Raw genomic sequence first — 144,179 nt, 5'->3', positions numbered from 1 at the left:
GTATTCCCTCTTTATGTGGAGGACGTATTCCCTCTGTATGTGGAGGAGGAGAACGTATTCCATCTGTATGTGAAGGACGTATTCCTCTGTATGTGGAGGACGACTTATTCCCTCTGTTTGTGGCGGAGGAGGAAGTATTCCCTCTGCATGTGGAGGAGGGGGACGTATTCCCTCTGTATGCGGAGGACGTATTCCCTCTGTATGCGGAGGAGGTTGTATTCCCTCTGTATGTGGAGGAGGACATATTCCCTCTGTATGTGGAGGACGTATTCCCTCTGTATGTGGAGGAGGACGTATTGCCTCTGTAAGTGGAAGAGGAGGACGTATTCCCTCTTTATGTGGAGGAGGAGGACGTATTCCCTCTGTATACGGAGGACGTATTCCCTCTGTATGTGGAGGAGGAGGATGTATTCCCTCCGTACGTGGAAGAGGACGTATTCCCTCTGTATGTGGTGCAGGAGGACGTATTCCCTCTGTATGTGGAGGAGGAGGATGTATTCCCTCTGTAAGTGGAGGACGTATTCCCTCTGTATGTGGAGGAGGACGTATTCCCTCTGTATGTGGAGGAGGACGTATTCCCTCTGTATGTGGAGGAGGGGGAAGTATTCCTTCTGTATGAGGAGGAGGACGTATTCCCTCTGTATGTGGAAGAGGAGGACGTATTCCCACTGTATGTGGAGGAGGGGGACGTATTCCCTCTGTATGTGGAGGAGGACGTATTCCCTCTATATGTGGAGGAGGAGGACGTATTCCCTCTGTATGTGGAGGACATATTCCCTCTGTATGTGGTGGAGGAGGACGTATTCCCTCTGTATGTGGAGGAGGAGGAGGATGTATTCCCTCTGTAAGTGGAGGACATTTTCCCTCTGTATGTGGAGGAGGACGTAATCCCTCTGCATGTGGAGGAGGACGTATTCCCTCTGTATGTGGAGGAGGACGTATTCCCTCTTTATGTGGAGGAGGAGGACGTATTCCCTCTGTAAGTGAAGGACATATTCCCTCTGTACGTAGAGAAGGACGTAATCCCTCTGTATGTGGAGGAGGACGTATTCCCTCTGTATGTGGAGGAGGAGGACGTATTCCCTCTGTATGTGGAGGAGGGGGACTTATTCCCTCTGTATGAGGAGCAGGACGTATTCCCTCTGTATGTGGAGGAGGAGGACGTATTCCCTCTGTATGTGGAGGAGGACGTATTCTCTCTATATGCGGAGGACATAATCCCTCTGTATGTGATGGAGGAGGAGGACGTATTCCCTCTGTATGTGGAGGAGGACGTATTCCCCCTGTATGTGGAGGAGGAGGAGGACGTATTCTCTCTGTATGTGGTGAAGTATTCCCTCTTTATGTGGAGGACGTATTCCCTCTGCTGAAAGTCAGGAATCTGCAGCTACAAGCCATAAAAGCTGTTGCAGAATCACTCCAAGAAGGGGGGCTTAGCCCACAGCATGCTAGCAAGAGAAACTAAACTTATATGATATTTCATACCATATCGTGACACCTCTGTATGTGGTGGAGGACGTATTCCCTCTGTATATGGAGGACGTATACCCTTTGTATGTGGAGGAGGAGGACGTATTCCCTCTGTATGTGGAGGAGGACGATGTATTCCCTTTGTATGTGTAGGAGAAGGACGTATTCCCTCTATATGTGGAGGATGTATTCCCTCTGTATGTGTAGGACGTATTCCCTCTGTATGTGGAGGAGGAGGACGTATTCCCTCTGTATGTGGAGGAGGACGATGTATTCCCTTTGTATGTGTAGGAGAAGGACGTATTCCCTCTGTATGTGGAGGATGTATTCCCTCTGTATGTGTAGGAGGACGTATTCCCTCTGTATGTGAAGGACGTATTCCCTCTGCATGTGGAGGAGGACGTATTCCCTGTATGCGGAGGACGTATTCCCTCTGTATGTGGAGAAGGACATATTTCCTCTGTATTTGGAGGAGGATGTATTACCTCTGTATGTGGAAGAGGACGTATTCCCTCTGTAAGTGGAGGAGGACATATTCCCTCTTGTCACGATTCACACCGTGACAGTCACCCCTACGTCACTGATCGGGGTGACTTTAGGCCAACAGACGGCTATCACATGTGCAGGGGGCTTATCTTAGTTATCCCTCCACTGCTACAATGTGATAAAAGAAACACACACAAGGCTATAGACCTCTTAGGGTACCGTCTCACATAACGATTTACCAACGATCACGACCAGCGATACGACCTGGCCGTGATCGTTGGTAAGTGGTTGTGTGGTCGCTGGGGAGCTGTCACACAGACCGCTCTCCAGCGACCAACGATGCCGAGGTTCGCTGGTAACCAGGGTAAACATCGGGTTACTAAGCGCAGGGCCGCGCTTAGTAACCCGATGTTTACCGTGGTTACCAGCGTAAAAGTAAAAAAAAACAAACCGTACATACTCACCATCTGATGTCCGTCAGGTCCCTTGCCGTCCGCTTCCTGCTCTGACTGAGATCCGGCCGTACAGTGAGAGCAGAGCGCAGCGGTGACGTCACCGCTGTGATCTGCTCTCACTTTCCGGCCGGCAGACAGTCAGAGCGGGAAGCAGACGGCAAGGGACCTGACGGACATCAGATGGTGAGTATGTACGTTTTTTTTTTTTTTACTTTTACGCTGGTAACCACGGTAAACATCGGGTTACTAAGCGCGGCCCTGCGCTTAGTAACCCGATGTTTACCCTGGTTACAAGCGAACGCATCGCTGGATCGCTGTCATACACAACGATCCAGCGATGACAGCGGGAGATCCAGCAACGAAAGAAAGTTTCAAACGATCTGCTACGACGTACGATTCTCAGCAGGGTCCCTGATCGCTGCTGCGTGTCAGACACTGCGATATCGTAACTATATCGCTAGAACGTCACTAATCGTGCCGTCGTAGCGATAAAAATGCCAATGTGTGACGGTACCCTAAGTTTACAGCAGGGGCTTATTTTAGGTATCCCACTGCTCTTCAATATACCATGAACTGCAGGGACCTATGAATAACCCGCTTAGGGTATGTGCACACGTCCGGATTTCTTGCAGAAATTTCCTGAAGAAAACCGGAAATTTTCTTCAAGAAATCCACATTTTTTTTTTTGCGTTTTTTTCGCTTTTTTTTTTAGCATTTTGCAAGCGTAATTAGCTTGCAGAATGCTAAAGTTTTCCAAGCGATCTGTAGCATCGCTTGGAAAACTGACTGACAGGTTGGTCACACTTGTCAAACATACTGTTTGACAAGTGTGACCAACTTTTTACTATAGATGCTGCCTATGCAGCATCTATAGTAAAAGATAGAATGTTTAAAAATAATAAAAAAAATAAAAAAATGGTTATACTCACCCTCTGCAGCCTCCGTTCCTTTAGATGCCGGTGTGGTTCAGGACCTTCGGTGACGTCACGGCTTGTGATTGGTCGCGAGCGGTCATATGAGCGGTCACGCGACCAATCACAAGACAGTGACGTCATCGCAGGTCCTGAACCACACCATCTATAGGAACAGAAGCGGCAGCATGCAGCGGTGAGAGGCGGGAACACTCCGGGGACATCGAAGGTGAGTATATGACTATTTTTTATTTTAATTCTTTTTTTTTTTACCAATTATATGGTGCCCAGTCCGTGGAGGAGAGTCTCCTCTCCTCCACCCTGGGTACCAACCGCACATAATCTGCTTACTTCCCGCATGGTGTGCACAGCCCCGTGTGGGAAGTAAGCAGATCAATGCACTCCTAGGTGTGCTGAATCCCCGCAATTCCGCATTTTTAATGAACATGTTGCTTTTTTTTCCGCGAAAAAATCGCAACATTTGCACAAAAAATGCGGAATACACTGTAAATAATAGGAGGCATAGGTTAGCGTTTTTTTCGCGTTTTTATCACGTTTTTATAGCGAAAAAACGCGAAAAATCCTGAATGTGTGCACATGGCCTTACAGTTCGACTTAAACCTTGCAGCTCTCTGGCGCCCCCCTTACTGTCAGGTCAGATTAGGTACTGCACCTAGGGTAATTAGTCGCCAGAAAGGCTGCCTGCTATGTACTGGCTATTGGGCACGCTGCAGCGATGCGATAAACTACTCCCACTCAGGCAGGAACAATAATTATCAACGCCGCAGTCGCTGCAACAACACCCAAAGGCCTGCACACGGTATGCTGCCACCAGCTTCGATTAAACGGGTCCGAAGCTAACCCAACACAGTAGCGTAATTCCCTTCAAGAGACAGGGTACGTTTTAGAGCAGGAGAACGAATCTAGTATTAATTATTATACTCCATAAAGTTTAGGCAGTGCTTTATCAAAATATTTTACAAAGATGTTACAAAAAGAGACATTTGCAAATATGTACAAGGTAATTATAACATAAAAGGATTAAAGGAGAAAAGATAACACATGTTCTCAGAGCATTGCAGGCAACCAGGCTAGTAGAGTTCCCATACGTCCCAGTGCATTAGGACTTGCTCAGGGCTCTTCAGGTAAAAAAAAACTGAACTGACTGCTGGAAGCCTGCCAGAAACTTATAACCTGCAGCCTGTGACATTACAGAAAGGGCTGGCTTATCCAGACCCGCATCTCTCTTCAGTCTGAGTAATTCAACCTTAAATTTGTCTAATTTCTATAACTCCGCTACAAAACATGTCATAGTCATAACAAACCCAGCATTCATCTCGTATTAACGTTGGCATTCTAATGAGATCAAATATGTCCTATGTGTGATGCCTAATTACAGAGAAATCCCTACTTCTTTACCAGATGGAGTTAGAAGCCCGTGTTTAGAGGGGCGGATGGATCCACCGAGGGAGATTAAGAATATATATTTTCCGGTTCCTAACTTAAATGGTTTGCCTAATATCTTACAAAAACCAGAACAAAGGACTTTCATGGATTCTGGAAGCTTCTCTACCAGTTTAAGCTGATCACTTTCCACTGCAGGGATGCCGGTTGTAAATACCTTGGCAAGGGGGATGAGGGGCTTTGGAGCTGAAAGTCAGGAATTTGCAGCTACAAGCCATAAAAGCTGTTGCAGAATCACTCCAAGAAGGGGGGCTTAGCCCACAGCATGCTAGCAAGAGAAACTAAACTTATATGATATTTCATACCATATCGTGACACCTCCCCCTTTTGGCGTGTGCTACGGAGGCAGAACCTCTCGGTATGCCTCCATGCGCACCTCAGTAGGTTCACCCTGGCGGGACAGTCCATCTGCATTCCCATGCTTCCTGCCCGTTTTGTGTTCAATGGTGAAGTCAAACTGCTGAAGGGCAAGGCTCCAGCGTAGCAACCTGCCGTTGGTTCCACACATGGCGTTTAGCCAGCGCAGAGGGTGGTGGTCGGTCACCACGGTGAAGGTGCGACCGTACAAGTAGGGTTGCAAGCGCTGCAGGGCTCAGACTATGGCCAGGCACTCCTTCTCGATGGTGGAGTAGGCCACTTCCCTCAGCAAAAGTTTCCGGCTCAGGTACAACACGGGGTGCTCTTGGTCCTCCGAGTCAACCTGGCTGAGCACAGCACCAAGGCCAAACTCGCTGGCGTCGGTCTGTACCAAGAACGGTCGACTGCTTTCAACACAGGGGCGTTGCAGTGCTGTTTTCAATGCCTGAAAGGCCCCCTCACAGACATCTGTCCAGTTGATGATGTGGGGTAGCTTCTTCCTGGTGAGGTCCCTCAAAGGTTTTGCCAGGCTACTATAGTGCTGTACGAAGCGCCTATAGTACCCTGCAGTGCCCAGGAAGGACATCACCTGTTTCTTGGTCCTGGGAGTGGGCCAGTTTACGATCGCTCCCACTTTCTCAGGCTCTGGCTTTAGGGTGTTTCCGCCTACCCGGTGCCCCAGGTAGTGAACCTCCCTCATGCCCATCTGGCACTTTCCCGGCTTGATAGTCAGTCCTGCTCGGTGAATTCGCCTGAGCACCTCCTCGAGATGCTGCAGGTGTTCCTCCCAGGAGGGACTGAAGATGGCAATGTCATCCAAGTACACCACTGCGTACTTCTCCAGTCCCTGAAGCAGGAGGTTGACCATCCGCTGGAAAGTGGCAGGGGCATTCTTCATGCCGAAGGGCATGACCGTGGACTTTTTCAGTCCAAAGGGTGTGATAAAGGCGGACTTCTCCTGCGCCTCGGGGCTCAGGGGAATCTGCCAGTATCCTCGACTCAGATCCATTATGGTCAGGTATTTTGCGCCAGCTAACTTCTCAAGCAGCTCCTTGATGCGCGGCATTGGGTGTGCGTCAGAGGCTGTAATGGCGTTGAGCCCACTGTAGTCCACGCAGAACCGGGTGGTCCGGTCCTTCTTTGGCACGAGAACTACAGGTGAGGCCCACGCGCTCTTTGACCGTCGAATCACCCCCAGCTGTAACATCTCATCGATCTCCTGGCGCATAATCTGCTGCACCTGGTCAGAGATTCGATACGGTGTTCGCCGTAGTGGGGCGTGATTCCCGGTGTCCACCTCGTGGACGGCTCAGTCCTTCCAGGCCGGTTGGAGAACACGACCCGGAAGGGTTCCAGTGTGGTTTGCAACTGCAAGGGCTGTGGTTCATCTAGCGAGGCGCTTACCTCCACGTCCTCAATGGACCCACCGGCCTTGGCTTGGGCCAGCATATCCAGGAGGGTGTCTTCCTCCCCGTCTTCGGGTACGCTGCAGACCGGTAGGACGAAAGGTTCACGTTCGTGATGAGCCATCATCATGTTGACATGAAAGGCCTTTTGCCTACCCCGAGCGTGGTCAAGCATGACCACGTAGGTTACCGGGTTGAGCTGTTGGTGGACGACGTACGGGCCCTCCCAGGCTGCCTGAAGCTTATCCGTTGGTACAGGAACCAGCACCCACACCTTTTGACCCACGTGGTAGGTCCGCTCCCAGGCGTTCTGGTCGTACCAGTGCTTCTGATCAGCCTGAGCCTGTGTCATGTTGTCATGCACCAACTGCGTCAAGGTCTGCATCTTGTCACGGAAGCACATGACATACTCCACTATGGACACTTCAGAAGGGTTCGGCTCCTCTTCCCAGGATTCTCTTACCAACCCAAGGGGTCCCCGGACTCGCCTGCCGTACAGGAGCTCGAAGGGGGAGAACCCCGTCGAGGCCTGCGGAACCTCTCGGTAAGCGAACAGCAGGTGTGGGAGGTACCGCTCCCAGTCGCGCCCTTGAGTCTCAACCAGCATGCGTAGCATCTGTTTGAGGGTACCATTGAAGCGTTCACAAAAGCCATTGGTCTGTGGGTGATACGCACTCGATACCAGGTGCTTCACCTGCATTCTCTTACAGAGAGCCTCTATTTGGCGAGACATGAATTGGGTCCCTTGATCAGTAAGCATTTCCCTGGGAAATCCTACACGTGAAAAGATGGCCAACAGGGCATCCGCCACTTTATCTGCCCTAGTTGAAGACAGAGCTACTGCCTCTGGGTACCGGGTAGCGTAGTCTACCACAGTAAGAATATATCGCTTTCCAGAGCTGCTGGGGACGGCCAGCGGGCCCACAATGTCCACCGCGATCCTCTGGAAAGGCTCCTCTATCACTGGCAAAGGGATCAGGGGAGCCTTAATAGCAGGCTCCGCCTTCCCCACTCTTTGACAGGTGACACAGGAGCGGCAGTAGTTTGACACATCTGTCCCCATCTTAGGCCAATAGAAGTGTTGAGACAGCCGGGCCTTAGTTTTGCTGATCCACAAGTGTCCAGCTAGCGGGATCTCATCGGCAATCCGCAACAACTCACCCCGGAAATGCTGCGGGACGACCAGCTGTCTTTCCCTCAACCACTCCTTTTGTGATTCTCCGGGTACTGTCTCCCGGTACAACCTTCCTCGGTCCCAGAACACCCTATCCTTATCAGTCTCGGAGAAGAGCGTCTCGGCGAGTTGTCTCAAACTCGTTAGGCTCGCATCTGTGTGCAGAGCGGCCTGAAACTCCTGGCTAGGGGAAGCCAGAAGCGACGTCAGGGTCCCTTCCCCACGGGAACCCTCTGGGACCTGCTCTGGTTCAGTCATACTGATGACTGAGGAGGGTCCGGGAGGCAGACAGTTATCTGCGTTCCGGGCACTCTGACTGCGGGTGACAGCAGCTACGTAGGCTGTCTCCCCGGGGATTTCTACAGACCCATCAGCCGGCGCTGCTATGGGTTCTACCTCCCCATCCACCCCCATTACCTCAGGAGCATTGCTACTTATGGGCCAGTTACCTTCCTCGGTGGCACTGGTCAATTGCATGGCATCACCTTCCTCACGGTTCCCATGTATCTCCCAATTTCCTGTAGCACCGACACTTGCCCCTGCTAGGGGTTCCTCAGCCGTCTCACTCCGCAGAGCGACGTGGCTGAGCACTCCTGTACCTATGGACACATCAACTTTCACAGAAACATCATTATCAGATTCAGTTGGCACAGGTACAACATTTTCACCATCACTCCTAGGAAAAAAATGGTTATCAGATGCATCATTACTAGATAAAGCATGGTCAGGTAACACATATGCGATCTCCCATCATCATCATCAACATGAGGGTTAACGTTACCATTATTAGCAGATTGGGGAGGGGTGTCAGAGACGTAGTATGCAAACAACCTCCCCAAATCAGTCCCCAACAAAACATCAGTGGGCAAATTATCAGACAGCCCCAATTCCTTCAACCCGCTCCCGGCACCCCAATCAATATAAACCCGGGCCATCGGTAAGGGACAGCTGATGCCCCCAATCCCAGTGACAGTTAGGGTTTTCCCCGGAATGATTTCTTCAGGGGCCGCCAGTTCGGGTCGGATGAGGGTTCGTTCAGCCCCGGTGTCCTTGAGGCCTGTAGCAACATGACCTCCCACAGTGACGTGCTGTACGTTGTCACACACCCTCCCAGCCACACCACCCACCAAAAGAACTGCTGCATTAGGCCCTGGGGCCTTGGATGAGGGGTTCTTCTGCTTGTCTGGACAGATGGGACTGATATGACCAGGCCGCCTGCAGTGGTAACACTGGCGAGATTCGGTGGTAGGTCTGGTGCTGTGGGCCACGGGGACAGGACCTCTGGTGTGTTGGCTGGCAGGGGTATTGGCATTGGTTGCAGGCTTACCCCCTCTCCAGCTGGTGTTGACTGGCTTCAGCACTTCCGAAATACGGTTGGCCTGCAATCTGCGCTGCTTTCGTCACGTCTTTGGGTTCTCTGTCCATCACGAACTGTCGCACCTCAGCTGGGCAAAGATAGAAGAACTGGTCTTTGATCATCAGGTCTTCCAGCTGCTCAAAGGTGGTCACTGACAGTCTTTGGATCCACTGGTGAAAGTGGGTCCTGAGTCCATGCACCACATCACTGTAACTGTCGTGTGGGCCACATTGGAGGGTCCGGAACTTTCTACGGTACATCTCGGGTGTAAGCTGGTACTTGGCTATCAGAGCCAAACGCCTCCAGAGCTTTGCCTCTCAGCCCTGGTGTCAGGTATCGTGCCCATTCTTGTGTAGGCAGCTGGTACTGTCTGCAGGCTTTCTCAAAGGCCCGCAGAAAAGTGTCCAAGTCCCCATCCTTTTCCATAACAGGGAAGTGATCGGGCCGGGGCTTCGGTGTCTGAGCGCTGCTGGGCTCACGGCCGGACAGGGACGACCCCTGCATTTGCAGTCGGGCTAACTGCAGCTGGTACTCCCGCTCCGCTTGGGCCTCTCGCTCGGCTTGCTGGGCCTCTCGCTCGGCTCTCTCAGCCTCCCGCTGGGACTCTAGCTCGGCTCTCTCAGCCTCCCGCTGGGCCTCTAGCTCGGCTTGCTGGGCCTCTCGCTCGGCTCGGGACTCGGCCTCCTGCCGGTATTGCTGAATCAGCTGCCGACGTCCCTCATGGTCGTCAGTGGGGAATTCTTTCAAGGCCGCCTGCAGGTGGGGGTCCAATTCGCCCGGATTGCTAACAGGGCCAGCATTCAGTGGTTGGACCTCTGCTGCAGCACGTTTGCTGGTGCTGGCTTCTGCGGCCTCTGTGAGTGGTCTAGAGCGGCTTCCCATTGCACCAGAACTGCGACCAGTTGGCTTTTGTTTTCGCCTGCAAAGTCAATGTGCTGTGACTTGCATAAGGCAACAAGGGTGTCTCTGGTCTGCTGCTCATAAAAGGTTTCTCCCAGCACAACCATGGTTGCCAAATAAAAGATAGGATAGAAAAACGAAGAGAAAGGGAGGGGATAATTACCAGTACACACAATTGTCTCAAGACTAATAAACACTGAGTTCGTTCTCCAAACTTATTTGAGCAGAATCCTCGCAAGAACTTTGCAAGTTTTTACTGAGAGGAATGATTGCTCAAACCAAATCACTAATGCTCTAATATCCCACCGCCTTGCCAACAATTTATCACGATTCACACCGTGACCGTCACCCCTACGTCACAGATCGGGGTGACTTTAGGCCAACAGACGGCTATCACATGTGCAGGGGGCTTATCTTAGTTATCCCTCCACTGCTACAATGTGATAAAAGAAACACACAAGGCTATTGACCTCTTAGTTTACAGCAGGGGCTTATTTTAGGTATCCCACTGCTCTTCAATATACCATGAACTGCAGGGATCTATGAATAACCCGCTTACAGTTCGACTTAAACCTTGCAGCTCTCTGGCGCCCCCCTTACTGTCAGGTCAGATTAGGTACTGCACCTAAGGTAATTATTCGCCAGAAAGGCTGCCTGCTATGTACTGGCTATTGGGCACGCTGCAGCGACGTGATAAACTACTCCCACTCAGGCAGGAACAATAATTATCAACGCCGCAGTCGCTGCAACAACACCCAAAGGCCTGCACACGGTATGCTGCCACCAGCTTCGATTAAACGGGTCCGAAGCTAACCCAACACAGTAGCGTAATTCCCTCCAAGAGACAGGGTACGTTTTAGAGCAGGAGAACGAATCTAGTATTAATTATTATACTCCATAAAGTTTAGGCAGTGCTTTATCAAAATATTTTACAAAGATGTTACAAAAAGAGACAATTGCAAATATGTACAAGGTAATTATAACATAAAAGGATTAAAGGAGAAAAGATAACACTCACATGTTCTCAGAGCATTGCAGGCAACCAGGCTAGTAGAGTTCCCATACGTCCCAGTGCATTAGGACTTGCTCAGGGCTCTTCAGGTAAAAAAAAACTGAACTGACTGCTGGAAGCCTGCCAGAAACTTATAACCTGCAGCCTGTGACATTACAGAAAGGGCTGGCTTATCCAGACCCGCATCTCTCTTCAGTCTGAGTAATTCAACCTTAAATTTGTCTAATTTCTATAACTCCGCTACAAAACATGTCATAGTCATAACAAACCCAGCATTCATCTCGTATTAACGTTGGCATTCTAATGAGATCAAATATGTCCTATGTGTGATGCCTAATTACAGAGAAATCCCTACTTCTTTACCAGATGGAGTTAGAAGCCCGTGTTTAGAGGGGCGGATGGATCCACCGAGGGAGATTAAGAATATATATTTTCCGGTTCCTAACTTAAATGGTTTGCCTAATATCTTACAAAAACCAGAACAAAGGACTTTCATGGATTCTGGAAGCTTCTCTACCAGTTTAAGCTGATCACTTTCCACTGCAGGGATGCCGGTTGTAAATACCTTGGCAAGGGGGATGAGGGGCTTTGGAGCTGAAAGTCAGGAATCTGCAGCTACAAGCCATAAAAGCTGTTGCAGAATCACTCCAAGAAGGGGGGCTTAGCCCACAGCATGCTAGCAAGAGAAACTAAACTTATATGATATTTCATACCATATCGTGACACCTCTGTATGTGGAGGAGGACGTATTCCCTCTGCATGTGCAGGAGGACTTATTCCCTCTGTATGTGGAGAACTTATTCCCTCTGTATGTGGAGGAGGACTTATTCCCTCTGTATGTGGAGGAGGACTTATTCCCTCTGTATGTGGAGCACATATTCCCTCTGTATGTGGAGGAGGGGGACGTATTCCCTCTGTATGAGGAGGAGGACGTATTCCCTCTGTATGTGGAGGAGGAGGACGTATTCCCACTGTATGTGGAGGAGGGGGACGTATTGCCTCTGTATGTGGAGGAGGAAATATTCCCTCTATATGCGGAGGAAGAGGACATAATCCCTCTGTATGTGATGGAGGAGGACGTATTCCCTCTGCATGTGGAGGAGGAGGACGTATTCCCTCTGTATGTGGAGGAGGACATATTCCCTCTGTATGTGGAGGAGGAGCACGTAATCCCTCTGTATGTGGAGGACGTATTCCCCCTGTATGTGGAGGAGGACGTATTCCCTCTGTATGTGGTGGAGGAGGAAGTATTCCCTCTTTATGTGGAGGAGGACGTATTCCCTCTGTATGTGGAGGAGGACGTATTCCCTCTGTATGTGGAGGACGTATTCCCTCTGTATGTGGAGGAGGACGTATTCCCTCTGTATGTGGAGAAGGACGTATTCCCTCTGTATGTGGAGAAGGAGGACGTATTCCCTCTGTATGTGGAGGACGTATTCCCTCTGTATGCGGAGGAGGACATATTCACTGTTTGTGGAGGAGGACGTATTCCCTCTGTAGGTGGAGGACGTATTCCCTCTGTATGTGGAGAAGGACGTATTCCCTCTGTATGCGGAGGACGTATTTTCTCTGTATGTGGAGGAGGAGGATGTATTCCCTCTGTATGTGGAGGAGGAGGACGTATTCCCTCTGTATGTGGAGGAGGAGGACGTATTCCCTCTGTATGTGGAGGAGGGGGACGTATTCCCTCTGTATGTGGAGGAGGACGTATTCCCTCTGTATGTGGAGGAGGAGTACGTATTCCATCTGTATGTGAAGGACGTATTTCTCTGTATGTGGAGGAGGACGTAATCCCTCTGTATGTGGAGGAGGAGGACGTATTCCATCTGTATGTGGAGGAGGAGGACGACGTATTCCCTCTGTATGTGGCGGAGGAGGACGTATTCCCTCTGCATGTGGAGGAGGGGGACGTATTCCCTCTGTATGCGGAGGACGTATTCCCTCTGCATGTGGAGGAGGACATATTCCCTCTGTATGTGGAGAAGGAGGACATATTCCCTCTGTATGTGGAAGAGGACGTATGGCCTCTGTAAGTGGAGGAGGAGGACGTATTCCCTCTGTATGTGGAGGAGGAAATATTCCCTCTGTATGTGGAGGAGGAAGTATTCCCTCTGTATGTGGAGGAGGAGGACGTATTCCCTCTGTATGTGGAGGAGGGGGACTTATTCCCTCTGTATGAGGAGGAGGAGGACGTATTCCCTCTGTATATGGAGGAGGACGTATTCCCTCTATGTGGAGGAGGGGGACGTATTCCCTCTGTAAGTGGAGGAGGGGGACGTATTCCCTCTGTATGTGGAGGAGGACGTATTCCCTCTGTATGTGCAGGAGGACTTATTCCCTCTGTATGTGGAGAACTTATTCCCTCTGTATGTGGAGGAGGACTTATTCCCTCTGTATGTGGAGGAGGACTTATTCCCTCTGTATGTGGAGCACATATTCCCTCTGTATGTGGAGGAGGGGGACGTATTCCCTCTGTATGAGGAGGAGGACGTATTCCCTCTGTATGTGGAGGAGGAGGACGTATTCCCACTGTATGCGGAGGAGGGGGACGTATTTCCTCTGTATGAGGAGGAGGAGGAAATATTCCCTCTATATGCGGAGGAAGAGGACATAATCCCTCTGTATGTGATGGAGGAGGACGTATTCCCTCTGCATGTGGAAGAGGAGGACGTATTCCCTCTGTATGTGGAGGACGTATTCCCTCTGTATGTGGAGGACTTATTCCCTCTGTATGTGGAGGAGGAGCACGTAATCCCTCTGTATGTGGAGGACGTATTCCTCCTGTATGTGGAGGAGGACGTATTCCCTCTGTATGTGGTGGAGGAGGAAGTATTCCCTCTTTATGTGGAGGAGGACGTATTCCCTCTGTATATGGAGGAGGACGTATTCCCTCTGTATGTGGACGACGTATTCCCTCTGTATGTGGAGGAGGACGTATTCCCTCTGTATGTGGAGGAGGACGTATTCCCTCTGTATGTGGAGGACGTATTCCCTCTGTATGCGGAGGAGGAGGACATATTCGCTGTTTGTGGAGGACGTATTCCCTCTGTAGGTGGAGGACGTATTCCCTCTGTATGTGGAGAAGGACGTATTCCCTCTGTATGCGGAGGACGTATTTCCTCTGTATGTGGAGGAGGAGGACGTATTCCCTCTGTATGTGGAGGAGGACGTATTCCCTCTGTATGTGGAGGAGGGGGACGTATTCCCTCTGTATGTGGAGGAGGACGTATTCAATCTGTATGTGGAGGAGGAGTACGTATTCCATCTGTATGTGAAGGACGTATTCCTCTGTATGTGGAGGAGGACGTAATCCCTCTGTATGTGGAGGAGGAGGACGTATTCCATCTGTATGTGGAGGAGGACGACATATTCCCTCTGTATGTGGCGGAGGAGGACGTATTCCCTCTGCATGTGGAGGAGGGGGACGTATTCCCTCTGTATGCGGAGGATGTATTCCCTCTGCATGTGGAGGAGGACGTATTCCCTCTGTATGTGGAGAAGGAGGACATATTCCCTCTGTATGTGGAAGAGGACGTATGGCCTCTGTAAGTGGAGGAGGAGGACGTATTCCCTCTGTATGTGGAGGAGGAAATATTCCCTCTGTATGTGGAGGAGGAAGTATTCCCTCTGTATGTGGAGGAGGAGGACGTATTCCCTCTGTATGTGGAGGAGGGGGACTTATTCCCTCTGTATGAGGAGGAGGAGGACGTATTCCCTCTGTATGTGGAGGAGGACGTATTCCCTCTGTATGTGGAGGAGGACGTATTCCCTCTATGTGGAGGAGGGGGACGTATTCCCTCTGTATGTGGAGGAGGGGGACGTATTCCCTCTGTATGTGGAGGAGGGGGATGTATTCCCTCTGTATGTGGAGGAGGAGGACGTATTCCCTCTGTATACGGAGGAGGACGTATTCCCTCTGTATGTGGAGGAGGACGTATTCCCTCTGTATGTGGTGGAGGAGGACGTATTCCCTCTGTATGTGGAGGAGGAGGATGTATTCCCTCTGTAAGTGGAGGACATATTCCCTCTGTATGTGGAGGAGGAGAACGTAATCCCTCTGTATGTGGAGGAGGAGAACGTAATCCCTCTGTATGTGGAGGACGTATTCCCCCTGTATGTGGAGGAGGACGTATTCCCTCTGTATGTGGTGGAGGAGGAAGTATTCCCTCTTTATGTGGAGGAGGACGTATTCCCTCTGTATGTGGAGGAGGACGTATTCCCTCTGTATGTGGAGGACGTATTCCCTCTGTATGTGGAGGAGGACGTATTCCCTCTGTATGTGGAGAAGGACGTATTCCCTCTGTATGTGGAGAAGGAGGACGTATTCCCTCTGTATGTGGAGGACGTATTCCCTCTGTATGCGGAGGAGGACATATTCGCTGTTTGTGGAGGAGGACGTATTCCCTCTGTAGGTGGAGGACGTATTCCCTCTGTATGTGGAGAAGGACGTATTCCCTCTGTATGCGGAGGACGTATTTCCTCTGTATGTGGAGGAGGAGGATGTATTCCCTCTGTATGTGGAGGAGGAGGACGTATTCCCTCTGTATGTGGAGGAGGAGGACGTATTCCCTCTGTATGTGGAGGAGGGGGACGTATTCCCTCTGTATGTGGAGGAGGACGTATTCCCTCTGTATGTGGAGGAGGAGTACGTATTCCATCTGTATGTGAAGGACGTATTCCTCTGTATGTGGAGGAGGACGTAATCCCTCTGTATGTGGAGGAGGAGGACGTATTCCATCTGTATGTGGAGGAGGAGAACGACGTATTCCCTCTGTATGTGGCGGAGGAGGACGTATTCCCTCTGCATGTGGAGGAGGGGGACGTATTCCCTCTGTATGCGGAGGACGTATTCCCTCTGCATGTGGAGGAGGACGTATTCCCTCTGTATGTGGAGAAGGAGGACATATTCCCTCTGTATGTGGAAGAGGACGTATGGCCTCTGTAAGTGGAGGAGGAGGACGTATTCCCTCTGTATGTGGAGGAGGAAATATTCCCTCTGTATGTGGAGGAGGAAGTATTCCCTCTGTATGTGGAGGAGGAGGACGTATTCCCTCTGTATGTGGAGGAGGGGGACTTATTCCCTCTGTATGAGGAGGAGGAGGACGTATTCCCTCTGTATATGGAGGAGGACGTATTCCCTCTATGTGGAGGAGGGGGACGTATTCCCTCTGTAAGTGGAGGAGGGGGACGTATTCCCTCTGTATGTGGAGGAGGACGTATTCCCTCTGTATGTGCAGGAGGACTTATTCCCTCTGTATGTGGAGAACTTATTCCCTCTGTATGTGGAGGAGGACTTATTCCCTCTGTATGTGGAGGAGGACTTATTCCCTCTGTATGTGGAGCACATATTCCCTCTGTATGTGGAGGAGGGGGACGTATTCCCTCTGTATGAGGAGGAGGACGTATTCCCTCTGTATGTGGAGGAGGAGGACGTATTCCCACTGTATGCGGAGGAGGGGGACGTATTTCCTCTGTATGAGGAGGAGGAGGAAATATTCCCTCTATATGCGGAGGAAGAGGACATAATCCCTCTGTATGTGATGGAGGAGGACGTATTCCCTCTGCATGTGGAAGAGGAGGACGTATTCCCTCTGTATGTGGAGGACGTATTCCCTCTGTATGTGGAGGACTTATTCCCTCTGTATGTGGAGGAGGAGCACGTAATCCCTCTGTATGTGGAGGACGTATTCCTCCTGTATGTGGAGGAGGACGTATTCCCTCTGTATGTGGTGGAGGAGGAAGTATTCCCTCTTTATGTGGAGGAGGACGTATTCCCTCTGTATGTGGAGGAGGACGTATTCCCTCTGTATGTGGACGACGTATTCCCTCTGTATGTGGAGGAGGACGTATTCCCTCTGTATGTGGAGAAGTACGTATTCCCTCTGTATGTGGAGGAGGACGTATTCCATCTGTATGTGGAGGACGTATTCCCTCTGTATGCGGAGGAGGAGGACATATTCGCTGTTTGTGGAGGAGGACGTATTCCCTCTGTAGGTGGAGGACGTATTCCCTCTGTATGTGGAGAAGGACGTATTCCCTCTGTATGCGGAGGACGTATTTCCTCTGTATGTGGAGGAGGAGGACGTATTCCCTCTGTATGTGGAGGAGGAGGACGTATTCCCTCTGTATGTGGAGGAGGGGGACGTATTCCCTCTGTATGTGGAGGAGGACGTATTCAATCTGTATGTGGAGGAGGAGTACGTATTCCATCTGTATGTGAAGGACGTATTCCTCTGTATGTGGAGGAGGACGTAATCCCTCTGTATGTGGAGGAGGAGGACGTATTCCATCTGTATGTGGAGGAGGAGGACGACATATTCCCTCTGTATGTGGCGGAGGAGGACGTATTCCCTCTGCATGTGGAGGAGGGGGACGTATTCCCTCTGTATGCGGAGGATGTATTCCCTCTGCATGTGGAGGAGGACGTATTCCCTCTGTATGTGGAGAAGGAGGACATATTCCCTCTGTATGTGGAAGAGGACGTATGGCCTCTGTAAGTGGAGGAGGAGGACGTATTCCCTCTGTATGTGGAGGAGGAAATATTCCCTCTGTATGTGGAGGAGGAAGTATTCCCTCTGTATGTGGAGGAGGAGGACGTATTCCCTCTGTATGTGGAGGAGGGGGACTTATTCCCTCTGTATGAGGAGGAGGAGGACGTATTCCCTCTGTATGTGGAGGAGGACGTATTCCCTCTATGTGGAGGAGGGGGACGTATTCCCTCTGTATGTGGAGGAGGGGGACGTATTCCCTCTGTATGTGGAGGAGGGGGATGTATTCCCTCTGTATGTGGAGGAGGAGGACGTATTCCCTCTGTATACGGAGGAGGACGTATTCCCTCTGTATGTGGAGGAGGAGGATGTATTCCCTCTGTATGTGGAGGAGGACGTATTCCCTCTGTATGTGGTGGAGGAGGACGTATTCCCTCTGTATGTGGAGGAGGAGGATGTATTCCCTCTGTAAGTGGAGGACATATTCCCTCTGTATGTGGAGGAGGACGTATTCCCTCTGTATGTAGAGGACGTAATCCCTCTGTATGTGGAGGAGGAGAACGTAATCCCTCTGTATGTGGAGGAGGACGTATTCCTTCTGCATGTGGAGGAGGACGTATTCCCTCTGTATGTGGAGGAGGAGGATGTGTTCTCTCTGTATGTGGAGGAGGACGTATTCCCTCTGTATGTGGAGGAGGACTTATTCCCTCTGTATGTGGAGGAGGAAGACGTATTCCCTCTGTATGTGGAGGAGGACTTATTCCCTCTGTATGTGGAGGAGGACTTATTCCCTCTGTATGTGGAGGAGTATGTGTTCTCTCTGTATGTGGAGGAGGACGTATTCCCTCTGTATGTGGAGGAGGAGGAGGACGTATTCCCTCTGTATGTGGAGGAGGAGGACGTATTCCCTCTGTATGTGGAGGAGGAGGACGTATTCCCTCTGTATGTGGAGGAGGAGGACGTATTCCCTGTGTATGTGGAGGACGTATTTCCTCTGTATGTGGAGGAGGACGTCGTATTCCCTCTGTATGTGGAGGAGGACGTAGTCCCTCTGTATGTGGAGGAGGACGTATTCCCTCTGTATGTGGAGGAGGGGGACGTATTCCCTCTGTTTGTGGAGGAGAAGGACGTATTCCCTCTGTATGTGGAGGAGGACGTTTTCCATCCGTATGTGGAGGAGGACGACGTATTCCCTCTGTATGTGGCGGCGGAGGACGTATTCCCTCTGCATGTGGAGGAGGGGGACGTATTCCCTCTGTATGCGGAGGACGTATTCCCTCTGTATGTGGAGAAGGAGGACATATTCCCTCTGTATGTGGAGGAGGACGTATTCCCTCTGTATGTGGAGGAGGACGTATTCCCTCTGTATGTGGAGGAGGAGGAGGACGTATTCCCTCTGTATGTGGAGGAGGAGGACGTATTCCCTCTGTATGTGGAGGAGGAGGACGTATTCCCTCTGTATGTGGAGGAGGAGGACGTATTCCCTCTGTATGTGGAGGAGGTCGTATTCCCTCTGTATGTGGAGGAGGAGGACGTATTCCCTCTGTATGTGGAGGAGGAGGACGTATTCCCCCTGTATGTGGAGGAGGGGGACGTATTCCCTCTGTATGTGGAGGAGAAGGACGTATTCCCTCTGTATGTGGAGGAGGACGTATTCCATCCGTATGTGGAGGAGGACGACGTACTCCCTCTGTATGTGGCGGAGGAGGACGTATTCCCTCTGCATGTGGAGGAGGGGGACGTATTCCCTCTGTATGCGGAGGACGTATTCCCTCTGTATGTGGAGGAGGACATATTCCCTCTGTATGTGGAGGAGGACGTATTGCCTCTGTAAGTGGAGGAGGACGTATTCCCTCTGTATGTGGAGGACGTATTCCCTCTGTATGTGGAGGAGGACGTATTCCCTCTGTATGTGGAGGAGGACGTATTCCCTCTGTATGTGGAGGAGGGGGACTTATTCCCTCTGTATGTGGAGGAGGACGTATTGCCTCTGTAAGTGGAGGACGTATTCCCTCTGTATGTGGAGGACGTATTCCCTCTGTATGTGGAGGAGGACGTATTCCCTCTGTATGTGGAGGAGGACGTATTCCCTCTGTATGTGGAGGAGGACGTATTCCCTCTGTATGTGGAGGAGGACGTATTCCCTCTGTATGTGGAGGAGGAGGACTTATTTCCTCTGTGTGAGGAGGAGGAGGACGTATTCCCTCTGTATGTGGAGGAGGACGTATTCCCTCTGTATGTGGAGGAGGGGGACGTATTCCCTCTGTATGTGGAGGAGGAGGAGGATGTATTCCCTCTGTAAGTGGAGGACATATTCCCTCTGTATGTGGAGGACGTAATCCCTCTTTATGTGGAGGAGGAGGAGGACGTAATCCCTCTGCATGTGGAGGAGGACGAATTCCCTCTGTATGTGGTGGAGGAGGACGTATTCCCTCTGTATGTGGAGGAGGAGGACGTATTCCCTCTGTATGTGAAGGACGTATTCCCTCTGTATGTGGAGGAGAAGGACGTATTCCCTCTGTATGTGGAGGAGAAGGACGTATTCCCTCTGTATGTGGAGGAGGAGGACGTATTCCATCTGTATGTGAAGGACGTATTCCTCTGTATGTGGAGGAGGACGTAATCCCTCTGTATGTGGAGGAGGACGTATTCCATCCGTATGTGGAGGAGGACGACGTATTCCCTCTGTATGTGGCGGAGGAGGATGTATTCCCTTTGCATGTGGAGGAGGGGGATGTATTCCCTCTGTATGTGGAGATGGAGGACATATTCCCTCTGTATGTGGAGGAGGACGTATTGCCTCTGTAAGTGGAGGAGGACGTATTCCCTCTGCATGTGGAGGAGGGGGACGTATTCCCTCTGTATGTGGAGGACGTATTCCCTCTGTATGTGGAGGAGGACGTATTCCCTTTGTATGTGGAGGAGGGGGACTTATTCCCTCTGTATGTGGAGGAGGACGTATTGCCTCTGTAAGTGGAGGAGGAGGACGTATTCCTATGTGGAGGACGTATTCCCTCTGTATGTGGAGGAGGAGGACGTATTCCCTCTGTATGTGGAGGAGGACGTATTCCCTCTGTATGTGGAGGAGGACGTATTCCCTCTGTATGTGGAGGAGGAGGACGTAATCCCTCTGTATGTGGAGGAGGAGGACGTAATCACTCTGCATGTGGAGGAGGACGTATTCCCTCTGTATGTGGTGGAGGAGGACGTATTCCCTCTGTATGTGGAGGAGGACGTATTCCCTCTGTATGTGGAGGAGGAGGACGTATTCCCTCTGTATGTGGAGGAGGACGTATTCCCTCTGTATAAGGAGGAGGACGTATTCCCTCTGTATGTGGAGGAGGAGGACGTATTCCCTCTGTATGTGGAGGAGGACGTATTCCCTCTGTATGTGGAGGACGTATTACCTCTGTATGTGGAGGAGGAGGAGGACATATTCCCTCTGTATGTGGAGGACGTAATCCCTCTGTATGTGGAGGAGGACGTAATCACTCTGCATGTGGAGGAGGAGGAGGACATATTCCCTCTGTATGTGGAGGACGTAATCCCTCTGTATGTGGAGGAGGAGGACGTAATCACTCTGTATGTGGAGGAGGACGTATTCCCTCTGTATAAGGAGGACGTATTCCCTCTGCATGTGGAGGAGGGGGACGTATTCCCTCTGTATGCGGAGGACGTATTCCCTCTGCATGTGGAGGAGGACGTATTCCCTCTGTATGTGGAGAAGGAGGACATATTCCCTCTGTATGTGGAAGAGGACGTATGGCCTCTGTAAGTGGAGGAGGAGGACGTATTCCCTCTGTATGTGGAGGAGGAAATATTCCCTCTGTATGTGGAGGAGGAAGTATTCCCTCTGTATGTGGAGGAGGAGGACGTATTCCCTCTGTATGTGGAGGAGGGGGACTTATTCCCTCTGTATGAGGAGGAGGAGGACGTATTCCCTCTGTATATGGAGGAGGACGTATTCCCTCTATGTGGAGGAGGGGGACGTATTCCCTCTGTAAGTGGAGGAGGGGGACGTATTCCCTCTGTATGTGGAGGAGGACGTATTCCCTCTGTATGTGCAGGAGGAGGACGTATTCCCTCTGTATGTGGAGAACTTATTCCCTCTGTATGTGGAGGAGGACTTATTCCCTCTGTATGTGGAGCACATATTCCCTCTGTATGTGGAGGAGGGGGACGTATTCCCTCTGTATGAGGAGGAGGACGTATTCCCTCTGTATGTGGAGGAGGAGGACGTATTCCCACTGTATGCGGAGGAGGGGGACGTATTTCCTCTGTATGAGGAGGAGGAGGAAATATTCCCTCTATATGCGGAGGAAGAGGACATAATCCCTCTGTATGTGATGGAGGAGGACGTATTCCCTCTGCATGTGGAAGAGGAGGACGTATTCCCTCTGTATGTGGAGGACGTATTCCCTCTGCATGTGGAGGACTTATTCCCTCTGTATGTGGAGGAGGAGCACGTAATCCCTCTGTATGTGGAGGACGTATTCCTCCTGTATGTGGAGGAGGACGTATTCCCTCTGTATGTGGTGGAGGAGGAAGTATTCCCTCTTTATGTGGAGGAGGACGTATTCCCTCTGTATGTGGAGGAGGACGTATTCCCTCTGTATGTGGACGACGTATTCCCTCTGTATGTGGAGGAGGACGTATTCCCTCTGTATGTGGAGAAGTACGTATTCCCTCTGTATGTGGAGGAGGACGTATTCCCTCTGTATGTGGAGGACGTATTCCCTCTGTATGCGGAGGAGGAGGACATATTCGCTGTTTGTGGAGGAGGACGTATTCCCTCTGTAGGTGGAGGACGTATTCCCTCTGTATGTGGAGAAGGACGTATTCCCTCTGTATGCGGAGGACGTATTTCCTCTGTATGTGGAGGAGGAGGACGTATTCCCTCTGTATGTGGAGGAGGAGGACGTATTCCCTCTGTATGTGGAGGAGGGGGACGTATTCCCTCTGTATGTGGAGGAGGACGTATTCAATCTGTATGTGGAGGAGGAGTACGTATTCCATCTGTATGTGAAGGACGTATTCCTCTGTATGTGGAGGAGGACGTAATCCCTCTGTATGTGGAGGAGGAGGACGTATTCCATCTGTATGTGGAGGAGGAGGACGACATATTCCCTCTGTATGTGGCGGAGGAGGACGTATTCCCTCTGCATGTGGAGGAGGGGGACGTATTCCCTCTGTATGCGGAGGATGTATTCCCTCTGCATGTGGAGGAGGACGTATTCCCTCTGTATGTGGAGAAGGAGGACATATTCCCTCTGTATGTGGAAGAGGACGTATGGCCTCTGTAAGTGGAGGAGGAGGACGTATTCCCTCTGTATGTGGAGGAGGAAATATTCCCTCTGTATGTGGAGGAGGAAGTATTCCCTCTGTATGTGGAGGAGGAGGACGTATTCCCTCTGTATGTGGAGGAGGGGGACTTATTCCCTCTGTATGAGGAGGAGGACGTATTCCCTCTGTATGTGGAGGAGGACGTATTCCCTCTATGTGGAGGAGGGGGACGTATTCCCTCTGTATGTGGAGGAGGGGGACGTATTCCCTCTGTATGTGGAGGAGGGGGATGTATTCCCTCTGTATGTGGAGGAGGAGGACGTATTCCCTCTGTATACGGAGGAGGACGTATTCCCTCTGTATGTGGAGGAGGAGGATGTATTCCCTCTGTATGTGGAGGAGGACGTATTCCCTCTGTATGTGGTGGAGGAGGACGTATTCCCTCTGTATGTGGAGGAGGAGGATGTATTCCCTCTGTAAGTGGAGGACATATTCCCTCTGTATGTGGAGGAGGACGTATTCCCTCTGTATGTAGAGGACGTAATCCCTCTGTATGTGGAGGAGGAGAACGTAATCCCTCTGTATGTGGAGGAGGACGTATTCCTTCTGCATGTGGAGGAGGACGTATTCCCTCTGTATGTGGAGGAGGAGGATGTGTTCTCTCTGTATGTGGAGGAGGACGTATTCCCTCTGTATGTGGAGGAGGACATATTCCCTCTGTATGTGGAGGAGGAAGACGTATTCCCTCTGTATGTGGAGGAGGACTTATTCCCTCTGTATGTGGAGGAGGACTTATTCCCTCTGTATGTGGAGGAGTATGTGTTCTCTCTGTATGTGGAGGAGGACGTATTCCCTCTGTATGTGGAGGAGGACATATTCCCTCTGTATGTGGAGGAGGAGGACGTATTCCCTCTGTATGTGGAGGACTTATTCCCTCTGTATGTGGAGGAGGACGTATTCCCTCTGTATGTGGAGGAGGAGGAGGACGTATTCCCTCTGTATGTGGAGGAGGAGGACGTATTCCCTCTGTATGTGGAGGAGGAGGACGTATTCCCTCTGTATGTGGAGGAGGAGGACGTATTCCCTGTGTATGTGGAGGACGTATTTCCTCTGTATGTGGAGGAGGACGTCGTATTCCCTCTGTATGTGGAGGAGGACGTAGTCCCTCTGTATGTGGAGGAGGACGTATTCCCTCTGTATGTGGAGGAGGGGGACGTATTCCCTCTGTTTGTGGAGGAGAAGGACGTATTCCCTCTGTATGTGGAGGAGGACGTTTTCCATCCGTATGTGGAGGAGGACGACGTATTCCCTCTGTATGTGGCGGCGGAGGACGTATTCCCTCTGCATGTGGAGGAGGGGGACGTATTCCCTCTGTATGCGGAGGACGTATTCCCTCTGTATGTGGAGAAGGAGGACATATTCCCTCTGTATGTGGAGGAGGACGTATTCCCTCTGTATGTGGAGGAGGACGTATTCCCTCTGTATGTGGAGGAGGAGGAGGACGTATTCCCTCTGTATGTGGAGGAGGAGGACGTATTCCCTCTGTATGTGGAGGAGGAGGACGTATTCCCTCTGTATGTGGAGGAGGAGGACGTATTCCCTCTGTATGTGGAGGAGGTCGTATTCCCTCTGTATGTGGAGGAGGAGGACGTATTCCCACTGTATGCGGAGGAGGGGGACGTATTTCCTCTGTATGAGGAGGAGGAGGAAATATTCCCTCTATATGCGGAGGAAGAGGACATAATCCCTCTGTATGTGATGGAGGAGGACGTATTCCCTCTGCATGTGGAAGAGGAGGACGTATTCCCTCTGTATGTGGAGGACGTATTCCCTCTGCATGTGGAGGACTTATTCCCTCTGTATGTGGAGGAGGAGCACGTAATCCCTCTGTATGTGGAGGACGTATTCCTCCTGTATGTGGAGGAGGACGTATTCCCTCTGTATGTGGTGGAGGAGGAAGTATTCCCTCTTTATGTGGAGGAGGACGTATTCCCTCTGTATGTGGAGGAGGACGTATTCCCTCTGTATGTGGACGACGTATTCCCTCTGTATGTGGAGGAGGACGTATTCCCTCTGTATGTGGAGGAGGACGTATTCCCTCTGTATGTGGAGGACGTATTCCCTCTGTATGCGGAGGAGGAGGACATATTCGCTGTTTGTGGAGGAGGACGTATTCCCTCTGTAGGTGGAGGACGTATTCCCTCTGTATGTGGAGAAGGACGTATTCCCTCTGTATGCGGAGGACGTATTTCCTCTGTATGTGGAGGAGGAGGACGTATTCCCTCTGTATGTGGAGGAGGAGGACGTATTCCCTCTGTATGTGGAGGAGGGGGACGTATTCCCTCTGTATGTGGAGGAGGACGTATTCAATCTGTATGTGGAGGAGGAGTACGTATTCCATCTGTATGTGAAGGACGTATTCCTCTGTATGTGGAGGAGGACGTAATCCCTCTGTATGTGGAGGAGGAGGACGTATTCCATCTGTATGTGGAGGAGGAGGACGACATATTCCCTCTGTATGTGGCGGAGGAGGACGTATTCCCTCTGCATGTGGAGGAGGGGGACGTATTCCCTCTGTATGCGGAGGATGTATTCCCTCTGCATGTGGAGGAGGACGTATTCCCTCTGTATGTGGAGAAGGAGGACATATTCCCTCTGTATGTGGAAGAGGACGTATGGCCTCTGTAAGTGGAGGAGGAGGACGTATTCCCTCTGTATGTGGAGGAGGAAATATTCCCTCTGTATGTGGAGGAGGAAGTATTCCCTCTGTATGTGGAGGAGGAGGACGTATTCCCTCTGTATGTGGAGGAGGGGGACTTATTCCCTCTGTATGAGGAGGAGGACGTATTCCCTCTGTATGTGGAGGAGGACGTATTCCCTCTATGTGGAGGAGGGGGACGTATTCCCTCTGTATGTGGAGGAGGGGGACGTATTCCCTCTGTATGTGGAGGAGGGGGATGTATTCCCTCTGTATGTGGAGGAGGAGGACGTATTCCCTCTGTATACGGAGGAGGACGTATTCCCTCTGTATGTGGAGGAGGAGGATGTATTCCCTCTGTATGTGGAGGAGGACGTATTCCCTCTGTATGTGGTGGAGGAGGACGTATTCCCTCTGTATGTGGAGGAGGAGGATGTATTCCCTCTGTAAGTGGAGGACATATTCCCTCTGTATGTGGAGGAGGACGTATTCCCTCTGTATGTAGAGGACGTAATCCCTCTGTATGTGGAGGAGGAGAACGTAATCCCTCTGTATGTGGAGGAGGACGTATTCCTTCTGCATGTGGAGGAGGACGTATTCCCTCTGTATGTGGAGGAGGAGGATGTGTTCTCTCTGTATGTGGAGGAGGACGTATTCCCTCTGTATGTGGAGGAGGACATATTCCCTCTGTATGTGGAGGAGGAAGACGTATTCCCTCTGTATGTGGAGGAGGACTTATTCCCTCTGTATGTGGAGGAGGACTTATTCCCTCTGTATGTGGAGGAGTATGTGTTCTCTCTGTATGTGGAGGAGGACGTATTCCCTCTGTATGTGGAGGAGGACATATTCCCTCTGTATGTGGAGGAGGAGGACGTATTCCCTCTGTATGTGGAGGACTTATTCCCTCTGTATGTGGAGGAGGACGTATTCCCTCTGTATGTGGAGGAGGAGGAGGACGTATTCCCTCTGTATGTGGAGGAGGAGGACGTATTCCCTCTGTATGTGGAGGAGGAGGACGTATTCCCTCTGTATGTGGAGGAGGAGGACGTATTCCCTGTGTATGTGGAGGACGTATTTCCTCTGTATGTGGAGGAGGACGTCGTATTCCCTCTGTATGTGGAGGAGGACGTAGTCCCTCTGTATGTGGAGGAGGACGTATTCCCTCTGTATGTGGAGGAGGGGGACGTATTCCCTCTGTTTGTGGAGGAGAAGGACGTATTCCCTCTGTATGTGGAGGAGGACGTTTTCCATCCGTATGTGGAGGAGGACGACGTATTCCCTCTGTATGTGGCGGCGGAGGACGTATTCCCTCTGCATGTGGAGGAGGGGGACGTATTCCCTCTGTATGCGGAGGACGTATTCCCTCTGTATGTGGAGAAGGAGGACATATTCCCTCTGTATGTGGAGGAGGACGTATTCCCTCTGTATGTGGAGGAGGACGTATTCCCTCTGTATGTGGAGGAGGAGGAGGACGTATTCCCTCTGTATGTGGAGGAGGAGGACGTATTCCCTCTGTATGTGGAGGAGGAGGACGTATTCCCTCTGTATGTGGAGGAGGAGGACGTATTCCCTCTGTATGTGGAGGAGGTCGTATTCCCTCTGTATGTGGAGGAGGAGGACGTATTCCCTCTGTATGTGGAGGAGGAGGACGTATTCCCCCTGTATGTGGAGGAGGGGGACGTATTCCCTCTGTATGTGGAGGAGAAGGACGTATTCCCTCTGAATGTGGAGGAGGACGTATTCCATCCGTATGTGGAGGAGGACGACGTACTCCCTCTGTATGTGGCGGAGGAGGACGTATTCCCTCTGCATGTGGAGGAGGGGGACGTATTCCCTCTGTATGCGGAGGACGTATTCCCTCTGTATGTGGAGGAGGACATATTCCCTCTGTATGTGGAGGAGGACGTATTGCCTCTGTAAGTGGAGGAGGACGTATTCCCTCTGTATGTGGAGGACGTATTCCCTCTGTATGTGGAGGAGGACGTATTCCCTCTGTATGTGGAGGAGGACGTATTCCCTCTGTATGTGGAGGAGGGGGACTTATTCCCTCTGTATGTGGAGGAGGACGTATTGCCTCTGTAAGTGGAGGACGTATTCCCTCTGTATGTGGAGGACGTATTCCCTCTGTATGTGGAGGAGGACGTGTATTCCCTCTGTATGTGGAGGAGGACGTATTCCCTCTGTATGTGGAGGAGGACGTATTCCCTCTGTATGTGGAGGAGGACGTATTCCCTCTGTATGTGGAGGAGGAGGACTTATTTCCTCTGTGTGAGGAGGAGGAGGACGTATTCCCTCTGTATGTGGAGGAGGACGTATTCCCTCTGTATGTGGAGGAGGGGGACGTATTCCCTCTGTATGTGGAGGAGGAGGAGGATGTATTCCCTCTGTAAGTGGAGGACATATTCCCTCTGTATGTGGAGGACGTAATCCCTCTTTATGTGGAGGAGGAGGAGGACGTAATCCCTCTGCATGTGGAGGAGGACGAATTCCCTCTGTATGTGGTGGAGGAGGACGTATTCCCTCTGTATGTGGAGGAGGAGGACGTATTCCCTTTGTATGTGAAGGACGTATTCCCTCTGTATGTGGAGGAGAAGGACGTATTCCCTCTGTATGTGGAGGAGAAGGACGTATTCCCTCTGTATGTGGAGGAGGAGGACGTATTCCATCTGTATGTGAAGGACGTATTCCTCTGTATGTGGAGGAGGACGTAATCCCTCTGTATGTGGAGGAGGACGTATTCCATCCGTATGTGGAGGAGGACGACGTATTCCCTCTGTATGTGGCGGAGGAGGACGTATTCCCTTTGCATGTGGAGGAGGGGGATGTATTCCCTCTGTATGTGGAGATGGAGGACATATTCCCTCTGTATGTGGAGGAGGACGTATTGCCTCTGTAAGTGGAGGAGGACGTATTCCCTCTGCATGTGGAGGAGGGGGACGTATTCCCTCTGTATGTGGAGGACGTATTCCCTCTGTATGTGGAGGAGGACGTATTCCCTTTGTATGTGGAGGAGGGGGACTTATTCCTTCTGTATGTGGAGGAGGACGTATTGCCTCTGTAAGTGGAGGAGGAGGACGTATTCCTATGTGGAGGACATATTCCCTCTGTATGTGGAGGAGGACGTATTCCCTCTGTATGTGGAGGAGGACGTATTCCCTCTGTATGTGGAGGAGGAGGACGTAATCCCTCTGTATGTGGAGGAGGACGTAATCACTCTGCATGTGGAGGAGGACGTATTCCCTCTGTATGTGGTGGAGGAGGACGTATTCCCTCTGTATGTGGAGGAGGACGTATTCCCTCTGTATGTGGAGGAGGAGGACGTATTCCCTCTGTATGTGGAGGAGGACGTATTCCCTCTGTATAAGGAGGAGGACGTATTCCCTCTGTATGTGGAGGAGGAGGACGTATTCCCTCTGTATGTGGAGGAGGACGTATACCCTCTGTATGTGGAGGACGTATTACCTCTGTATGTGGAGGAGGAGGAGGACATATTCCCTCTGTATGTGGAGGACGTAATCCCTCTGTATGTGGAGGAGGACGTAATCACTCTGCATGTGGAGGAGGAGGAGGACATATTCCCTCTGTATGTGGAGGACGTAATCCCTCTGTATGTGGAGGAGGAAGACGTAATCACTCTGTATGTGGAGGAGGACGTATTCCCTCTGTATAAGGAGGACGTATTCCCTCTGTATGTGGAGGAGGAGGACGTATTCCCTCTGTATGTGGAGGGGGACGTATTCCCTCTGTATGTGGAGGAGGACGTATTCCCTCTGTATGTGGAGGAGGACGTATTCCCTCTGTATGTGGAGGAGGACGTATTCTCTCTGTATGTGGAGGAGGAGGACGTATTCCCTCTGTATGTGGAGGAGGACGTATTCCCTCTGTATGTGGAGGAGGAGGACGTATTTTCTCTGTATGTGGAGGAGGAGGACGTATTCCCTCTGTATGTGGAGGAGGACGTATTCCCTCTGTATGTGGAGGAGGAGGACGTATTCCCTCTGTATGTGGAGGAGGACGTATTCCTTCTGTATGTGGAGGAGGAGGACGTATTCACTCTGTATAAGGAGGAGGACTTATTCCCTCTGTATGTGGAGGAGGAGGACGTATTCCCTCTGTATAAGGAGGAGGAGGACTTATTCCCTCTGTATGTGGAGGAGGAGGACGTATTCCCTCTGTATGTGGAGGAGGAGGAGGACTCATTCCCTCTGTATGTGGAGGACGTATTCCCTCTGTATGTGGAGGAGGAGGACGTATTCCCTCTGTATAAGGAGGAGGAGGACGTATTCCCTCTCTATGTGGAGGAGGAGGAGGACTTATTCCCTCTGTATGTGGAGGACGTATTCCCTCTGTATGTGGAGGAGGAGGACGTATTCCCTCTGTATAAGGAGGAGGAGGACGTATTCCTTCTGTATGTGGAGGAGGAGGACGTATTCCCTCTGTATAAGGAGGAGGAGGACTTATTCCCTCTGTATGTGGAGGAGGACTTATTCCCTCTGTATGTGGAGGAGGAGGACGTATTCCCTCTGTATAAGGAGGAGGAGGACGTATTCCCTCTGTATGTGGAGGAGGACGTATTCTCTCTGTATGTGGAGGAGGAGGACGTATTCCCTCTGCATGTGGAGGAGGACGTATTCCCTCTGTATGTGGAGGAGGACGTATTCCCTCTGTATGTGGAGGAGGAGGACGTATTTTCTCTGTATGTGGAGGAGGAGGACGTATTCCCTCTGTATGTGGAGGAGGACGTATTCCCTCTGTATGTGGAGGAGGAGGACGTATTCCCTCTGTATGTGGAGGAGGACGTATTCCTTCTGTATGTGGAGGAGGAGGACGTATTCACTCTGTATAAGGAGGAGGACTTATTCCCTCTGTATGTGGAGGAGGAGGACGTATTCCCTCTGTATAAGGAGGAGGAGGACTTATTCCCTCTGTATGTGGAGGAGGAGGACGTATTCCCTCTGTATGTGGAGGAGGAGGAGGACTTATTCCCTCTGTATGTGGAGGACGTATTCCCTCTGTATGTGGAGGAGGAGGACGTATTCCCTCTGTATAAGGAGGAGGAGGACGTATTCCCTCTGTATGTGGAGGAGGACGTATTCCCTCTGTATAAGGAGGAGGAGGACGTATTCCTTCTGTATGTGGAGGAGGAGGACGTATTCCCTCTGTATAAGGAGGAGGAGGACTTATTCCCTCTGTATGTGGAGGAGGAGGACTTATTCCCTCTGTATGTGGAGGAGGACGTATTCCCTCTGTATAAGGAGGAGGAGGACGTATTCCCTCTGTATGTGGAGGAGGACGTATTCCCTCTGTATGTGGAGGAGGAGGACGTATTCCCTCTGTATGTGGAGGAGGACGTATTGCCTCTGTAAGTGGAGGACGTATTCCCTCTGTATGTGGAGGACGTATTCCCTCTGTATGTGGAGGAGGACGTATTCCCTCTGTATGTGGAGGAGGACGTATTCCCTCTGTATGTGGAGGAGGACGTATTCCCTCTGTATGTGGAGGAGGACGTATTCCCTCTGTATGTGGAGGAGGAGGACTTATTTCCTCTGTGTGAGGAGGAGGAGGACGTATTCCCTCTGTATGTGGAGGAGGACGTATTCCCTCTGTATGTGGAGGAGGGGGACGTATTCCCTCTGTATGTGGAGGAGGAGGAGGATGTATTCCCTCTGTAAGTGGAGGACATATTCCCTCTGTATGTGGAGGACGTAATCCCTCTTTATGTGGAGGAGGAGGAGGACGTAATCCCTCTGCATGTGGAGGAGGACGAATTCCCTCTGTATGTGGTGGAGGAGGACGTATTCCCTCTGTATGTGGAGGAGGAGGACGTATTCCCTTTGTATGTGAAGGACGTATTCCCTCTGTATGTGGAGGAGAAGGACGTATTCCCTCTGTATGTGGAGGAGAAGGACGTATTCCCTCTGTATGTGGAGGAGGAGGACGTATTCCATCTGTATGTGAAGGACGTATTCCTCTGTATGTGGAGGAGGACGTAATCCCTCTGTATGTGGAGGAGGACGTATTCCATCCGTATGTGGAGGAGGACGACGTATTCCCTCTGTATGTGGCGGAGGAGGACGTATTCCCTTTGCATGTGGAGGAGGGGGATGTATTCCCTCTGTATGTGGAGATGGAGGACATATTCCCTCTGTATGTGGAGGAGGACGTATTGCCTCTGTAAGTGGAGGAGGACGTATTCCCTCTGCATGTGGAGGAGGGGGACGTATTCCCTCTGTATGTGGAGGACGTATTCCCTCTGTATGTGGAGGAGGACGTATTCCCTTTGTATGTGGAGGAGGACGTATTGCCTCTGTAAGTGGAGGAGGACGTATTGCCTCTGTAAGTGGAGGAGGAGGACGTATTCCTATGTGGAGGACGTATTCCCTCTGTATGTGGAGGAGGAGGACGTATTCCCTCTGTATGTGGAGGAGGACGTATTCCCTCTGTATGTGGAGGAGGACGTATTCCCTCTGTATGTGGAGGAGGAGGACGTAATCCCTCTGTATGTGGAGGAGGAGGACGTAATCACTCTGCATGTGGAGGAGGACGTATTCCCTCTGTATGTGGTGGAGGAGGACGTATTCCCTCTGTATGTGGAGGAGGACGTATTCCCTCTGTATGTGGAGGAGGAGGACGTATTCCCTCTGTATGTGGAGGAGGACGTATTCCCTCTGTATAAGGAGGAGGACGTATTCCCTCTGTATGTGGAGGAGGAGGACGTATTCCCTCTGTATGTGGAGGAGGACGTATTCCCTCTGTATGTGGAGGACGTATTACCTCTGTATGTGGAGGAGGAGGAGGACATATTCCCTCTGTATGTGGAGGACGTAATCCCTCTGTATGTGGAGGAGGACGTAATCACTCTGCATGTGGAGGAGGAGGAGGACATATTCCCTCTGTATGTGGAGGACGTAATCCCTCTGTATGTGGAGGAGGAGGACGTAATCACTCTGTATGTGGAGGAGGACGTATTCCCTCTGTATAAGGAGGACGTATTCCCTCTGCATGTGGAGGAGGGGGACGTATTCCCTCTGTATGCGGAGGACGTATTCCCTCTGCATGTGGAGGAGGACGTATTCCCTCTGTATGTGGAGAAGGAGGACATATTCCCTCTGTATGTGGAAGAGGACGTATGGCCTCTGTAAGTGGAGGAGGAGGACGTATTCCCTCTGTATGTGGAGGAGGAAATATTCCCTCTGTATGTGGAGGAGGAAGTATTCCCTCTGTATGTGGAGGAGGAGGACGTATTCCCTCTGTATGTGGAGGAGGGGGACTTATTCCCTCTGTATGAGGAGGAGGAGGACGTATTCCCTCTGTATATGGAGGAGGACGTATTCCCTCTATGTGGAGGAGGGGGACGTATTCCCTCTGTAAGTGGAGGAGGGGGACGTATTCCCTCTGTATGTGGAGGAGGACGTATTCCCTCTGTATGTGCAGGAGGACTTATTCCCTCTGTATGTGGAGAACTTATTCCCTCTGTATGTGGAGGAGGACTTATTCCCTCTGTATGTGGAGAACTTATTCCCTCTGTATGGGGAGGAGGACTTATTCCCTCTGTATGTGGAGGAGGACTTATTCCCTCTGTATGTGGAGCACATATTCCCTCTGTATGTGGAGGAGGGGGACGTATTCCCTCTGTATGAGGAGGAGGAGGTATTCCCTCTGTATGTGGAGGAGGAGGACGTATTCCCACTGTATGCGGAGGAGGGGGACGTATTTCCTCTGTATGAGGAGGAGGAGGAAATATTCCCTCTATATGCGGAGGAAGAGGACATAATCCCTCTGTATGTGGAGGAGGACGTATTCCCTCTGTATGTAGAGGACGTAATCCCTCTGTAAGTGGAGGACATATTCCCTCTGTATGTGGAGGAGGACGTATTCCCTCTGTATGTAGAGGACGTAATCCCTCTGTATGTGGAGGAGGAGAACGTAATCCCTCTGTATGTGGAGGAGGACGTATTCCTTCTGCATGTGGAGGAGGACGTATTCCCTCTGTATGTGGAGGAGGAGGATGTGTTCTCTCTGTATGTGGAGGAGGACGTATTCCCTCTGTATGTGGAGGAGGACATATTCCCTCTGTATGTGGAGGAGGAAGACATATTCCCTCTGTATGTGGAGGAGGACTTATTCCCTCTGTATGTGGAGGAGGACTTATTCCCTCTGTATGTGGAGGAGTATGTGTTCTCTCTGTATGTGGAGGAGGACGTATTCCCTCTGTATGTGGAGGAGGACATATTCCCTCTGCATGTGGAAGAGGAGGACGTATTCCCTCTGTATGTGGAGGACGTATTCCCTCTGTATGTGGAGGACTTATTCCCTCTGTATGTGGAGGAGGAGCACGTAATCCCTCTGTATGTGGAGGACGTATTCCTCCTGTATGTGGAGGAGGACGTATTCCCTCTGTATGTGGTGGAGGAGGAAGTATTCCCTCTTTATGTGGAGGAGGACGTATTCCCTCTGTATGTGGAGGAGGACGTATTCCCTCTGTATGTGGACGACGTATTCCCTCTGTATGTGGAGGAGGACGTATTCCCTCTGTATGTGGAGAAGTACGTATTCCCTCTGTATGTGGAGGAGGACGTATTCCCTCTGTATGTGGAGGACGTATTCCCTCTGTATGCGGAGGAGGAGGACATATTCGCTGTTTGTGGAGGAGGACGTATTCCCTCTGTAGGTGGAGGACGTATTCCCTCTGTATGTGGAGAAGGACGTATTCCCTCTGTATGCGGAGGACGTATTTCCTCTGTATGTGGAGGAGGAGGACGTATTCCCTCTGTATGTGGAGGAGGAGGACGTATTCCCTCTGTATGTGGAGGAGGGGGACGTATTCCCTCTGTATGTGGAGGAGGACGTATTCAATCTGTATGTGGAGGAGGAGTACGTATTCCATCTGTATGTGAAGGACGTATTCCTCTGTATGTGGAGGAGGACGTAATCCCTCTGTATGTGGAGGAGGAGGACGTATTCCATCTGTATGTGGAGGAGGAGGACGACATATTCCCTCTGTATGTGGCGGAGGAGGACGTATTCCCTCTGCATGTGGAGGAGGGGGACGTATTCCCTCTGTATGCGGAGGATGTATTCCCTCTGCATGTGGAGGAGGACGTATTCCCTCTGTATGTGGAGAAGGAGGACATATTCCCTCTGTATGTGGAAGAGGACGTATGGCCTCTGTAAGTGGAGGAGGAGGACGTATTCCCTCTGTATGTGGAGGAGGAAATATTCCCTCTGTATGTGGAGGAGGAAGTATTCCCTCTGTATGTGGAGGAGGAGGACGTATTCCCTCTGTATGTGGAGGAGGGGGACTTATTCCCTCTGTATGAGGAGGAGGAGGACGTATTCCCTCTGTATGTGGAGGAGGACGTATTCCCTCTATGTGGAGGAGGGGGACGTATTCCCTCTGTATGTGGAGGAGGGGGACGTATTCCCTCTGTATGTGGAGGAGGGGGATGTATTCCCTCTGTATGTGGAGGAGGAGGACGTATTCCCTCTGTATACGGAGGAGGACGTATTCCCTCTGTATGTGGAGGAGGAGGATGTATTCCCTCTGTATGTGGAGGAGGACGTATTCCCTCTGTATGTGGTGGAGGAGGACGTATTCCCTCTGTATGTGGAGTAGGAGGATGTATTCCCTCTGTAAGTGGAGGACATATTCCCTCTGTATGTGGAGGAGGACGTATTCCCTCTGTATGTAGAGGACGTAATCCCTCTGTATGTGGAGGAGGAGAACGTAATCCCTCTGTATGTGGAGGAGGACGTATTCCTTCTGCATGTGGAGGAGGACGTATTCCCTCTGTATGTGGAGGAGGAGGATGTGTTCTCTCTGTATGTGGAGGAGGACGTATTCCCTCTGTATGTGGAGGAGGACATATTCCCTCTGTATGTGGAGGAGGAAGACATATTCCCTCTGTATGTGGAGGAGGACTTATTCCCTCTGTATGTGGAGGAGGACTTATTCCCTCTGTATGTGGAGGAGTATGTGTTCTCTCTGTATGTGGAGGAGGACGTATTCCCTCTGTATGTGGAGGAGGACATATTCCCTCTGTATGTGGAGGAGGAGGACGTATTCCCTCTGTATGTGGAGGACTTATTCCCTCTGTATGTGGAGGAGGACGTATTCCCTCTGTATGTGGAGGAGGAGGAGGACGTATTCCCTCTGTATGTGGAGGAGGAGGACGTATTCCCTCTGTATGTGGAGGAGGAGGACGTATTCCCTCTGTATGTGGAGGAGGAGGACGTATTCCCTGTGTATGTGGAGGACGTATTTCCTCTGTATGTGGAGGAGGACGTCGTATTCCCTCTGTATGTGGAGGAGGACGTAGTCCCTCTGTATGTGGAGGAGGACGTATTCCCTCTGTATGTGGAGGAGGGGGACGTATTCCCTCTGTTTGTGGAGGAGAAGGACGTATTCCCTCTGTATGTGGAGGAGGACGTTTTCCATCCGTATGTGGAGGAGGACGACGTATTCCCTCTGTATGTGGCGGCGGAGGACGTATTCCCTCTGTATGTGGAGGAGGACGTATTCCCTCTGTATGCGGAGGACGTATTCCCTCTGTATGTGGAGAAGGAGGACATATTCCCTCTGTATGTGGAGGAGGACGTATTCCCTCTGTATGTGGAGGAGGACGTATTCCCTCTGTATGTGGAGGAGGAGGACGTATTCCCTCTGTATGTGGAGGAGGAGGACGTATTCCCTCTGTATGTGGAGGAGGAGGACGTATTCCCTCTGTATGTGGAGGAGGAGGACGTATTCCCTCTGTATGTGGAGGAGGTCGTATTCCCTCTGTATGTGGAGGAGGAGGACGTATTCCCTCTGTATGTGGAGGAGGACGACGTATTCCCCCTGTATGTGGAGGAGGGGGACGTATTCCCTCTGTATGTGGAGGAGAAGGACGTATTCCCTCTGTATGTGGAGGAGGACGTATTCCATCCGTATGTGGAGGAGGACGACGTACTCCCTCTGTATGTGGCGGAGGAGGACGTATTCCCTCTGCATGTGGAGGAGGGGGACGTATTCCCTCTGTATGCGGAGGACGTATTCCCTCTGTATGTGGAGGAGGACATATTCCCTCTGTATGTGGAGGAGGACGTATTGCCTCTGTAAGTGGAGGAGGACGTATTCCCTCTGTATGTGGAGGACGTATTCCCTCTGTATGTGGAGGAGGACGTATTCCCTCTGTATGTGGAGGAGGACGTATTCCCTCTGTATGTGGAGGAGGGGGACTTATTCCCTCTGTATGTGGAGGAGGACGTATTGCCTCTGTAAGTGGAGGACGTATTCCCTCTGTATGTGGAGGACGTATTCCCTCTGTATGTGGAGGAGGACGTATTCCCTCTGTATGTGGAGGAGGACGTATTCCCTCTGTATGTGGAGGAGGACGTATTCCCTCTGTATGTGGAGGAGGACGTATTCCCTCTGTATGTGGAGGAGGACGTATTCCCTCTGTATGTGGAGGAGGGGGACGTATTCCCTCTGTATGTGGAGGAGGAGGAGGATGTATTCCCTCTGTAAGTGGAGGACATATTCCCTCTGTATGTGGAGGACGTAATCCCTCTTTATGTGGAGGAGGAGGAGGACGTAATCCCTCTGCATGTGGAGGAGGACGAATTCCCTCTGTATGTGGTGGAGGAGGACGTATTCCCTCTGTATGTGGAGGAGGAGGACGTATTCCCTTTGTATGTGAAGGACGTATTCCCTCTGTATGTGGAGGAGAAGGACGTATTCCCTCTGTATGTGGAGGAGAAGGACGTATTCCCTCTGTATGTGGAGGAGGAGGACGTATTCCATCTGTATGTGAAGGACGTATTCCTCTGTATGTGGAGGAGGACGTAATCCCTCTGTATGTGGAGGAGGACGTATTCCATCCGTATGTGGAGGAGGACGACGTATTCCCTCTGTATGTGGCGGAGGAGGACGTATTCCCTTTGCATGTGGAGGAGGGGGATGTATTCCCTCTGTATGTGGAGATGGAGGACATATTCCCTCTGTATGTGGAGGAGGACGTATTGCCTCTGTAAGTGGAGGAGGACGTATTCCCTCTGCATGTGGAGGAGGGGGACGTATTCCCTCTGTATGTGGAGGACGTATTCCCTCTGTATGTGGAGGAGGACGTATTCCCTTTGTATGTGGAGGAGGGGGACTTATTCCCTCTGTATGTGGAGGAGGACGTATTGCCTCTGTAAGTGGAGGAGGAGGACGTATTCCTATGTGGAGGACGTATTCCCTCTGTATGTGGAGGAGGAGGACGTATTCCCTCTGTATGTGGAGGAGGACGTATTCCCTCTGTATGTGGAGGAGGACGTATTCCCTCTGTATGTGGAGGAGGAGGACGTAATCCCTCTGTATGTGGAGGAGGAGGACGTAATCACTCTGCATGTGGAGGAGGACGTATTCCCTCTGTATGTGGTGGAGGAGGACGTATTCCCTCTGTATGTGGAGGAGGACGTATTCCCTCTGTATGTGGAGGAGGAGGACGTATTCCCTCTGTATGTGGAGGAGGACGTATTCCCTCTGTATAAGGAGGAGGACGTATTCCCTCTGTATGTGGAGGAGGAGGACGTATTCCCTCTGTATGTGGAGGAGGACGTATTCCCTCTGTATGTGGAGGACGTATTACCTCTGTATGTGGAGGAGGAGGACATATTCCCTCTGTATGTGGAGGACGTAATCCCTCTGTATGTGGAGGAGGACGTAATCACTCTGCATGTGGAGGAGGAGGAGGACATATTCCCTCTGTATGTGGAGGACGTAATCCCTCTGTATGTGGAGGAGGAGGACGTAATCACTCTGTATGTGGAGGAGGACGTATTCCCTCTGTATAAGGAGGACGTATTCCCTCTGTATGTGGAGGAGGAGGACGTATTCCCTCTGTATGTGGAGGGGGACGTATTCCCTCTGTATGTGGAGGACGTATTCCCTCTGTATGTGGAGGAGGACGTATTCCCTCTGTATGTGGAGGAGGACGTATTCTCTCTGTATGTGGAGGAGGAGGACGTATTCCCTCTGTATGTGGAGGACGTATTCCCTCTGTATGTGGAGGAGGAGGACGTATTTTCTCTGTATGTGGAGGAGGAGGACGTATTCCCTCTGTATGTGGAGGAGGACGTATTCCCTCTGTATGTGGAGGAGGAGGACGTATTCCCTCTGTATGTGGAGGAGGACGTATTCCTTCTGTATGTGGAGGAGGAGGACGTATTCACTCTGTATAAGGAGGAGGACTTATTCCCTCTGTATGTGGAGGAGGAGGACGTATTCCCTCTGTATAAGGAGGAGGAGGACTTATTCCCTCTGTATGTGGAGGAGGAGGACGTATTCCCTCTGTATGTGGAGGAGGAGGAGGACTTATTCCCTCTGTATGTGGAGGACGTATTCCCTCTGTATGTGGAGGAGGACGTATTCCCTCTGTATAAGGAGGAGGAGGACGTATTCCCTCTGTATGTGGAGGAGGACGTATTCCCTCTGTATAAGGAGGAGGAGGACGTATTCCTTCTGTATGTGGAGGAGGAGGACGTATTCCCTCTGTATAAGGAGGAGGAGGACTTATTCCCTCTGTATGTGGAGGAGGACTTATTCCCTCTGTATGTGGAGGAGGAGGACGTATTCCCTCTGTATAAGGAGGAGGAGGACGTATTCCCTCTGTATGTGGAGGAGGACGTATTCTCTCTGTATGTGGAGGAGGAGGACGTATTCCCTCTGTATGCGGAGGAGGAGGACATATTCGCTCTGTTTGTGGAGGAGGACGTATTCCCTCTGTATGTGGAGGAGGACGTATTCCCTCTGTATGTGGAGGAGGAGGACGTATTTTCTCTGTATGTGGAGGAGGAGGACGTATTCCCTCTGTATGTGGAGGAGGACGTATTCCCTCTGTATGTGGAGGAGGAGGACGTATTCCCTCTGTATGTGGAGGAGGACGTATTCCTTCTGTATGTGGAGGAGGAGGACGTATTCACTCTGTATAAGGAGGAGGAGGACTTATTCCCTCTGTATGTGGAGGAGGAGGACGTATTCCCTCTGTATGTGGAGGAGGAGGAGGACTTATTCCCTCTGTATGTGGAGGACGTATTCCCTCTGTATGTGGAGGAGGAGGACGTATTCCCTCTGTATGTGGAGGACGTATTCCCTCTGTATAAGGAGGAGGAGGACGTATTCCTTCTGTATGTGGAGGAGGAGGACGTATTCCCTCTGTATAAGGAGGAGGAGGACTTATTCCCTCTGTATGTGGAGGAGGAGGACTTATTCCCTCTGTATGTGGAGGAGGAGGACGTATTCCCTCTGTATAAGGAGGAGGAGGACGTATTCCCTCTGTATGTGGAGGAGGACGTATTCCCTCTGTATGTGGAGGAGGAGGACGTATTCCCTCTGTATGTGGGGGAGGAGGAGGACGTATTCCCTTTGCATGTGGAGGAGGAGGTAGTATTCCCTCTGTATGTGGAGGAGGACGTATTCCCTCTGTATGTGGAGGAGGACGTATTCCCTCTGTATGTGGAGGAGGACGTATTCCCTCTGTATGTGGAGGAGGAGGACGTAATCACTCTGCATGTGGAGGAGGAGGACGTATTCCCTCTGTATAAGGAGGAGGAGGACGTATTCCCTCTGTATGTGGAAGAGGAGGACTGTGGATAACGCACCTCTCCGTCGCTAGTCACCGTGCAGACCTAGATCTAGTTTGGTGACTGGACAGACATGGCTCCTCCCATTCCCGTATAGCTCCACCCACTCATAGTCCGGAAGTAACTGCAGCCACTGTCACGTGTCTCCAGCACCGGTCTTTGTCTTGACTGAGTCACGTGGCCTAACGGGGAACGTCAATCACCCTAGGAGAAGATGGAACAGTAAAGTGAGTGACGGGAGGGGGAGGGGAACAAAACATGGAGATATATATAAGTGCGTGTACATAGATAACATGGGGATATATATATATATGTGTGTACATAGATAACATGGAGATATATATATATGTGTGTGTACATAGATAACATGGGGATATATATATATATATATATGTGTGTACATAGATAACATGGGGATATATATATATATATATATGTGTGTACATAGATAACATGGATATATATATATATATGTGTGTACATAGATAACATGGAGATATATATATATGTGTGTGTACATAGATAACATGGGGATATATATATATATATATATGTGTGTACATAGATAACATGGGGATATATATATATATATATGTGTGTACATAGATAACATGGATATATATATATATATGTGTGTACATAGATAACATGGAGATATATATAAGTGCGTGTACATAGATAACATGGGGATATATATATATATGTGTGTACATAGATAACATGGAGATATATATATATGTGTGTGTACATAGATAACATGGAGATATATATATGTGTGTGTACATAGATAACATGGAGATATGTATATATGTGTGTGTACATAGATTACATGGGGATATATATATATGTGTGTGTACATAGATAACATGGAGATATATATATATGTGTGTGTACATAGATAACATGGAGATATATATATATGTGTGTGTACATAGATAACATGGAGATATATATATATGTGTGTACATAGATAACATGGAGATATATACATGTGTGTGTGTACATAGATAACATGGAGATATATATATATGTGTGTGTACATAGATAACATGGGGATATATATATATGTGTGTGTACATAGATAACATGGAGATATATATATATGTGTGTGTACATAGATAACATGGAGATATATATATATATGTGTGTGTACATAGATAACATGGAGATATATATATATGTGTGTACATAGATAACATGGAGATATATACATGTGTGTGTGTACATAGATAACATGGAGATATATATATATGTGTGTGTACATAGATAACATGGGGATATATATATATGTGTGTGTACATAGATAACATGGAGATATATATATATGTGTGTGTGTACATAGATAACATGGGGATATATATATATGTGTGTGTACATAGATAACATGGAGATATATATATATGTGTGTACATAGATAACATGGATATATATATATATATGTGTGTGTACATAGATAACATGGGGATATATATATATGTGTGTGTACATAGATAACATGGAGATATGTATATATGTGTGTGTACATAGATAACATGGAGATATATATATATGTGTGTGTACATAGATAACATGGAGATATATATATATGTGTGTACATAGATAACATGGAGATATATACATGTGTGTGTGTACATAGATAACATGGAGATATATATATATGTGTGTGTACATAGATAACATGGGGATATATATATATGTGTGTGTACATAGATAACATGGAGATATATATATATGTGTGTACATAGATAACATGGGGATATATATATATATGTGTGTACATAGATAACATGGAGATATATATATATGTGTGTGTACATAGATAACATGGAGATATATATATATGTGTGTGTACATAGATAACATGGAGATATATATATATGTGTGTACATAGATAACATGGAGATATATACATGTGTGTGTGTACATAGATAACATGGAGATATATATATATGTGTGTGTACATAGATAACATGGGGATATATATATATGTGTGTGTACATAGATAACATGGAGATATATATATATGTGTGTACATAGATAACATGGGGATATATATATATATGTGTGTACATAGATAACACGGAGATATATATATATGTGTGTGTACATAGATAACATGGAGATATATATATATGTGTGTACATAGATAACATGGGGATATATATATATATGTGTGTACATAGATAACATGGAGATATATATATATGTGTGTGTACATAGATAACATGGAGATATATATATGTGCGTGTACATAGATAACATGGGGATATATATATATATGTGTGTACATAGATAACATGGAGATATATATATGTGTGTGTACATAGATAACATGGAGATATATATACATGTGTGTACATAGATAACATGGAGATATATATATATATATATATGTGTGTACATAGATAACATGGAGATATATATATATATATATGTGTGTACATAGATAACATGGAGATATATATATATATGTGTGTGTACATAGATAACATGGAGATATATATATATGTGTGTGTACATAGATAACATGGAGATATATATATATGTGTGTACATAGATAACATGGGGATATATATATATATGTGTGTACATAGATAACATGGAGATATATATATATATGTGTGTGTACATAGATAACATGGAGATATATATATGTGCCTGTACATAGATAACATGGGGATATATATATATATGTGTGTACATAGATAACATGGAGATATATATATGTGTGTACATAGATAACATGGAGATATATATACATGTGTGTACATAGATAACATGGAGATATATATATATATATATATGTGTGTACATAGATAACATGGAGATATATATATATATATATATATATATATGTGTGTACATAGATAACATGGAGATATATATATATATATATATATATATATATATGTGTGTGTACATAGATAACATGGAGATATATATATGTGTGTGTACATAGATAACATGGAGATATATATATGTGTGTACATAGATAACATGGAGATATATATATATGTGTGTGTACATAGATAACATGGAGATATATATATATATATATGTGTGTACATAGATAACATGGAGATATATATATATGTGTGTGTACATAGATAACATGGAGATATATATATATATATATGTGTGTACATAGATAACATGGAGATATATATATATATATATGTGTGTACATAGATAACATGGAGATATATATATATATATATATATATATGTGTGTGTGTTCATAGATAACATGGAGATATGTATATGTGTGTGTGTTCATAGATAACATGGAGATATATATATATGTGTGTGTACATAGATAACATGGAGATATATATATATATATATGTGTGTACATAGATAACATGGAGATATATATATATATATGTGTGTACATAGATAACATGGAGATATATATATATATATATATATATGTGTGTGTGTTCATAGATAACATGGAGATATGTATATGTGTGTGTGTTCATAGATAACATGGAGATATATATATATACTAGCTGTACTACCCAGCTTCGCCCGGGGTAATAACTGCTGTTAGCAAAATAGAATGTGTTAACAAAAATTTATTCTGCACAAAAAAACCAGAAAACAAATAGACAGAAATGTAATTATTAAAAGGCAAAAACTAAGCTAATAGAAGCATTTTACAACATATATTTCAACACCAGAGATATTCCACACAGATTTAACTAAATTGGCCAAGTAATGTGAAGTAATCTTCTACTACTTATTCGAGAGCCTTTTGATAAACGACATTCTTAGGGTACTGTCACACAGTACCATTTTGATCGCTACGACGGTACGATTCGTGACGTTCTAGCGATATCGTTACGATATCGCAGTGTCTGACACGCAGCAGCGATCAGGGACCCTGCTGAGAATCGTACGTCGTAGCAGATCGTGTGGAACTTTCTTTCGTCGCTTGATCACCCGCTGACATCGCTGGATCGTTGTGTGTGACAGCGATCCAGCGATGTGTTCGCTTGTAACCAGGGTAAACATCGGGTAACTAAGCGCAGGGCCGCGCTTAGTAACCCGATGTTTACCGTGGTTACCAGCGTAAAAGTAAAAAAAAAACAAACAGTACATACTCACATTCCGGTGTCTGTCCTCCGGCGTCTCAGCTTCTCTCCACTGTGTGAGCGTCTGCCAGCCGGAAAGCGAGCACAGCGGTGACGTCTGACGTCACCGCTGTGCTTGCCGGCTATGGCGCTTACACAGTGGAGAGAAGCAGAACGCCGGGGACAGACACCAGAATGTAAGTATGTACTGTTTGTTTTTTTTTACTTTTACGCTGGTAACCACGGTAAACATCGGGTTACTAAGCGCGGCCCTGCGCTTAGTTACCCGATGTTTACCCTGGTTACCGGGGACTTCGGCATCGCTCCAGCGCCGTGATTGCAACGTGTGACAGCAGTCTACGACGCTGGAGCGATAATCATACGATCGCTGCGACGTCACGGATCGTGCCGTCGTAGCGATCAAAATGGTACTGTGTGACAGTACCCTTAGTTTTTCCTTCAGGTGCAAAGACAAACAGATTTTTGGCTGTTCCAACTCTTGAACAGGCCACATAAAGTTGACCATGAAAAAAGCATGGAGATTGTAAATCTAAGCTAGCTGAAGAGCCCGGCGTTGCCTGGGCATAGTAAATATCTGTGGTTAGTTATAGCACCTCACTTCTCTTATTTTCCCATCACGCCTCTCATTTTCCCCATCACATCTTTCATTTTCCCCCTCACATCTCTCATTTTCTCCCTCACACCTCTCATTTTCCCCCTCACTCCTCTCATTCCCCCCTAACACTTGTCATTTCGACCTCACATCTGTCATTTTCCGATCACTCCACTATTTTCCCTCACTCCTCTCATTTTGCACTCACACCTTTTCATTTTCACCTCACACCTCTAATTTTCACCTCAGTATATACATGTTTGTCATCTCCCTTATATATAGTATATACCTGTATGTCATCTCCCCTGTATATAGTATATACCTGCTGTGTGTCATCTCCCCTGTATATAGTATATACCTGCTGTGTGTCATCTCCCCTGTATATAGTATATACCTGTATGTCATCTCCTCCTATATATAGTATATACCTGTATGTAATCTCCTGTATATAGTATATACCTGTGTGTCATCTCACCTATATATAGTATATATCTGTGTGTCATCTCCTGTATATAGTATATACCTGTATGTCATCTCCTCCTATACATAGCATATACCTGTATGTCATCTCCTCCTCTATATACTATATACCTGTAGGTAATCTGCTCCTGTATATAGTATATACCTGTGTGTCATCTCCTTCTGTATATAGTATATACCTGTATGTCATCTCCTGCTGTATGTAGTATGTACCTGTATGTCATCTCCTCCTCTATATAGTATATACCTGTGTGTCATCTCTCCTGTATATAGTATATATCTGTGTGTCATCTCCTCCTGCATATAGTATATACCTGTGTGTCATCTCCCCTGTAAATAGTATATACCTGTGTGTCATCTCCTCCTGTATATAGTATATATCTGTGTGTCATCTCCTCCTGCATATAGTATATACCTGTGTGTCTTCTCCCCTGTAAATAGTATATACCGGTGTGTCATCTCCTCCTGTATATAGTATATATCTGTATGTCATCTCCTCCTGTATTAGACCTCATTCACACGTTATTTGGTCAGTATTTTTACCTCAGTATTTGTAAGCTAAATTGGCAGCCTGATAAATCCCCAGCCAACAGTAAGCCCACCCCCTGGCAGTATATATTAGCTCACACATACACATAATAGACTGGTCATGTGACTGACAGCTGCCGGATTCCTATATGGTACATTTGTTGCTCTTGTAGTTTGTCAGCTTATTAATCAGATTTTTATTTTTGAAGGATAATACCAGACTTGTGTGTGTTTTAGGGCGAGTTTCGTGTGTCAAGTTGTGTGTGTTGAGTTGCGTGTGGCGACATGCATGTAGCGACTTTTGTGAGATGAGTTTTGTGTGGCGACATGCGTGTAGCAACTTTTTGTGTGTCGAGTTGCATGTGACAGGTTAGTGTAGCAAGTTGTGTGCAGCAAGTTTTGCGCATGGCGAGTTTTGCGCGTGGCGAGTTTTATGTGTGGTGCCTTTTGAGTATGTGCAAGTTTTGTGTGAGGCAACTTTTGCATGTGTTGCAACTTTTGTGCATGTGGCAATTTTTCCGCGTGTGTAAGTTTTGCGTGTGGCGAGTTTTCCATGAGGTGAGTTTTGCACGTGTGGCGAGTTTTGCATGTGGAGAGTTTTGCGCGTGGCGAGTTTTGAGCGGCGACTTTTGTGTTTCAACTTTTATGTGGCGAGGTTGGTGTATGTGTGGTGAAATGTGTGCTGAGGGTGGTATATGTGTTCGAGCACGTGGTAATGTGTGGCGCATTTTGTGTGTGTGTTCATATCCCCGTGGTGGTGTGGTGATTATCCCATGTCGGGGCCCCACCTTAGCAACTGTACAGTATATACTCTTTGGCGCCATCGCTGTCATTCTTTAAGTCCCCCTTGTTCACATCTGGCAGCTGTTAATTTGCCTCCAACACTTTTCCTTTCATTTTTTCCCCATTATGTAGATAGGGGCAAAATTGTTTGGTGAATTGGAAAGCGCGGGGTTAAAATTTCACCTCACAACATAGCCTATGACGCTCTCGGGGTCCAGACGTGTGACTGTTCAAAATTTTGTGGCTGTAGCTGCGACGGTTCAGATGCCAATCCCGGACATACACACATACACACATACATACATACATACACACATTCAGCTTTATATATTAGATGTGTGTGTACATAGATAATATGGAGATATATATATGTGTGTGTGTTCATAGATAACATGGATATATATATATGTGTGTGTACATAGATAACATGGAGATATATATATATGTGTGTGTACATAGATAACATGGAGATATATATATATGTGTGTGTGTACATAGATAACATGGAGATATACACTCACCGGCCACTTTATTAGGTACACCATGCTAGTAACGGGTTGGACCCCCTTTTGCCTTCAGAACTGCCTCAATTCTTCGTGGCATAGATTCAACAAGGTGCTGGAAGCATTCCTCAGAGATTTTGGTCCATATTGACATGATGGCATCACACAGTTGCCGCAGATTTGTGGGCTGCACATCCCAAAGATGCTCCATACAAGGCAGGATGGATCCATGCTTTCATGTTGTTTACGCCAAATTCTGACCCTACCATCCGAATGTCGCAGCAGAAATCGAGACTCATCAGACCAAGCAACGTTTTTCCAATCTTCTACTGTCCAATTTCGATGAGCTTGTACAAATTGTAGCCTCAGTTTCCTGTTCTTAGCTGAAAGGAGTGGTACCCGGTGTGGTTTTCTGCTGCTGTAGCCCATCTGCCTCAAAGTTCGACGCACTGTGCGTTCAGAGATGCTCTTAGGCCTACCTTGGTTGTAACGGGTGGCGATTTGAGTCACTGTTGCCTTTCTATCAGCTCGAACCAGTCTGCCCATTCTCCTCTGACCTCTGGCATCAACAAGGCATTTCCGCCCACAGAACTGCCGCTCACTGGATTTTTTTTCTTTTTCGGACCATTCTCTGTAAACCCTAGAGATGGTTGTGCGTGAAAATCCCAGTAGATCAGCAGTTTCTGAAATACTCAGACCAGCCCTTCTGGCACCAACAACCATGCCACGTTCAAAGGCACTCAAATCACCTTTCTTCCCCATACTGATGCTCGGTTTGAACTGCAGGAGATTGTCTTGACCATGTCTACATGCCTAAATGCACTGAGTTGCCGCCATGTGATTGGCTGATTAGAAATTAAGTGTTAACAAGAAGTTGGACAGGTGTACCTAATAAAGTGGCCGGTGAGTGTATATTGTCATGTCGGACGCTGTTCACACTAGAGCGGGCGTCCGACAGACAGCGGTAATTCCTCATTCGTCCACTATATGCTCATTGGCGCCGGCTAGATTGATCCAGATTGTCCGGGGTTAATCTGGCTGGTACTCGGGTTGGAGGCTTAGTCACGCCCATTGCCTTTAAATAGTATTGCTGGGCTTTGGGCGTCGCCGATTATAGCTTGTGTCTTGTGCCTGGTGATCTCGGTCTGGAGTGGTGGTCTAGGAGAGGAAATATCGTATCTGGTGAAGTATTATCCTTCGTTATATTTCTCCTTCCTATATTTGTATTGTTTTGCCCTGTGCACATTATAGTGTATTCCTGTGTGTCTGCGGCGTGGTGCGTTTTTTAGTTTTCCCTATCTGTACTTTCTGTGGGGATTGGTGTGTGGTCTCTTCACTGGGTGGCGGGTTGTGGTTTCAGCTTAGGGCTGAAACAGGAGAGAGGGTCAGGCCTGGCGGCCCAGACATGCACACCTTTAGGGTCCCTTTCCACTTGCGAGATAAAAAACGGTCCGTAATCTGGACCGAAAAAACGGATGGAACGTATGCGATTGTCATGCGAGTGTCATGCGAGTGTTATGCGAGTGCCATGCGATTTTTTAATCGCACCATCCGTATGACATCAGTATGACATCCGTATTGCTGTCCGATTTTTACGCACCAGTGTCCTTTGAAAAGCCGGCAATTCAGCGCTGTGTACAGTAAAATCACACTGACAGGTTAGAATAGAGTAGATATATGCACATAGAATGTGTATATATACATATATACATGTCAGTGAGACACCTATATATGTATATTTATATTTAATGCAGCGCTAGATAGCATAAAAGCCTCTAATTCAATTACCGGCTTTTTCCTTCTCCTTCACAAACCCGACAGGATATGAGACATGGTTTACATACAGTAAACCTTCTCAGATCCCCATTTTTTTTGCATATTCCACACTACTAATGTTAGTAGTGTGTATGTGCAAAATTTGGCCGCTGTAGCTGCTCAAATAAAGGGTTAAATGGCGGAAAAAATTGGCGTGGGCTCCCGCGCAATTTTCTCCGCCAGAGTGGTAAAGCCAGTGACTGAGGGCAAATATTAATAGCCAGGAGAGGGTCCATGGTTATTGGCCCCCCCGTGGCTAAAAACATCTGCCCCCAGCCACCCCAGAAAAGGCACATCTGGAAGATGCGCCTATTCTGGCACTTGGCCACTCTCTTCCCACTCCCTGTAGCGGTGGGATATGGGGTAATGAAGGGTTAATGCCACCTTGCTATTGTAAGGTGACATTAAGCCAGATTAATAATGGAGAGGCGTCAATTATGACACCTATCCATTATTAATCCAATTGTTGGAAAGGGTTAAAAAACACACACACACATGATTAAAAAGTATTTTAATGAAATAAGCACAGCGGTTGTTTTAATAATTTATTGCTCTCTCATTCCATTTTCATACCCTCGCTTGGCAAAACAATAAACACACAAGATACATACCCTCTCTGATGAACTGTCACGTCCCACGAGGTAATCCATCTGAAGGGGTTAACTAATATTACAGGCAGAGCTGCGATAATCCACTCGCTCGTGCCTGTAATCCCCGGGTGCTGAAAGGAAAGCAGTGATCTATACTTACATTCAGTCGCGGTGATGCGCCCCTGCTGGATGTTCTCATGAACTGCAGCCTGGGAACTTTTTCCCACGCTCCAGGTCATATGAGGACATCCACCAGGGGGCGCATCACCGCGACTGAAGGTAACTATAGGTCATTGACCTACATTTCCTTCAGTCGCGGTGATGCGCCCCCTGGTGGATGTCCTCATATGACCTGGAGCGTGGGAAAAAGTTCCCAGGCTGCAGTTCATGAGAACATCCAGCAGGGGCGCATCACCGCGACTGAATGTAAGTACAGATCACTGCTTTCCTTTCAGCACCCGGGGATTACAGGTACGAGCGAGCGGTTTATCGCAGCTCTGCCTGTAATATTAGTTAACCCCTTCAGATGGATTACTTCGTGGGACGTGACAGTTCATCAGAGAGGGTATGTATCTTGTGTGTTTATTGTTTTGCCAAGCGAGGGTATGAAAATGGAATGAGAGAGCAATAAATTATTAAAACAACCGCTGTGTTTATTTCATTAAAATACTTTTTAATCATGTGTGTGTGTGTTTTTTAACCCTTTCCAACAATTGGATTAATAATGGATAGGTGTAATAATTGACGCCTCTCCATTATTAATCTGGCTTAATGTCACCTTCCAATAGCAAGGTGGCATTAACCCTTCATTACCCCATATCCCACCGCTACAGGGAGTGGGAAGAGAGTGGCCAAGTGCCAGAATAGGCGCATCTTCCAGATGTGCCTTTTCTGGGGTGGCTGGGGGCAGATGTTTTTAGCTATGGGGGGGCCAATAACCATGGACCCTCTCCTGGCTATTAATATCTGCCCTCAGTCACTGGCTTTACCACTCTGGCGGAGAAAATTGCGCGGGAGCCCACGCCAAGTTTTTCCGCAATTTAACCCTTTAATTTAATAGCTAGATCCCCCAAATTGTGCACACAGACACTTGTTACATTAGTGAAGAGGAATATGTAATAAAAAAAGGGATATGAGATGGTTTACTGTATGTAAACCATGTCTGATATCATGTCGGGTTTGTGAAGGAGAAGGAAAAAGCCGGCAATTGAATTAGAGGCTTTTAAGCTATCTAGCGCTGCATTAAATATAAATATACATATATAGGTGTCTCACTGACATATATATATGTATATATACCTATTCTATGTGTATATATCTTCTCTATTCTAACCTGTCAGTGTGATTTTACTGTACACCGCACTGAATTGCCGGCTTTTCAAAGGACACTGGTGCGTAATAATCGGACAGAACTCGCATGTTGCGAGTGCTGTGCGATTTTTTTCTCGCACCCATTGACTTGCATTGGCGAGTCTCGTCCGAGAATCGCAGCAATACGCAGCATGCTGCGATTTTTTTCTCAGCCGATCCAGATTTTTCTCAGTCCGATTTCGGCTGAGAAAAAAATCGCAAATGAAAAGCCACCTATTAAATAACATTGGTCAGAGTGCAATCCGATTTTTAATCGGATTGCACGCATCCGTTTTCCTCGCAAGTGGAAAGGGACCCTTAGGGTCCCTTTCCACTTGCGAGATAAAAAACGGTCCGTAATCTGGACCGAAAAAACGGATGGAACGTATGCGATTGTCATGCGAGTGTCATGCGAGTGCCATGCGATTTTTTAATCGCACCATCCGTATGACATCAGTATGACATCCGTATTGCTGTCCGATTTTTACGCACCAGTGTCCTTTGAAAAGCCGGCAATTCAGCGCCATGTACAGTAAAATCACACTGACAGGTTAGAATAGAGTAGATATATACACATAGAATAGGTATATATACATATATATATGTCAGTGAGACACCTATATATGTATATTTATATTTAATGCAGCGCTAGATAGCTTAAAAGCCTCTAATTCAATTGCCGGCTTTACATTTCTCCTGCACAAACCCGACAGGATATGAGACATGGTTTACATACAGTAAACCTTCTCATACCCCCATTTTTTTTGCATATTCCACACTACTAATGTTAATAGTGTGTATGTGCAAAATTTGGCCGCTGTAGCTGCTGAAATAAAGGGTTAAATGGCGGAAAAAATTGGCGTGGGCTCCCGCGCAATTTTCTCCGCCAGAGTGGTAAAGCCAGTGACTGAGGGCAGATATTAATAGCCAGGAGAGGGTCCATGGTTATTGGCCCCCCCGTGGCTACAAACATCTGCCCCCAGCCACCCCAGAAAAGGCACATCTGGAAGATGCGCCTATTCTGGCACTTGGCCACTCTCTTCCCACTCCCTGTAGCGGTGGGATATGGGGTAATGAAGGGTTAATGCCACCTTGCTATTGGAAGGTGACATTAAGCCAGATTAATAATGGAGAGGCGTCAATTATGACACCTATCCATTATTAATCCAATTGTTGGAAAGGGTTAAAAAACACACACACACATGATTTAAAAGTATTTTAATGAAAGAAAAACAGCGGTTGTTGTAATAATTTATTGTTCTCGCAATCCATTGGCAAACCCTCGCTTGGCAACATAATAAACGCACAAGATACATACCCTCAGCTGAACCGTCACGTCCCACGAAGTAATCCATCTGAAGGGGTTAACTAATATTACAGGCAGGAGCCCTGCAAATGCAGCTGTGCTCCGTGCTTGTAATTCCCCAGCGAATGAATGAAATGTAGGTCATTGACCTACATTTCCTTCAGTCGCGGTGAGGCGCCCTCTGCTGGATGTTCTCAAGAACTGCAGCCTGGGAACTTTTTCCCACGCTCCAGGTCATATGAGGACATCCACCAGGGGGCGCATCACCGCGACTGAAGGAAATGTAGGTCAATGACCTACATTTCATTCATTCGCTGGGGAATTACAAGCACGGAGCACAGCTGCATTTGCAGGGCTCCTGCCTGTAATATTAGTTAACCCCTTCAGATGGATTACTTCATGGGACGTGACGGTTCAGCTGAGGGTATGTATCTTGTGCGTTTATTATTTTTTCCAAGCGAGGGTGTTCCTGATGGATTGCGAGAACAATAAATTATTACAACAACCGCTGTGTTTATTTCATTAAAATACTTTTAAATCATGTGTGTGTGTGTTTTTTAACCCTTTCCAACAATTGGATTAATAATGGATAGGTGTCATAATTGACGCCTCTCCATTATTAATCTGGCTTAATGTCACCTTCCAATAGCAAGGTGGCATTAACCCTTCATTACCCCATATCCCACCGCTACAGGGAGTGGGAAGAGAGTGGCCAAGTGCCAGAATAGGCGCATCTTCCAGATGTGCCTTTTCTGGGGTGGCTGGGGGCAGATGTTTTTAGCCACGGGGGGGCCAATAACCATGGACCCTCTCCTGGCTATTAATATCTGCCCTCAGTCACTGGCTTTACCACTCTGGCGGAGAAAATTGCGCGGGAGCCCACGCCAATTTTTTCCGCAATTTAACCCTTTAATTTAACAGCTAGAGCCCCCAAATTGTGCACACAGACACTTGTTACATTAGTGAAGAGGAATATGTAATAAAAAAAGGGATATGAGATGGTTTACTGTATGTAAACCATGTCTCATATCATGTCGGGTTTGTGAAGGAGAAGGAAAAAGCCGGCAATTGAATTAGAGGCTTTTAAGCTATCTAGCGCTGCATTAAATATAAATATACATATATAGGTGTCTCACTGACATATATATATGTATATATACCTATTCTATGTGTATATATCTACTCTATTCTAACCTGTCAGTGTGATTTTACTGTACACCGCCCTGAATTGCCGGCTTTTCAAAGGACACTGGTGCGTAATAATCGGACAGAACTCGCATGGTGCGAGTGCTGTGCGATTTTTTTCTCGCACCCATTGACTTGCATTGGCGAGTCTCGTCCGAGAATCGCAGCAATACGCAGCAGGCTGCGATTTTTTTCTCAGCCGATCCAGATTTTTCTCAGTCCGATTTCGGCTGAGAAAAAAATCGCAAATGAAAAGCCACCTATTAACTAACATTGGTCCGAGTGCAATCCGATTTTTTATCGGATTGCACGCGTCCGTTTTCCTCGCAAGTGGAAAGGGACCCTTAGGGTCCCTTTCCACTTGCGAGATAAAAAACGGTCCGTAATCTGGACCGAAAAAACGGATGGAACGTATGCGATTGTCATGCGAGTGTCATGCGAGTACAATGCGATTTTTAATCGCATCATCCGTTTTTTATACTCGCATCATCCGTATGACATCCGTATTACTGTCCGATTTGTACGCACCGGTGTCCTTTGAAAAGCCGGCAATTCAGCGCAGTGTACAGTAAAATCACACTGACAGGTTAGAATAGACTAGATATATACACATAGAATAGGTATATATACATATATATATGTCAGTGAGACACCTATATATGTATATTTATATTTAATGCAGCGCAAGATAGCATAAAAGCCGCTAATTCAATTGCCGGCTTTTAATTTCTCCTTCCCAAACCCGACAGGATATGAGACATGGTTTACATACAGTAAACCATCTCATATCCCCCTTTTTTTTGCATATTCCACACTACTAATGTTAGTAGTGTGTATGTGCAAAATTTCAGCGCTGTAGCTATTAAATTTAAGGGTTAACTCGCGGAAAAAATTGGCGTGGGCTCCCGCGCAATTTTCTCCGCCAGAGCGGTAAAGCCAGTGACTGAGGGCAGATATTAATAGCCAGGAGAGGGTCCATGGTTATTGGCCCCCCCGTGGCTAAAAACATCTGCCCCCAGCCACCCCAGAAAAGGCACATCTGGAAGATGCGCCTATTCTGGCACTTGGCCACTCTCTTCCCACTCCCTGTAGCGGTGGGATATGGGGTAATGAAGGGTTAATGCCACCTTGCTATTGGAAGGTGACATTAAGCCAGATTAATAATGGAGAGGCGTTAATTATGACACCTATCCATTATTAATCCAATTGTAGGAAAGGGTTAAAAAACACACACACACATGATTACAAAGTAGTTTAATGAAATAAACACAGCGGTTGTTGTAATAATTTATTGTTCTCCCATTCCATTTCCAGGACCTCGCTTGGCAACATAATAAACGCACAAGATACATACCTTCTGGTGAACCGTCTCGTCCCACGAGGTAATCCATCTGAAGGGGTTAACTAATATTACAGGCACGAGCCCTGCAAATGCAGCTGTGCTCCGTGCTTGTAATCCCCGGCGAATGAATGAAATGTAGGTCATTGACCTACATTTCCTTCAGTCGCGGTGATGCGCCCCCTGGTGGATGTCCTCATATGACCTGGAGCGTGGGAAAAAGTTCCCAGGCTGCAGTTCATGAGAACATCCAGCAGGGGCGCATCACCGCGACTGAAGGAAATGTAGGTCAATGACCTACATTTCATTCATTCGCTGGGGATTACAGGCAGGGAGCACAGCTGCATTTGCAGGGCTCCTGCCTGTAATATTAGTTAACCCCTTCAGATGGATTACTTCGTGGGACGAGATCTGACAGCAGAAGGTATGTATCTTGTGCGTTTATTATGTTGCCAAGCGAGGTCCTGGAAATGGAATGGGAGAACAATAAATTATTACAACAACCGCTGTGTTTATTTCATTAAACTACTTTTAAATCATGTGTGTGTGTGTTTTTTAACCCTTTCCTACAATTGGATTAATAATGGATAGGTGTCATAATTGACGCCTCTCCATTATTAATCTGGCTTAATGTCACCTTACAATAGCAAGGTGGCATTAACCCTTCATTACCCCATATCCCACCGCTACAGGGAGTGGGAAGAGAGTGGCCAAGTGCCAGAATAGGCGCATCTTCCAGATGTGCCTTTTCTGGGGTGGCTGGGGGCAGATGTTTTTAGCCACGGGGGGGCCAATAACCATGGACCCTCTCCTGGCTATTAATATCTGCCCTCAGTCACTGGCTTTACCGCTCTGGCGGAGAAAATTGCGCGGGAGCCCACGCCAATTTTTTCCGCAAATTAACCCTTTATTTCAGCAGCTACAGCGCTGAAATTTTGCACATACACACTACTAACATTAGTAGTGTGGAATATGCAAAAAAAAAGGGGATATGAGATGGTTTACTGTATGTAAACCATGTCTCATATCCTGTCGGGTTTGTGCAGGAGAAATGAGAAGCCGGCAATTGAATTAGCGGCTTTAATGCTATCTAGTGCTGCATTAAATATAAATATACATATATAGGTGTCTCACTGACATATATATATGTATATATACACATTCTATGTGTATATATCTACTCTATTCTAACCTGTCAGTGTGATTTTACTGTACACCGCGCTGAATTACCGGCTTTTCAAAGGACACCGGTGCGTAAAAATCGGACAGAACTCGCATGGTGCGAGTGCTGTGCGATTTTTTTCTCGCACCCATTGACTTGCATTGGCGAGTCTCGTCCGAGAATCGCAGCAATACGCAGCATGCTGCGATTTTTTTCTCAGCCGATCCAGATTTTTCTCAGTCCGATTTCGGCTGAGAAAAAAATCGCAAATCAAAAGACACCTATTAACTAACATTGGTCCGAGTGCAATCCGATTTTTTATCGGATTGCACGCGTCCGTTTTCCTCGCAAGTGGAAAGGGACCCTTAGTGTAACTTCTGGGAGAGGGATAGACAGGGTTTCCCTAGCCTGAGGGATATCACAGGGGCCCGGGAAATCAGCTGTAGTCTACCCAGTACTCCCGTGACATATATATACTAGATGGTGGCCCGATTCTAACGCATCGGGTATTCTAGAATATGCATGTCCACGTAGTATATTGCACAGCCACATAGTATATTGGCCAGTCACGTAGTATATCGCCCAGTCACGTAGTATATCACCCAGCCACGTAGTATATTGCCCAGCCACGTAGTATATTGCCCAGCCTCGTAGTATACAGCACAGAGCCACGTAGTATATTGCCCAGGCACGTAGTATACAGCACAGAGCCACGTAGTACATTGCCCAGCCACGTAGTATGTAGTATATTGCCCAGCCACGTTGTATATTGCCCAGCCACATAGTATATAGCACAGCCCATGTAGTATATTGCCCAGCCACGTAGTATATAGCACAGCCCATGTAGTATATAGCCCAGCCACGTAGTATATTGCCCAGCCCACGTAGTATATTGCCCAGCCCATGTAGTATATTGCCCAGCCCATGTAGTATATTGCCCAGCCATGTAGTATATAGCAATGTGGGCATCATATCCCTGTTAAAAAAAAAAAGAAATAAAATAAAAAATAGTTATATACTCACCTTCCGGAGCCCCCAGATCCAAGCGAAGCGGTTACCGACGCTGCTTGTGCGCTCCGGTCTCAAGAGTGCATTGCGGTCTCACGAGATGATGACGTAGCGGTCTCGCGAGACCGCTACGTCATCATCTTGCGAGATCGCAGCATGGACCGGTTACCGGAGCGTCACAAGCGGGAAAGGCCTGTTGTCGATCCGGGGGCCGACGGTCGGTGAGTATATAACGATTTTTTATTTTTTAAATTATTTTTAACATTAGATCGTTTTACTATTCATGCTGCATAGGCAGCATGAATAGTAAAAAGTTGGTAGTTGGTCACACAGGGTTAATAGCAGCGGTAACGGAGTGTGTTGCACCGCGGTCAACGCTGCCATTAACCCTGTGTGAGCTCAGACTTGAGGGGAGTACGGAGCGGGCACTGACTGCGGGGAGGAAGGAGCGGCCATTTTTCCGCTGGACTGTGCCCGTCGCTGATTGGTCGTGGCTGTTTTGCCACGACCAATCAGCGACTTGGATTACATGACAGACAGAGGCCGCGACCAATGAATATCTGTGACAGACAGACAGAAGGACGGAAGTGACTCTTAGACAATTATATAGTAGATGTGTGTGTACATGGATAACATGGAGATATATATATGTGTGTGTACATGGATAACATGGAGATATATATATATATGTGTGTACACGGATGACATGGAGATATATATATGTGTGTGTACATAGATAACATGGAGATATATATATGTGTGTGTACATAGATAACATGGAGATATATATATGTGTGTGTACATAGATAACATGGAGATATATATATGTGTGTGTACATAGATAACATGGGGATATATATATATATATGTGTGTGTACATAGATAACATGGAGATATATATATATGTGTGTGTACATAGATAACATGGAGATATATATATATATATGTGTGTGTACATAGATAACATGGAGATATATATATGTGTGTGTACATAGATAACATGGGGATATATATATATATGTGTGTGTACATAGATAACATGGAGATATACCGTATTTTTTGGCATATAAGACGCACCGTACTATAAGACGCACCCCAAATTTGGGGTGAAAAATGCAGAAAAAAAGATTTTTTTATAAGATGGGGGTCCGTCTTATTGTCCGAATTTAAGATCTCTTACCTGAGGGCAGGCAGTGGCAGAGCAGGGTCACAGGAGGCATGGTGGTGGCAGAGGTGAGGTGATGCTGAGGTGCGGTGGGCGGAACGGCGTGCACCTGAGCAGGGTCCCATCCTGCTTAGGTGGGCGACGCCATGGCCTGGTGTCCATGGGGAGGTTGCTGTGGCGGTGGCAGACGTGCGGTCACTTCCTCAGGTGGCAGCGGCCAGGGTCCCTTCCACATTTGAGGTGACGCCACAGCAGTAGTGAAGGAGAGCAGCAGAGCTGGGTGGTTTTCCTGGTGGCGGCGGGCTTACCGGCATTGTGGCGGCGACAGAGGTGCGGGCATGATGTGGCACGGTGAGCTGTATGGCGTGAGCAGGTCCCATCCATATTTGAGGTGAATCCGCGGCCCGGTATTGATGGAGAGCAGCAGAGCAGGGTGAGTTAAGGATTTTTCCGGTGGCGGCGGCCATCTTGCTGAGGCCGCGGGTGCGCAGATTCACTACTCTGCATCCCAGGGCTTCAGGAAAATGGCCGCGGGAGGCCGCGCGTGCGCAGATGGAGATCGCGGTGGCCATTTTCCTGAAGCCGAGTTCGCAGATTGAGATCTCGGCTTCAGGAAAATGGCCGCCGCGATCTCCATCTGCGCACGCGCGGCCTCCCGCGGCCATTTTCCTGAAGCCCTGGGACGCAGAGTAGTGAATCTGCGCATGCGCGGCCTCAGCAAGATGGCCGCCGCCACCGGAAAATACCGTAACTCACCAGCGCTGCTGCTCTCCATCAATACCGGGCCGCGGATTCACCTCAAATATGGATGGGACCTGCTCACGCCATACAGCTCACCGTGCCACATCATGCCCGCACCTCTGTCGCCGCCACAATGCCGGTAAGCCTGCGTTCCGAATATAAGACGCACCCCCCATTTTCCTCACAATTTTTTTGGGGAAAAAGTGCGTCTTATATGCCAAAAAATACGGTATATATATATATATATATATATATATATATATATATATATATATATACATATATATATATATATATATATGTGTGTACATGGATAACATGGAGATATATATATATATGTGTGTGTACATAGATAACATGGAGATATATATATATGTGTGTGTACATAGATAACATGGAGATATATATATATATGTGTGTGTACATAGATAACATGGATATATATTGTAAAGCTGCAGTAGCATCGTATGCAGTGAAGAAGCAGTGACCCACAAATTCAAACACAAAAGTCTCTTTTAATGTGTTTCTTCACAGCATTAAAGTCCAGTTCACATAAATGCATATAACTTCAGTGATCAGTTTACACCAGTTCAATGCAATACATTTCACATGGCTTTAGATTTGCGGTCCCTAAACAGGCCAGACTTCCCTTGTCCAGTTTCCCTGGGCGACCGCACACCATCTCACAGTCTCTATACGTCTCCATACACACAGCCTCATATGTTGCGGACGCTACTCACGCCAGCCCTCCTCTGACTAGTTCTCGTGGGTGTCCTGCATCGCTGTATCACAGTCTCTGTACTCACTCAGCGCACTGCACTCTTTATCCTCTGGAGTGCAGCCGGGTACAAATAAGACAAAGTCTCTGTACTCACTCTTTACTCACACAGTCGTACACAGTTCAGGATATCCACCAGATAGCAGCCGGGCACCATATCCACCTGTTTGCAATCGTTGCACATGCTAGTCCTCTTTCGGGCACAGGACATCCACCTCCGGGCACAGAACATCCACCTCCGGGCACAGGTCTGTCCACATCCGACTTCTACAGGCACAGGACAACCACCTCCGGGCACAGGACTGTCACCCTCCGGGCACAGGACTGTCCACATCCGAGACCAGTACCATGGACGACTTGCATCTCTGTGTACGCTGCGGGTGCCAGGCTATTCAGCTGCCCTGGGTGCTGGCTCTGCTGGCCTCCTTGCACTCTGCAGACCAGCACACACCAGACTGACACTGACGTGCACCTCGCACACCTGGCCTCACCTGGCCAGACGCCTGACATGGCCTGATACGGGCTGACACGGCCTGCATGGCCTGACACACCAATACCCCTTACTGCAGGGCTTTTAAACACACACAAACCTGTGGCCTTCAGCCACCTGGAAAACCCGGACCGGAAATCCATGACACTCATGCACACCTATGGACTTCATCCGTCTGCATGCACCTTCTGGGGAGAACAAACAGCGCCCCTAGCTGTATCAGAGGCCACAGCCTCACAATATATATATATATATATTTATATGTGTGTACATAGATAGCATGGAGATAAATTAATATATATGTGTGTGTGTACATAGATAACATGGAGATATATATATATATATGTGTGTGTACATGGATAACATGGATATATATATATATATATGTGTGTACATAGATAACATGGAGATAAATATATATATGTGTGTGTACATGGATAACATGGAGATATATATATGTGTGTATATAGATAACATGGAGATATATATATATATATATATGTGTGTGTGTACATAGATAACATGGAGATAGATATATATGTGTGTGTACATGGATAACATGGAGATATATATATGTGTGTGTGTACATAGATAACATGGATATATATATGTGTGTGTACCTTTGGATCTAAAACAAAGGACCCTGATTTTATACAAAGACTGAAAAATATATGGATCAGAATCAGCAGCTCCATCCTCACCTGCCAGTCTGATGTCCACCTCTGTGCCACCTATATACCACCGCCAGAGTCCCCCTACTTCAATCCAGACTGCTTCCAGATCTTACAAAGAGAAGCCGCCCATTATCAGGCCCTGGGCAAAGTTCTCATCTTTGGAGACCTCAATGCAAGAACAGGGAGAGAGAGAGACTTCCTGACGACAGATGGAAACATCTACATACTTGGAGCAGAGAATGACGACCAAGACCCTGTACACACTGAGAGAAACAGCTATGACACCACAGTCAACAAAAGTGGCAGAAAGCTCCTGAACGTATGTAGAAGTCTAGGACTTCATATCCTTAATGGACGAAGCAAGGGTGACTCCTTAGGAAGGTATACACTAAACTCCCATGTAGGGAGGAGTGTAGTAGACTACGCCATTACAGATCTGAACCTGGCAGATGTCAGCGCCCTCATAGTCACCCCACAAACGCACCTGTCAGACCACAGCCAACTTCTTCTGTGCATGAAATCTACAGAGAAACCATCCACTCAGAAGCCACAGCAGAGCGGCCTCTTCACCCGGCCTCCATCCTATAAATGGTCCAAAATGTCGGCACTAAAGTATAAAGAAGCTTCCAGCAGACTTGAAATACAGCGGATGCTGCACCACTTCTACAACCTCGAGTACAAGCCAAACCCAGAGGGAGTGAGCCAAGCCGCAAAGGACCTCAACAATATATTCTACGCAATGGCCAGACTGTCCGACCTTAAAAAAGTCTACTACAAGAGACCAAAAGAAACACAGGTCAATGGCTGGTTTGACAAAGAATGTAAAGCTGTACGGAAGACCCTGAGAACAGCCTCCAACAAGAAACACAGAGACCCCAACCACCTGGGTCTGAGGGAAGCCTATGACTCCATACAAAGGCAGTACAAAACCCTCCTCAGGAGGAAGAAGCAGAGTTACATCTCTACCAAGCTTAACCAACTCCGAGACGCCCTCCAAGACAACTCCTTCTGGGAACTATGGAACCACATGGGCACCAAAGACAAGAAAAACAACACCCATATCCAAAATGGCAACCTCTGGCTCCAATACTTCAGAGACCTCTATAAAGACATTCCAAAGGAAGAGCTAAGCCAAGAACAGGAAAACATAATGGCGAAACTAAAAGCAATGGAGGAAAAAATCAAAAACTTCCAAAACCCGGTGGATACACCTATAACACTACAGGAAGTAGCCGAGAGACTCTCCTCCATAAGATGTAGAAAAGCCAGTGGCCTGGATGGAATCCTACCAGAAATGCTGAAGTACAGCCCACCAGAAATACAGGCTGCAATGGTTAAACTCTTCAATATTGTGCTGAGTGCGGGCTACTTCCCTCGTACCTGGAACCAAGGCCTCATCACACCCATCCACAAGAGTGGGGACAGGTATGACCCAGCCAACTACAGAGGCATATGTGTCAGCAGCAACCTGGGAAAACTGTTCAACAGTATCCTGAACAAGAGGATCCTCACCTTCCTCACCGAGCACAACGTCCTCAGCAAGAGCCAAGCAGGGTTCATGCCGAACCACCGAACCACTGACCACATCTACACTCTGCACAGCCTCATCCAGAGACACGTCTACAATACAAAGAATGGGAAGATATACGCCTGCTTTGTGGACTTTAAAAAGGCCTTTGATTCAGTGTGGCACTCGGGCTTATTCCTGAAACTGCTGGAGAGCGGAATAGGAGGAAAGACCTATGATGTCATCAAAAGCTCCTACACCGAGAACCGCTGCAGCGTGAGTGTGAACGGCAGAAGAACGGCTTATTTCCAGCAGAGCCGCGGGGTCAGACAAGGCTGCAGCCTAAGTCCAACACTCTTCAACATTTACATCAACGAGCTGGCTACCGTCCTGGAATCCTCCTCAGCACCAGGTCTCACCCTCCACGACACGCAGGTGAAATTCCTGCTGTATGCAGATGACCTGCTGCTGCTGTCACCAACCGAGAAAGGCCTCCAGGACAACCTGAAAATCCTAGAGAAATTCAGCTCCACCTGGGCTCTACCGGTCAACCTAAAGAAAACCAACACCATGGTGTTCCAGAGGAGAAAGAGAAAATCAGACCAGCACCCATCATTTGTCCTCAACAACTGCGACCTCACAGGAACGGACAAATATACCTACCTGGGCCTAGAGATTCACCGGTCAGGGAGCTTCAAACAAGCCATAGAGACCCTGAAAGACAAGGCCTGCAAAACCTTCTATGCCATCCAAAGGAAACTCTACCATCTGAAGCCACCAGTGAGGGTCTGGCTAAAAATTTTCGACTCCATCATCGCCCCAATCCTCCTGTATGGCAGCGAAGTCTGGGGTCCTCACACCTACCCAGACTGGTCAAGGTGGGATTCCAGTCCAACAGAAATATTCCACCTGGAATTCTGCAAGCACCTTCTCCAGGTCCATCGGAGCACCTCCAACAGTGCTTGTCGGGCCGAGCTGGGCAGATTCCCTCTACACCTAACAGTTCTAAAGAGGGCGCTGTCATTCTGGGCTCACCTGCATAGGAGCAATCCAAGCTCCCATCACTATAAAGCCCTGATACATGTAGGTGAAACAGAAAAACCAGAACCCTCGGAACAGCCCAGCCAAACCCAACCGGACCAGAACACCAATCACAACAACCTGACAAAAGCCGGAATCAGGAAGACGGCAGAAGAAGGCCAGGAGAGGTATGTCAGTGACTGGAAGAATGATATCAACAACTCACAGAAACTGAACACGTACCGGAGTCTACAGAGAGACTACAGACTGGCCCCATATCTGGAGAAACTCCCGGACCCCAGAGATCGCAAGATCCTGAGCCGATATAGACTCAGTGCCCACAGTCTGGCCATCGAATGTGGCCGACACAGGCAGAACTACAAGCCCAGGGAGGAAAGACTGTGCCAACACTGTGATCAGGAGGCCATAGAGGACGAAACCCACTTCCTGCTACACTGCCCCAAATACTCAGCAGTGAGGGACACTCACTTCAGGAGACTCTCACATCTCTTCCCGGACTTCATCACCATGAAGGAGGAAGAGAAAACATATATCCTGCTGGGAGAAGAAGAGAGAGCAGTGGAGATAGCAGCGCAGTATGTGAGCGAATGTCATAGACTGCGGGAAAGAGAACTATGATGCCATGGACTATAGCCCCCACAATGGATCTGCCCCCATCCACCTTCCCTATGCCATGGACTATAGCCCCCACCCTGGATCTGCCCCCATCCACCTCCCCTATGCCATGGACTATAGCCCCCACCCTGGATCTGCCCCATCCACCTCCCCTATGCCATGGACTATAGCCCCCACCCTGGATCTGCCCCCATCCACCTCCCCTACAGCTCCTACCCAACATCCCCACAGTCCCTATTCCTATTGCCTTTATACACTTGCTTTGGCAAAACTGATGTGTATTTGGTCCTGCCAATAAAGCTTCTTTGAATCTTGAATCTTGAATCTGTGTACATGGATAACATGGATATATATATATATATATGTGTACATAGATAACATGGAGATATATATATATATATATGTGTGTACATGGATAACATGGAGATATATATATGTGTGTACATAGATAACATGGAGATATATATATATGTGTGTGTACATGGATAACATGGAGATATATATATATGTGTACATAGATAACATGGAGATATATATATATATGTGTACATAGATAACATGGAGATAGATATATATGTGTGTGTACATGGATAACATGGAGATATATATATATGTGTGTGTACATAGATAACATGGATATATATATATATATGTGTGTGTACATGGATAACATGGAGATATATATATATATATGTGTGTGTACATGGATAACATGGAGATATATATATATATATGTGTGTGTACATGGATAACATGGAGATATATATATATATATGTGTGTGTACATAGATAACATGGATATATATATATATGTGTGTGTACATAGATAACATGGATATATATATATATATATGTGTGTGTACATGGATAACATGGAGATATATATATATGTGTGTGTACATGGATAACATGGAGATATATATATATGTGTGTACATAGATAACATGGATATTTATATATATATATATATATATATTTATATGTGTGTACATAGATAACATGGAGATATATATATGTGTGTGTGTGTACATAGATAACATGGAGATATATATATGTGTGTGTGTGTACATAGATAACATGGAGATATATATATGTGTGTATGTGTACATAGATAACATGGAGGTATATATATACTGTTAAGTCCATATATATTTGGACAGAGACAAAATTTTTCTAATTTTGGTTATAGACATTACCACAATGAATTTTAAACAAAACAATTCAGATGCAGTTGAAGTTCAGACTTTCAGCTTTCATTTGAGGGTATCCACATTAAAATTGGATGAAGGGTTTAGGAGTTTCAGCTCCTTAACATGTGCCACCCTGTTTTTAAAGGGACCAAAAGTAATTGGACAATTGACTCCAAGGCTATTTTATGGACAGGAGTGGGCAATCCCTTCGTTATGTCATTCTCAATTAAGCAGATAAAAGGCCTGGAGTTGATTTGAGGTGTGGTGCTTGCATTTGGAAGGTTTTGCTCTGAAGTAAATATGCGGTCAAAGGAGCTCTCCATGCAGGTGAAACAAGCCATCCTTAAGCTGCGAAAACAGAAAAAACCCATCCGAGAAATTGCTACAATATTAGGAGTGGCAAAATCTACAGTTTGGTATATCCTGAGAAAGAAAGAAAGCACTGGTGAATTCATCAATGCAAAAAGACCTGGGTGCCCACGGAAGACAACAGTGGTGGATGATCGCAGAATAATCTCCATGGTGAAGAGAAACCCCTTCACAACAGCCAACCAAGTGAACAACACTCTCCAGGAGGTAGGCGTATCAATATCCAAATCTACCATAAAGAGAAGACTGCATGAAAGTAAATACAGAGGGTTCACTGCACGGTGCAAGCCACTCATAAGCATCAAGAATAAAAAGGCTATACTGGACTTTGCTAAAAAAACATCTAAAAAAGCCAGCACAGTTCTGGAAGAACATTCTTTGGACAGATGAAACCAAGATCAACCTCTACCAGAATGATGGAAAGAGAAAAGTATGGCGAAGGCGTGGTACAGCTCATGATCCAAAGCATACCACATCATCTGTAAAACACGGCGGAGGCAGTGTGATGGCTTGGGCATGCATGGCTGCCAGTCAGGGCCGGCGTCGGCACCCGGCGCACCCGGGCAAGTGCCGGGGCCCTGGCGAGACGGGGGGGCCCATTTATGGTAGTACACGTGACGTCAGCGTCACTCACTGACTACATGCACATCGCCCGGCGGTGCCTTGGCTGCAGGGGGCACAGTCAGCTCTGTCTGAGGCCGTTTCGCTGGCGCCTGGTCTGGCGCTGCAATAGCAGCAATACTCACCTCCGCCGGCCCCCCTCACCAGTCACCATGGATACACAAGAAGACACTTCCGGATCGCTGGGTCATCTCCTCTCCTGTTACATCCGGTCGGCGGGCTCGTCATCCTAGAGCAAGAACTTAGGAGAGGACAGAGAGAGCGCCGCTGAAGCCTTCCACTCCACGTCTCCACTGCAGTCCAGAATCTATCCGTCCAGCGTCCACCATCCAGGACATGAGGAGAGGACGAGCAGCAGCTGCAGCCTGCAGTGAGGACGGTGCACGGTCGGTGCACCCTCTCCTGCTGTGTCCACGAGTGAGTGAGTCAGTGACTCGTCTTCGGTGAGGGGGTGAGGGTCCCGTCCCAACGCTGCGCTTTGCGGGGGGGGGTGGGGGGTGGAATATCGGATGCCTGCTGCGCCTGGCAGTGGTTGGGTCTGCTGCGTGACACCCTCAAATTAATAAAGCTCATTCAGGAGCAAAATGGGCAGAATTGAAAGCTGCGCGCAGTGCCAGTGATGATGTGGGTGCTGGCTGCACTGCCCCCAGGCCGTGTGTACTGTGCGCTGGACGTGGTTATGGGGGCTCCGGGGCCGCTGTGACATGATCTGTGTGGGCTCGCGGCTGTGCGTTATATACTGCGTGGGCTGTGCGTTATATACTGCGTGGGCTCTGCGTTATATACTGCGTGGGCTCTGCGTTATATACTGCGTGGGCTGTGCGTTATATACTGCGTGGGCTGTGCGTTATATACTGCGTGGGCTGTGCGTTATATACTGCGTGGGCTGTGCGTTTATATACTGCGTGGGCTGTGCGTTTATATACTGCGTGGGCTGTGCGTTTATATACTGCGTGGGCTGTGTGTTATATACTGCGTCACAGACTCACCGGCTGTGCGTTATATATATATGTGGTATGAATGTGTTAAAGGGGGGGTTGGGGGGGGCCCACTGAGACTCGTTCGCCCGGGGTCCTCAAAAACCTGGAGCCGGCCCTGCTGCCAGTGGCACTGGGTCGCTAGTATTTATTGATGATGTGACACAGGACAGAAGCAGCCGAATGAATTCTGAGGTATTCAGAGCCATACTGTGTGCTCAGATCCAGCCAAATGCAGCCAAACTGATTGGTCGTCGTTTCATACTACAGATGGACAATGACCCAAAACATAAAGCCAAAGCAACCCAGGAGTTTATTAAAGCAAAGAAGTGGAATATTCTTGAATGGCCAAGTGAGTCACCTGATCTCAACCCAATTGAGCATGCATTTCACTTGTTAAAGACTAAACTTCAGACAGAAAGGCCCACAAACAAACAGCAACTGAAAACCACCGCAGTGAAGGCCTGGCAGAGCATCAAAAAGGAGGAAACACAGCGTCTGGTGATGTCCATGAGTTCAAGACTTCAGGCAGTCATTGCCAACAAAGGGTTTTCAACCAAGTACTAGAAATTAACATTTTATTTAAAATTATTGAATATGTCCAATTACTTTTGGTCCCTTTAAAAACAGGGTGGCACATGTTAAGGAGCTGAAACTCCTAAACCCTTCATCCAATTTTAATGTGAATACCCTCAAATGAAAGCTGAAAGTCTGAACTTCAACTGCATCTGAATTGTTTTGTTTAAAATTCATTGTGGTAATGTCTATAACCAAAATTAGAAAAATGTTGTCTCTGTCCAAATATATATGGACCTAACTGTATATGTGTGTGTACATGGATAACATGGAGATATATATATGTGTAAACAATCAAAGAAAAAAGACGTAGCGGCACTGTCCCTGTCACAGAGGTATTTATAAGACTGCTATTACGGTGTCTTTGTGTGCAGCTGTGGACTGTCCAGCCATGGAATCCAGACCTTGGGTGCACCTCTGAAGTAAAACATTCATCGATACGATCCTTATGCAAGAAAAAATGAGGGCACTCACCAGTCTTCACTAGGTTCAATCCTTTATTAGTCACATGTCCAGATAAAATTCTTGGCCGGGAACGAAGGAGCCGAAGCTCGTGTGAGCAGGGGAGAAGTCTGTGCAGAAGTCTGGTGGATACACAGCTGATAGTCCTACTGAATAGACTGTTAGAATTTGTATTATGGCAAGAAAAAAGCAGCTAGGTAAAGAAAAACGAGTGGCCATCATTACTTTAAGAAATGAAGGTCAGTCGGTCCGAAAAAATGGGAAAACTTTGAAAGTGTCCCCAAGTGCAGTGGCAAAAACCATCAAGCGCTACAAAGAAACTGGCTCACATGAGGACCGCCCCAGGAAAGGAAGACCAAGAGTCACCTCTGCTTCTGAGGATAAGTTTATCCGAGTCACCAGCCTCAGAAATCGCAGGTTAACAGCAGCTCAGATTAGAGACCAGGTCAATGCCACACAGAGTTCTAGCAGCAGACACCTCTCTACAACAACTGTTAAGAGGAGACTTTGTGCAGCAGGCCTTCATAATAAAATAGCTGCTAGGAAACCACTGCTAAGGACAGGCAACAAGCAGAAGAGACTTGTTTGGGCTAAAGAACACAAGGAATGGACATTAGACCAGTGGAAATCTGTGTTTTGGTCTGATGAGTTCAAATTTGAGATCTTTGGTTCCAACCACCGTGTCTTTGTGCGATGCAGAAAAGGTGAACGGATGTAGTCTACATGCCTGGTTCCCACCGTGATGCACGGAGGAGGAGGTGTGATGGTGTGGGGGTGCTTTGCTGGTGACACTGTTGGAGATTTATTCAAAATTGAAGGCATACTGAACCAGCATGGCTACCACAGCATCTTGTAGCGGCATGCTATTCCATCTGGTTTGCGTTTAGTTGGACTATCATTTATTTTTCAACAGGACAATGACCCCAAACACATCTCCAGGCTGTGTAAGAGCTATTTGACCAAGAAGGAGAGTGATGGGGTGCTACGCCAGATGACCTGGCCTCCACAGTCACCAGACCTGAACCCAAGCGAGATGGTTTGGGGTGAGCTGGACCGCAGAGTGAAGGCAAAAGGGCCAACAAGTGCTAAGCATCTCTGGGAACTCCTTCAAGATTGTTGGAAGACCATTTCCGGTGACTATCCCTTGAAGCTCATCAAGAGAATGCCAAGAGTGTGCAAAGCAGTCATCAAAGCAAAAGGTGGCTACTTTGAAGAACCTAGAATATAAGACATCATTTCAGTTGTTTCACACTTTTTTGTTAAGTATATAATTCCACATGTGTTAATTCATAGTTTTGATGCCTTCAGTGTGAATGTACCATTTTCATAGTCATGAAAATAGAGAAAAATCTTTAAATGAGAAGGTGTATCCAAACTTTTGGTCTGTACTGTATATGTGTGTGTACATAGATAACATGGAGATATATATATGTGTGTACATAGATAACATGGATATATATATATATATATATATATATATATATATATACTAGCTGTACTACCCGGCTTCGCCCGGGTTAATGACTGCTGTTAGCAAAATAGAATGTGTTAACAAAAATTTATTCTGCACACAAAAACCACAAAACAAATAGATAGAAATGTAATTATTAAAAGGCAAAAACTAAGCAAATAGAAGCATTTCACAACATATATTAGCTTTGTTATACTGAGAATGTCTTTGTTGCCTATATTAACCAATCAGAGCTCAGGTTAATTAACTGTAGCAAAATAGAAGCTGAGCTGTGATTGGTTGCTATTGGCAGCCTGATAAATCCCCAGCCAACAGGAAGCCCTCCCCCCTGGCAGTATATATTAGCTCACACATACACATAATAGACAGGTCATGTGACTGACAGCTGCCGTATTTCCTATATGGTACATTTGTTGCTCTTGTAGTTTGCTTATTAATCAGATTTTTATTTTTGAAGGACAATACCAGACTTGTGTGTGTTTTAGGGCGAGTTTTATGTGTCAAGTTGTGTGTGTTGAGTTGCGTGTGGCGACATGCATGTAGCGACTTTTGTGAGATGAGTTTTGTGTGGCGACATGCGTGTAGCAACATTTTGTGTGTTGAGTTGCATGTGACAGGTTAGTGTAGCAAGTTGTGTGCAGCAAGATTTGTGCATGGCGAGTTTTGCGCGTGGCGAGTTTTATGTGTGGTGCATTTTGAGTATGTGCAAGTTTTGTGTGAGGCAACTTTTGCATGTGGTGCAACTTTTGTACATGTGGCAATTTTTCTGTGTGTGCAAGTTTTGCATGAGGTGAGTTTTCCATGAGGTGAGTTTTGCACGTGTGGCGAGTTTTGCGTGAGCCTAGTTTTGCATATGGCGAGTTTTGCATGTAGCGAGTTTTGAGTGGTGACTTTTGTGTTTCGACTTTTATGTGGCGAGGTTGGTGTGTGTGTGTGGTGAAATGTGTGCTGAGGGTGGTATATGTGTTCAAGCACGTGGTAGTGTGTGGCGCATTTTGTGTTTGTGTTCATATCCCCGTGTGTGGTGAGTATCCCATGTCGGGGCCCCACCTTAGCAACTGTACGGTATATACTCTTTGTCGCCATCGCTCTCATTCTTTAAGTCCTCATTGTTCACATCTGGCAGCTGTCAATTTTCCTCCAACACTTTTCCCTTCACTTTTTCCCCATTATGTAGATAGGAGCAAAATTGTTTGGTGAATTGGAACGCGCGGGGTTAAAATTTCACCTCACAACATAGCCTATGACGCTCTCGGGGTCCAGACGTGTGACTGTGCAAAATTTTGTGGCTGTAGCTGCGACGGTACAGATGCCAATCCCGGACATACACACATACATACATACACACATTCAGCTTTATATATTAGATATACCTGTATGTAATCTCCTGTATATAGTATATACCTGTGTGTCATCTCACCTATATATAGTATATATCTGTGTGTCATCTCCTGTATATAGTATATACCTGTATGTCATCTCCTCCTATACATAGCATATACCTGTGTCATCTCCTCCTGTATATACTATATACCTGTAGGTAATCTGCTCCTGTATATAGTATATACCTGTGTGTCATCTCCTCCTGTATATAGTATATACCTGTATGTCATCTCCTCCTGTATGTAGTATGTACCTGTATGTCATCTCCTCCTCTATATAGTATATACCTGTGTGTCATCTCTCCTGTATATAGTATATATCTGTGTGTCATCTCCTCCTGTATATAGTATATACCTGTGTGTCATCTCCCCTGTAAATAGTATATACCTGTGTGTCATCTCCTGTATATAGTATATAGCTGTATGCCATCTCCTCCTGTATTAGCCCTCGTTCACACGTTATTTGGTCAGTATTTTTACCTCAGTATTTGTAAGCTAAAATGGCAGCCTGATAAATCCCCAGCCAACAGTAAGCCCACCCCCTGGCAGTATATATTAGCTCACACATACACATAATAGACTGGTCATGTGACTGACAGCTGCCGGATTCCTATATGGTACATTTGTTGCTCTTGTAGTTTGTCTGCTTATTAATCAGATTTTTATTTTTGAAGGATACCAGACTTGTGTGTGTTTTAGGGCGAGTTTCGTGTGTCAAGTTGTGTGTGTTGAGTTGCGTGTGGCGACATGCATGTAGGGACTTTTGTGAGATGAGTTTTGTGTGGCGACATGCGTGTAGCAACTTTTTGTGTGTCGAGTTGCATGTGACAGGTTAGTGTAGCAAGTTGTGTGCAGCAAGTTTTGCGCATGGCGAGTTTTGCGCGTGGCGAGTTTTATGTGTGGTGCCTTTTGAGTATGTGCAAGTTTTGTGTGAGGCAACTTTTGCATGTGTTGCAACTTTTGTGCATGTGGCAATTTTTCTGCGTGTGGCAATTTTTCTGCGTGTGCAAGTTTTGCGTGTGGCGAGTTTTGCACGTGTGGCGAGTTTTGCATGTGGAGAGTTTTGCGCGTGGCGAGTTTTGAGCGGCGACTTTTGTGTTTCTACTTTTATGTGGCGAGGTTGGTGTATGTGTGGTGAAATGTGCACTGAGGGTGGTATATGTGTTCGAGCACGTGGTAGTGTGTGGCGCATTTTGTGTGTGTGTTCATATCCCCGTGGTGGTGTGATTATCCCATGTTGGGGCCCCACCTTAGCAACTGTACAGTATATACTCTTTGGTGCCATCGCTGTCATTCTTTAAGTCCCCCTTGTTCACATCTGGCAGCTGTTAATTTGCCTCCAACACTTTTCCTTTCATTTTTTCCCCATTATGTAGATAGGGGCAAAATTGTTTGGTGACTTGGAAAGCGCGGGGTTAAAATTTCACCTCACAATATAGCTTTGACGCTCTCAGGGTCCAGACGTGTGACTGTGCAAAATTTTGTGCCTGTAGCTGCGACGCCTCCAACACTTTTCCTTTCACTTTTTCCCCATTATGTAGATAGGGGCAAAATTGTTTGGTGAATTGGAAAGCGCGGGGTTAAAATTTCACCTCACAACATAGCCTATGACGCTCTCGGGGTCCAGACGTGTGACTGTGCAAAATTTTGTGGCTGTAGCTGCTACGGTTCAGATGCCAATCCCGGACATACATACATACATACATACATACATACACACACACACACATTCAGCTTTATATATTAGATATATATATATATATATACAGTGCCTACAAGTAGTATTCAACCCCCTGCAGATTTAGCAGGTTTACACATTTGGAATTAACTTGGCATTGTGACATTTGGACTGTAGATCAACCTGGAAGTGTGAAATGCACTGCAGCAAAAAAGAATGTTATTTCTTTGTTTATTTTTTTTTAAATTGTGAAAAGTCTTTTCAGAGGGTCATTTATTATTCAACCCCTCAACCCACCAGAATTCTGTTTGGTTCCCCTAAAGTATTAAGAAGTATTTCAGGCACAAAGAACAATGAGCTTCACATGTTTGGATTAATTATCTCCTTTTCCAGCCGTTTCTGACTATTTAAGACCCTCCCCAAACTTGTGAACAGCACTCATACATGGTCAACATGGGAAAGACAAAGGAGCATTCCAAGGCCATCAGAGACAAGATCGTGGAGGGTCACAAGGCTGGCAAGGGGTACAAAACCCTTTCCAAGGAGTTGGGCCTACCTGTCTCCACTGTTGGGAGCATCATCCGGAAGTGGAAGGCTTATGGAACTACTGTTAGCCTTCCACGGCCTGGACAGCCTTTGAAAGTTTCCTCCCGTGCCGAGGCCAGGCTTGTCCGAAGAGTCAAGGCTAACCCAAGGACAACACGGAAGGAGCTCCGGGAAGATCTCATGGCAGTGGGGACATTGGTTTCAGTCAATACCATAAGTAACGTACTTCACCGCAATGGTCTCCGTTCCAGACGAGCCCGTAAGGTACCTTTACTTTCAAAGCGTCATGTCAAGGCTCGTCTACAGTTTGCTCATGATCACTTGGAGGACTCAGACTGACTGGTTCAAGGTTCTCTGGTCTGATGAGACCAAGATCGAGATCTTTGGTGCCAACCACACACGTGAAGTTTGGAGACTGGATGGCACTGCATACAACCCCAAGAATACCATCCCTACAGTCAAGCATGGTGGTGGCAGCATCATGCTGTGGGGCTGTTTCTCAGCCAAGGGGCCTGGCCATCTGGTCCGCATCCATGGGAAGATGGATAGCACGGAATACCTGGAGATTTTGGCCAAGAACCTCCGCTCCTCCATCAAGGATCTTAAGATGGGTCGTCATTTCATCTTCCAACAAGACAACGACCCAAAGCACACAGCCAAGAAAACCAAGGCCTGGTTCAAGAGGCAAAAAATCAAGGTGTTACAGTGGCCTAGTCAGTCTCCTGACCTTAACCCAATTGAAAACTTGTGGAAGGAGCTCAAGATTAAAGTCCACATGAGACACCCAAAGAACCTAGATAACTTGGAGAAGATCTGCATGGAGGAGTGGGCCAAGATAACTCCAGAGACCTGTGCCGGCCTGATCAGGTCTTATAAAAGACGATTATTAGCTGTAATTGCAAACAAAGGTTATTCCACAAAATATTAAACCTAGGGGTTGAAGAATAATTGACCCACACTTTTATGTTTAAAATTTATAAAAATTTAACTGAGCAACAAAACTTTTTGGTTTGTAAGATTTATGCATCTGTTAATAAATCCTGCTCTTGTTTGAAGGCTCTAACTTATTTGCATCTTATTAAACCTGCTAAATCTGCAGGGGGTTGAATACTACTTGTAGGCATTGTATATATGTGTGTGTGTACATGGATAACATGGAGATATATGTATACTAGATGGTGGCCTGATTCTAACGCATCAGGTATTCTAGAATATGCATGTCCACGTAGTATATTGCCCAGTGACGTAGTATATTGCCCAGTGACGTAGTATACAACACAGAGCCACGTAGTATATTGCACAGCGACGTAGTATACAGCACAGAGCCACGTAGTATATTGCCCAGCCACGTAGTATATTGGCCAGTCACGTAGTATATTGCCCAGCCACGTATGTCACAGGTTAAAAAATAAATAAACATATACTCAACTTCCGAGGGTACCCTTGAAAGTTCTGTTGCCTGTGTGCAGTGCAGGCGGCAGCTTACGGTCCCAGGGTGTGATGACGTCGCGGTCACATGACCGTGACGTCATGGCAGGTCCTTGTCGCATACAATTCTTAGCACCGGAACCTGCCGCTTGCATGGAGCGGTCACCGTCGCGAGGAGTTTGAAAGGCGGCGGAAGGCGAGTATATAATGATTTTTTTTTTTTTTTATTATTTTTAACATTAGATGTTTTTACTATTGTCGCTGCATAGGCAGCATCAATAGTAAAAACTTGGTCACACAGGGTTAATAGCGGCGGTAACGGAGTGAGTTACCCGCGGCATAACGCGGTCCGTTACCGCTGGCATTAACCCTGTGTGAGCCGTGACTGCGGGGAGTATGGAGCGGGCGCCGGGCACTGACTGCAGGGGAGTAGGGAGGGACTAATCGGACTGTGGCCATCGCTGATTGGTCGCGGCAGCCATGACAGGCAGCTGGCGAGACCAATCAGTGACTTTGATTCCATGACAGACAGAGGCCGCGACCAATGAATATCCGTGACAGAAAAAAATACAGACAGAAGGACAGACAGAAAGACGGAAGTGACCCTTAGACAATTATATAGTAGATGTGTGTGTACATAGACAACATGGAGAGATATATATATATATATGTGTGTGTGTACATGGATAACATGGAGATATATATATGTGTGTGTGTGTGTGTGTGTGTGTGTGTGTGTGTGTACATAGATAACATGGAGATATGTATATATGTGTGTGTACATAGATAACATGGAGATATGTATATATGTGTGTGTACATAGATAACATGGAGATATGTATATATGTGTGTACATAGATAACATGGAGATATATATATATATATATGTATATATATATATATATATATATATATATGTGTGTGTGTACATAGATAACATGGAGATATGTATATATGTGTGTACATAGATAACATGGAGATATATATATATATATATGTATATATATATATATATATATATATATATATGTGTGTACATAGATAACATGGAGATATGTATATATGTGTGTACATAGATAACATGGAGATATATGTGTGTGTGTGTGTGTGTGCATAGATAACATGGAGATATGTATATATGTGTGTGTACATAGATAACATGGAGATATATATATATGAGTGTGTACATAGATAATATGGAGATATATATGTGTGTGTGTGTGTGTGTGTGTGTATAGATAACATGGAGATATGTATATATGTGTGTGTACATAGATAACATGGAGAGATATATATATGTGTGTGTACATAGATAATATGGAGATATATATGTGTGTGTGTGTGTGTGTGTGTGTGTATAGATAACATGGAGATATATATATATATGTGTGTGTACATAGATAACATGGAGATATATATATGTGTGTGTACATAGATAACATGGATATATATATATGTGTGTGTACATAGATAACATGGAGATATGTATATATGTGTGTGTGTGTGTGTGTGTGTGTGTGTGTGTGTGTGTGTGTATAGATAACATGGAGATATGTATATATGTGTGTGTACATAGATAACATGGAGATATATATATGTGTGTGTACATAGATAACATGGAGATATGTATATATGTGTGTGTACATAGATAACATGGAGATATGTATATATGTGTGTGTACATAGATAACATGGATATATATTTATATGTGTGTACATAGATAACATGGAGATATGTGTGTACATAGATAACAACGAGATATATATAATGTGTGGGTGTACATGGATAACATGGAGACATTATATCTAATATATAAAGCTGTATGTGTGTATGTCCGGGATTGGCATCTGAACCGTCGCAGCACAGTCACACGTCTGGACCCCGAGAGCGTCAAAGCTATGTTGTGAGGTGAAATTTTAACCCCGCGCTTTCCAATTCACCAAACAATTTTGCCCCTATGTACATAATGGGGAAAAAGTGAAAGGAAAAGTGTTGGAGGCAAATTAACAGCTGCCAGATGTGAACAAGGGGGACTTAAAGAATGACAGCGATGGCGCCAAAGAGTATATACTGTACAGTTGCTAAGGTGGGGCCCCGACATGGGATAATCACCACACCACCATGGGGATATGAACACACACACAAAATGCGCCACACACTACCACGTGCTCGAACACATATACCACCCTCAGCGCACATTTCACCACACATACACCAACCTCGCCACATAAAAGTCGAAACAGAAAAGTCGCCGCTCAAAACTCGCCACGCGCAAAACTCTCCACATGCAAAACTCGCCACACGTGCAAAACTCACCTCATGGAAAACTCGCCACACGCAAAACTTGCACACGCGGAAAAATTGCCCCATGCACAAAAGTTGCAACACATGCAAAAGTTGCCTCACACAAAACTTGCACATACTCAAAAGGCACCACACATAAAACTCGCCACGCGCAAAACTCGCCATGTGCAAAACTTGCTGCACACAACTTGCTACACTAACCTGTCACATGCAACTCGACACACAAAAAGTTGCTACACGCATGTTGCCACACAAAACTCATCTCACAAAAGTCGCTACATGCATGTCGCCACACGCAACTCAACACACACAACTTGACACACGAAACTCGCCCTAAAACACACACAAGTCTGGTATTATCCTTCAAAAATAAAAATCTGATTAATAAGCAGACAAACTACAAGAGCAACAAATGTACCATATAGGAATCCGGCAGCTGTCAGTCACATGACCTGTCTATTATGTGTATGTGTGAGCTAATATATACTGACAGGGGGTGGGCTTACTGTTGGCTGGGGATTTATCAGGCTGCCAATTTAGCTTACAAATACTGAGGTAAAAATACTGACCAAATAACGTGTGAACGAGGTCTAATACAGGAGATGACATACAGATATATACTATTTACAGGGGAGATGACACACAGGTATATACTATATACAGGAGGAGATGACACACAGATATATACTATATACAGGAGAGATGACACACAGGTATATACTATATAGAGGAGGAGATGACATACAGGTACATACTACATACAGGAGGAGATGACATACAGGTATATACTATATACAGGAGGAGATGACACACAGGTATATACTATATGCAGGAGCAGATTACCTACAGGTATATAGTATATACAGGAGGAGATGACATACAGGTATATGCTATGTATAGGAGGAGATGACATACAGGTATATACTATATACAGGAGGAGATGACACACAGATATATACTATATATAGGTGAGATGACACAGGTATATACTATATACAGGAGGAGATTACATACAGGTATATACTATATATAGGAGGAGATGACATACAGGTATATACTATATACAGGGGAGATGACACACAGCAGGTATATACTATATACAGGGGAGATGACATACAGGTATATACTATATACAGGAGATGACATACAGGTGTATACTATATATAAGGGAGATGACAAACATGTATATACTGAGGTGAAAATGAGAGGTGTGAGGTGAAAATGAAAAGGTGTGAGTGCAAAATGAGAGGAGTGAGGGAAAATAGTGGAGTGATCGGAAAATGACAGATGTGAGGTCGAAATGACAAGTGTTAGGGGGGAATGAGAGGAGTGAGGGGGAAAATAAGAGTGAGGGGGAAAATGAGAGGTGTGAGGGAGAAAATGAGAGATGTGAGGGTGAAAATGAGAGGCGTGATGGGAAAATAAGAGAAGTGAGGTGCTATAACTAACCACAGATATTTACTATGCCCAGGCAACGCCGGGCTCTTCAGCTAGTATATATATATATTGTAGCATGGCTAAAGGGTGTGTAGTCGATGGGAGGTATGTGCCACATAAGTGCCTTGCCGTAATGTAGCCCGGTGTATTTCTGTATTGTATATAATCATGTATATATATCTGCTTCAGGACCTGTGGTGATGTCAGACCACATGGCTAATCATGTGATGGGTTACTGGGTGTGGTTAGCTCTATTTAAGACAGGCAAATGCTCTACACAGGAGATAGGTGTGGAGGTAAAGCCCTCCTGAGTGTTTTAAGGCTACAAGAGTGAGCCTGGTGGACTGGACGCTTTGTTTTCCTTTTCCTGAACTTAAGGCTATTTTGTTTGCTGTTATTTTTCCATGTGGTTTATGACGCAATAAACCCTCTGAACTTTAAAGGAACGTGCCTCCTGTGTGTCAGCCATCGCACCTGAGTGAGTGACATCCCTACAATATATATATATATATATATATATATATATATATATATATATATATATACGTGTGTACATAGATAACATGGAGATATATATATATATGTGTGTGTACATAGATAACATGGAGATATATATATATGTGTGTACATAGATAACATGGAGATAGAGATATATATATGTGTGTGTGTGTGTGTGTGTGTGTGTGTGTACATAGCATGGAGATATGTGTGTGTACATAGATAACATGGAGATATATATACAGTCATGGCCAAAAGTATTGACACCCCTGCTATTCTGTCAGATAATACTCAGTTTCTTCCTGAAAATGATTGCAAACACAAATTCTTTGGTATTATTATCTTCATTTAATTTGTCTTAAATGAAAAAACACAAAAAGAATTGTCCTGAAGCCAAATTGGATATAATTCCACACCAAACATAAAAAAGGGGGTGGACAAAAGTATTGGCACTGTTTGAAAAATCATGTGATGCTTCTCTAATTTGTGTAATTAACAGCACCTGTAACTTACCTGTGGCACCTAACAGGTGTTGGCAATAACTAAATCACACTTGCAGCCAGTTGACATGGATTAAAGTTGACTCAGCCTCTGTCCTGTGTCCTTGTGTGTACCACATTGAGCATGGAGAAAAGGAAGAAGACCAAAGAACTGTCTGAGGACTTGAGAAACCAAATTGTGAGGAAGCATGAGCAATCTCAAGGCTACAAGTCCATCTCCAAAGACCTGAATGTTCCTGTGTCTACCGTGCGCAGTGTCATCAAGAAGTTTAAAGCCCATGGCACTGTGGCTAACCTCCCTAGATGTGGACGGAAAAGAAAAATTGACAAGAGATTTCAATGCAAGATTGTGCGGATGTTGGATAAAGAACCTCGACTAACATCCAAACAAGTTCAAGCTGCCCTGCAGTCCGAGGGTACAACAGTGTCAACCCTTACTATCCGTCGGCGTCTGAATGAAAAGGGACTGTATGGTAGGAAACCCAGGAAGACCCCACTTCTTACCCCGAGACCTAAAAAAGCCAGGCTGGAGTTTGCCAAAACTTACCTGAAAAAGCCTAAAACGTTTTGGAAGAATGTTCTCTGGTCAGATGAGACAAAAGTAGAGCTTTTTGGGCAAAGGCATCAACATAGAGTTTACAGGAGAAAAAAAGAGGCATTCAAAGAAAAGAACACGGTCCCTACAGTCAAACATGGTGGAGGTTCCCTGATGTTTTGGGGTTGCTTTGCTGCCTCTGGCACTGGACTTCTTGACCGTGTGCATGGCATTATGAAGTCTGAAGACTACCTACAAATTTTGCAGTATAATGTAGGGCCCAGTGTGAGAAAGCTGGGTCTCCCTCAGAGGTCATGGGTCTTCCAGCAGGACAATGACCCAAAACACACTTCAAAAAGCACTTGAAAATGGTTTGAGAGAAAGCACTGGAGACTTCTAAGGTGGCCAGCAATGAGTTCAGACCTGAATCCCATAGAACACCTGTGGAGAGATCTAAAAATGGCATGTTGGAGAAGGCATCCTTCAAATACCAGGGACCTGGAGCAGTTTGCAAAAGAAGAATGGTCTAAAATTCCAGCAGAGCATTGTAAGAAACTCATTGGTGGTTACCGGAAGCGGTTGGTCGCAGTTATTTTGGCTAAAGGTTGTGCAACCAAGTATTAGGCTGAGGGTGCCAATACTTTTGTCTGGCCCATTTTTGGAGTTTTGTGTGAAATGATCAATGTTTTGCTTTTTGCTTCATTCTCTTTTGTGGTTTTTCATTTAAGACAAATTAAATGAAGATAATAATACCAAAGAATTTGTGTTTGCAATCATTTTCAGGAAGAAACTGAGTATTATCTGACAGAATTGCAGGGGTGTCAATAACTTTTGGCCATGACTGTATGTGTGTACATAGATAACATGGAGATATATATATATATATATATATATGTGTGTGTGTACATAGATAACATGGAGATATATATATGTGTGTACATAGATAACATGGAGATATATATATGTGTGTACATAGATTACATGGGGATATATATATATATATATGTATATATAGTTGTGATGCAGTGACCCCTGTGGCAGCTAGGGGGCGCTGTGTGTGCTCTCTGGGATATGCATGGAGGCATATTTGCGGTTATAATGGTGGTGAAACAAAGTCCGGCATTGTGATGAATGGACGATATGTGTGTCGCAGAGGAGGGGACTCTGCGCTGCTAGCCTGAAGTGATGTGGTGGTCTGGGACCTGTAGTCCTACAGTTTTAGTATTTGGCATATTTATAATGGGAGGCTAGGCAGGGCTAGTTGTGTGAGATGGGCGGGACAAACTAGCCACACACACCCACACTCCCACCCGGGGGAGTGGTTAAAAGGGATATAATGTGACCAGGGTGTGGGTCACATGTTCCTGTGTATGTTCCTGTGTTGGAAGACCTGGGAGGAGGCTTCCTGAAAGCACATGCTGGTGTTGGGAGGTCCTGGGAGTAGGACCGGATCCCTGAGCAGCGCACAGCTACTGTGTGGGGAAGCTACAGTCCTCCGGTGGGTCTGGACTGACTAAGATATGCCGGCCAGGCAAGTTGGTGATCCCTGTGAGGCAGCTTACCCGGAGGAATGGACTGACAAGGAGTCAGCAGGTGGAGCAGGAACTCCCGTCAGGTACTATACAGACTGTTATTGCTTGTGAAGTTCTATGAACTGTGTGGTCTCCCACGGCAACTGAACGGAGTGAGGAAGATTGTGGAGAAGGACCGATTCCAGACCTTGGGGAACCTGAGGAAGCAGTGGACTGAGTCTGGTGTGGAAACATCCAGAGCCACCGTGCACAGGCGTGTGCAGGAAATGGGCTACAGGTGCCGCATTCCCCAGGTAAAGCCACTTTTGAACCATAAACAGCGGCAGAAGCGCCTGACCTGGGCTACAGAGAAGCAGCACTGGACTGTTGCTAAGTGGTCCCAAGTACTTTTTTCTGATGAAAGCAAATTTTGCATGTCATTCGGAAATCAAGGTGCCAGAGTCTGGAGGAAGACTGGGGAGAAGGAAATGCCAAAATGCCTGAAGTCCAGTGTCAAGTACCCACAGTCAGTGATGGTGTGGGGTGCCATGTCAGCTGCTGGTGTTGGTCCACTGTGTTTCATCAAGGGCAGGGTCAATGCAGCTAGCTATCAGGAGATTTTGGAGCACTTCATGCTTCCATCGGCTGAAATGCTTTATGGAGATGAAGATTTCATTTTTCAGCACGACCTGGCACCTGCTCACAGTGCCAAAACCACTGGTAAATGGTTTACTGACCATGGTATTACTGTGCTCAATTGGCCTGCCAACTCTCCTGACCTGAACCCCATAGAGAATCTGTGGGATATTGTGAAGAGAAAGTTGAGAGACGCAAGACCCAACACTCTGGATGAGCTTAAGGCCGCTATTGAAGCATCCTGGGCCTCCATAACATCTCAGCAGTGTCACATGGATGCCATCTACTATCCCCTGTATTCTACACGCGGCATCGCCGGATCCCATCACCATTCTTTGACTGGACGTTTACATGGATGGCCCCTCTTTCTTATAGAGTACTTATGGGTCTACTTACATGAGCACATATGCCTTACAAGTCTTTGTCTGATGAAGGTCATTAAAAAGACCGAAACGTTATGATATTTCTGGAACATATTCCTTCAATAAACCAATCTCATTTTGAAAAAGAGTGCTATTTTTGAGTGCCAAGACTGTTTTTCTTATTCTATGTAGTAAGGGAGTGGTGACCCTTGTCTCAGGCACCAACATATATGACAGAGGAGTGACGTGTCAACTTCTTCATTTCGAGGAGATGAAGTGGAGCTGGAGAACAGAACACTGAAGGAGCGTTCAGAAAGATAGGAGGAGAACCAGGAGAGAGCAGTGTCCTTAATGCTTAGTGACTGGAGCCTAGAGAGTAGGAGAGGGTGGTCAACCGTGTCAAGCTGCAGAAAGATCGAGGAGAATGAGCAGAGAGTGGTCACCGTTACATTTTGCTGTCAGAAGGTCATTGGTCACCTTGATGAGTGCAGTTTCTGTTGAATGTAGGGGGCGGAACCCGGACTGTGAAGGGTCTAGGAGGGAATGAGTGGAGAAGTAACGGGTAAGGCGGGAGTAGACTAGGCGCTCCAGGAGTTTTGAGATGAATGGGAGATTGGAGACCGGTCTGTAGTTGTTTGCGCATGATGGGTCAAGGGTGGTTTTTTTTAGTAATGGAGTAATGATAGAGTGTTTGAAGGAGGAGGGGAAAATGCCAGAGGAGAGGGAGAGATTAAAGATTGTAGTTAGGTGAGTTGTGAGGACTGGAGAGAGAGTCTGGAGGAGGTGTGAGGGAATGGGGTCGGTGGTGCATGTAGTCGGACGAGAAGAGGAGAGGAGCTTGGAGACTTCTTCTTCTGTAATGGGATCGAATGTGGAGAGTGAGCCAGGGGAGATGCAGGGAGGAATGGGAGTCATTGCACTTGGTGTCTGGGAGCGGATTTCCTGACGGATATTGTCTATTTTCTCTATAAAGTGGGAGGCCAGGTCATCAGCACAAATGTCTGTGATATATATATATATATATATATATAAATATATATATATATATATATATATATGTGTGTGTACATAGATAAAATGGAGATATATATACATGTGTGTACATAGATAACATGGAGATATATATATGTGTGTACATGTATAACATGGAGATATATATAATGCCTACAAGTAGTATTCAACCCCCTGCAGATTTAGCAGGTTTAATAAGATGCAAATAAGTTAGAGCCTTCAAACTTCAAACAAGAGCAGGATTTATTAACAGATGCATAAATCTTACAAACCAAAAAGTTTTGTTGCTCAGTTAAATTTTTATAAATTTTAAACATAAAAGTGTGGGTCAATTATTCTTCAACCCCTATGTTTAATATTTTGTGGAATCACCTTTGTTTGCAATTACAACTAATAATCGTCTTTTATAAGACCTGATCAGGCCGGCACAGGTCTCTGGAGTTATCTTGGCCCACTCCTCCATGCAGATCTTCTCCAAGTTATCTAGGTTCTTTGGGTGTCTCATGTGGACTTTAATCTTGAGCTCCTTCCACAAGTTTTCAATTGGGTTAAGGTCAGGAGACTGACTAGGCCACTGTAACACCTTGATTTTTTGCCTCTTGAACCAGGCCTTGGTTTTCTTGGCTGTGTGCTTTGGGTCGTTGTCTTGTTGGAAGATGAAATGACGACCCATCTTAAGATCCTTGATGGAGGAGCGGAGGTTCTTGGCCAAAATCTCCAGGTATTCCGTGCTATCCATCTTCCCATGGATGCGGACCAGATGGCCAGGCCCCTTGGCTGAGAAACAGCCCCACAGCATGATGCTGCCACCACCATGCTTGACTGTAGGGATGGTATTCTTGGGGTCGTATGCAGTGCCATCCAGTCTCCAAACGTCACGTGTGTGGTTGGCACCAAAGATCTCGATCTTGGTCTCATCAGACCAGAGAACCTTGAACCAGTCAGTCTCAGAGTCCTCCAAGTGATCATGAGCAAACTGTAGACGAGCCTTGACATGACGCTTTGAAAGTAAAGGTACCTTACGGGCTCGTCTGGAACGGAGACCATTGCGGTGAAGTATGTTACTTATGGTATTGACTGAAACCAATGTCCCCACTGCCATGAGATCTTCCCGGAGCTCCTTCCGTGTTGTCCTTGGGTTAGCCTTGACTCTTCGGACAAGCCTGGCCTCGGCACGGGAGGAAACTTTCAAAGGCTGTCCAGGCCATAGAAGGCTAACAGTAGTTCCATAAGCCTTCCACTTCCGGATGATGCTCCCAACAGTGGAGACAGGTAGGCCCAACTCCTTGGAAAGGGTTTTGTACCCCTTGCCAGCTTGTGACCCTCCACGATCTTGTCTCTGATGGCCTTGGAATGCTCCTTTGTCTTTCCCATGTTGACCATATATGAGTGCTGTTCACAAGTTTGGGGAGGGTCTTAAATAGTCAGAAAAGGCTGGAAAAAGAGACAATTAATCCAAACATGTGAAGCTCATTGTTCTTTGTGCCTGAAATACTTCTTAATACTTTAGGGGAACCAAACAGAATTCTGGTGGGTTGAGGGGTTGAATAATAAATGACCCTCTGAAAAGACTTTTCACAATTTTAAAAAAAATAAACAAAGAAATAACATTCTTTTTTGCTGCTGTGCATTTCACACTTCCAGGCTGATCTACAGTCCAAATGTCACAATGCCAAGTTAATTCCAAATGTGTAAACCTGCTAAATCTGCAGGGGGTTGAATACTACTTGTAGGCACTGTATGTATATATATATATATATGTATGTGTGTATATATATATATATATATATATATATATATATATATATATATATATATATATATATATACATATATATAATACATATATATATATGTGTGTATATATATGTGTATGTATATATATATATATATATATATATATATATATATATATATATATATATATATATATATATATATATATATATGTATATATATATATCCGTATTTTTTTGGCATATAAGACGCACCGTACTATAAGACGCACCCCAAATTTGGGGTGAAAAATGCAGAAAAAAAGATTTTTTATAAGATGGGGGTCCGTCTTATTGTCCGAATTTAAGATCTCTTACCTGAGGGCAGGCAGTGGCAGAGCAGGGTCACAGGAGGCATGGTGGTGGCAGAGGTGAGGTGATGCTGAGGTGCGGTGGGCGGAACGGCGTGCACCTGAGCAGGGTCTCATCCTGCTTAGGTGGGCGACGCCATGGCCTGGTGTCCATGGGGAGGTTGCTGTGGCGGTGGCAGACGTGCGGTCACTTCCTCAGGTGGCAGCGGCCAGGGTCCCTTCCACATTTGAGGTGACGCCACAGCAGTAGTGAAGGAGAGCAGCAGAGCTGGGTGGTTTTCCTGGTGGCGGCGGGCTTACCGGCATTGTGGCGGCGACAGAGGTGCGGGCATGATGTGGCACGGTGAGCTGTATGGCGTGAGCAGGTCCCATCCATATTTGAAGTGAATCCGCGGCCCGGTATTGATGGAGAGCAGCAGCGCTGGTGAGTTACGGTATTTTCCGGTGGCGGCGGCCATCTTGCTGAGGCCGCGCGTGCGCAGATTCACTACTCTGCGTCCCAGGGCTTCAGGAAAACGGCCGCCGCGATCTCCATCTGCGCACGCGCGGCCTCCCTCGGCCATTTTCCTGAAGCCCTGGGACGCAGAGTAGTGAATCTGCGCACGCGCGGCCTCAGCAAGATGGCCGCCGCCACCGGAAAATACCGTAACTCACCAGCGCTGCTGCTCTCCATCAATACCGGGCCGCGGATTCACCTCAAATATGGATGGGACCTGCTCACGCCATACAGCTCACCGTGCCACATCATGCCCGCACCTCTGTCGCCGCCACAATGCCGGTAAGCCTGCGTTCCGAATATAAGACGCACCCCCCATTTTCCTGACAATTTTTTTTGGGGAAAAAGTGCGTCTTATATGCCAAAAAATACGGTATATATATATATGTGTGTACATAGATAACATGGAGATATATTTATGTGTATGTACATAGATAACATGGAGATAAATATATATATGTGTGTGTGTGTACATACAGTCATGGCCAATAGTATTCACACCCCTGCAATTCTGTCAGATAATGCTCAGTTTCTTCCTGAAAATGATTGCAAACACAAATTCTTTGGTATTATTATCTTCATTTAATCTGTCTTAAATGAAAAACCACAAAAGAGAATGAAGCAAAAAGCAAAACATTGATCATTTCACACAAAACTCCAAAAATGGGCCAGACAAAAGTATTGGCACCCTCAGCCTAATACTTGGTTGCACAACCTTTAGCCAAAATAACTGCAAGCAACCGCTTCCGGTAACCATCAATGAGTTTCTTACAATGCTCTGCTGGAATTTTAGACCATTCTTCTTTGGCAAACTGCTCCAGGTCCCTGATATTTGAAGGGTGCCTTCTCCAAACTGCCATTTTTAGATCTCTCCACAGGTGTTCTATGGGATTCAGGTCTGGATTCATTGCTGGCCACCTTAGAAGTCTCTAGTGCTTTCTCTCAAACCATTTTCTAGTGCTTTTTGAAGTGTGTTTTGGGTCATTGTCCTGCTGGAAGACCCATGACCTCTGAGGGAGACCCAGCTTTCTCACACTGGGCCCTACATTATACTGCAAAATTTGTAGGTAGTCTTCAGACTTCATAATGCCATGCACACGGTCAAGAAGTCCAGTGCCAGAGGCAGCAAAGCAACCCCAAAACATCAGGGAACGTCTGCCATGTTTGACTGTAGGGACCGTGTTCTTTTCTTTGAATGCCTCTTTTTTTCTCCTGTAAAACTCTATGTTGATGCCTTTGCCCAAATGCTCTACTTTTGTCTCATCTGACCAGAGAACATTCTTCCAAAACGTTTTAGGCTTTTTCAGGTAAGTTTTGGCAAACTCCAGCCTGGCTTTTTTTATGTCTCGGGGTAAGAAGTGGGGTCTTCCTGGGTCTCCTACCATACAGTCCCTTTTCATTCAGATGCCGACGGATAGTAAGGGTTGACACTGTTGTACCCTCGGACTGTAGGGCAGCTTGAACTTGTTTGGATGTTAGTCGAGGTTCTTTATCCAACATCCGCACAATCTTGCATTGAAATCTCTTGTCAATTTTTCTTTTCCGTCCACATCTAGGGAGGTTAGCCACAGTGCCATGGGCTTTAAACTTCTTGATGACACTGCGCACGGTGGACACAGGACTTTGGAGATGGACTTGTAGCCTTGAGATTGCTCATGCTTCCTCACAATTTGGTTTCTCAAGTCCTCAGACAGTTCTTTGGTCTTTTCTTTTCTCCATGCTCAATGTGGTACACACAAGGACACAGGACACAGGTTGAGTCAACTTTAATCCATGTTAACTGGCTGCAAGTGTGATTTAGTTACACAAATTAGAAAAGCATCACATGATTTTTCGAACAGTGCCAATACTTTTGTCCACCCCCTTTTTTATGTTTGGTGTGGAATTATATCCAATTTGGCTTTAGAACAATTCTTTTTGTGTTTTTATCATTTAAGACAAATTAAATGAAGACAATAATACCAAAGAATTTGTGTTTGCAATCATTTTCAGGAAGAAACTGAGTATTATCTGACAGAATTGCAGGGGTGTGAATACTTTTGGCCATGACTGTAGACAGCATGGAGATAAATATATATATATATATATATATATATATATATATATATATACGGTATATATATATATATACCCGAAAAGGGAGAAAAAAGAAGTAGCGCACTCCTCTTGTCCAAACAAGTCTTGATATTTATTGGAACATCTCACAAAGACAGGCGGGTAGGAGAAAACAGGCTGGAAGGTGAAGGACTACAGCTGTTTCGCGCAGCGAGCGCTTCTACAGGTCCCGGGACCTGTAGAAGCGCTCGCTGCGCGAAACAGCTGTAGTCCTTCACCTTCCAGCCTGTTTTCTCCTACCCGCCTGTCTTTGTGAGATGTTCCAATAAATATCAAGACTTGTTTGGACAAGAGGAGTGCGCTACTTCTTTTTTCTCCCTTTTCGGGTATTTGCATAGTTGTTTTTTCTCTGTATGCTGCACCCTCCATGAGCCGACTACTCGGGACGGAGCAAGTCTCAGTGATCTGGATGCTCGCCACGCACGAGGGGTAAGTGCACTTCAGCGGTGCTACATTTTCTCTCTTTTTAGGCAATATATATATATATATATATATATATATATATATATATATATATATATATATATATATATATATATATAGTAAGAGTCATGTCGGTCTGGTAGTCGGGGGCAGGTATATCTCGCCCAGGTATTTGTCCTATGTGAATTAAGCCGCTCAGTATCTTCAGGATACCGAGGGGTTAATAAGTGCAGGAATAAAGGCTGACCAGCTGGAGGTTTCAGGCGTCAGCCTGGGGCACACAGAATGCCTGTCTGTGTGAGGCAAACGTGAGTGAGAGCTGTGCTCGTTACCTGTGTAATGTTAGCTGGGTGGGAGAAGCCCCCCAGTTGTTAGATAGGAACGTATTTGTATAGTTAGCGCCCGACAGGCAAGGATTTATTTTTATGTTTTGTTTTCTGTATTTGCTTTCACTTTAATAAACCTGACCTGAGGTCAGTCTACTTGGAAACCTGCTGTCGCCTCAGAGTTTAATGCACAAACCACGTGACCTTTGACCCCAGCAAAGGCGATCCCGGAGTGTTTTGTCACATTGTGGTGGAGAACGCGGGCACTCCGTGGCACAGGCGACAGTATGGAAGACGTGGTGAAAGCCCTAGTACAGTCCGCTGCCGTACAGCAGGAAGCTAACCGCTTGATGACCGCACAGCTGAAGGAGTTGGTGGACGTGACGACTGCAGACCGCCAGCTTCTCCAACAGGTGGCGCAGCGGTTGGTGAGCATGCCTGAGGCTAACCCTGAAGCAGAGTCCAGGAGAATCCATGTGAGTCGGTACTGGCAAAAGCTGACCGCAGAAGATGACGTCGAGGCGTACCTGACAACGTTTGAGCGGACAGCGTTGAGAGAGAAGTGGCCGAAGGAACGATGGGCCGATCTAATTGCTCCGTTTCTCTCCGGTGAGGCCCAAAAAGCTTACTATGACTTGGACCCGGAAGTCGCTCAGGACTTTGAGAGGCTGAAAGCTGAGGTCCTGGCCCGGCTGGGTGTGACGACGGCTGTCCGTGCACAGAGGGTACATCAGTGGACCTATCAGCCAGATAAACCGCCGCGATCGCAGATGTTCGACCTGATCTACTTGATAAAGAAATGGCTGCAACCCGAGGTACTGACAACTCCGGAGATAATCCAGCGGATCGTTCTGGACAAGTACCTGAGAGTACTACCACCGGCGCTGAAAAAGTGGGTGAGCCAAGGAAATCCCGCGACAGCGGATCAATTGGTGGACTTGGTGGAGCGTTATTCCGTGGCGGAAGGACTTCCTGATGATACCGCTACTACCCGAACTGTACCTCCTCCTCGTGGAACCGGTAAGACTGTTCCAGGGACTGCGGGGGAAGGAAAATTGCCAAAAACTGTGGGGGAGGAACACGGGACTGCTCGCACCCCGAGATCAAGGGTGTCGGACTCTGGTTTCAATAGGGGGCCTGTTAGGTGTTTCCGTTGCCATGAGAAGGGCCATGTTTCTGCGAACTGTCCTGTTACCACTGAACCCATGCAGTGCGACGTTACGGACTCTAAGAAACGCATGTCTTTGGTTACACGGCTAGTAAGTGTGAATGCGGGTCAAAATGATACAGCGAAACACCTGCGTGAATTGTCTGTAGATGGGAAAAATGTTGTGGCATTGCTAGACTCTGGAAGTGTGGTGACTGGTGAAAGCCAGTCTGGTGGCACTTCCATCTGGTCCGTCTGATAAATTTTCTGTAACGTGTGTGCATGGTGACACCTGCTCATATCCTACAGCGGTCATATGTATCTCCACTCCCTATGGGTCTGTGCAACACAAAGTGGGACTCGTTCCCGCATTGTTACATGATATAATTCTGGGCAGGGATTTTCCTCATTTCTGGCAGTTGTGGGAGAATCAGTTGCTCCTTCACGGTAGCTGTAACCGTGAATCTTCCCCCATGCCATCTGGAGGTCCCGAGTTCCTAGACGAGACCCCACAGGAAGATGTTGCTGGGGAGGTTATTGAATCTAACCTTCAGTTCCCCTTCTCAGTTATGGCGGGGGAAACTGAGGAAACTGAGGAAACTCAGCGAGAGGCGGAGGCAGACAGCCATCCAGCACCCTGCCTACCCGATTTGGGAGTTCAGTTGGATGACTTCCACAGCGAACAAATGAAAGATCCTACCCTGACTCAGGCTAGGAAAAATGTAAAAGTGATAGATAGCGTACCCGTAGAACCTGACACTAGGCTAGCGTACATGGTTCTTGAGAATGATTTACTCTACCAGGTAGAAAAAAAAGGGGAAGACACTGTGCAACAGTTAGTGGTACCCAAACCTTATCGGCGGAAGGTACTGGACCTGGCCCACGGACATATAATGGGGGGACATCTGGGGGTACAAAAAACCACAGAAAGGATATTGCATTGGTTTGTGTGGCCCGGAATACACAATGATGTGCGTAACTATTGTGAGTCCTGTCCAGAGTGCCAAATCTCAGCACCTAAACCTCGGTTCTGTAGCCCTTTGGTACCCCTCCCTATTATTGGGGTCCCGTTTGAGAGAATTGGGATGGATTTGGTTGGGCCCCTTCCCCGGTCCGCACGTGGGCATCAACATATCCTCGTCATCATGGACTATGCCACTCGTTACCCCGAAGCCACCCTTTGCGTAACACTGCTACCAAAACGATCGCCAAAGAGTTGGTACAAGTGTTTAGTCGGGTGGGAATTCCAAAACAGATACTCACCGACCAGGGGACTCCCTTTATGTCAAGGGTGATGAAGGAGCTCTGCAGGCTCTTACAAATAGACCAGTTGCGTACGTCTGTCTATCACCCTCAAACAGATGGCCTGGTTGAGCGGTTCAATAAAATTTTAAAACATGCTTCGGAAGGCGATAGACAAAGATGGGAAGAACTGGGATTACTTGTTACCCTATTTGCTGTTTGCCATTAGGGAAGTTCCCCAGTCTTCCACTGGATTCTCGCCTTTCGAGCTATTATATGCCCGTCGTCCCCGTGGACTGTTGGACGTCGCAAAAGAAACCTGGGAAGGTCAAGTCACTCCCTTTAAAACGGTGATAGACCATGTAACGCAAATGCAGGACCGGATTGCTGCTGTCATGCCCCTTGTTAGGGAACATATGTTACAGGCCCAGGGAGCCCAGAGGCAAAGTTATGATAGAGGCGCCAAGGTCCGTACGTTTGCACCCGGGGATAGGGTGTTGATCCTAATCCCTACGGTGGATAGTAAATTTCTGGCAAAATGGCAGGGCCCCTTTGAGGTCATGGAACGAGTTGGAGAAGTGAACTTTAAAGTGCACCAGCCTGGTAAGAGAAAACCAGAGCAGATTTATCATGTGAATCTGATAAAACCCTGGAAAGACCGCGCTGCCCTAACAGCGGATCTGCCCCGTCCGGTTTGCTCACCTACCATACCGGAGGTGCAGATTGCCGAGACTCTCTCTGAACGACAAAAATCTGAGGTTAAGCAGTTTTTGTTACAGAACCAACAGTTTTTCTCGGAAAAACCTGGCCAGACTAGGCTAGTGAAACATGAGATTGTCACAGAGCCTGGTGTCACAGTTCATGTGAAGCCATACCGGATTCCGGAAGCACGCCGTGAAGCCGTCTCCCGGGAGGTGAAGGCCATGTTGGACTTAGGAGTCATTGAAGAGTCGCACAGCGCCTGGTCCAGTCCAATCGTGTTGATACCTAAGCCGGATGGCTCCATACGGTTTTGTAATGACTTTCGGAAACTGAATGCGGTTTCTAAATTTGATGCCTACCCTATGCCCCGGGTCGATGAGTTGATCGATCGGCTGGGTAAAGCCCGATATATTACGACCCTGGATCTAACAAAGGGGTACTGGCAGATCCCTCTGGCCGAGGCGGCCAGAGAGAAGACGGCATTTGCTACACCGGAAGGGCTGTTCCAGTATATCTACATGCCGTTTGGACTTCACGGAGCCCCAGCAACGTTCCAGAGATTGATGGATCGAGTCTTGAGGCCCCACAGGCAGTACGCTTCTGCCTACCTAGACGACATCATAATTTACAGCGTGGACTGGGAAGCTCACCTCCGGAAGGTACAGGCGGTGATTGATGACCTGAGAGACGCAGGCTTAACGGCGAATCCTAAGAAATGTCACATCGGCCTTGAAGAAGCCCGATACTTGGGCTACGTGATTGGCAGAGGAGTGGTTAAACCCCAGATGGACAAAATACAGGCAATTCAGGGCTGGCCGCAACCAGTGAACAAGAAACAAGTTCAAGCTTTCCTGGGCATTGCCGGCTATTATTGCCGGTTCATACCCAACTTTGCGGCCATGGCTACCCCCTTGACGGATCTTACCAAAGGGAGGGATTCCGTCATGGTAAAATGGACCTCAGCGGCTGAAGAGGCCTTCCACAGTCTGAAACGGGCTTTGTGCTCTCAGCCCGTACTAGTGACTCCTGATTTCAGCAGCGAGTTTGTGGTGCAAACGGATGCTTCTGATACTGGTATCGGAGCTGTACTTTCCCAGGTAAGGGACGGAGTCGAACACCCGGTCCTCTACCTCAGTCGGAAACTGAATGTACATGAGCAGAGGTATGCCGTGATTGAAAAAGAGTGCCTAGCCATCAAATGGGCTCTCGACTCCCTCAAATATTACCTGGCAGGTAGGAAGTTTAGGCTGGTCACGGACCATGCCCCTCTCAAGTGGATGCATCTCCACAAGGACCGTAATAGTCGGGTAACCCGGTGGTTCCTTGCTCTGCAGGCTTACTCGTTCACGGTGGAGCACCGCCCCGGGGTGCAGATGGGGAACGCTGATGCCCTGTCCCGAGTACACTGTTTCGAGAGTATTCTTGCTCGACCTGAGTGGTCTGAGCAGGGGGGGAGGATATGTAAGAGTCATGTCGGTCTGGTAGTCGGGGGCAGGTATATCTCGCCCAGGTATTTGTCCTATGTGAATTAAGCCACTCAGTATCTTCAGGATACCGAGGGGTTAATAAGTGCAGGAATAAAGGCTGACCAGCTGGAGGTTTCAGGCGTCAGCCTGGGGCACACAGAATGCCTGTCTGTGTGAGGCAAACGTGAGTGAGAGCTGTGCTCGTGACCTGTGTAATGTTAGCTGGGTGGGAGAAGCCCCCCAGTTGTTAGACAGGAACGTATTTGTATAGTTAGCGCCCGACAGGCAAGGATTTATTTTTATGTTTTGTTTTCTGTATTTGCTTTCACTTTAATAAACCTGACCTGAGGTCAGTCTACTTGGAAGCCTGCTGTCGCCTCAGAGTTTAATGCACAAACCACGTGACCTTTGACCCCAGCAAAGGCGATCCCGGAGTGTTTTGTCACAATATATATACACTCACTGGCCACTTTATTAGGTACACCTGTCCAACTTCTTGTTAACACTTAATTTCTAATCAGCCAATCACATGGCGGCAACTCAGTGCATTTAGGCATGTAGACATGGTCAAGACAATCTCCTGCAGTTCAAACCGAGCATCAGTATGGGGAAGAAAGGTGATTTGAGTGCCTTTGAACGTGGCATGGTTGTTGGTGCCAGAAGGGCTGGTCTGAGTATTTCAGAAACTGCTGATCTACTGGGATTTTCACGCACAACCATCTCTAGGGTTTACAGAGAATGGTCCGAAAAAGAAAAAAAATCCAGTGAGCGGCAGTTCTGTGGGCGGAAATGCCTTGTTGATGTCAGAGGAGAATGGGCAGACTGGTTCGAGCTGATAGAAAGGCAACAGTGACTCAAATCGCCACCCGTTACAACCAAGGTAGGCCTAAGAGCATCTCTGAACGCACAGTGCGTCGAACTTTGAGGCAGATGGGCTACAGCAGCAGAAGACCACACCGGGTACCACTCCTTTCAGCTAAGAACAGGAAACTGAGGCTACAATTTGTACAAGCTCATCGAAATTGGACAGTAGAAGATTGGAAAAACGTTGCTTGGTCTGATGAGTCTCGATTTCTGCTGCGACATTCGGATGGTAGGGTCAGAATTTGGCGTAAACAACATGAAAGCATGGATCCATCCTGCCTTGTATGGAGCATCTTTGGGATGTGCAGCCGACAAATCTGCGGCAACTGTGTGATGCCATCATGTCAATATGGACCAAAATCTCTGAGGAATGCTTCCAGCACCTTGTTGAATCTATGCCACGAAGAATTGAGGCAGTTCTGAAGGCAAAAGGGGGTCCAACCCGTTACTAGCATGGTGTACCTAATAAAGTGGCCGGTGAGTGTGTATGTATATATATATATACCGTATTTTTTCCGACCATAAGACGCACTTTTTTTCCTCCAAATTTGGGAGGAGAGTGTGGGTGCGTCTTATGGTACGGATGTAACATGTGGGGAGGGGGGCAGCAGTGAGTGGGATCGCACTGTTATCCCACTTCAGGATGTCCCCGCTACCCGGAATCGCTGGGAAAACCATGTGGTCCCAATGATCAAGTGCAGTGACTATTCATTAGCGGCTCCCCGCCCACCGATCAGCTGAGCGGTGAGCCAGGAGCAGCAAATGAATACTGCACTTAAGCAGGGACACACATGGCTTCCTCAGCGCTGATTGCTGCAGCAGCTAGGGAGATTTGTGTGTCCTGGGGAGGAGGCAGCAGCAGCAGCAGGGGCCAGAGCGGAGAGGAGATCGCTGTATACCTGCCTGCCATGCCTGGATGCCGAGTGCTGTGCACAAACAGGACCTGTGTGATGTCAGGAGTGGGCGGGCTGGAGCATCACATGGCAGCTCAGAGCCCTCCCTCTTCTTGACATCATCACAGGTCCTTCAGGCTCTCCACTAGAATCTGCAGGCTTCCTCAAAACCTGTGCTGTGGAGAGGCAACAAGAGGGAGGGCTCTGTGTGCAGTCATGGGATGCTTTTACCTCACCACAGGCTGACTGGCTGCCACAATTAAGAGGTTAGTCTTTACAATACACAATAAAGCACACTTCCACTCCTGTGGTGAACTATAACTCCCAGCATGTCATAGGATCTGCAGGACATGCTAGGAGTTATAGTTCTCCCATGGGATTTTAAAGCAGCACTCCAGTGCTATTTTGCAGTGCTGGAGTGGTGCTTTCAATATCAGCCCTGTGCCCCCATTCTTATACTCACCCTCCAGCATCTTCATATAGTACTGTACAGACACCACACTGGTCCCGCAGCTTCCAACATAATAACATACTATTATATGTAATAACACCACATATAATAGTATGTTATATATGTTATTAAATATTTTACCACATTTTTTTGCTTCAAATATTTTGTTTCCCTATTTTCCACCTCTAAAACCTGGGTGCGCCTTATAGTCCGGTGCGTCTTATAGTCCGAAAAATACGGTGTGTATATATATATATATATATATATATATATATAAATATATGTGTGTGTACATAGATAACATGGAGCTAAATCTAATATATAAAGCTGAATGTGTGTATGTATGTATGTATGTGTGTGTGTATGTCCGGGATTGGCATCTGAACCGTCGCAGCTACAGCCACAAAATTTTGCACAGTCACACGTCTGGACCCCGAGAGCGTCATAGGCTATGTTGTGAGGCGAAATTTTAACCCCGCGCGTTCCAATTCACCAAACAATTTTGCCCCTATCTACATAATGGGGAAAAAATGAAAGGAAAAGTGTTGGAGGCAAATTAACAGCTGCCAGATGTGAACAAGGGGGACTTAAAGAATGAGAGCGATGGCGCCAAAGAGTATATACTGTACAGTTGCTAAGGTGGGGCCCCGACATGGGATAATCACCACACCACCACGGGGATATGAACACACACACAAAATGCGCCACACACTACCCCGTGCTTGAACACATATACCACCCTCAGCACACATTTCACCACACATACACCAACCTCGCCACATAAAAGTCGAAACACAAAAGTCGCCGCTCAAAACTGGCCACGCGCAAAACTCTCCACATGCAAAACTCGCCACACGTGCAAAACTCACCTCATGGAAAACTCGCCACACGCAAAACTTGCACACGCAGAAAAATTGCCACATGTACAAAAGTTGCAACACATGCACAAAAGTTGCCTCACACAAAACTTGCACATACTCAAGACGCACCACACATAAAACTCGCCACGCGCAAAACTCGCCATGCACAAATCTTGCTGCACACAACTTGCTACACTAACCTGTCACATGCAACTCGACACACAAAATGTTGCTACACGCATGTCGCCACACAAAACTCCTCTCACAAAAGTCGCTACATGCATGTCGCCACACGCAACTCAACACACACAACTTGACACATGAAACTCGCCCTAAAACACACACAAGTCTGGTATTATCCTTCAAAAATAAAAATCTGATTTAATAAGCTGACAAACTACAGTACAAGAGCAACAAATGTACCATATAGGAATCCGGCAGCTGTCAGTCACATGACCTGTCTATTATGTGTATGTGTGAGCTAATATATACTGCCAGGGGGTGGGCTTACTGTTGGCTGGGGATTTATCAGGCTGCCAATAGCAACCAATCACAGCTCAGCTTCTATTTTGCTACAGTTAATTAATCTGAGCTCTGATTGGTTAATATAGGCAACAAAGACATTCTCAGTATAACAAAGCTAATATATGTTGTGAAATGCTTCTATTAGCTTAGTTTTTGCCTTTTAATAATTACATTTCTATTTGTTTTGTGGTTTTTGCGTGCAGAATAAATTTTTGTTAACACATTCTATTTTGCTAACAGCAGTCATTAACCCGGGCGAAGCCGGGTAGTACAGCTAGTATATATATGTGTGTGTGTGTGTGTGTACATAGGTAACATGGAGATATATATATGTGTGTGTACATAGATAACATGGAGATATATATATGTGTGTGTTCATAGATAACATGGAGATATACAGTGGGGCAAAAAAGTATTTAGTCAGTCAGCAATAGTGCAAGTTCCACCACTTAAAAAGATGAGAGGCGTCTGTAATTTACATCATAGGTAGACCTCAACTTTAGACCACAACAGCTTTACATGAACACCCGAGCCTTACACTATGGCTGGTCCAAATAACTAAAGCAATTGTTACCATCCACCTCTTGTGTCTCCCCTTTTCCTCATAGATTGTAAGCTTGCGAGCAGCAGGGCCCTCATTCCTCCTGGTATCTGTTTTGAACTGTGATTTCTGTTATGCTGTAATGTCTGTTGTCTGTACAAGTCCCCTCTATAAGTTGTAAAGCGCTGCGGAATATGTTGGCGCTATATAAATAAAATTATTATTATTATTATTATTATTATTATGGGAGACAAACTGAGAAAAAAAAATCCAGAAAATCACATTGTCTGATTTTTTTATCATTTTATTTGCATTTTATGGTGGAAAATAAGTATTTGGTCAGAAACAAAATTTCATCTCAATACTTTGTAATATATCCTTTGTTGGCAATGACAGAGGTCAAACGTTTTCTGTAAGTCTTCACAAGGTTGCCACACACTGTTGTTGGTATGTTGGCCCATTCCTCCATGCAGATCTCCTCTAGAGCAGTGATGTTTTTGGCTTTTCGCTTGACAACACGGACTTTCAACTCCCTCCAAAGGTTTTCTATAGGGTTGAGATCTGGAGACTGGCTAGGCCACTCCAGGACCTTGAAATGCTTCTTACGAAGCCACTCCTTCGTTGCCCTGGCGGTGGATCATTGTCATGTTGAAAGACCCAGCCACGTTTCATCTTCAATGCCCTTGCTGATGGAAGGAGGTTTGCACTCAAAATCTCACGATACATGGCCCCATTCATTCTTTCATGTACCCGGATCAGTCGTCCTGGCCCCTTTGCAGAGAAACAGCCCCAAAGCATGATGTTTCCACCACCATGCTTTACAGTAGGTATGGTGTTTGATGGATGCAACTCAGTATTCTTTTTCCTCCAAACACGACAAGTTGTGTTTCTACCAAACAGTTCCAGTTTGGTTTCATCAGACCATAGGACATTCTCCCAAAACTCCTCTGGATCATCCAAATGCTCTCTAGCAAACTTCAGACGGGCCCGGACATGTACTGGCTTAAGCAGTGGGACACGTCTGGCACTGCAGGATCTGAGTCCATGGTGGCGTAGTGTGTTACTTATGGTAGGCCTTGTTACATTGGTCCCAGCTCTCTGCAGTTCATTCACTAGGTCCCTCCGTGTGGTTCTGGGATTTTTGCTCACCGTTCTTGTGATCATTCTGACCCCACGGGGTGGGATTTTGCGTGGAGCCCCAGATAGAGGGAGATTATCAGTGGTCTTGTATGTCTTCCATTTTCTAATTATTGCTCCCACTGTTGATTTCTTCACTCCAAGCTGGTTGGCTATTGCAGATTCAGTCTTCCCAGCCTGGTGCAGGGCTACAATTTTGTTTCTGGTGTCCTTTGACAGCTCTTTGGTCTTCACCATAGTGGAGTTTGGAGTCAGACTGTTTGAGGGTGTGCACAGGTGTCTTTTTATACTGATAACAAGTTTAAACAGGTGCCATTACTACAGGTAATGAGTGGAGGAAAGAGGAGACTCTTAAAAAAGAAGTTACAGGTCTGTGAGAGCCAGAAATCTTGATTGTTTGTTTCTGACCAAATACTTATTTTCCACCATAAAATGCAAATAAAATCATAAAAAATCAGACAATGTGATTTTCTGGATTTTTTTTTCTCAGTTTGTCTCCCATAGTTGAGGTCTACCTATGATGTAAATTACAGACGCCTCTCATCTTTTTAAGTGGTGGAACTTGCACTATTGCTGACTGACTAAATACTTTTTTGCCCCACTGTATATATATATATATGTGTGTGTGTACATAGATAACATGGAGATATACAGTTATATGAAAAAGTTTGGAAACCCCTATTAATCTTAAGCTTAATGTTTTATAAAAATTGTTTTTTTTGCAACAGCTATTTCAGTTTCATATATCTAATAACTGTTGGACACAGTAATGTTTCTGCCTTGAAATGAGGTTTATTGTACTAACAGAAAATGTGCAATCTGCATTCAAACAAAATTTGACAGGTGCATAAGTATGGGCACCCTTATCATTTTCTTGTTTTAAATACTCTTACCTACTTTTTACTGACTTACTAAAGCACTTTTTTTGTTTTGTAACCTCATTGAGCTTTGAACTTCATAGCCAGGTGTATGCAATCATGAGAAAAGCTACTTAAAGTGGCCACTTGCAAGTTGTTCTCCTGTTTGAATCTCCTCTGAAGAGTGGCATCATGGGCTCCTCAAAACAACTGTCAAATGATCTGAAAACAAAGATTATTCAACATAGTTGTTCAGGGGAAAAATACAAAAAGCTGTCTCAGAGATTTAACCTGTCAATTTCCACTGTGAGGAACATAGTAAGGAAATGGAAGAACACAGGTACAGTTCTTGTTAAGGCCAGAAGTGGCAGGCCAAGAAAAACATCAGAAAGGCAGAGAAGAAGAATGGTGAGATCAGTCAAGGACAATCCTCAGACCACCTCCAGAGAGCTGCAGCATCAACTTGCTGCAGATGGTGTCACTGTGCATCGGTAAACTATACAACGCACTTTGCACAAGGAGAAGCTGTATGGGAGAGTGATGTGAAAGAAGCCGTTTCTGCAAGCACGCCATAAACAGTCGGCTGAGGTATGCAAAAGCATATTTGGAGAAGCCAATTTCTTTTTGGAAGAAGGTCCTGTGGACTGATGAAACCAAGATTGAGTTGTTTGGTCATACAAAAAGGCGTTATGCATGGCGGCAAAAAAACACAGCATTCCAAGAAAAACACTTGCTACCTACAGTAAAATTTGGTGGAGGTTCCATCATGCTTTCGGGCTGTGTGGCCAATGCCGGCACCGGGAATCTTGTTAAAGTTGAGGGACGCATGGATTCCTCTCAGTATCAGCAGATTCTTGACAATAATGTTCATTAATCAGTGACAAAGTTGAAGTTACGCAGGGGATGGATCTTTCAGCAAGACAATGATCCAAAACACCGCTCCAAATCTACTCAGGCATTCATGCAGAGGAACAATTACACTGTTCTGGAATGGCCATCCCAGTCCCCAGACCTGAGTATCATTGAACATCTGTGGGATCATTTGAAGAGGGCTGTCCATGCTCGGCGACCATCAAACTTAACTGAACTGGAATTGTTTTGTAAAGAGGAATGGTCAAAAATACCTTCATCCAGGATCCAGGAACTCATTAAAAGCTACAGGAAGCGACTAGAGGCTGTTATTTTTGCAAAAGGAGGATCTACTAAATATTAATGTCTCTTTTCTGGTGAGGTGCCCATACTTATGCAACTGTCAAATTTCGTTTGAATGCAGATTGCACATTTTCTGTTAGTACAATAAACCTCATTTCAAGGCAGAAACATTACTGTGTCCAACAGTTATTAGATATATGAAACTGAAATAGCTGTTGCAAAAAAATCAATTTTTATAAAACATTAAGGGGTGCCCAAACTATTTCATATAACTGTATATATATGTGTGTGTGTGTGTGTGTGTGTGTGTGTGTGTGTACATAGATAACATGGAGATATGTGTGTGTGTGTGTGTGTGTGTGTGTACATAGATAACATGGAGATATATATATGAGTGTGCACATAGATAGATGTCCGGGATTCGCATCTGCACCGTCGCAGCTACAGCCACAAAATTTTGCACAGTCACACGTCTGGACCCCGAGAGCGTCAAAGCTATGTTGTGAGGTGAAATTTTAACCCCGCGCTTTCCAATTCACCAAACAATTTTGCCCCTATCTGCATAATGGAGAAAAAATGAAAGGAAAAGTCTTGGAGGCAAATTAACAGCTGCCAGATGTGAACAAGGGGGACTTAAAGAATGACAGCGATGGCGCCAAAGAGTATATACTGTACAGTTGCTAAGGTGGGGCCCCGACATGGGATACTCACCACACACGGGCATATGAACACACACACAAAATGCGCCACACACTACCACGTGCTTGAACACATATACCACCCTCAGCACACATTTCACCACACAAACACCAACCTCGTCACATAAAAGTCGAAACACAAAAGTCGCCGCTCAAAACTCGCCACGCGCAAAACTCGCCACATGCAAAACTAGGCTCACGCAAAACTCGCCACACGTGCAAAACTCACCTCATGGAATACTCACCACACGCAAAACTTGCACACGCGGAAAAATTGCCACATGCACAAAAGTTACAACACATGCAAAAGTTGCCTCACACAAAACTTGCACATACTCAAAACGCACCACACATTAAACTCGCCACGATATACAGGAGAGATGACATACAGGTACATACTATATACAGGGGAGATGACACACAGGTATATACTATATATAGGAGGAAATGACACACAGGTATATACTATATACAGGAGGAGATGACCCACAGGTATATACTATATACAGGAGGAGATGACATACAGGCACATACTATATACAGGAGGAGATGACACACAGGTACATACTATATACAGGGGAAATGACACACAGGTATATACTATATACAGGGGAAATGACACACAGGTATATACTATATACAGGAGGAGATGACACAGGTATATACTATATACAGGAGGAGATGACACAGGTATATACTATATACAGGAGGAGATGACATACAGGTACATACTATATACAGGAGCAGATGACACATAGAGGAGATGACATACAGCAGGTATATACTATATACAGGGGAGATGACATACAGGTATATACTATATACAGGAGATGACATACAGGTATATACTATATATAAGAGGAGATGACATACAGGTATATAGTATATACAGAAGAGATGACATACAGGGATATACAGGAGGAGATGACACATAGGTATATACAATATACAGGAGGAGATGACATACAGCAGGTATATACTATTTACAGGGGTGATGACATACAGGTATATACTATATACAGGAGATGACATACAGGTGTATACTATATATAAGGGAGATGAAAAACATGTATATACTGAGGGGAAAATGAGAGGTGTGAGGTGAAAATGAAAAGGTGTGAGTGCAAAATGAGAGGAGTGAGGGAAAGTAGTGGAGTGATCGGAAAATGACAGATGTGAGGTCAAATGACAAGTGTTAAGGGGAAATGAGAGGAGTGAGGGGGGAATGAGAGGAGTGAGGGGGAAAATGAGAGGTGTGAGGGGGAAAATGAGAGGCGTGATGGGAAAATAAGAGAAGTGAGGTGCTATAACTAACCACAGATATTTACTATGCCCAGGCAACGCCGGGCTCTTCAGCTAGTATTATATATATATATATATATATATATATATATATATATATATATATGTATGTGTGTGTGTGTACATAGATAGCATGGAGATATATACAGTACAGACCAAAAGTTTGGACACACCTTCTCATTTAAAGATTTTTCTGTATTTTCATGACTATGAAAATCGTACATTCACACTGAAGTTATGAAAACTATGAATTAACACATGTGGAATTATATACTTAATTTCAGTTGTTTCACACTTTTTTGTTATGTCTTATATTCTAGGTTCTTCAAAGTAGCCACCTTTTGCTTTGATGACTGCTTTGCTCACTCTTGGCATTCTCTTGATGAGCTTCAAGAGGTAGTCACCGGGAATTGTCTTCCAACAATCTTGAAGGAGTTCCCAGAGATGCTTAGCACTTGTTGGCCCTTTTGCCTTCACTCTGCGGTCCAGCTCACCCCAAACCATCTCGATTGGGTTCAGGTCTGGTGACTGTGGAGGCCAGGTCATCTGGCGTAGCACCCCATCACTCTCCTTCTTGGTCAAATAGCCCTAACACAGCCTGGAGGTGTGTTTGGGGTCATTGTCCTGTTGAAAAATAAATTATGGTCCAACTAAACGCAAACCGGATGGAATAGCATGCCGCTGCAAGATACTGTGGTAGCCATGCTGGTTCAGTATGCCTTCAATTTTGAATAAATCCCCAACAGTGTCACCAGCAAAGCACCCCCACACCATCACACCTCCTCCTCCATGCTTCACGGTGGGAACCAGGCATGTAGAGTCCATCCGTTCACCTTTTCTGACCATCAGTCATTTTTCAACAGGACAATGACCCCAAACACACTTCCAGGCTGTGTAATGGCTATTTGACCTAGAAGGAGAGTGATGGGGTTCTATACCAGATGACCTGGCCTCCACAGTCACCAGACCTGAACCCAATCGAGATGGTTTGGGGTGAGCTGGACCGCAGCGTGAAGGCAAAAGGGCCAACATCTAAGCATCTCTGGGGACTCCTTCAAGATTGTTGGAAGACCATTCCCGGTGACTACCTCTTGAAGCTCATCAAGAGAATGCCAAGAGTGTGCTAAGCAGTCATCAAAGCAAAAGGTGGCTACTTTGAAGAGCCTAGACTATAAGACATAATTTCAGTTGTTTCACACTTTTTTGTTTAGTATATAATTCCACATGTGTTAATTCATAGTTTTGATGCCTTTAGTGTGAATGTACAATTTTCATAGTCATGAAAATACAGAAAAATCTTTAAATAAGGTGTGTCCAAACTTTTGATCTGTACTGTGCATGTGTGTTCATAGATAACATGGAGCTATATGTGTCCTCTTGCAGGTGGCCCTGGCACAGTGTCTCCTCTGTAGCTTCAGTCTTTGCCTCTTGGAGCCTATGACGGGAGGATGGTGTTGGATACCGCTCACCAAGCCTATAACACAATGTCTTCTACCTCCCTTGAGAAGAGCTCGGTTCGTTCCAAGAAGTCCTCATTGGTGAATGGCTATCTTGTGCTATCGCCAGGCTCTTCTCAGCCCAGTTCTAGCAGGAGCCTGTCGTCTGCTCCATTGACCCAGCGGACGCTCTCGGGATGTGCTGGGTACATGCATCCATGTGGTTGGCTGCGACGTAGTGAAAGCTCCTGTACATTGAGCAGCAGGAGCTCCTCTCGGGGCAGAATGCGCCCGGCAGGATCTTTGCCATCTATCTGTAAGTCTGTGGCTGACAAGACTGTGAAGAGGTCCTCCTGCCTTCTCGTCGCCCTGCGACCAACCAACGTGGATCAGGAACGTGATAGATTCTTCCTCTCCAACTACAGCTACAACCCACAGTTCCAGTATGAGGAGCCCATGTCTCTCAGTGTGTTGGAGAAATACAGCTTGGCGTCCATCCAGTTTGTCGAGCAGGTAGTTAAAGGCACCATCCAAGAAGACAGCTTCAACCCGACATTTAAAGGGACTCTGTCAGCACATAATGTCTGTTTACCTATAGGCTCTCGATGCACCCCGTTGTGGCCAAAGAGTTAGGGTTTTGAGCCCATTACATCTACTTGTTGTCCTTCTAGCTCTACCCTTCTTTGGCTTTAAAGCCAGAGCTGACAAATAGAGGGGCAGGGATGCACTGAACTCTTTGCCACGCCAAGGTGCACTGATCGCCTGTACCAAGTGGTATCAACAGTCATTCTGTGCTTATACACCCCCTTTAACGATCAGCGCCGTGCATGTATGGCATGTGTCAGCTGAAGATGAATGGAGAGGGCTTGGGAACTGACCCCATTCCATTCCCGGTAGATGATGGCTGTGTCATTCAGCCATCATTTCTCTCTAACATCCACGAGTGGAGCACAACCTGTAGCTGTAGCTGTTCACCTGTTAAATGACGCTGTCATTCTCTGACAGTGGCATTTACAGGTCACCGGCACAGAACACTCAGTTCTAACCGTTCATCAGTGCCCCCTATGACACGATGAGGAAGGCGCTGATGAGTTGCCTTAAAGGCTAGGTGTAGAGACCAAGGGGGGTCAGTGGGTTTCTCTCGTCTCCTGGCCCAAGACTGCATGGACCGGGGCCCACACCACTGAACACCCACTCTCTTTTCCCGTGGGCATAATACTACTCAGACAACACAGGATGAGGATGAACATGAGAATAGAACAGCGTGACAATACTTTATTGAACCTCAAAACAAGCAGATAACACAGAACAGTCCCAGCAAAATGCCCCAAGATGAAGCACATTACAGAGTCTCACCCTTCCACTGACTTGCCGGGATTAGAAGAGCTGTGACTTTGGGGCTTACAGGGCTAGTGGCACGCTTACTAGTGGCATGCCGCTTTTGGCGGGCGCCCACAAACAGAAGGTAACGGCAAGCTTAGGAAGCTGATAGTCCATTGATACACGTGGCCAGGTGACCGGAGGGTCACAACCTGACTTCTCAGAACGTCTCTATGGAGCCAGGTGACCAGTGGGTCAGTAGAGCAAATCTGTATTCTTTCAGCCAGGGCTGTGGTTCCCTAAGCTGACATCCTGTAGAATGTCAAATCTGTTTCTCTTGATGGAGCCAAGTTGTCCTAGTAGTGTGTTTCTTTATGGAGTAAGTCTGTTGTTCGGTCAAGTCATTTAATTTCCCTTTTTATACCCACATCTGTGGCTCAGGTCATCATCCACAGGTTGGGGGTGAGGTGAGATTAGTTTAACGCTCATTGTTTGAGTATTTAATCAATCTGCATGGTTCATCCTCTGTTTTGCAGGTCAACGAACTATCTCACCTTGTTCAATGCGGTATCAATATATTAACAAACATCTATTGTTCAATTACCCTGCATCCCTGTCATCCAAGATAACAGACAATAAGGTACCACAAACATCAACTCAAAAGTCAACGTTAAACGCTCATACGAACAATAGTCTCTTTCTTGACTAACCAAAGAAAAATTAATAAACTCAAAGGTTAGCATAAAGATAATAGTCTATGCCTCCTGGCTTACTGAAAATAGACGTCTGGATAATTAAGATTAAATGTTATGTCCTCACACTGGGGGTTTGTAGAAGATACCCGTACCTGTCTTAACAGTACTCCTGTACTGGCATTTGTATTACACAGTGATTCGTGTCATACACAGCAGCACTGTGGTATATACTGCGGAATTGCTGAAGAAGAAATACAGTGAAAAGAGGGTAAAAAATAAATAATTTGAGTTTTACAAAAAAAAGTGTTGTCCAATTATCCTTGCTGCATTTGGTGGATTTGAGCAGAAAGTCTCGCCCTGTACACACAGGATTCATCCAGCTGCTTCTGTTCAGTCACATCACCAATAACCACTAGTGACCCGGTGCCATTGGCCGTCATGCATGCCCACGCCATCACACCGCCTCCGCCATGTGTTACACAGGATATGCCACGGATAAGTAGCCGCTCCAAGCCTTCTGCAGACTGTCTTCTTACCATCATTCTGGTACGGGTTGATCTTAGTTTTGCTTTTCCAGAACTGGATGGCTTCTTTAGATGTTTTTTGGTAACGTCTAATCTGACCTTTTTATTTTACGGGTAATTAATGATTTGCACATTGTGGTGACCCTTCGGTATTTGCTCTCATGACATCTTCTCTTTATTGTGGACTTAGATACTGAGACACTGACTTCATGGAGAGTGGTCTTCACTTGAGGGGGAGCTGTTGCGAAGGGTTTTTTCTTCACCATGGAAAAGATTTGATCATCCACTACTGTTGTCTTATGTGGATGTCCTGACCTTATGGAATTCCCAACTTCACCAGGGTGCTCTGTTCTTTTGCAGAATGTACTAAACTTGATTTCACCACCCCTAACATTTCTGCGATCTCTCTGATACAGTTCTTTTCTTTTCAGCCTGATGATGGTGTGTTTTCACTTGCATTGAGTGCGCCTTTGATTGCATGTTGTGGGTTCACAGCAACAGCTTTCAACTGCAAATTCACACCTGGAATCAGCTCCAGACCAGTTACCTGCTTAATTGATAATGGATTAATATAAATCTGAAATTTTTCAGGTGCATTTGTATTAAGCCGCGTGTAGTCTTTTACCCCTAAATAAAATCCTGAGTGACCAATCACTTCCAGAAGTCACATAGTTAGTACATTGCGTCCATCTGAGTGTAATTTCTTCTCAATATAACTACAGCTGTTCTGCGTGAGAACATTAGGGATCAAACAGCATCATAAAAACAAAGGAACCCACCAGACAGGTCAGGAATAAAGCTGTGAAAAAAAAATTAAGGAGAGTTAGGTTATTTATATTATAACCTAATCTCTGAACATCTCACTGAGCACTGTTTAATCCATCATCCAAAAATGGAAGTAGTATGGCACAACTGCAAACCTACCAAGACATGGCCGTCCACCAAACCTGACATCCCAAGCAAGGAGAGCACTAATGAGAGAAGCAGCCGAAAGGCCCATGGTCACTGGAGAAGCCGCAGTCATCCACCTCTCAAATGTACCTCACCAATTTTCAGATTTATATTTTTTTCAAAAATTAGAAAACCTTCCTTTACATGTCACAAATACTTGGTACTTTGTGTTGGTGTCACACAAAGTCCCAATTAAATACACCTCACGACACCTCCGTAACGCTGCTGTCATCTTCTCTAGTTTTATTTACTGAATGATTTTTTGTGTATACCCAACTTCTTGTCTGTGTGCGAGACTTGTCCAGACGATGGCTCTCCATCTTCACTGCAGGCGCTGAAAATTCTGAATGCAGTCCTGAGTAAATACGGAAGTTACGAAACCTTTGAGTCTTTGACTGGAGGAAATCTGCTCAGCAAGTGTCAGATCTGGGCATGTTGTCGGCGGTACATGCAAAAAGAGAACTGCAGTGGTGAGGTGAGAGCATGAAGCAGAATGAGAAAATGTGGAGAGGTGAGGTGACAACAATGAGACACATGAAGGAGAAGAGCCTCGTGGTGAAGGTGATGTGACAACATGAAGTCACATGAGGAAAGAGAGTGGCGGGGTGAAGGTGACAACATAGAGACACATGAAGGAGGAGGGCAGCGGGGTGAAGGTGAGGTGACAACATGGAGACACATGAAGGAGGGAAGCATCAGAGGGAAGGTGAGGTGACAACATGCAGACATAAAGGAGGAGAGTGCCAGAGTGAGGGTAACATGACAATATGGAGACACATCAAGGAGGAGAGCAGTAGGGTGAAGAGGTGGCTGTTAGGGTTTGCGGAACGCACCGAATATATTTATTGATGTGATTGGTGCGTTCGCAACCCGGGATCCACCGTGCAGGAAATATCCTACCGCTAAGTGAATGGCGGCACAATATGGCGGTATTAACCAGCTCTGTTAGCTTCACAGAGTGGCTGAGAAAGCAAAGCTCTGTGCCCTGTTAACTCTCACAGAGACACAGGCTAACTACCCAGAAGAGAGCAGTCAGTGGTCATGCATGCACACAACATTCCTCGCCGGAGGTGCCAGCATTCTAGGGGCTTATTTCAGCCGGGTCCCTGAATACTCTCATACACAATCTCCTCGCCGGAGGTGCCAGCATTCTAGGGGCTTATTTCAGCCGGGTCCCTGAACACATTCACGCATATGACCACAGTGGCGCAAAGCATGTAACTTTAGAAGATACTAGCGCATGGCCGTGCGGCCATGCGAGCCTTAAATAGCTGCAGCACGTACAAGACCTTCCTAAAGAAGACCAATGAGAGACTGCTATAGAGCCTGCGTACCTACAGGACCTTCCTAGAAAGACCAATAGATTTAGCTGCAGTACCTGAACATGTGACCCTTGATCTCCACTGAGAGATCTTACCCTGGGCATGCTCAGTGTGTGGAAAGCAGGAATTAGTCCCAGAAAAGCCTGTTCGCCGTAGATCAGTGCAGGGTACAATAGCAGAGCCTGGAGAGGCAGCAATAACCCTTTGCACAGAATCAGACTCAGTGAGACGCTGGGCTCCCAGGTTCTATCCTCTGGACCGTGACCCTTCCAATCTACCAGATAAAATTTCTTGCCACGTACCACCTTGCACCCCATGATAGCGTTCACCTCAAACTCATCCGTGGATGAACCCGATGTCCCGGCAGATGACTCAGAAAACCGGGACAAATGAACGGGCTTTAAGAGGGAAACGTGAAAGGTATCGGTGATACCAAGGCGTGGAGGAATAGCCAAACGGTAGACCACAGGGTTCATCTGTTCCAGAACCTTGAAAGGGCCAATGTAGCGAGGCGCAAACTTAGTGGACTCAACTCGCAGCCTGATGTTACGGGCGGAGAGCCACACTAAGTCGCCAGGAGCAAAGGTCTTAGCGGGGCGCCGGTGTGTGTCAGCCGAGACCCTCATTCTCTCCTTGGAGGCCCGGATGGCATCCTGTGTGCGGTCCCAGATGTCACGTGCCTCCACCGCCCAGCCTGCCACCCTAGAATCGGTGGATGACACGGGCATGGGCACAGGGACACGCGGATGCTGGCCGTAATTAAGGAGAAAAGGAGTCTGACCAGTGGAATCGGCTACGGCGTTGTTCAAGGCAAATTCCACCCAAGGTAGCAAAGATGCCCAGTCATCCTGCCTAGCAGAGACAAAATGTCGTAAGTATGTCACCAGAGTCTGATTGGTTCTCTCTACCAACCCATTCGTCTCGGGATGATATGCAGAGGAGAGATTCAGCTCTATGCTGAGTAAACGGCAGAGCTCTCTCCAAAACCGAGATGCAAACTGGGGACCCCGGTCGCTGACAACTTTATCATGCATTCCATGTAAGCGGAAAATGTTTAATGAACAACGCCGCCAAGGCCCGTGCAGAAGGTAACCGTGGTAGCGGCACCAAATGCACCATTTTCGAGAAATGATCGGTGATGACCCAAATGATGGGACAAGCGCGAGACTTGGGCAAACCCACCACAAAGTCCATCCCGACCATCTCCCAGGGCCTGTCTGCCACCGGCATAGGGTAAAGTAACCCAGCAGGCCGTTGCCGTGAAGACCGATTCTGGGCGCAGGAGACACACGCCCGAATATAATCCCCGACGTCACGGGCCATATGCGGCCACCAGTACGTCCTCGCCAAAAGCTCAGATGTCCTCTTGGTTCCAAAATGTCCACCCACTCTGGACGAGTGAGCCCAAGAGAGAATCTCCGGTCGCAAATTCGCTGGTACGAAAGTCTTGCCCGGGGGCACGGATTCTAGCGAAACCGGAGCCACAGTTCTCAGGCTCTCAGAGGGGACAATAAGCCGAGGCTCCTCATCCTCCTCCTCAGATGACACTACGGAGAGGGAGAGAGCGTCGGCACGAATGTTCTTCTCCCCAGAGAGAAAATGGAGAGTAAAATGGAACCGGGAAAAGAACAGGGACCATCTGGCCTGGCGAGAATTCAGCTGCTGGGCCGTCTGTATGTACACCAAGTTTTTGTGGTCGGTGAATACTTGGAAGGGAAAGCAAGCTCCCTCCAAGAGGTGTCTCCACTCAGAAAAAGCCAACTTCATTGCTAGCAACTCCCTGTCCCCGATGGAATAATTCCTCTCCGCTGGTGTGAAGGTCTTGGAGAAGAAGCAAGGATGCTCCCATCCTTTTGGAAAAGGACTGCTCCAGCACCAACGGATGAGGCATCCACCTCCATTATAAATGGCTTATCTACATCGGGGCGGTGTAGAATAGGAGCGCTAGCGAAGTGTGACTTAATCGAAAGGAATGCCTTGGAGACATCCTCCGACCACAACTTGGGATTTGCTCCCTTCTTGGTGAGGGCAACCAAGGGAGCTACCAAAGTTGAAAAGTGTGGGATGAACTGGCGATAGTAATTGATGAACCCCATAAAGCGCTGCACCGCTTTAAGTGAATGGGGTTCCTGCCAGTCCATCACAGCCTGTAGTTTGGCAGGATCCATAGCCAAACCCTGAGCAGAGATGATATAACCAAGGAATGGCAAGGACTCCTGCTCAAACACACACTTCTCCAACTTGGCGTAGAGGGAGTTTGCCCGTAAGAGGTCGAAGACTTTGCGAACATCTCTCTGGTGGGAGTCAATATCTGGAGAGTAGATGAGAATATCATCCAGATAGACTACGACCGAGGTGGTGAGCATCTCCCGGAAGATGTCGTTCACAAAGTCTTGGAAAACGGCTGGGGCATTACAGAGCCCGAAGGGCATCACCAGATATTCATAGTGCCCATCCCTGGTGTTAAAAGCCGTCTTCCACTCGTCCCCCTCACGGATGCGAATCAGGTTATAAGCACCCCGCAGATCTAATTTAGTAAATACCCTTGCTCCCCGTAGCCTGTCAAAAAGCTCAGATATCAGGGGTAGTGGGTACTTGTTTTTAATGGTGATGGCGTTAAGACCCCTGTAGTCAATGCATGGACGTAATTCTCCACTCTTCTTCTGCACGAAGAAGAACCCAGCCCCTGCAGGTGACACTGACTTCCTAATAAAGCCTCTTGCCAGATTCTCTTGGATATACTGAGACATTGCCTCCGTCTCCGGGAGAGATAACGGATAGACTCGACCCCGGGGAGGCTCAGCACCAGGCAAGAGATCAATAGGACAGTCATAGGGGCGGTGAGGCGGAAGGGTCTCCGCAGCCCTTTTGGAGAACACGTCCACATAAGGCCAATAGTGCTTGGGGAGAGAGGAAAGATCTGCGGGTACCTCAGTTGTAGCAACCTGAACGCACTCCCTCTGACATCTACCCTCACAGGATTTACTCCATCCCAAAATTTTCCCTGAGGACCACTCTATATGAGGAGAATGAAAACGAAGCCAGGGTATCCCCAACAGGACCTCATCAACTCCCTCAGGAAGGACCAAAAGAGAAATAATCTCCTGATGTGATGGAGATACAGAAAGAGTGAAAGGGATGGTTTGGTGTGTAATCTGTGAAGGTAGTGTCGACCCATTTACCACTCGAATGGTTATTGGCTTGGCGAGCATCACCAGGGGTATTGCGTGTCGCTGAGCGAAAGCGGATGACATAAAATTACCCTCCGCCCCAGAGTCCACGCAAAGCTCTACCATAAGAGTGGATGGGCCTATGGTAATTGTCCCCTTGAAGGACAATTTTGAGGTAAACGTCGCCGTATCTAATGTACTTCCTCCAACTGCCACTAGACGCTGACGTTTCCTCGACCGCTGCGGACACTTGGAGGCAAGATGTCCGGACTGCCGGCAAACATGACAGACCTTAAGGGCACGAGCGGCCTGGGACTTAGACCCCGCTCGCGACCCCTCTATGGCCTCATGTGACTCGGGCGCCTGGACCGGAGATTCCAAAGGTCTGGCGAAGGTGGGAGCCAGCCGAAACCTCTGCTTACACTTGGCTCGCTCCAACCTTCGCTCGTGAAAACGAAGGTCTATGTGAGTTGATATAGATATGAGCTCCTCCAGTGTAGCGGGAATCTCCCTAGTGGCCAAAGCGTCCTTCACATGGTCAGCCAGCCCCCTCCAAAATACTGGAATGAGGGTTTTATCTGACCACTCCAACTCAGACGCTAAAGTCCGGAAGAGAATGGCAAATTGGCTGACCATGGTCGAACCCTGAGTCAATGCCAGCAGTTGGAGCGCCGTATCATGGGTGACTTGAGGTCCTACGAAGACCTGCTTCAGAGTGCCCAGAAACCGAGGAACACTGCACCACATGATCGTTGCGCTCCCACAGCGGCGTAGCCCACTCCAAAGCTCTGTCCGACAGGAGAGAAATCACAAACCCCACTTTTGCCCGCTCTGTGGGAAAACGTGCAGCCAGGAGCTCGAGATGTATACGGCACTGGCTCACGAATCCCCTACAGGACTTACTGTCCCCAGAGAATTTTTCGGGCAACGGAAGGTGGGATAAGGTCGGAACAGAGGTGGCAGTGGGTAAAGCTGCTGCAGCCACGCTAGCAGCCTGAACAGCAATTGCGGTAACATCCACCACCGAGGTTGCACGCTCGAGAGACGCCAACCGGCCCTCCAGCAGCTGGATGTACCCCTGCAATCGCTGTTCGTCCACCATTACTTAGCCAGATCCTGGCGCTAGTAGACTGTTAGGGTTTGCGGAACGCACCTAATATATTTATTGATGTGATTGGTGCGTTCGCAAGCCGGGATCCACCGTGCAGGAAATATCCTGCCGCTAATTGAATGGCGGCACAATATGGCGGTATTAACCAGCTCTGTTAGCTTCACAGAGTGGCCGAGAAAGCAAAGCTCTGTGCCCTGTTAACTCTCACAGAGACACAGGCTAACTACCCAGAAGAGAGCAGTCAGTGGTCATGCATGCACACAACACTCCTCGCCGGAGGTGCCAGCATTCTAGGGGCTTATTTCAGCCGGGTCCCTGAACACATTCACGCATATGACCACAGTGGCGCAAAGCATGTAACTTTAGAAGATACTAGCGCATGGCCGTGCGGCCATGTGAGCCTTAAAGGGACTCTGTCACCTGAATTTGGAGGGAACAATTTTCAGCCATAGGGGCGGGGTTTTCGGGTGTTTGATTCACCCTTTCCTTACCCGCTGGCTGCATGCTGGCTGCAATATTGGATTGAAGTTCATTCTCTGTCCTCCGTAGTACATGCCTGCACAAGGCAATCTTGCCTTACGTAGGCGTGTACTATGGAGGACAGAGAATGAACTTCAATCCAATATTACAGCCAGCATGCAGCCAGCGGGTATCGAAAGGGTGAATCAAACACCCGAAAACCCCGCCCCTATGGCTGAAAATTGTTCCCTCCAAATTCAGGTGACAGTCCCTTTAAATAGCTGCAGCACTTACAAGACCTTCCTAAAGAAGACCAATGAGAGACTGCTACAGAGCCTGCGTACCTACAGGACCTTCCTAGAAAGACCAATAGATTTGGCTGCAGTACCTGAACATGTGACCCTTGATCTCCACTGAGAGATCTTACCCTGGGGGCATGCTCAGTGTGTGCAAAGCAGGACTTAGTCCCAGAAAAGCCTGTTCGCCATAGATCAGTGCAGGGTACAATAGCAGAGCCTGGAGAGGCAGCGATAACTCTTTGCACAGAATCAGACTCAGTGAGACGCTGGGACCGACGTCTCCGCTGAGCAGGCTCCACTGCGGCCGATGGAGAATGGGAGACCGCAGCAGACACGGATCGAGATTCCCCCTGTGCAGCAGAGGAAACTCAACTCCTAACAGTGGCAAAATGGAGACACACAAAGTAGGAGAGCATTAGGGTGAAGGTGAGGTGACAACATGGAGAAACATAAGAAGAAAAGACCTTGGTGACGGTGAGGTGACAGTATGGAAACATGAAGGAGAGTGACAGGCTGAAGGTGAGGTGACAACATGGAGACACATGAAGGAGGAGAGCGCCATGGTGAAGGTGGAGTGATGCATGGGAGGAGAGCTAGGGAGGGTAAAGGTTCGTAAAGGGTTTGTGACCTGTAATTCCAGATTTAGAGTACATGTCAAACTAGAATCTTTGCTTTTCTGTGTCTCTCTATATTTGGGCTCCTCCTCATCTAATCTCTGTTTTGTCTTCCAGGCTCCTCTTTATTTATTGTCTGCTTGGTCGTTTGGACACTTCTATATCTTTCTTCCATGTTGCTTTCTCAGCTCCTCTTTCCTTGGCGCTGTCGTCTCAGCTCCATTTTGCTCAGCTCCGTCATCTAAGCTCCTTCTTCTCTTTGCTCAGTGCCATCGTATCTGCTTTTCCTTTTTTTTTTCTTCCTTCCGTGACTATGTCTCTGCTCTTTATCCTCTTTCTTCCACCTCAGCCTCTCGGATCCTTCTCCATTTTGCTTTGCGCCATCATCTCAGCTTTTCTTTTGTCTTTGCCGTTGTCTTGGCTTCCTGTTTCCTCTGTGGCATCTTCATGACTTGTTTGCTATCGCTGTTTGGGTTTCCATCTTTCTTCCTTTCTCTGGTGGTCTCTAGGTGGTGATCCAGCTCACAGAAGACTTACTGTCTCAGGCAGTCATGACAAACGAGAACAGCCGGCCGACACTAACTATCAATCTGCTTGGTGCAAGACAGCATTGGCTGGAGGGAATGCTCAGACATGAGATAGGTAGGTGCAGGCTGGGCGATCTGGGTGAAATGGGACCGCTGTGCATGTGGGCAGAGGAGTCTCGATGTCACTCCAGCCTTGGCATTACCCCTGGGTGTCTGATACAAGCTGTGAGGGAGGCCCAGGTGCCATTCTGTCAAGCTGCTGTCCATCTCTTTACCTTGACCAGGGGCTGTGGTTTGCTTTATCCTGAAGATGGCTACATGGATGACAGAACGCCAAGTGTCACTTTTTCTGTATGTTAGAAGGCTTTGCAGCTGACATGGAGACAAGTTATAAAAGGGGCTATCCTGCACCGCTAAGCTCCTGATAATGGTGTAGTAACCCCTTTAATGATTCCTTCAATGCCCTTATACCATCCTGCACATCCTTACAGGTAGTAGGTTTTGGGCCTCTATGACACACACATTCTTCGCTGAGGTTTTTTGTCTTTCGAGAAAGGCAGAGCAGCCTCAGAAGAGGTAACCAGCTGCTCTTTGTGTAGGTCTGCCCTGTCTGTGAGGCAGCCAGTGGGGGGTGGTGGGCTGCTCCTGTACTAGTGTCCTCCACTGGGAAGCGTGGACCCCCTACCCATAATTTAACACCTAGAAATTGAAGGGGACTCTTATTCTGTCTCTCCAGGGACCCATTACTTGCGAGGAGTGAATGATGCTCTGCAGTCTTGGCATGGTGCAGAAAGTCGCAAACAGTTTGGATTAAAACCTGCCAACCCCACAGAAGAAGGCCTGGCCAGCCTGCACAGTGTGCTTTACCGGAAGCACCCATACTTGTGGCGTGCTGCACTCCTCTACTACGCCACCAGTCGTGCTGCCATCTGCAGCTTTTCCGCATTGTTTAATGACCTGCAGCAGTTTGTAGAGGACCCCGCTGTACGGTGGGAGTATTGTGTGCGGGTAAAGAGGGGCCAGAAGGACACGAGTCAACCAGGTGAGACCTCGGTAGGACGTGGTGGCCAGGCATTTAGCCTGCATGGATGTATGAATGGCGTTCAGCAGGGTCGGCAATGATCACCCACCTGGCCGTAGAGTTGTGATGCAGTGGATGTTTCTGATTATCATGAGAATAGGCTGGTTTATAAATGAGTGGGACCGTCACAGACAGGTCCGCTGCCCGTGAATCCAGCCGCTGCATCCTCTATAGATGTTCTGTAGTATCGAAAACTGCGGAATTTCTGAGACTGCGGTCATAGGTACTGACCCCTCCACAATAAGGGGTTATATGTGCGGAGATTGGACTGTAGGGCCCCAGTGCACTGTAGGGTCTCCGGCCGCTTTAGTGCTTTTTTTTATATCCATATCCTGTATTCAGTTGTTGAGGGGGTTATAGCGGCTCTCTTCCCTTCCATATGGGCGATTAATGGGACCATTATGTCTGCAATACCTTCCGATTGCGTACGCATGTCTCTGTGCCGGCAAACCTCGATACACATGGCACTGACTCCTCGCCTCATTTTTAGACTCGATACACATGACGTCACTGGCTCCTCGCCTCATTTTTAGCCTTGATACGCATGACGTCACTGGCTCTTCACCTCTTTTTTAGACTCGATAGGCATGACGTCACTGGCTCCTCAGTGAAAGCAAACTCAGCGAGAGGTAAAAATGAAGACAAGTCCTCCTGTTGTGCTGCCACAAAGCACCTTAAAATTTGTTCCAACTATTGATTTGTCCTCTCAGTCTGACCATTGGTTTCAGGGTGATGAGCAGATGAAAATGACAAGTAAATCCCTAGCTAATTGCAAAAAGCTCTCAAAAATTTAGAGACAAATTGTACTCCCCTATCAGACACACGGTTCAGAGGGATCCCATGTAACCTTACAATATGAGAAATAAACAACCTGGAGAGTGTCTCTGCATTAGGTAATCCTGACAAATGAATAAAATGAGCTTGTTTGCTGAATCGATCAACTACCACCCAAATAACAGTCTTTCCATCAGAGGCAAATCTGGACTGAAATCCATGGTCTTTCAGGAATAGGCAATGGAGCGAATTCCCCAGCCAGCCAGCAATAACTGTCTTTGGCGCGTGTGCAGACTTCACAAGCAGATACAAAATCTTTAATATCCTTATGCATGGATGGCCACCAAAAAAGTCTAGCGATGGCTTTCCTTGTGGCAGTAACCCCAAGATGGCCTCTTAAAACGGAATCATGAAATTCCTTTAACACCTGCAACCTTAGGCAAACAGGCCCAAATTGGACCCTGGGGAAGTAGAAGGAGCCAACGACTGGGCTTTACGAATCTCCTCTTCTAGCTCCGAGGTTACCATAGACACCACAATACCCTGAGGAATAATGGAGGATGGAGGTTATGAAGGAGAAATGGAATCAAGACTTGAAGATAAAGCATCAGCTTTGACATTCTTAGACCCTGGCCTGAATGTAATAGAAAAATTAAATCGAGAGAAAAACAAGGACCATGTGGCCTGTCTAGGAGTTAACCTTTTAGCTGATTCAATGTAAGCTAAATTCTTGTGATCCGTGATCACCATAACTGGATGAACCGCCCCCTCCAAAAAATGTCTCCATTCCTCAAAGGCCAATTTGACGGCAAGTAACTCCTGATTCCCAATATCATAATTTCTCTCCGCTGGTGAAAATTTTTTAGAAAGAAAAGCACATGGACGCAGGTTAGTCAGAGTTTTGGGCCCCTGCAATAAGACTGCTCCTACTCCGATCTCCGAGGCATCCACCTCCACAATGAACGGTTCTTGGAGATCAGGTTAGATCAGAATGGATGTGGAAATAAAACATTCTTTCAAGAGCCCTGATAACCTCCGGCGACCAAACCTTGAGATTTGCCCCCTTACGTGTAAGGTCAGTAAGTGGTTTAGCAATTTGTGAAAACCCCTTGATAAATGTTCTATAATAGTTGGCGAATCCCAGAAAACGCTGCAAAGCCTTAGGATCACGAGGTTGAACCCAATCAATTATGGCCTGCACCTTTACAGGGTCCATCTTAAACCCTTCTGCTGTCAAGATAAACCCCGACAAAGAGATTTCCTGAACAGAAAAATCACATTTCTCTAACTTAGCAAACAGAGAGTTCTCCCTCAGTCTCTGTAACACTACACGGACATGTTCCTGGTGAGTGTCCAAGTCTGGCGAGAAACTTTGAATGTCATCAAGGTATATTACAAATCTTTCAATGCAATCAGAGAAAATAACATTCATAAAATTCTGAAACACAGCAGGTGCATTAGATACTCCGAAAGGCATGACAAGGTTTTCAAACAGACACTCAGACGTTAAAAATGCTGTTTTCCACTCATCACCCCTCCGGATGCGTATCAAATTGTAAGCCCCTCTAAGATCAAGTTTAGAAAACACCCTGGCCCCCAGAAGCTGATTATATAGGTCGGGGATGAGTGGAAGTGGGTAGGTATTTGAACTGTGATCTTGTTTAGTTCTCAGAAATCAAGGAAAGGATGGAGATCTCCATCTTTCTTTTTAACAAAGAAAAATCCTGCAGCTATGGGAGAGGAGGAAGGATGGATATGACCCTTCCGTAAATCCTCGTTAACATATTCGTTCATGGCCATCCTTTCAGGCCCCGACAAATTGTAAAAGGCGAGCTTTTGGCAATTTGGCGCCAGGAATAAGATCAATAGCACAATCATAGGGACGATGGGGAGGTAGTATCTCCACCTCTTTTTCCGAGAACACATCTCCAAAGTCCTTCAGGTACTCCGGAAGACCCTCCAGACTAGCGGAGCATATTTGTACATTTCTTAGAACAGTGGGGGCTCCATTTCACAATCTCCTTCAGACACCAATCAATAACTGGATTGTGAGTTTGCAACCATGGAAATCCCAACACCAATCCAGCAGGTAAATTATCCAACACAAAACAGGAGATGGACTCAGTGGAGTGCTCCCACTTGGAGAGTGAAATCCACCGTTGATCTACTGATCAAATTGTCAGCTGTGTCTTGTCAAGGGCGATGATTTAAATGGGTCTTTCTAAACTAACTGTCCCTAACCCTAACTTCAAAACCAGTCCCGAATAAATAAAGTTAGCAGCAGACCCACCCAATGAACGCCATTGTTGATAACACCTGGTTCTTGAAGGAAATTATCGCATCAATCAGTACTTTGTCAAAGGAAGAAAAAGGAACCTGGAAGTCTGGGTGACCTCCTTGGTTGTCACCCAGTCTCAGATGTTCTCCTGATGATTTGGTGGCTTGAGGACGAGTTGGGCAATTCTTAAGAAAATGTCCAGAGAGACCACAGTATAGTCCGAGATCCTGTCTCCGTTTTCTCTCCACAACACTGGCAACTCTAACCTCAGGTAAATGGACCTGCTCCAGGGAAGTAAAACATGCGGCCTGCTGTTCACCTTGTCTCTCACGGATTCTGCGGTCCATTCGTATGGCCTGAATCGTGACCTCCATCAGAGAACAAGGCGTCATGGTGGACCAGATCATCCTTGAGTGTGTCGGAAAGGCCTCTTTGGAACTGTCACCAGAGAGCAGCATCGTTCCACAGAACCTCGGTGGACCACTGCTGGAACTCAGTACAGTCGTCCTCAGCTGTGCTACCCCCCTGTGCCAGGTTCATGATCTTAGCCTCAGCAACCTGGATTCTGTCGGGTTCGTCATAGATCAGACCTAAACTGTCAAAAAAGGCGTCAAAGGAAAACCTTTCTGGGGCCTGTGGAGACAAAGAAAATGCCCAGGTCTGAGGACCCCCTCCTAGTAGGGACATCATTATTCCCACCCGCTGGAATTCCTCCCTTGACAACCGGGGGCGCAGGGTAAAAAGTAACAGCTCTCCCTGAATACCCTAAACTGGTCTTTCCCGAAAATTTATCAGGGAGGGATATGACAGGTTCGGGAGAGACCAACTGTACATCAGAGGATACTGACGTCACAGCCACTGCCGGCAGTGGGGGGGCTATAGGAGATCTTCATCAAGTTATTTATCTAACCCTGCAAATTATATTGCGATGACTCCAGACTCTGGCAAATCCTGAGTCATCTACATCAAATGCACCAACTGGTCACAAAGCATGTGAACAGGATCCATACTGGCGAAAAAGAAAAACGTAGCGCTAGTCACTTCTCAGGGCTAAGCCATGGGTCAGAGTGGTCAGGGAGTCCAAAGTCAGGAGCCAGGAGGGTACATCATAAACAGAAGAAAGAGACAAAAGCGTAGTCAGGTAGCGTTCCGAGGTCAGAGTACCAGGAGGATAATGGATCAGAATTGAAGGGGTTAAACAGGCGGATGATCAGAACGAAGTCCAAATTCAGGCAACAGATCAAGCAAACAGACCTCAAGTCACACAGAGCACAATGCATCAACACTCCGACAGCTCAGCACGCCCCTGAACCAGATTGGACAGCTGAGCTGTCAGTAACTGCATCCCAGACACCCTGAGGGGTGGAACCGTGACAGCGCAGTTGAAAACTTTTAAGGACAGAGTTAGTTAATAATTGCTCCAGATCCTTTTTGCTGCCAATCAGAAAAACCCTTTAACTTTGATACTTCACCCAAACTGGGATTACGCCATAGTGGTGTGTATGTGGTGAATCCCTTAATGGCCATACGTTTCTTTCCTCTGTCTCTCACTTTATACACTGACCCCAATGTTGGAGTAAGAGGATTCGCTCCGGAGAAATCCCAGACTCCAGAAGACGCAGGAATGAGGCCCATTTCATATTATATAACAGGAGCCCCCCGACTCCCCAGTGTCATGTCGACCTCCCCGTGTCATGTCTGCCTCGCCGCGTCTTGTCGACCTCACTTCGTCATCTCTGCCTGCCCAAGTCATGTCCACCTTCCCGCATCATGTCTACCTGCTGGCGTCATGTCTATCTCGCCTCGTCATCTCTGCCCCATCCAAGCATGCAATAAAGCACAGCCCTGGATCAGTAATGGCCACTCCACCCTAGTCCTCATCACGTGGAGCATTCTGTGTTATCCCAGCATGCTGTTTACACCATATTCCCTGAACATGGTGGGGAAGAAAGCCGACAGAGCGTTATGTCGCACATATAACAATTGTAGAAGAAGGATCATTTGTACAAGATCCCCTCTACCTATAACTGATAGTGGGGAGTTTGGACCATTTATCTGACAGGGTCTACATTTTGTGTGCCACATTTAGTCGTTGTTCTGACTCGTTTTCCCAATATCTAAGCTTGTCTGCAATTTGTAGCGGAGATGGTTCCAGTATTGAAGAACGGGCCGAGGATGTTGTGGCATCAGGACAGATTTATTCCAGTTAATTGATTAAGCGGCCAACCTTCTGACATTACTGGAGTGATGGACGTTACGTCATCTATAAAGAGCAGCGCATCGTCTCCACAGAGACTCGTCCGCACTGCGATTTCTCCACATTTAAACCCAGTAAAACCTCCTCTCTTAGGGGTTCAATGGCCGTGGCAAAGAGAACGGCGACGACTGATGTCCCTGACCGAAGTCCTCTGTAATTTATCAGAGAGTCAGCCATTCACCCTCATGTTAGCAGCTGAAGGAGCGGTATAACAGCCAGTGACAACCGTGTAGAAAGGACTGAAGCCCACAGGTAGCTCCATTGTCAAATGCTTCGTCTGAGGACATACAGTCCTTGTGCCATCTGCCTTTGAACTCATTTGGAGGTTGAGGAACAGACATCTCAGGTTTATAGTGATAGATGCATTCGGCATAAAATGAGATTGTTCCTCATGTTCCACTTCTCTAATAACTGTAATCTATTGGCCAAAGCCTTTGCTAGGGGAGAGATTGACCGATATGAGTCAGGTTTTGTCGAGCTTCAGTAGTGCAACTATTACGGCTTCATCCATAAATTCTGTGAGGAATAGTGATGAGCGAATATACTCGTTACTTAAGATTTCCCGAGCACGCTCGGGGGTCCTCCGAGTATTTTTTAGTGCTCGGAGATTTAGTTTTCATCACCTCAGCTGAATGATTTACATCTCTTAGCCCGCATAAGTAGATGTGAGGATTCCCTAGCAACCAGGCAACCCCCACATGTACTTATGCTGGCTAACAGATGTAAATCATTCAGCTGAGGTGATGAAAACTAAATCTCCGAGCACTAAAAAATCCTCGGAGGTCACCCGAGCGTGCTCGGAAAATCTCGAGTAAAGAGTATATTCGCTCATCACTAGTGAGGAACCCTTTCTGGTGCCTCCTTAAAGACCTCTAAGAGCTTTGGTATCTGTACCTTGATTTAGTTTATAAAATTCTCCTGGGAAACATCGGCAACGGGTGCTTTCTCTGTTTATAATGCATCGTCTAGTTATTCCAAGTCCAGGGGCTGATCCAAAGCCCCCCGCGTAGCTTCAGACAATCTAGGAGGGTTAATTCTATCTACGTAAGGGGCAATATCTTCCCCAAAGCATTAGTCATAGATGTGTGCACGTTCTAATAAAAATGGAGACGTTTAATGACCTCAGTGTGATGAAACCTCCACCAGGGGGATCTGGTGAGGGAAGAGAGTTTAAACATAAAGCGAAGTAACACAGAGCTAAGGCACAGGTGTCACAGGTAACGAGAGAAGTCATACAAGCCTAAAGTCATACACAAGAATATCAGCGTGGTACAGAAGGAAAAGCAGGGAATAGTCGGGGACAAGCAAGACGTCAGAGCCTATCGGGATCGTGGTAACGAAATCGTGAGACGTAAGAGAAAGTCGGGACACAAGCAAAGTCAGAACCAGGAGGGTAACGTGGTATCAGAGACAGAAAACCAAAGCCGAAGTCCAGGGAAAAGATCGAGTCATACACGGGTATGGGCAGACAGAGGCACAAGGATCACCAAGATCAGGATACAGGTCAGGGGCTCAAGCTGGGAAGCATGAACTATCACTAACAGTGGTAGGCAAGCTGTGAGGGACTGAAATAGCCCAGCTAGCTCAAGAACGAGGCTGATAAGATTAACCCCCGCATGACCAGTCTAAAAAGAGGAAAAATGAAAATAAACTCCGGACTGGACCATGACACTCAGTGTCCGTGCCTTGAGCAGTCTACGTATATCGGCTCCTCCCGGCTGTGCTGTCTCTACAGGTGTCAATAGGTGGTCCGCTCTCTCACCTTCTATAACAGACAGTTGCTTCTGAGAAGCCAATGATCAGTCATTTTCTGCGCGTTTCCCATCCTACTTGTCTCGGACATATCTGCCACATAAATAGCTTCCTTCTCCCAAACATTCTGTTGATTTTTGGGTTATCTCCTTTGTTGTGAATGGTCTTGATGCTCTCCCCTGCATATTCCTTTAATAATAATAATAATTTTTATTTATATAGTGCCATCATATTCCGCAGCGCTTTACAAATTATAGAGGGGATTTGTACAGACAATAGACATTACAGCATAACAAAGACACAGTTCAAAATAGATACCAAGAGGAGTGAGGGCCCTGCTGCTTGCAAGCTTACAATCTATGAGGAAAAAGGGGAGACACGAGAGGTGGATGGTAACAATTGCTTTCTTTGTTCGGACCAGCCATAGTGTTAAGGATCGGGTGTTCATGTAAAGCTGCATGAATCAGTTAACAGCCTAAGTATGTAGCAGTACAGACACAGAGGGCTATTAACTGCATGAAGTGTATGAGAACATGATGTGAGGAACCCGATTACGGTTTTGTTTTTTTGTTTTTTTTTGAATGGGCCACACAGGGATAGTTAGGTTAATGCGTTGAGGCAGTAGGCCAGTCTGAACAAATGCATTTTTAGGGCACGGTTAAAACTGTGGGGATTGGAGATTAATCGTATTAACCTGGGTAGTGCATTCCAAAGAATTTGTGAAGCACGTGTAAAGTCTTGGAGATGGGAGTGGGAGGTTCTGATTATTGAGGATGCTAACCTCAGGTCATTGTAATAATTATAGGGGATAACTCAGGAGACTCTTTGCGTGGAACAAGACAACTACAGGACACAGTTTTATAAGTGGTAAAGTCTATATTATCACACAGTGATTCAAACAGGTGCAGAGAGAAACTCAAGTCCACAACACTTGGTGTAAATATTAAACGCAGCTTAGCAGTCTATAGGGAACTTCAGAGGAAAATGCAATCAAGCAGAAAGTCTATGAAGCACAGATATTCTTGAGGATACTTGACACGAATAAGTCCTTGTTTAGTCCAAACACAGATAGATATGCTTATAAGGCAGTTCAAATAATATCTTAGCTCAACCAGGAAAGCCTGGGTGATAATCTCAGGTTTAAGCAGAGCAGCAACAGCTTACATGTCCAGCAAATGCAGATGGAAGAAAACACAAGTAGCCAGATGAAGGAGGATTACTGGAAACCGGTGTATGCAGCAGGAACTCAGAGCAGAGTAGCAGGATCTCCACACAGGTTCACAAGAGCAGGTACAAAGCCAGGAAGCCACCAGGGTCAGGAGCTGGATGCAAGGCAGAATACTCTAGCACAGACTAAAGGCTGGGGTGGAGTTATATTGCAGGAAGACAGAGTGCACATGAGACCAAAGACGCCATCTTGGAAAAGGGCAGTAATGCACAAAAGGTAATCAAAAAATGTTCAGAGTCCTGACATTACTCCCTCCTTAGAAGCTGCCTCAGGACGATCCTGGACCTGGTTTCTCAGGGAATCTCTGATGAAAATGAGAAATCTTCTGTTGGGCATTGATGTTTTCCACAGGTTCCCAAGAGTCTTCCTCAGGGGGATATCCCTGCCATCTCATCAGATATTGGAGCCGATTCCTGCGAATCCTGGAATCAATAATTTCCTCCACCACAAATTGTTCTTGCCCATCAATCACCACAGGCTGTGGAGGTGGCACAACACGTCCCTGGAAGGTATTAGGAGATACAGGCTTTAGTAAAGATACATGAAAAACTGGGTTTACCTTCATAGTCCTAGGCAGCTTCAGACGGCAGGCCACAGAGCTCACAATACCGTTGATCTTGAAAGGGCCAATCACACGGAATCTCTTACCTTGAACATGGGTGCAGGTTTACGGAATCTATCAGCCGATCTCTTATAACGTTCTTAAGCTGTGGTCAGGGATTCCTTCAGAACCTCCAGATTTTGCCTCATCGCAGTCAGCCTTTCCTCCACTGCCGGAACCGGAGAATTAATCGGAGACCTAGGTAAGATACACGGATGATAACCCAGATTGGCAAAGAAAGGTGTAAATTTAATGGAGGTGCTTGTTATATGAAAATTCGGCTAACGGCAGCAACTCCAACCAATCATCCTGGAGATGGCTGACATAGCATCTTAGATATTGTTCCAGCGTCTGGTTGGTACGCTCAGTCTGACTATTTGTCTGGGGATGGTAAGCGGAAGAGAGACAGACATTAATATTGAGTGCAGAGCAAAACCCCTTCCAGAATCTTGAAGTGAACTGTACTCCACGGTCAGAGATGATCTCATCCGGGACCCCATGCAACCGATAGACATTCTGTATAACCAAGTTCACTATCTTTAGCTGAGGGGAGGCCGGTGCATGGAACAAAATGAGCGGCTTTAGTCAGGTGATCAACTACCACCATGATTGTATTCATGCCTCCCAATGTAGGCAGCGCCACAATAAAGTCCATTGATATAGACCCCCAAGGGCAGGACGGAACAGGTAATGGTTGCAGTGCAGAAGACCCGTAGGTGCCACATGAGGAGTCTTGTAACGAGCACATACCTCGCAAGAGAGAACATAGTCCTTGGTATCCTTCAGGCAAGTTGGCCACCAGAAAAATCGGCTTAGGAACTCTTGTATCTTCTGTACCCCCCTGTGACAAGCCAACTTGGAGTCATGTACCAACTTGAGGATCTGCAGACGGACGACCTCAGGGATGTAGATAAGTCGATCTCTGAACCACATGCCACCCTTAAAGACAAGATTAATATCCACAGGTGGGTTGGCCAGAAATACATCACCGTCATAAGCCTCCCTGCACTCCTTCCACAAGTCCTGATCGTGGATAACTCTGATGAAATTGGCATCAGATAGAATGGTCTTGGACGGGGCTCCAGGTACGGAATCCGCAGCATGGATTCTGGATAAAGCATCAGCCTTCCCATTACGAGAACCTGGACGGTACGAGATAACAAAATTAAATTGATTTAAAAATAAGTTCCAACGAGCCTGACGAGGAGAAAGACATCTAGCGGATCTAAGGAACTCTAAATTGCGATGGACAGTTAGAACGGTGATCTGTTGTGCAGCTCCTTGCAGATGATGCCTCCATTCTTTGAAAGCCGCAATAATAGCCAGCAATTCCTTGTCTCCCACGTCATTATTCTTCTCTGCTGAGGTTAGTCTACGGGAAAAGAAAGCACAAGGATGTAGCAGACCCTTCTCTCCAGTTCTTTGGGAGAGAATAGCCCCCAAAGCATTATCAGAAGCGTCCACCTCCCCAATGAAAGAAAGTGTTGGATCTGGGTGTATCAACAGCGGTGTTGAGGTGAAACAGATCTTAAGCTTCTTGAGCCTGTGATGACCACTTAAAGAGCTTTTCCTTCTTTGTGAAGGAAGTAATGGGACGGACAATATCAGAAAAATTTTTAATAAAGCGTCTGTAGAAATTAGCAAAACCAATAAAACGTTGGACCTCCTTAACGTTCTTGGGTACCGGCCAGTCAAGGATAGCCTAAATCTTACCAGATTCCATGTTCAGCCCCTGGGGAGAGATGATATAACCTAAGAACTGTATCTCAGAATGATGGAACTCACATTTCTCTGGCTTAATATACAGATGGTTCTCTTTCAGACGTCTTAAAACAGTTTTGACATGTTCTTCATGTTCCTGTAGAGAGTCAGAAAAGATTAGTATATCGTCCAAATAGATCACCACAAACTGGTCCAACAAATCTCTGAAAATGTCATTAGCAAGGTGTTGAAACGTTGCAGGGGTGTTACAAAGCCCGAAGGGCATCATGAGATATTCAAAGTGTCCATACTGGCATCTGAATGCTGTCTTCCACTCATCCCCTGGACGAATACGCACCAAATTATAAGCCCCACGAAGATCCAGTTTAGAGAACACCTTAGCATGGCGGACTCTTTCCAGTAATTCGGGAATCAGAGGCAAAGGGTAATGGTTTCGTATGGTTACCTTATTAAGTTCCCGATAGTCAACACAGGGTCCCATCCTTCTTTTTTACAAAAAATATAGGTGCCCCTGCCGGTGAGGAAGAAGGACGTATGAAGCCTTTGGCCAGATTTTCATCAATATACTCCTTTAAGACTTGAAGCTCAGGTGCTGCCAAAGGGTATACGTTACCAAAAGGAATAGCTGTCCCAGGAAGCCGCTCAATGGTCCAGTCATAATGCCTGTATGGAGGAAGCTGATCTGCATTCTTCTCACAGATGTCAGAGAACTCTTTATATGCTGAAGGTAAAGTAAATACCTGTACAGGTGGTTCCGTAGCTGTGGACTCCGGGACAGCTTCAGTTAACGCTGAGTTGCTCCTTGTTGGAAAGATAATCTCCTTTGTCTTCCAGTTGATAATTGGGTTCTGAGAACGCAACCAAGGAATGCCTAAAGTCACAGGAAAATGAGGAGAAGAAATTAGTAAGAAAGAAAGTTGCTCCTGATGATTAGGCTCCAACAAAATTTCAAGGGGTAAGGTCTCTTGATCCTCTGGCCCGGAGATTAAAGGTGACCCATCCACTGTTTCCATGGTAATTGGAGAGGCTCTTTGCTGAATTTCAATACCATGTTCATTGGCAAATGCGATATCCATGAAATTGCCACCTGCACCTGAGTCAATCATAGCTGCACGGGAAATCCACTGTCCTGAACACAGGATCTTAATAGGTAGAGAACAGTGAGTTCTTTTCCTTAAGCTCCTTGGGGGGTGAAGTCATAGAAAGTGAATGGAATACAGCGTTTAAAGGCAGGCTACATTCAGAGATGTCAGACTCATCATCACAGTTGTCATACTCCCCTACTGCTGCTAGCACCTTGTTAGGCCGTCTGGGACACTTGGGACAGTTGATTAAAAAGTGGTCAGACTGGCCGCAGTAGAAACATAGACTTTCACGAAGGCGATGCTCCCGGCGCTCATTAATCTCGCGCCTCTGAACGGAATCAATTTGCATGGGCACCTCCTCCACCTCCCGAGATGTTTTATCTGCAGGCTCTTTGGAAGGAAGGGTAAAGTTAGAGATACGGTTAAAGGTAGCAAACTTCTCCTGCCTACGCTCAGTAAGGCAAATGTCTATGTGCACACAATGCTGTATAAACGTCTCTAGCTCTTGTGGTGACTCAGAGTGAGCTAATTCATCTTTTACAATACTAGACAGGCCCCTTGCCTAAAAATAGGCAATTGTGCATAACTGTCCCAATTAGTATCTACCGCTAATCTCCTGAATTCAGTAGCATACTCAATAACAGAACGTTTAGCCTGGCGTAAAGACAATAAAGCATATTCAGCGGTTGCACAGCTATTAGGATCATCAAACATTAATGCCATAGTGGCTAAGAAATCATACAAGTTATTTAACCGTGGGTCACGAGACTCAATCATCGGATTCGCCCAGGCGAGCGCTCGTGAGGTCAGCAGCATTATTACACACAATACCTTGGATCTATCATTAGCAAAACGATCTGCATGTACATCAAAATATAGCAGACATTGATTCACAAAGCCACAAAATTTGTCGCGATCACCATTAAATCTGAATGGGGGCAACTTAGGTGGGCTAGCTGGTGGCGGTTGCCCGGAGGGTAAAGTCGCTTGTGCAGCTATTTGCATGCTTATGTCCTGAAAAGCCCGTCCATACTGGGACTCTATGCCAGCAAGTTTGTTTTCCAGCACAGGCAATAATTCCATCACCTGTGCAATACTAAGGAAATCCTGAAAAGATGACCTGTTGGTGGCTCTTGAGGACCGGACTTGGGGAACACTGGGCTAGAGTATCCTGTAATAATTATAGAGGATAACTCAGGAGACTCTTTGCGTGGAACAAGACAACTATAGGACACAGTTCTGTAAGTGGTAAAGTCTATATTATCACACGGTGATTCAAACAGGTGCAGAGAGAAACTCAAGTCCACAACACTTGGTGTAAATATTAAACGTAGCTTAACAGTCTATAGGGAACTTCAGAGGAAAACAATCAAGCAGAAAGTCTATGAAGCACAGTTATTATTGAGGATACTTGACACGAATAAGTCCTTGTTTAGTCCAAACACAGATAGATATGCTTATAAGGCAGTTCAAGCAATGTCTTATCTCAACCAGGAAGGCCTGGGTGATAATCTCAGGTTTAAGCAGAGCAGCAACAGCTTACATGTCCAGCAAATGCAGATGCAAGTAAACACAAGTAGCCAGATGAAGGAGGATTACTGGAAACCAGTGTGTGCAGCCGGAACTCAGAGCAGATGAGCAGGATCACCACACAGGTTCACAGGAGCAGGTACAAAGCCAGGAAGCTACCAGGGTCAGACGCTGGATGCAAGGCAGAATACTCTAGCACAGACTAAAGGCTGGGGTGGAGTTATATAGCAGGAAGACAGTGCACATGAGACCAAAGACGCCATCTTGGAAAAGGGCAGTAATGCACAAAAGGTAATCAAAAAATGTTCAGAGTCCTGACAGTTATTAGCAGAACAGAGGGCACGGGTAGGGTGGTAGACTGAGACCAGGGAGGAGATGTAGGGTGGTGCTGAGCCATGGAGCGCTTTGTGGATGAGGGTAATAATTTTGTACTGGATTCTGTAGTGGATGGGTAACCAGTGTAATGACTGGCACAAGGTAGAGGCATCAGTGTAACGGTTGTTGAGGAATATAATCCTGGCAGCAGTATTCAGGACAGATTGGAGCGGGGAGAGTGGTAAGAGGGAGGCCAATTAAGAGAGAGTTACAATAGTCAAGACGAGAATGAATGAGTGAAACATTGAGAGTTTTTGCAGTGTCGAAAGTAAGAAAAGGGCGAATTCTAGAAATGTTTTTGAGATGCAGATAAGAAGAGCGAGCCAATGATCGGATGTGGGGGGTGAAGGAAAGTTCAGAATCAAGGATGACCCCAAGGCAGCGGTCATGTTGCTTGGGAGTAATGGTGGAACCACACACGGAGATGGCAATGTCAGGCAAAGGTAGGTTAGTAGAGGGAGAGAACACGAGTTCAGTTTTAGACGGGTTCAGTTTAAGATAGAGGGAGGACATGATGTTAGAGACAGCGGTAAGACAATCACTGGTGTTTTCTAAAAAGGCAGGCATGATATCAGGAGCAGAAGTGTATAATTGGGTGTAATCAGCATAGAGATGGTACTGGAACCCAAATCCACTGATTGTTTGTCCAGTAGGGGCAATATACAAAGAGAAGAGGAGGGGGCCTAGGACTGATCATTGAGGAACCCCAACAGTAAGGGGAAGATGAGAGGAGGAGGAACCAGCAAAAGATACAGTGAAGGAGCGGTCACTGAGATAGGAGAACCAGGAGAGAACGGTGTCCTTTAGGCCGATGGAGCGGTGTATAGTGGGGAGGAGCTGATGATCCAGAGTATCAAATTCTGCGGAGAGATCCAAGAGAATTAGCATGGAGTAGTGACCATTAGATTTAGCTGTTAGTAGGTCATTAGAGAGTTTAGTGAGGGCAGTTTCAGTAGCGTGTAAAGAGCGGAAACCAGATTGAAGAGGGTCGAGAAGAGAGTTATCCGAGAGATAGCGGATAAGACGGGAGTGGACCATGCGTTCGAGGAGTTTGGAGATGAAGGGAAGATTAGAGACAGGTCTATAATTAGCGGCACAGTTTTGATCGAGGGATGGCTTTTTAAAGGGAACCTGTCACCCCGTTTTTTCCGCATGAGATAAAAATACCGTTAAATTGGGCCTGAGCTGTGCGCTACAATAGTGTATTTTGTGTACCCTGATTCCCCACCTATGCTGCCGAAATACCTTACCAAAGTCGCCGTTTTCACCTGTCAATCAGGCTGGTCTGGTCAAATGGGCGTGGTGACATCGCTGTTTCTTCCCCCAGATCTTGCTTATCTTTCCGTTGGTGGCGTAGTGGTTTGCGCATGCCCAGCTGCAGAATCCACTGCGCAGGTGAAGAAAAAGAGCGCGATCTGCGCTATTCCCTTGGTTATCGGTGGGGGCGGCCATCTTCCTGAGGCCGCGCGTGCGCAGATGGAGCGCTCTGCTGCCCGGGGCTTTAGGAAAATGGCTGCGGGATGCCGCGCGTGCGCAGATGGAGATCGCAGCGGCCATTTTCCTGAAGCCGAGATGCGAAGGGAAGAAACAGCGATGTCACCACGCCCATTTGACCAGACCAGCCTGATTGACAGGCGAAAATGGCGACTTTGGTAAAAACGGAAATTTGGCGAAAATTTAGAAAATTTCGCATTTTTCCAACTTTGAATTTTTATGCCCTTAAATCACAGCGATATGTCACGCAAAATACTTAATAAGTAACATTCCCCACATGTCTACTTTAGGCTACGTTCACATTTGCGTTGTGCGCCGCAGCGTCGGCGCCGCAGCGCACAACGCAAACAAAAACGCAGCAAAACGCATGCACAACGCTGCGTTTTGCGCCGCATGCGTCGTTTTTTTCATTGAATTTGGACGCAGCAAAAATGCAACTTGCTGCGTCCTCTGCGCCTGGACGCGGGCGCCGCAGCGACGCATGCGGCGCAAAACGCAAGTGCGCCGCATGTCCATGCGCCCCCATGTTAAATATAGGGGCGCATGACGCATGCGGCGCCGCTGCGGCGCCCGACGCTGCGGCGCTGGCCGCAAATGTGAACGTAGCCTTACATCAGCACAATTTTGGATCCAAAATTTTTTTTGTTAGGGAGTTATAAGGGTTAAAAGTTGACCAGAAATTTCTCATTTTTACAACACCATTTTTTTTTAGGGACCACATCTCATTTGAAGTCATTTTGAGGGGTCTATATGATAGAAAATAACCAAGTGTGACACCGTTCTAAGAACTGCACCCCTCAAGGTGCTCAAAACCACATTCAAGAAGTTTATTAACCCTTTACGTGCTTCACAGGAATTTTTGGAATGTTTAAATAAAAATGAACATTTAACTTTTTTTCACACAAAATTTATTTCAGCTCCAATTTGTTTTATTTTACCAAGGGTAACAGGAGAAAATGGACCCCAAAAGTTGTTGTACAATTTGTCCTGAGTACGCTGATACCCAATATGTGGGGGTAAACCACTGTAACAGGGGGGAACCACTGTTTGGGCGCCTGGCAGAGCTCGGAAGGGAAGGAGCGCCATTTGGAATGCAGACTTAGATGGATTGGTCTGCAGTCGTCACGTTGCATTTGCAGAGCCCCTGATGTACCCAAACAGTACAAACCCCCCACAAGTGACCCCATATTGGAAACTAGACCTCCCAAGGAACTTATCTAGATGTGTTGTGAGAACTTTGAACCCCCAAGTGTTTCACTACAGTTTATAACGCAGAGCCGTGAAAATAAAAATTCTTTTTTTTTTTTCACAAAAATGATTTTTTAGCCCCCAGTTTTGTATTTTCACAAGGGTAACAGGATAAATTGGACACCAAAAGTTGTTGTCCAATTTGTCCTGAGTACGCTGATACCCCATATGTGGGGGGAACCACTGTTTGGGCGCATGGCAGAGCTCGGGAGGGAAGGAGTGCCATTTGGAGATGGATTGGTTTGCAGGCGTCACGTTGCATTTGCAGAGCCCCTGATGTACCCAAACAGTAGAAACCCCCCACAAGTGACCCCATATTGGAAACTAGACCTCCCAAGGAACTTATCCATATGTTGGGGTAAACCCCTGTTTGGGCGCACGGGAGAGCTCGGAAGGGAAGGAGCACTGTTTTTTACTTTTTCAACGCAGAATTGGCTGGAATTGAGATCGGACGCCATGACGCGTTTGAAGAGCCCCTGATGTGCCTAAACAGTGGAAACCCCCCAATTCTACCTGAAACCCTAATCCAAACACACCCCTAACCCTAATCCCAACGGTAACCCTAACCACACCCCTAACCCTGACACACCCCTAACTCTAATCCCAACCGTAAATGTAATCCAAACCCTAACCCTAACTTTAGCCCCAACCCTAACCCTAACTTTAGCCCCAACCCTAGCCCCAACCCTAGCCCTAACACTAGCTCTAACCCTAGCCCTAACCCTGGCTCTAACCCTAACCCTAGCCCTAACTCTAGCCCTAGCCCTAATGGGAAAATGGAAATAAATACATTTTTTGAATTTTTTTATTTTTCGCTAACTAAGGGGGTGATGAAGGGGGGTTTGATTTACTTTTGTAGCGGGTTTTTTAGCGGATTTTTATGATTGGCAGCCGTCACACACTGAAAGACGCTTTTTATTGCAAAAAATATTTTTTGCGTTACCACATTTTGAGACCTATAATTTTTCCATATTTTGGTCCACAGAGTCATGTGAGGTCTTGTTTTTTGCGGGACGAGTTACCGTTTTTATTGGTAACATATTCGGACACGTGACAGTTTTTGATCACTTTTTATTTCGATTTTTGTGAGGCAGAATGACCAAAAACCAGCTATTCATGAATTACTTTTGGGGGAGGCGTTTATACCATTCCACGTTTGGTAAAATTGATAAAGCAGTTTTATTCTTCGGGTCAGTACGATTACAGCGATATCTCATTTATATCATTTTTTTATGTTTTGGCGCTTTTATACGATAAAAGCTATTTTATAGAAAAAATAATTATTTTGGCATCGCTTTATTCTGAGGACTATAACTTTTTTATTTTTTTGCTTATGATGCTGTATGGCGGCTCGTTTTTTGCAGGACAAGATGACGTTTTCAGCGGTACCATGGTTATTTATATCGGTCTTTTTGATCGCGTGTTATTCCACTTTTTGTTCGGCGGTATGATAAAGCGTTGTTTTTTGGCTCTTTTTTTTTTTTTTCTTACGGTGTTTACTGAAGGGGTTAACTAGTGGGACAGTTTTATAGGTTGGGTCATTACGGACGCGGCGATACTAAATATGTGTACTTTTATTGTATTTTTTTGGTTTTTTTAGATAAAGAAATGTATTTATGGGAATAATATATATATTTTTTCTTTATTTAGGAATTTTTTTTTTTTTTACTTTGTCCCGGGGTGGACATCACAGATCGCCCATCTGACAGTTTGCACAGCACTCTGTGAGATGGGCGATCTTACTTTCATCGGAGCAGGCTGCTCTGCAGCCTGCTCCGGATCCTGACCCGGAAGTACTCCCTGCAGGACCCGGATGCAGCCCCGCGGCCATTTTGGATCCGGGGCCTGCAGGGAGAAGACGCTCGGTACAAGGTGAGTACATCACCTTGTACCGATCGTCTCAGGGAAGCCCGCAGGGAGCCCCCTCCCTGCGCGATGCTTCCCTGTACCGCCGGTACACCGCGATCATGTTTGATCGCGGTGTGAGGGGGGTTAATGTGCCGGGGCGGTCCGTGACCGCTCCTGGCACATAGTGCCGGATGTCAGCTGCGATAGGCAGCTGACACCCGGCCGCGATCCCCCCGTGAGCGCGGCCGATCGCATATGACGTACTATCCCGTCGGTGGTCATACGGGCCCACCCTACCTCGACGGGATAGTACGTCAGATGTCAGAAAGGGGTTAAGTCATGGATATATGATGGCCTGCTTAAATGAGGAGGGAAAAATACCGGAAGAGGGAGGAAGGTTGAATATTTTTGTTAGGTGAGAGGTGACAGCCGGGGAAAGGGACTGGAGATGTGACGGAATGGGGTCGCTGGTGCAAGTGGTCAGGCGAGAAGATGCAATTAGCCTGATTACTTCTTCTGTGACTGGTTCAAAGTCAGAGAGTGAACTAGATGCAGTGGGGGAGGGAGGATAGTGCATGGTATGAAGGGATTGGGAGATAATTTCCTGTCAAATGTGGTCAACTTTTTCTTTGAAGTAATTGGCCAGATCGTCAGCGCGGAGATCCATGTTGGGGCCTGCACTCTTGGGTTGAGTAGGGACTGGAAAGTGTCAGAGATGTTTAGGGTTATTGGACAGTGAGGTGATGAGGGTGTTAAAATAGGTTTGTTTGGAGAGGTGAAGGGCAGAGTTGTATGTTTTAAGCATGAACTTATAATGGATGAAATCTTCGGGTAGATTAGATTTTCTCCACAGACGTTCGGAGCACCGCTGTAGGAAACGTTTGCAGCGTGTGCCACGGTTGTCGCCGTCTGTGCCGAGTTGTCCTATGTATAGGAGGTGCAATTTCATCCAGGGCACTTTGCAGGGTTTCATTGTAATGCTTCAGTGCAGAATCAGGACATGAGATGGAGGAGATAGGGGCCAATGATGACTGCAAGTTCTTCATAAGTTTCTGGGTGTTAATGGCCTGTATGTTTCTGTAAGTGTGGAAAGTGGGGGTGACCGGAGCGGGATGGCAGTTCTTGATAGAGAAAGAAAGGAGATTGTGGTCAGAGAGCGGGAGAGGGGAGTTTGTGAAATCATCCACTGAGCAAAGTTGGGAGAAGACCAAGTCGAGGGAGTTTCTGTCCTCATGCGTTGGAGAGTTAGTATGCTGCGAGAGGCCAAAAGACGAGGTTAGAGATAAAAGGTGAGAAGCAGATGGGGAGAGGGGAGAAGCAATGGGGATGTTGAAATCACCCATGATGAGGGTGGGGATGTCACAGGAAAGAAAGTGTGGAAGCCAGGTGGCAAAGTGATCCAGGAACTGATGAGAGGGGCTGGGAGGACGATACACCACCGCCACTCGCATGGAAAAGGGGATGTAGTCTGACAGCACGGACTTCAAAGGAAGGGAAGACAAATGAGGATACTTGGGGAATTACTTAGAAGGTACATTTGGGTGATAGGAGCAGACTAACTCCTCCACCTGCTCTGTTGTCCGATCTTGGGGTATGAGAAAAGTGTAGTCCACCATATGAAAGAGCAGCAGCAGCAGTGGTGTCTGACTGCTGGATCCAGGTTTCAGTAAGAGCCAAGAGGTTAAGAGAATCAGAAAGGAAGAAGTCGTGGATGAAAGGGAGTTTATTACACACTGAGTGAGAATTCCAAAGGGCACAATTGAAAGAGGCAGAACGCATGCATGGGATATTAATAAGCTTAGAGGGGTTTCTAAGTGTAGCAGTTGGGAGGTTTGACTGGCTAAAACATGGGGGGCCGGGGTTGGGAGAGATGTCTCCAGCGACTAGAAGGTTTCATAGCATCTCATATAAATTTTGCAGACGACCCATCGTTAAAACGAAAATATTCTAATATTCTCAAGCTAAGAGTAAGAACAATTAGTGGCAGCCAAAAAGGATTGAGGCGCAATGTGTATCCTCCCGGAGACCTCCCAACCCCTCTGTGCAGTTGTACCTGTATGGGCGACTGGTCAGGTGCTCCTTGGCAGATACCTGACCCATTTAACATAGGATATGATTAATCCAGAGCCAATGGCTAGGTCTAATCCTGACGGAGAGTGATGAAGGCGGAGTAACAGGAATGTTGTCTGACATCAGGGGGCCGAATCCTCCATAGGCCCGGCCCACTATGCCAACCTCCTCCAGCAGATAATGGAGACCTGTATATTCCACATTTTGAGAAATATTTCCCCATATGAAATTTATCCCAGATAGGGTGGAGGTAGGTGGTAAAATACCCTATAAGAACCGGTGTCTCTGGAAGGGAATTTATGCAAGAAATAATCCATTTAAAGATTTCGGCTGAATAAGGAGGTGGAATATACAATGCTACTATAGCAGGGTTAATATTGTGTATAGTACAAGCATTGCGTGTACCTCTTCCATCTGCGTCTATATTAAAAGAGAGGATTAATGGAATCGATCTATCACTAAATGCTTCCTCCCAAGAGTGGAGAAACATGGACGGTGCTACAGACCCAGCCACGACCTTAGAGGTCGGCATCTCACGGGTCATACGAGACCAATAAGAACACAGCGCATCTCCTGACCGCTTCCCACAAAGCCCCCACATTGCCGACTATCACATTATATGCGCCATTAAGTACTACGCCAATTTAGAACAGGATAAATCATCAAAAAAATCCCTAAAAGATAATTTCCCCCTTTTGAACGGCTCATCTCTTAGATTTCCTTGCATAGTACAGAAAACCCCATCATAAAACCAGAAACCAAGCAAGAGAGATCTCATTGGCATCCAACCATGACTTTTAGACGCTAATACATTTAAACCAGGGGTGGGCAACCTCCGGCCTCAGTGACTTTTCATGCGGCCCGCAGGCAGGTCCCCGGAGTCCACAATGCTCAGGCGGCAGCCGTATCCTGCCAGCTGCCGGCCCTTTAACCCCCAACTGCACGGTACGCAGTGTTCATTACAGAACGCTGTCTGCACTTGAATGTTGATGTCATTGGGGTGGGCGGGGTTAGCGCCCAATGCGCTCCCGTCCTCCTGTCCCGGAAGAGGAGCTGATGCCAGAGAGTCCAGAGCGATCTCTATTCCGGCAGCTCTGTGCCTGTCTGCTGGTGATTTCTGTGTCCCTCAGCTATCTGCCCCTGTGATCTCCGTGCTCCCAGCTATGTGCACCCCTGTGATCTGTTCCCCCGTGATCTCTCTGCCCCCAGCTATATGCCTCCCTGTGATTTGTGCCCTCCAGCTATGTGCCCCCATGTGATCTGTGCCCCCCGTGATCTCTGCCCCTTAGCTATATGTCCCCCTGTGATCTCTGTGCCCCATAGCTATATGTCACCCTGTGATGCTATGTGCCCCCGTGATTTCTGTGCCCCCCAGCTATGTGCCTCCCTGTGATCTGTTCCCCCTGTGATCTCTCTGCCCCCAGCTATATGCCTCTCTGTGATTTGTGCCCTCTAGCTATGTGCCCCATGTGATCTGTGCCCCCCGTGATCTCCGTGGCCCCAGCTATGTGCCCACCGTGATCTGTGTCACATAGCTATATGTCCCCCTGTGATCTCTGTGCCCCATAGCTATATGTCCCCCTGTGCACCAGCTATCTGCCTCCGTGATTTGTGCCCCCCAGCTATGTGCCTCCCTGTGATCTGTTCCCCCTGTGATCTCTCTGACCCCCTGCTATATGCCCCAGTGATTTCTGTGCCCTCCAGCTATATGCCCCCTGTGATCTATGTGCACCCCTGCTATGTGTTTGTGTGTAAGGGGGGGGGGGGGGTATTTTGCAGGTCTTCTCTGTTGTGATGGTAAATTGCTGTACTGGCACTTTCTGATAAATAAGTGGGTTTTGGGTTGCCGTTTCGGCACTCGGTCTCTAAAAGGTTCGCCATCACTGCTCTAGGGCGTCAGCGTTGTTGAGAAGGACATTGATATTCTAAAGACCTCTCCTGAGATCTTTGTATGGTAGGCATTTGGTCCTCAGCAGTACTCGCCTCCAACTCATTGACTCTGCCGTTTACTTTTTGCATGTCCGTCTGATGTGATTAATGTCCACTCTAAGCCCTCACATTTGTTTTTGTTGAGAGTCTCTAATGAGAGGCTGCAGGATTTTACAGGAAACTTCATGTAGTGTAGGCTCATGCCCAGAATCATTGGCTGATTGGCTTCTCCATAGGTGTTAGTGCTCTATATCCCGCACTTCTCTGTGGAACTGTTGCTGTGAGAGCGGTGCCATATTGCCACATTGCTCCTCTGCACAAACTCTGAATCACACTCCCCCTGCAACGTACCTGGTCAGGTTGTCAGTCATCTGTAGGGTCGTCAGGGTCTAAGGTCAGTCTGGCAATTGTCCAAAGCTTTGCTGTAGAAGCCTCTGCAGCTCTCACCCTGGCTGGTGTGGGGAAGGAGGCGCCATGTTGGAAGGCACACCATCTCCGCTCCTCTTGCAATTAAGTTTAGCTAGAACAGTTCTTTTCAGGCAAAAACAATATTGCACCGAGCAAAGAAACGACACAATGGAAAGCCTTTTAGTCAATCCCTAATGAAACGAGTGAATGAGCCTCCGTATGCTTTCTCTATTACCGGTTGCCTGCCTGACCCTGCGTATGTTTTCTCTATTACCGGTTGTCTGCATGACCCTGCGTATGCTTTCTCTCTTGCCGGTTGCCTGCCTGACCCTGCGTATGCTTTCTCTGTTACCGGTTGTCTGCCTGACCCTGCGTATGTTTTCTCTCTTACCAGTTTGTCTACCTGACCCTCCGTATGCTTTCTTTTACCAGTTGTCTACCTGACCCTGCGTATGATTTACCAGTTTGTCTACCTGGCCCTGCTTATGCTTTTCTCTTACCAGTTGTCTGCCTGACCCTACGTATGATTTCTTACCAGTTGTCTGCCTGACCCTGCCTATGCTTTCTTACCAGTTGTCTGCCTGACCCTGTGTATGCTTTCTCTTCCCAGTTGTCTGCCTGACCCTGCGTATGCTTTCTTACCAGTTGTCTGCCTGACCCTGCCTATGCTTTCTCTCTTACCAGTTGTCTGCCTGACCCTGCCTATGCTTTCCCTTACCAGTTTGTCTACCTGACCCTGCGTATGATTTCTTACCAGTTTGTCTACCTGTCCCTGCGTATACTTTCTCTTACCAGTTTGTCTACCTGGCCCTGCGTATGCTTTCTCTTACCAGTTGTCTGCCTGACCCTGCATATGCTTTCTCTCTTACCAGTTGTCTGCCTAACCCTGCATATGCTTTCTCTCTTACCAGTCTACCTAACCCTGCAAATGCTTTCTCTCTTACCAGTTGTCTGCCTAACCCTGCTTATGCTTTTTCTTACCAGTTGTCTGCCTGACCCTGTGTATGCTTTCTCTTCCCAGTTGTCTGCCTGACCCTGCGTATGCTTTCTTACCAGTTGTCTGCCTGACCCTGCCTATGCTTTCCCTTACCAGTTGACTGCCTGACCCTGCGTATGCTTTCTTACCAGTTGTCTGCCTGACCCTGCGTATGCTTTCTCTTACCAGTTTGTCTACCTGACCCTGCGTATGCTTTCTCTCTTACCACTTTGTCTACCTGACCCTGCGTATGATTTCTTACCAGTTTGTCTACCTGGCCCTGCATATGCTTTCTCTTACCAGTTGTCTGCCTGACCTTGCGTATGCTTTCTCTTTTACCAGTTGTCTGCCTGACCCTGCATATGATTTCTCTCTTACCAGTTTGTCTACCTGACCCTGCGTATGATTTCTTACCAGTTTGTATACCTGGCCCTGCGTATACTTTCTCTTACCAGTTGTCTGCCTGACCCTGCCTATGCTTTCCCTTACCAGTTGTCTGCCTGACCCTGCGTATGATTTCTCTTACCAGTTTGTCTACCTGACCCTGCGTATGATTTCTTACCAGTTTGTCTACCTGGCCCTGCGTATACTTTCTCTTACCAGTTTGTCTACCTGGCCCTGCGTATGCTTTCTCTTACCAGTTGTCTGCCTGACCCTGCATATGCTTTCTCTCTTACCAGTTGTCTGCCTAACCCTGCATATGCTTTCTCTCTTACCAGTCTACCTAACCCTGCAAATGCTTTCTCTCTTACCAGTTGTCTGCCTAACCCTGCTTATGCTTTTTCTTACCAGTTGTCTGCCTGACCCTGTGTATGCTTTCTCTTCCCAGTTGTCTGCCTGACCCTGCGTATGCTTTCTTACCAGTTGTCTGCCTGACCCTGCCTATGCTTTCCCTTACCAGTTGACTGCCTGACCCTGCGTATGCTTTCTTACCAGTTGTCTGCCTGACCCTGCGTATGCATTCTCTTACCAGTTTGTCTACCTGACCCTGCGTATGCTTTCTCTCTTACCACTTTGTCTACCTGACCCTGCGTATGATTTCTTACCAGTTTGTCTACCTGGCCCTGCATATGCTTTCTCTTACCAGTTGTCTGCCTGACCCTGCATATGATTTCTCTCTTACCAGTTTGTCTACCTGACCCTGCGTATGATTTCTTACCAGTTTGTATACCTGGCCCTGCGTATACTTTCTCTTACCAGTTGTCTGCCTGACCCTGCGTATGCTTTCTCTTACCAGTTGTCTGGCTGACCCTGCATATGCTTTCTCTCTTACCAGTCTACCTAAACCTGCAAATGCTTTCTCTCTTACCAGTTGTCTGATTAACCCTGCTTATGCTTTCTCTTACCAGTTGTCTGCCTAACCCTGCGTATGCTCTCTTACCAGTTGTCTGCCTAACCCTGCGTATGCTTTCTCTCTTACCAGTTGTCTGCCTGACCCTGCGTATGCTCTCTCTCCTTCAGGCTGCTTCAGTAAAGATCAGGTCTACCTAGACGGTATCATGCGTATCTTGCGTCACCGTCACACCATTGACTTCCGCCTTCTGACTTCACTAGGAAAGGTAATAGCCGTCACTGTAGGCCAAATGTCGCCAGTGTGTAAATTACTCTCATGGGTGTCTGATATTACCTGTTCTCTAGGTCGACTTCGAGGATGTGGAGCGACTTCATCCATTTGCTCAGATGGAGAACACTCGTCTTCCTCACTTCATGCGGGACATGGAGAAATATTACCAACATCTGAATCACATCATGAAAATGAACCAGCTGAGCGATGAGGAGCTCTGCAGCCTTCTCCCAGACTTACCGCACCCTGCCTCTGGAGATATTTGTTAATTGGGAGAGGGGGGGAGGGGTGGCATTGGATGACCAAACTTTTTATACAGGGATCACTTAGGCCTCATGTTTTATATTCTACTTTTTGCATATTAGCCTTGTGCCCAGGCGGGTGGTTACAAGGTGAGGTGTGTATGCAGCGCATGTGGCTCCGCAAGGGCTGGTGGTTTGTGGGAGAGGAGTGCGGCTGCCCACGGACTGGTGGTTGGAGGGAGGAGTATGGCTGCCCATGGGCTGATGATTGGGGAGGAGGAGGAGCAGTGCAGTTGCCCACGGGTTGGTGATTTAATGAGGAGCAGCAGTGTAGTTGCCCACGGGCTGGTGGTTGGGCGGGAGGAGGAGCAGTGCGGCTGCCTACGGGCTGGTGGTTGGGCAGGAGGAGGAGTCGTGTGGCTGCCTACGGGCTGGTGATTGGGGAGGAAGTGGAGTGCGGCTGGCCACAGGCTGCTGGTTGGGGAGGGGGAGGAGCAGTGTGGCTGCCCACAGGCTGGTGGTTGGGAAGGAGGAAGAGTGCGACTGCTCACGGGCTGGTCGTTGGGCAGGAGGGCATTGCGGCTGCCTACGGGCTGGTGGTTGGGGAGGCGGAGTGCAGCTGGCCTCAGGCTTCTGGTTGGGGATGAGTGTAGCTGCCCACGGGCTGGTGGTTGGAGAGGAGGAACAGTGTGGCTGCCCACATGCTGCTGGTTGGGGAGGAATGCGGCTGCCCACGGGCTGGTGGTTGGGGAGGCGGAGTGCGGCTGGCCACAGGCTGCTGGTTGGGGAGGAGCAGTGTGGCTGCCCACAGGCTGGTGGTTGGGAAGGAGGAACAGTGCGACTGCTCATGGCTGGTTGTTGGGCGGGAGGAGGAGCAATGCGGCTGCCTATGGGCTGGTGGTTGGGGAGGCGGAGTGCGGCTGGCCACAGGCTGCTGGTTGGGGACGAGTGCAGCTGCCCACGGGCTGGTGGTTGGAGAGGAGGAGCAGTGTGGCTGCCCATGTGCTGCTGGTTGGGGAGGATGTGGCTGTCCATATGCTGCTGGTTGGGGAGGAGGAGCAGTGTGGCTGCCCATGTGCTGCTGGTTGGGGAGGAGCAGCAGTGTGGCTGCCCATGTGCTGCTGGCCACGGGCTGGTGGTTGGGGAGGAGTGCGGCTGCCCAGGGGTTGCTGGTTGGGGTGAAGGAGGAGCGCGGCTGCCCACAGGCTTGTGGTTGGAGAGGAGGAACAGTGTGGCTGCCCACGTGCTGCTGGTTGAGGTGGAGGGCGGCTGCCCACAGGCTGGTGGTTGGGGAGGAGCAGAAGTGCGGCTGCCCAGGGGCTGGTGATTATAGGACATGGACAGCTCTCTTCATGCAGGAGACAGAGAAGCATTACTACCATCTGAGTCACATCATTGAGATGAATCAGCAGCGCCCAGGAGCTCTGCAGCATTATCACACATGATTGCACGCTGTGTCTGTAGATTTTCATTAGGGGAGGTGTTACTGGATGGCTGAACCTTTTATACATGGATCACACAAGGCTCACAGAGCACAGGCTGTTATACGGAGGTGAGGGAGATCTGTGTGCAAAGGCTTGTGCTAGTCGTGGGGGAGAGATGGGTGTGGTTTTGCTCAGGTGCGTGCGAATGTGCACAGGATGGTAGTTGAAGAGCCCAATTTTATATAATTATTTTCCTAATACTAAATCCTGTTTTTTCACGTACTCGAGCCGATTACTGTCCTATCTTCATCCTTGTCTGGACCGTACTGGAGTCATGGCCGGCTATCAAAACACAGCGCAGTGGGATAAAATTCATAGCCAGGCTCCTTGGCCCGACTACCTCTGGAACACATCCTGTTTCGCCTGCTCCTCTGGCCTACCACCTCCAGTCTTCTCTGTCACCCCCATGCACCTCCATACCTGTGTCCCTCCAGTGCCCTCAGCTTACCTTCCCTGAGCACACATCCTGTCTCCTCTGCTCTTCCTTGCTGCCCCCAAGCACCACCATCCCCACCATCCTCCAGCGCCGATCGTCGGTGAGCTGTTGTGTACTTTGTTGGACTCCAGATTAGGGTAGGATCAGGTTTCCCCAAGCATGTGGCTGGAGTGGCTCATGGTGTGGCCCTTATTTCTGGTCATTATTCAGACATTTAGCAGTAAGTGGATCTGATGAGTGATCATGGGGGGTTTATTAATGAATGCAGTCATGAAATAGTGGAAGGCACAATATAACATTCTGGAAAAGAAACATCGGACTCTGTAATCCTTTAATCGCAGCCAGACCGGTGCTTCAGGCATGATCTCATAGCTACGTCCATGGTGGGTACGTCCATGGTTGGTTGGGGTGTCCATGGTTGTGTGATGCATACATGGTGGGTACGTCCATGGTTGGTTGGTGCATCCATGGTTGTTTGGTTCATCCGTGGTGGGTGTGTCCATGGTTGGTTAGTACGTCCATGTAAGAACAACTCCTCTGCTCTAATATTATTATCTCCCCCAAACGTCTTTACATGCTTCCACCTATACACAGCCCATTTCGATTGCCACTGTCTTTATACTGGAGGCTGAATTAAAAGTGAATTTTTACATAATGTCTACAAAAAATGGTATTGTGCACCCCCCACCCCATCAGACCACAGGACCCGCTGTAGCATGCACTATCACCGCCATCCTCAGTATTGATATCTGAACAGTCAGATGAAGGGTTAAGG

At 46.9% G+C, this 144,179-nt stretch overlaps 1 protein-coding gene across 1 annotated transcript; it reads left to right on the top strand.

Annotated features, from left to right (window-relative positions):
• Positions 1–81,165: 81,165 nt before the first annotated feature.
• Positions 81,166–141,511, top strand: MATCAP1 (microtubule associated tyrosine carboxypeptidase 1). Its single transcript, XM_077281661.1, has 7 exons — positions 81,166–81,406; positions 103,978–104,543; positions 107,852–107,995; positions 115,005–115,137; positions 115,759–116,064; positions 141,140–141,237; positions 141,317–141,511. The coding sequence occupies exons 2-7, from the start codon at positions 104,043–104,045 to the stop codon at positions 141,509–141,511; spliced, it is 1,377 nt and encodes a 458-aa protein (XP_077137776.1). The 5' UTR covers positions 81,166–81,406; positions 103,978–104,042.
• The last annotated feature ends 2,668 nt before the right edge of the window (positions 141,512–144,179 follow it).

Source organism: Ranitomeya variabilis, chromosome 2, assembly GCF_051348905.1.
Source record: "Ranitomeya variabilis isolate aRanVar5 chromosome 2, aRanVar5.hap1, whole genome shotgun sequence".
Classification (NCBI taxonomy): Eukaryota; Metazoa; Chordata; class Amphibia; order Anura; family Dendrobatidae; genus Ranitomeya; species Ranitomeya variabilis.
This window is presented reverse-complemented; position numbering and strand designations above follow the sequence as displayed.

Bases quoted from the DNA above. Each gene is read 5' to 3' on its own strand.
- MATCAP1 (XM_077281661.1), top strand. From the start codon at position 104,043: ATGGTGTTGGATACCGCTCACCAAGCCTATAACACAATGTCTTCTACC. The intron at 115,138-115,758 runs GTAGGTGCAGGC...CTGTCTCTCCAG, and splicing joins AATGCTCAGACATGAGATAG to GGACCCATTACTTGCGAGGA. The intron at 116,065-141,139 runs GTGAGACCTCGG...TCTCTCCTTCAG, and splicing joins GAAGGACACGAGTCAACCAG to GCTGCTTCAGTAAAGATCAG.